The following is a 122,482-nucleotide window of genomic DNA, read 5'->3' as shown; positions in this document are numbered from 1 at the left end:
AAGCTAAGCTCTGTACCTTCACACTTACTGATTATTCCACCAGTCATGGCCTGCCCCCTTTCTCTGTTTGACAAATCCAACTTCCCCTTCCAAGCCCAGCTCAAATTCACCTGCATTCCCTTGAGTGTAGGAATGTTGGTGTGTTGGGGGAAGTTGTGGTCTGCACAGTGAGACCAGTTGCTCTATAGGAGGGCAGGGACATGGACAGTCTTGTTTCTGTCCCCTAAGGCACCCAGCACAATGCTTGGCAGAGCATAGACTTTTGATAATATTTACTGAATTAATGAATTAATTTGTTAAGTTGCCACTATCCCATTTCGACCGTCCTGATACCCTTTATTTTTGAAAAATGAGATCACCTTTGACCTCAGTTTCCCTATCTGTAAATTGGGGAGAGTGTTTCCGTTCAGTCCAACAAACATGTAATAGTATAATGATGGAGGGGGGCACTGGGAGGTCCCCAGTTGGTGGGGGAGCCAGATCTGGAGACCAAGAAGGGAAGAGGTGCAGAATGAACCCAAGGGAGATGGGGCTTTTGAACCCACCAACTTCAGTGTATGGGGCTGGCGCCATAACCACTGTGCTATGGGGCACTGAGCCAATAAACCCACATTTGTGTTTCCTTTTAAAATATGCATGTATTGGGCGGCACCTGTGGCTCAGTGAGTAGGATGCCAGCCCCATATGCTGAGGGTGGCGGGTTCAAACCCGGCCCCGGCCAAACTGCAACAAAAAAATAGCCAGGCATTGTGGTGGGCGCCTGTAGTCTCAGCTACTTGGGAGGCTGAGGCAAGAGAATCTCCTAAGTCCAGGAGTTGGAGATTGCTATGAGCCGTGTGACAACACAGGCACTCTACTCAGGGGGATAAAGTGAGAAGACTGTGTCTCAAAAAAAATTCATTTATTTATTTTTGGGACAGTCTCACTCTGTTGTCCAGGCTAGAGTGCCATGGCATCAGCCTAGCTCACAGCAACCTCAAATTCCTGGGCTCAAGTGATCGTCTTGCCTCTTTCCCTGCAGTAGCTGGGACTGCAGGTACCACACACACACACATACACCCACACAAAAAAAACACCACAACACCTGGCTAATTTTTCTATTTTTAGTAGAGATAGGGTCTTGCTCTTGCTTGGGCTTGTCTAGAACTCCTGACCTCAAGCGATCTTCCTGCTTTGGCCCCCTAGAGTGCTAGGATTACAGGCCTGAGCCACCTCCTGGTCTGTTTCTTTAAAAAAAAAAAAAAAGTGGGTGGCACCTGTGGGGGAGGTGGTGGGTTCAAACCCAACCCCAGCCAAAAACTGCAAAAAAAAAAGTATACCTTTCTTGGAATAGGGTCATAGAAGGCCTTGAGTGCATATTGAGACTTTGGGATTTCTCCTGGTGATTCCTAGGGGGGCTTTATCTGGTGTCCTTCTAAGGGTGGCTTCTGGAGCCGTGAGAGGACCCAACATGGTGCCCAGTTAGAAACATTCAGAAAGTTTTGGGCAGCTCATGTAAGGGCAGCCTGAGAGGCAGGCTGAGAACCTGGGAGACCACCTAAAAGGTGGTAGTTCAGTCAAGGGCATAGGCTTTTGAGTTTTTAGGGGCCCACCCCTCTTTGAGAATCTGAAAAACGCAAAGACTCTCTCCACAAACATGTGATATGAACAGGTGCTCATACACTCACAGGCATGCACACCTGCAGACAGGTTCAGGCAATTCACAGACCCCATGAAGTCCCTCCTGGTTTGTACACCCTGGCTCTAGGGCAGGGAAGAGAATCCAGAAAAGATAACAGTGTAGGTAGCAGAGAGTATGATTTCCCCAAATTGAGGGAGGGAAGTGGTTCTGACCCAAATCATGTGGCACTTTCACCTAGGGCATCTCTCCTTTCCTTTTGTTTTTTGAAACAGAATGTCACTATGTCACTCTCAGTAGAGTGCAGTGGTGTCACAGCTCACAGTGACCTCCGATTCTTGGGCTTAAGAGATTCTCTTGCCTCAGCCTCCCAAGTAGCTGGGACTACAGGCGCCTGCCACAATTCCCAGCTGTTTTTTTTTATTGCAGTTGTCATTGTTGTTTAGCAGGCCCTGACCGGGTTCGAACCCACCTGCCTCGGTGTATGTGGCCGGCGCCCTAACCACTGAGCTACGGGCACCAAGCCTCTCCCTTTTGATACCCAAAGCTTCTAGAACCACGAAATGGCCAAAGTTCCACTTACATTAGCCCATGAGGATAGATGAGGAAGGTTCCTAGTTATAAACTGTCATTGAGTCCCAACCCAAGTGGGAACCTGAAGTTTAAAGCGGGGCAGGGATTTGCCCAGGTTTTTCTATTTCTTCCTGCAGCCAAACCGGTTGTTGTCAGGTGTAGGGATGGAGTTGGGCTTGGCCCCTGCCTTGGGGAGGTGAAGGGGACCTACAGGGGTGCTCTCCTGGCAGACCTCTCACCCAGGCCTTTTGTCTCCACAGAAACTGTTGATTTGGCCATTTTCTAGCTGACACTGGCTGTGACCAGCCACCTCACAAAAGAGAGGGTTTTCATACCACACTGGGAATAACTAAAAGGTCAAGGCCAGATTCTTTGAGGTCTGGTATACCCTGCAGGTTGCTGCCTCCATGGTACACTTTTTTACATTTTATTTTAGAACCCACAGGATAGCCCTAGGATGGGTTATTTTGCAGCCTCTGAATTGCTGTTTACAAGAAATTTGTAATAACATTGGGAAACCTTATGTATTACATCTAGCAAAAAACTCACATCATCAGATTGTGGAGACCATACAATGTCACCCTTGGAAACCGCAGAGGGAAAAAACTGGGAACTGTGGTAAGCTTTGAGTGGGAGACATCTAGGGTTTTTCTCTCTTCTTTTCTCTATTTTCCTATAATTGGCATGTGTTACTTTGGGGTCTAATAAAAGAAATTTAAACCCAGGCCCATTTCTATTGAAATGATTGGTTTCTTGCCTAGCAGAGTTAAAGCTGCCCAAGGCATAGGGCTGGGAGTGGCATCGCCCATACAGATATCAGCTAAGGCCATCAGGCAGCAGGCCACACACCCTTGCTTTCAAATGGTTGGACTTTGCCTGAGCCCAGTTTTCCCTCCCTTTGGTCTGATTCTGCCCACAAGGAAGCCTGGCACAGGCTCCCTCCGTGCTGGTACAGCCGTGGTGAGGTGAGACCAGTGATAAATTAGGAACAGATCTCTGCCACTGGGTTATATAGGGTCTTCCCCCACCCCCAGTTGGGGTGTTCCTGAGGTCCTGGGGGTTTTTTCCAAGCATCTTCCCTGGATTTCCCAAGGGCAGATGTTAAGGCTAAAGCCTCTCCTGGCGGGTCAGCAAACACTGGCATTGCCGAGTACATATCCCAGGATAGGTTCCAAGCTAAGAACTTTGCATAGATTATAAAGATAAATGAAGATAACCCAGAGACAGCAGGCAAAAGCTGTTCATTCAGAGCCTGGATGTGCAAAGCAGAGACTCCAATGCAAACAGGGGAAGCCTTAGGGTGGAAAAAGAAAGACTTCAGTATGCTCTGATCAGAGGCTGGAACAAAGAAATAGCATATCCTCCGTGATTGATGATGGGGGCATATTTGACTTTTTCTGATTGGTCCTAAATTGGGAGTGAAGGCAAAAATTAGGGAAACTGGTATTTATTGGTCAAATCCTAGACCCAGGGGTTGTGGTTGCTGCAGAGAGTAGGTCAGGGTTCTAATTTTATATATGGCCCAGTCATTGTCCATTTGTGTACAGTCTCCAACTTATGATGGTTCAACTTACAATTTTTCAATTTTTAAAGTTTAGAATGGGCCGTGACTGTGGCTCAGTGGGCAGGGCACTGGCCCCATATACAGAGGGTGGCGGGTCCAAACTCGGCCTTGGCCAAATTGCAACAAAAAAATAGCCGGGTGTTGTGGCGGGCGCCTGTAGTCCCAGCTCCTGGGGAGGCTGAAGCAAGAGACTCGCCTAAGCCTGGGAGCTGGAGGTTGCTGTGAGCTGTGTGACGCCATGGCACTCTACCAAGGGTGATGGAGTGAGACTCTGTCCCAAAAAATAAAATAAAATAAATAAATAAAGTTTAGGATGGTGCAAATGATACAGATTCAGTGGAAATCATGCTTTGAGTACCCATCTACACATTCTATTTTCTCATCTTCATTGAAATCCAAAAAATTACATAAGACAGTCAACACTTTAATACAGGCTTTGTGGGGTGGTGCCTATGGCTCAGTGAGTAGGGCGCTGGCCCCATATACCAAGGGTGGTGGGTTCAAATCTGGCTCCAGCCAAACTGCAAGAAAAAATAGCCAGGCATTGTGGCGGGCAGCTGTAGTCCCAGCTACTCAGGAGGCTGAGGCAAGAGAATCGCCTAAGCCCAGGAGTTGGAAGTTGCTGTGAGCTGTGACGCCATTGCACTCTACCAAGGGTGATAAAATGAGACTCTATCTCTAAAAAAAAAAAAAAAAAAAGGGCAGGCTTTGTGTTAGGTGATTTTGCCAAGTGTAGGCTAATGATGTTGTCTGTAAGGTGGGCTAAGCTACCTATGAGGTTCAGTAGGTTAGGTTACATTTTCAACTTAATATTTTCTTTTTTTTTTTTGTAGAGACAGAGTCTCACTTTATGGCCCTCGGTAGAGTGCCATGGCATCACACAGCTCACAGCAACCTCCAACTCCTGGGCTTAAGCGATTCTCTTGCCTTAGCCTCCCAAGTAGCTGGGACTACAGGCGCCCGCCACAACGCCCGGTTATTTTTTTTATTGCAGTTCAGCCGGGGCCGGGTTTGAACCCACCACCCTCGGTATATGGGGCCGGCGCCTTACCAACTGAGCCACAGGCGCCGCCCTCAACTTAATATTTTCAACTTACAATGGGTTTATCAGGACATAACCCCATCATAACTCAAGGAACAACCGTATTCAGTCTCTTAGTCTTAACTCATTTGATCCTCACCGACTATTCTAAGAAGTGGGTGTGATTATTATGCTCATGTCAGAGAAGAGGAAACCAAGAAACAGAGAGGTTAAGAGACATGCCCCCGGTCACACATTTCATGAGAAGGTTTGCCAGGCCACCGGGCTTCCGACGTGCTGCCCAGGAAGGAGACACTGCCTGGAACTTGGCTTACCAGCTCTATCCTGCCTCCTGCCCAGGGCAACAGGGACACAGGGAGAGAAGACCAGTTCCCATATTGAGTGCCTACTGCGTGCCACATTCGCTGTTCACTCTTCAGCAGGTACAACTCTAAACACCTGAAGTAATAGGAACCCACATCATTATCACAACTCCCATGTGGGCGGCTTTGTCATCTGCCCCATTTCACAGATGATCTGAAACTCAGACATATTCACACCGCAGATGGGGGGCAGCACCGCATGGAATCCAGTCCACTTGGGTCCAGAGTTGGTGTTTTAATCTGCACATGCCCAGCCTCTCAGGTGAAGTGGTTCCTGTGAACAAGTAGTGGTGGGGCACCTGCAACATGCCAGCTGGCCCAGGTCTGCAGCAGGAGCTGAAGGACAAGCCTTGATGGCGGGGGTGGGGTGGGGGGGGGGTAGGTCCTCATGCAATTCCACAATGAGCTGCTTCTTCCTTTTTTTTTTTTTGACAGAGTCTCACTCAGTGGCCCTAGGGTTGAGTGCTCACAGGAACCTCAAACTCCTGGGCTCAAGTGATCCTCTTGTCTCAGCCTCTGGACTAGCTGAGACTACAGGCACTTGCCACACACCTGGCTAGTTTTTCTATTTTTAGTAAAGAGGGCATCTCATTTTGCTCAGGCTGGTCTTGAACTCCTGAGCTCAGGCAATCTACCCACCTCAGCCTCCCAGAGTGCTGGGATTATAGGCATGAGCCACATTGCCTGTCCCCGCATGAGCTTCTTCAACTGGGAACTTTGGAAGTGGGGCAATGTGGAGGGAAGAGGAACCCCCTCCAAGGTAGACAACACCTCACGCTCACTAAGTGTCAGGTGGACACGTGTTTAGGGATTTCAGCTACTGCTTGCCTGGTTCCTGCAGGGCTGGACATTGCCCCTAAGGGAAGAGATCTCAGGTGCTGGTGCCCCTTCACTCCACCTAGGGTTTTTTCCTCCTTGGGTCCTGGGCTGGGCTACACACTGCCAGCTTCCTCTTGCTAGAAATCTCTAGAAGGTGCTGGCTGCAGGGCCTCTGCAGTCCCTCAGTCCTTCTTCCACAGCTGCTATTCCTTATGTATGCTTCCTCTCTCTGAGCCCCATGTTCGCACATCTGTGTGTTATGTCACTCTCTGAGGCTGTGACACACCCTACAAGCTTGTTTATTCTGTGTGTCTGGGAGCCTTTTGCCTAGGACACTGCCCACTGGCCCCTTCTCTGTCTGGGGCTTCCTCCCCTCCTCCACATACAAAGCTGCACTTGCTTTCTGGCCTAGATCTAAGCAGGCATCTCTTCTGGGTCTTTGGGTCCTTCTCAGAAATCACTCCAATAAGATCCCCTCTTTCCCATCCAAAATACAAAAACTAGAAACGGTGGAATGTTGCCAGTTTATTATTTTACCAAGAAAAAACACTGAAAAAATAATTGTGCTATTGATATCATGTCCTAAAAGAAAGGACATTTTAGCACCGAAAGAAGGTAAGCTCATCATTTTGGAAGAGGATAGTTTATTTATTTATTTTTTTTTTTTTTTTGTAGAGACAGAGTCTCACTTTATGGCCCTCGGTAGAGTGCCGTGGCCTCACACAGCTCACACCAACCTCCAACTCCTGGGCTTAAGCGATTCTCTTGCCTCAGCCTCCCGAGTAGCTGGGACAACAGGCATCCGCCACAACGCCCAGCTATTTTTTTGATTGCAGTTCAGCCGGGGCCGAGTTTGAACCCGCCACCCTCGGTATATGGGGCCGGCGCCTTACTGACTGAGCCACAGGCGCCGCCCGATAGTTTATTTTTTTAAAGAAATAAACTTGGGGGTGGCGCCTGTGGCTCAAGGAGTAGGGCGCCGGTCCTATATGCCGAAGGTGGCGGGTTCAAACCTAGCCCCGGCCAAAAAAATAAATAAATAAACTTGGCTTGCTGGAAAACTCTTGTTCACTTTGCTGCTGATGAAGGAAAAATTGGTCGAGGTTGGCAGTTGTTCCTAAAACCTTGGGAACTGTCCTAAGGAAGTTCACTCTGGTCTGAAGCCTCAGGGTGGTGACTTCCCTGGTCCCACCCTCCTCCACCGTCCTAGGCCACCTTGGTTTCTGACAATTGCATTGCCCAATCTGGCTTTTTTGGGGCCAGCTCATTCCCTGTTTCATTTCCCCCACCTTCTGGGGCCTCTGAGCCTTGGAGAGCATTATACCTCCAGTGCCTGTGAGCCAGATGTTTGGGGAGAAGCTAGGAGGTCATTTGTTTGACCCTGTTGCTTTTCAGCAGGAAGGATAAAGTTCCAGTAGGTAAAACACCATTAGGAAAGCCCTCTATTAAAAAGAGCAGCCTTCTGGGTGGCGCCTGTGGCTCAGTGAGTAGGGCGCCAGCCCCATATGCCAAGGGTGGCGGGTTCAAACCCAGCTCCGGCCAAACTGCAACAAAAAATAGCCGGGCGTTGTGGCGGGCGCCTGTAGTCCCAGCTGCTCAGGAGGCTGAGGCAAGAGAATTGCATAAGCCCAAGAGTTAGAGGTTGCTATGAGCCGTGTGACGCCATGGCACTCTACCCGAGGGCAGTACAGTGAGACTCTGTCTCTACAAAAAAAAAAAAAAAAAAAAAGAGCAGCCTTCTTTCTCTGAAGCAGCTTACCATGTGGCCTTCTTATTCATAAATTGCTCTTTCATTGCAAAGATGTGGTCCATATGTGTATAATGTATGAAAGTTAGCACTAGCATGGACAACACAGCAAGACCCCATCTCTAAAAAAAATTGTTTGTTTGTTTTTTAATTAGCCAGGTGGCCTGGCATGGTGGCTCATGCCTGTAATCCTAGCACTCTGGGAGGCTGAGGCAGGAAAATCCTTTGAACTCAGTAGTTCAAAACCAGCCTGAGAAAGAGTGAGACCTTTTCTCTTCTAAATATAGAAAAATTAGCCAGGCATTGTGGTGGGCACCTAAGGTCCTAGCTCCTTGGGAGACTGAGGCAGGAGAATCACTTGAATCCAGGAGTTTGAGGTTGCTGTGAGCTAAGCTGACACCACAGCACTCTACCCACAGCAATAGAGTGAGACTTTGTCTCAAAAATAAATAAATAAATAAATAGTTAGATATGGTAATATGCACCTGTAGACCTGGCTATTTGGAAAGCTGAGGCAGGAGGATTGCTTAAGCCCAGGAGTTCAAGGCTCAGTGAGCTATGATGGTACCACTGTATTCCAGCCTAGGAGACAGAATGAAACCCTGTCTCTGAAAAAAGCAAAACAAGAACAACAAAAAAAAAGAGCTCATATTCAAACTTCTGTTTCCCTAGCAACAAAATCTCCTTTGCTTTTAAAGCCTTTAGCTCCCTTCTGCCTACTGTGTGGCTACAAAATTGCTTTGAAAAAGACACATACACAGCCAAGAGTGCTGATGGAGGTATGGGCAAGGTGCTTTGGGCCATATAGGTCTCATTCTTTTTTATTTGTAGAGACAGTCTCACTTTACCGCCCTTGGCAGAGTGGCACGATGTCACACAGCTCACAGCCACCTTCAGCTCTTGAGCTTAGGTGATTCTCTTGCCTCAGCCTCCCGAGCAGCTGGGACTATAGGCGCCCACCACAATGCCCAGCTATTTTTTTTGAGACGAGGTCTCACTCTGGCTCAGGCTGGTCTCAAACCTGTGAGCTCAGACTGTACACCCGCCTCGGCCTCCCAGAGTGCTAGGATTACAGGTGTGAGCCACCGCACCCGACCTCAGGATGAACTTTTTGTATCTTTGGCAGGAGGGAGGGGACCTGTGAATGTCATCAGTGAGTTGGCTCTTATTCCCCTACAGCCTGGAGAGCTGAAGGCAGCTGCTGCACAAACCTTCATGGGGCTCAGTGCAAGATACATGACTGCTCTGTGCCTCAGTTTCCCCCTCATGCCATGCCGGTTCTTATTCTCTTTTGTTAAAGTTCTCCTTCCCTGGCTCAGTGCCCGTAGCACAGTGGTTACGGCGCCAGCCACATACATGGAGGGTGACAGGTTCGAACTCTAACCAGCTAAACAACAATGACAACCGCAACAGAAAATAGCCAGGCATTGTGGGGGGCACCTGTAGTCCCAGCTACTTGGGGGGCTGAGGCAAGAGAATCCCCTAAGCCCAAGAGTTGGAGGTTGCGGTGAGCTGTGACGCCACAGCACTCTACCAAGGGTGACATAGTGAGACTCTCTCTCTCAAAAAAAAAAGTTCTCCTTCCTTCAACCCTCCGCAAAAGGTCACTGAATTGGTGCTCTGCAGCAGCTGAGGGTGCTCCAGATGCGTGCAGGGAGGAACAACAGCTTGTGACCTGGGCCGCCCAGTCCCTCCTGCTTGTACACTATCCTGGCTATCACTCTGGCCTCAGAGCCAATTGGCAAACTGAAGTTCCCAAAGTAATTCTGACTCCTTGGGAATAATTCCACTACCAGATTGTGAGCATGCCAAGGGCAGGGTCATGTCTATCCTGATCATGCTTGTGTCCTCCCTACCCAGGCCTGTGTCACCAGGTGCTTGAATGTTGCACAAACCTCAGATCCTGTGGCTACCCCTGGAAGGCTGAGGAAAGAACATGGGGTGGTGGTGGTGGTGGAGGAGAGCCCATGAAGCCTCATGAAGAATGCTAACTAGAGGGTCTTGGGCTCCAACAGTAGTAGCAAACCACGGGGCCTGGCAGAGAGAAGGCTGAATCTGGATTCCAAAGACTAAGTGACCCCTGGAAAGAGCACTGGAGGTAGAGTCCGGAAGCAAACTTCGGGGCATGTGGCCTCCGCAGAGCTCGTTCTGTAGGGTTGTACTAGTCTCAGAGTCTCCAGTTCAGCCCACTAGGGTACTAGAGGGAATGGTTACCCACCCCACTTCCCATGGAGTTGCTATCTGGAGTAACAGAAAAGAGGAGCATCTCAGACCTCAAGCTCTGCACATATACCTAGCTTGCCTCATGTGCATTAAGCTGGGGGTCAATGTCTTCTTTCAAGACCCGGTTTCCTGTATCTCAAGTCTACATGCCTATAAATACATTTACTGTAGACGCTCATTTGAATTCCTCTGGGGACAGCAAGGGATGAAAGTGCTGACCCATCCAGTCAGGGCCTTCCTACCATCTGAGTGCACTTGGTGATGCTGTATCTTAGCAGACTGCAAAGACACATCACATGTAAAACACATGTGAGGCCCTGGAGGAAGTCAGAGAAGCTATCACAAATCAAGAAGTTTTGTTTTGTTTTTTTTTTTGAGACAGAGTCTCACTATGTTGCCCTCTATAGAGTGCCTTGGAGTCATAGCTCACAGTAATCTCAAACTCTTGAGCTCAAGCAAGTCTCTTGCCTCAGCCTCCCGAGTAGCTGGGACTACAGGTGCCTGCCACAACACCAGCTATTTTTATTTATTTATTATTATTTTTTGAGAAAGAGTCTCATTTTGTCACCCTGGGTAGAGTGACATGGTGTCATAGTTCACAGTAACCTCCAGCTCTTGGGCTTAAGCAATCCTCTTGTCTCAGTGTTTCTATTTTTAGTAGAGACAGGGGTCTCGCTCTTGCTCCGGCTTCTCTTGAACCTGTGAGCTTAAGCAATCCACCAGCCTCAGCCTCCCAGAATGCTAGGATTACAGGCGTGAGCCACCATGCCTGGCTAATACCCAGCTATTTTTTTTTTTTTTATACCCAGCTATTTTTTTTTTTGAGACAGAGCCTCAAGCTGTCGCCCTGGGTAGAGTCCCATAGCATCACAGCTCACAGCAACCTCCAACTCCTGGGCTTAAGCGAGTTTCCTGTCTCTGCTTCCCAAGTAGCTGGGACCACAGGCACCTGCCACAATGCCTGGCTATTTTTTGGTTGCAGCCGTCATTGTTGTTTGGCGGGCCTGGGCTGGATTCGAACCTGCCAGCTCAGGTGTATGTGGCTGGCGCCTTAGCCACTTGAGCCACAGGTGCCGATCCCAGCTATTTTTAGAGACGGGGTCTTGCTCTGGCTCAGGCTGGTCTCCAACTGTGAGCACAGGCAATCCACCTGCCTCGGCCTCCCAGAGTGCTGGGATTATAGGTGTGAACCACAACGCCTGGCCAAATCAAGGGGTGTCCACCTGGCCACACCCAGCCTGCATCTCTTCAAGCTTCTTGACCGAAAGGATCTCTGCCTGAGACCCAGAGAAGAATGCCAGCATGTCATCTGTTTCTCTCATTGTTGTGCCTAACAACTCCCCATAAAGAAAGGTGTACTGGGGATAATTCACTAGGTGGAAACTGACTGGTCCTCTGACCCCTTTGCCTTGGGTTTGGAATCAGCATACCAGTCCCAGTCTCCTGATAGAAACTTCTAGAAACACTGAGATTGGAGTCACAGTGGGGTCTCTAGGCCACAGTGGCCACCTCTACCTGGCCTAGAGACCCCACTGTGACTCCAATGTGAAGGATAGGGTGCAATCCTCTCCCCAAATCCTTTGTGTCACTTTAGACAGGGTCATCCTGGTCCTTGTCTCCTAAGATAAGGTGAGGGTGTGCACGTGCATGGTAAATTGCTTTCAACTTTAATTGTAAAGTACGCATATAAGACAACATATGTGTGGTCATTACAAAACTTTCTTTTTCTTTTTTTTTTTTTTTGTAGAGACAGAGTCTCACTTTTATGGCCCTCGGTAGAGTGCCGTGGCCTCACACAGCTCACAGCAACCTCCAACTCCTGGGCTTAAGCGATTCTCTTGCCTCAGCCTCCCGAGTAGTACAAAACTTTCAAGATAGAAAAAAATCAAGAAATGTAATGTAAAATCTGCATGGAAGGAAACAAATGAAACCCTCCCAGTAACACCGATAAGCCAAGCAAGTTGAAATTGCACAGGTGAATCAGAAAGGATATAGTCAACTGTATTTCTTGGAAGCGACCATCACAGTCTGTCTCAGAACTTTCTTTTTTTTTTTTTTTTTTGTAGAGACAGAGTCTCACTTTATGGCCCTCGGTAGAGTGCCGTGGCCTCACGCAGCTCACAGCAACCTCCAACTCCTGGGCTTAAGCGATTCTCTTGCCTCAGCCTCCCGAGTGGCTGGAACTACAGGCGCCCGCCACAACGCCCGGCTATTTTTTGGTTGCAGTTTGGCCGGGGCCGGGTTTGAACCCGCCACCCTCGGTATATGGGGCCGGCGCCTTACCGACTGAGCCACAGGCGCCGCCCTGTCTCAGAACTTTCTAAGTGACCGATGTACAATGTACAGGTAAGACTTAAGCACACCTGGCCTAAGAAATAGAACTTCCTCAGTACCTCTGAATCCCCTGTGTGTACCCCTCATCTCATGCCCAGCCCAAAGGTACCTCCTTGAATTTTGTTTTTCTTCCCTTTGCTTTGCTTTCCTGTGTACTATGCCTAAACAATACTGTTAAGTTTTGCAGGCTTTTAATCCACCTGTAAATGAAATTGCGCTGCGGGTATTCTTCCCCGATGTCTTTCATGCTGTCCACATTATGTTTGAGACTCAGCCACATCGTGAGGTGGCCACAGAGGATTCCACTGTGTGAACGTTCCTCCACACTTACCTAATCCTCCGTACACTTACCTCCTCTCCTGCCAGTTAACGTTTAGGTTGTTTCCAGTCTGAGGTTTTGTTTAGTTTTGTTCTGTTTTTGCTGTTTTCACTCCCGGTGCTCAGCGTACAGGCTTTGCTCTGGTGTACAGCTCAGAGGCAAACTGCAGGTCTGAGGGAATGTGCACCTTCACCTTTATAAGATACTGTCAAATTGTTTTCCAAAGTGGTGGGCCAATTAACATTCTCACAGATGGAATGTGAGTTCCTTTGTTCAGTATTCATAACAACTCTTTGTATTGTCATACTCTTTAATTTTTTTCTGGTCTCATAGTTGTAAAAAACAAAAATAAAACAAGGAAAAAAAGAAACTTCTCCAAACGTGATTACAAATGGATTTGAACTTCTTTTCACAAGTTTGTGAGTCTGTGGGCCATAGGATTTCCTCATCCGTGAAATTCTTATCTGTGCTTTTGTCAGTTTTCTTTCGGGTTGTCTTTTGTTTTTATGAGACAGAGTCTTATTATGTCGCCCTTTGTAGAGTGCTGTGTGTCACAGCTCACAGCAACCTCCAACTCTTGGGCTTAAGCGATTCTCTTGCCTCATCCTCCCAAGTAGCTGGGATTACAGGTGCCCGCTACAATGCCCGGCTATTTTTTGGTTGCAGCTGTCGTTGTTTAGCAGGCCCAGGCTGGGCTCAAACCCACTAGCCTCCGTGTATATGGCCAGCGCCCTACTCACCGAGCAACGCTGCCTAGCCGGGTTGTCTTTTTCTCTCTCTCTCTTTTTTTTTTTTTTTGTGGTTTTTGGCCAGGGCTGGGTTTGAACCCACCACCTCTGGCATATGGAACCAGCGCCCTACTCCTTGAGCCACAGGCGCCGCCCTCTCTTTTTTTTTTAAGAGACAGGGTCTCACTCTGTCGCCCTCGGTAGAGTACCGTGACATCACAACTCACAGCAACCTCCCACTCCTGGGCTTAGGCGATTCTCTTGCCTCAGCCTCCTGAGTAGCTGGGATTACAGGCGCCCGCCATAACTCCTGGCTATTTTTTTGTTGCAGTTTGGCTGGGGCCGGGTTCAAACCTGCCACCCTCAGTATATGGGGTAGGTGCCCTACTCACTGAGCCACAGGTGCCACCGGGTTGTGTTTTTCTTAATGATTTCTAGGATAATTCACATACCCCAGACTTTATTCCTTCATTAGTTGAAAGGGTTACCAGGGGGTGGTGCCTGTGGCTCAGAGAGTAGGGTGCTGGCCCCATATACCAAGGGTGGCGAGTTCAAGCCTGGCCCCCACCAAACTGCAACAATAAATAAATAAATAAATAAACAAACTTAATTAAAAAATTAAAAAAAGAAAAGAGTTGGGGTGGTGCCTGTGGCTCAAAGGAGTAGGGCACCATCCCCATATGCCAGAGGTGGCAAGTTCAAACCCAGCCCCGGCCAAAAACTGCAAAAAAAAAGACGTAGGGTGCCGGTCCCATATTCCGGAGGTGGTGGGTTCAAACCCAGCCCCGGCCAAAAACTGCAAAAAACAAAAAAATTACCAATAAGGTAGGCACAGTGGTTCCTATCTGTAATCCTAGTACTCTGGGAGGCTACAGCGGGAGGATCCCTTTGCGCTCAGGAGTTCGAGATCAGCCTGTGCAAGAGTGAGAAGACCCTATCTCTACTAAAACTAGAAAAATTACTCAGGTGTTAATGGTGGGTGCCTATAGTCCCAGCTACTTGGGAGGTTGAAGCAGAAGGATCACTCAAGTACAGGAATTTGAGGTTGCAGTGAGCTAGGCTGATGCCACAGCACCCTAGCCTTAGTGACAGAGGTGAGACTCTTTCTCAAAAAACAAAAAAACAAAAAAAAGAAAAGAAAAAGACAAGAAGAAAGAATTACCAATAACATTCCTGGTTTATGGCTTGTCATTTAACTTCATTAAAGAAGGTCTATGGACAGAACTTCTTTGCAGTTTTTTTTTTTTTGGGGGGGGGCCAGGGCTGGGTTTGAACCCACTACCTCTGGTATATGGGGTCAGTGCCCTACTCATCTGAGCCACAGGCACCACCTGGGACAGGCCTTCTTAATTTCAAGTGTAGTCAAGGTTTTTCTTCACAGTTTAAATCCAAGGTTTTCAATTTGCTTTTTTTTTGGCAGTTTTTGGCTGGGGCTGGGTTTGAACCTGCTACCTCTAGCATGTGGGGCTGGCGCCCTACTCCTTTGAGCCACAGGCACTGCCCTCAATTTGCTTTGTTTTTTTGTAGAGACAGAGTCTCATTTATCACCCTGGGTAGAGTGCCGTGGCGTCACACAGCTCACAGCAACCTCCAACTCCTGGGCTTAGGAGATTCTCTTGCCTCAGCCTCCCAAGTAGCTGGAACTATAGGTGCTCGCCACAACGCCCAGCTATTTTTTTGTTGCAGTTTGGCCGGGGCTGGATTTGAACCTGCCACCCTCAGTATATGGGGCCAGCACCCTATCCACTGAGACACAGGCACTGCCCACAAAAATTTGCTTTTTAAGCAACATGTCTCTGTGTTCAAAAGAAGCTACGAATGGTTCCAACACAGAATGCCCACTTCCTTCTGGGGCAATTTTTTCCTTAAGAAAAATTCCTTGGACAAACCATCATAAATCAAGACTCATTGTTTAAGTAATTAAATCGTTATTGCAACAACAACAAAACTCAGAGAGGTAAAGACAAAAGAAAGCAATGGGGCGGAGCCTGTGGCTCAGCTGGTAGAGCACCGGCCCCATGTACCGAGGGTGTCGGGTTCAAACCCACACTGGCCAAATTGCAACAACAAAAAAATAGCTGGGCATTGTGGCAGGCACCTGTAGTCCCAGCTACTTGGGAGGCTGAGGCAAGAGAATGGCCTAAGCCCAGGAGCTGGAGGTTGCTGTGAGCTGTGTGATGTCATGGCACTCTACCAAGGGCCATAAGTGAGACTCTGTCTCTACCAAAAAAAAAAAAAAAAAAAGAAAGAAAGAAACCAATGATGGCACAGCCAACATTGTCCAAGGCTGCCCAGTGCCAACTCACTCATCAGGCCAGGTACACACTCCCAGGCCAGGCTCTGAGATGGCTATTCTGTTGCTTCCCCCACCCCAGATTAAATTAAGTTTGTTCATTTTTCAAAATGATTCTTTGCTTTACTAAGTAATCTCAGAATAGTGGTGAATAAGCTCCGATTATGCATTTAAAATACAGATTTATTTTTAATCCAAGTCTTCAGGGAAAGTAATTTAGAGTGAGACATAAATGCCTTAAATAACAAATCTATAAATGACACAAATCAGTATTTCACAGTGCTATAGGACCTAGAACACTTTGATGTAATTTCCTCATTTTAGGAAATGGGCAAACTAAGGGTTATCTCTGGCAATCTTGAAAGGCCAGGAACCCACAGCAGGCCTGGCAGGCTTCCTGAAGATGAAGAGCTGCCTGGAAGCAGAGGGGGTGGTAAATGGAGCCCCCCAACCCCATGTGCTTAGGTTGACTTCTTGTACCTAAACGACTGCAAGTCCGAGTATGGCAGGCTGTGAAACAGATCCCAGCCTTGATGGAGGGCGGTGGCCAGCACAGCCTGGGACCTGCATTCAGGGTCCTGTCCCCGAAGGGTGCCTGACCTCTTGCCCCACTCCCATCCCAATCTCATGCCCATCACATTCCCTACCCTCCCCGGCCCGAAGGCCAGAGTCAGCAGGCCGCCTGCGCCTGTGCGGGGCGCTTTTGCGCCTGGACTCCCTCCCCCCTACTTGGCCCGCAACCACTGCGCCCCCTGCAGGCAGGTGCTGTTCCTGCAAGCACAACCCAAGCTTTCCTTCTGCTGTCAAAATTTGAGTTCCTCCTGTAGAAGACTAAAACCAGACCCACACCTTTCACCATTAACTAAGACACTCACTGGATTAAAGATTTAAACTTAAGACATGAAACTATAAAAATACTAGAGGAAAGTTTAGGGAAAACTCTTCAAGAAATCGGCCTCGGCGAATATTTTATGAGGAGGACCCCCGGGCAATTGAAGCAGCATCAAAAATACACCACTGGCACCTGATCAAACTAAAAAGCTTCTGCACAGCCAAGAACACAGTAAGTAAAGCCAGCAGACGTCCCTCAGAATGGGAGAAGATATTTGCAGGTTATGCCTCTGACAAAGGTTTAATAACCAGAATCCACAGAGAACTTAAACATATTAACAAGAAAAGAATAAGTGATCCCATCTCAGGATGGGCAAGGGACTTGAAAAGAAACTTCTCTGAAGAAGACAGGTGCACGGCTGACAGACATATGAAAAAATGCTCGTCATCCTTAATCATCAGAGAAATGCAAATCAAAACTACTTTGAGATATCATCTAACTCAAGTAAGATTAGCCCACATGCCCATGGCGAGGATGTGGAGAAAGGGGAACACTTCTACACTGCTGGTGGGAATGCAAACTAGTACGTTCTTTTTGGAAAGATGTTTGGAGAACACTTGGAGATCTAAAAATAGACCTGCCATTTGATTCTACAATTCCTCTACTAGGTATATATCCAGAAGACCAAAAATCACATTATAACAAAGGTATTTGTACCAGAATGTTTATTGCAGCCCAATTCATAATTGCTAAGTCATGGAAGAAGCCGAAGTGCCCATCGACCCACGAATGGATTAATAAATTGTGGTATATGTACACCATGGAATATTATGCAGCCTTAAAGAAAGATGGAGACTTTACCTCTTACATGTTTACATGGATGGAGCTGGAACATATTCTTCTTAGCAAAGTATCTCAAGAATGGAAGAAAAAGTACCCAATGTACTTTATAGCTTTCTTATGAAGGCTATAACCCAATTATAGCCCAAGAAGAAGGGGAAAGGAGAAAGGGAGGGGAGGGGAGGGGGGAAAATGGGGGCAGGGAGGGTAATTGGTGGCATCACATCTACGGTGAATCTTACGAAGGTACATGTGAAATTTACTAGGTGTACAATATAAATGTCTTAACACAATAATTAAGAGAATGCCGTGAAGGCTATGTTAACCAGTTTGATGAAAATATTTCAAATTGTATATAAAACCAGCACATTATACCCCATGATTGCATTAATGTACACAGCTATGATTTAATTACAAAATTTTTGGAGTTTCTCTGCTAGAGGATTGGTGTTGCAGACAGGGTTGGTGCAGCTGGGGCTGGAGTGGGGTCAAAGGCATTGACCCACGGGTCCTCCTAGCTTTTTGGCCAGGGCTGGAAAAGAAGTCATAAATCTCGTTTCCCCAGGAAGCTCCTTTCATGGCTGCAGCTGTTTTTCCAGGAACACTCCTCCCTACTCCTTCTAACCTCCAACCAGATTGTGGCCACAGACATTTGGGACTCCCCATCCCTGTTCTTTTTTTTCTTTTTTTTTGGCCAGGGCTGGGTTTGAACCTGCAACCTCCGGCATATGGGGCTGGCGCCCTACCCTTTGAGCCACAGGCACCGCCCCCATCCCTGTTCTTGTCTTTTTGTCTCATGTAGGAAATGAGGTGACACTTCAGACCCAGGTCCAGGGGTGTTTCCTGGGAACACACCCATAGTCCAAGGGACTCTTTTCAAAGATAGAGCTATAGGGGGGCTGGTGCAGTCTCCCAGGACCATCAGTCTCCCTTAGCATCCTGGTCCCGTCCCTACTATCATTGTGAGTTTGGACAATCTTCACTGCTCTTTGCCTCGGTTTCTCTCTATATAAAATAGGGATATGCTAGTACCTACCTTACAGGGATACTGGGGGAGCAGAATGAGATAACCCCTTGTCTAGGGCTCTTCACACAACCTGGAACGCTGTGAGCACTGTGTAGGAGCAGGAATCATTTCTCACAGAAAGAGACTGCACGGGATTTTTGTACCAGAGGCTGGAATCCAGGTTAGGAAAGCAGAGGGGCAGGGTGCCCTGGAGAAGGAAGACTCCAGTGCATTCCTAGTGCCTACCAAGCCACAGCTAGCAGACTGACTATCCTTCCTTTCAATGCAGACACCCACGCAGCTGATTCATCTCCCCAACCCCCCTGCTGAGGTCTGACTGCCCCCCAGCCCCAGCCCACTGCTTCCCTGTCAGCAAGATGGCCCTTTGTCTCTGCCTTTCTTGCTTCCTGTTGGTGCCTCATGCTCCAGTCTAAATGTGGCCCACAGCCTGTCCTCCACCCCTGTGGGAGGGCAGATCCGGATCAGGGCTGGTTGCTCTCTCAGCCCCTATCCTCTCCTCTGAGCCCAGGGTGAAGTACATACTGCCTGCCTCATAGCAGGACTGATTCTAGTACATTCCCAGATGGTCTGTTTAAGCTGGAAATGCTTCACTTCCTGTTTAGTTTTTCCCAGTTTAAAATTTTTTTTTTTTGTAGAGACAGAGTCTCACTTTATCGCCCTCGGTAGAGTGCCGTGGCATCACACGGCTCACAGCAACCTCCAACTCCTGGGCTTAAGCGATTCTCTTGCCTCAGCCTCCCGAGTAGCTGGGACTACAGGCGCCCGCCACAACGCCTATTTTTTGGTTGCAGTTCAGCCGGGGCTGGGTTTGAACCCGCCACCCTCGGTATATGGGGCCGGTGCCTTACTGACTGAGCGAGGGTGGCGGGTTCATCTGTCGCCACTGAGCCATAGGCGCCGCCCCATTCTCAGTTTTAAACCAGAACTTTCTTTCCCACAAAAACTTTTTCTTTGGGTTATTGACACTGTGATGCCAATTTGAAAACAAGGGAAACTGTGAACATTTTTTATTTACATCAGAATTAAAATTAAGGCCTCCCCACGAAGCAGTGGAGGCTCGAAGCCCTGGTCCCTCAGTTCAAATCCCCTGTGGCACTTGCTGGCTGCCTGGGTTTGGACAAATCTCTTCTGTCCTCACTCTGTTTTCTCATCTATAAAAATAGTAATAGTCTGGGTGGCGCCTATGGCTCAGTGGCAACAGATAGACTCTGTCTCTACAAAAAAAAAAAAAATAGTATTAGTCTATTTGGTGGCTAAACCCTATAGTCCTAGCTACTGGGAGGGCTAAAATGGGAGATAGCCTGATCCCAGGGGTTCAAGGCCAGCTCGGGCAACATAGCAAGACTCCATCTCAAAAAGAAAAAATATACAGATACAATTTTCTACACTTTGGTCTTGTAGAGATTGAAAAAAATGTTGCATCAAATGGCTTCAAGCATATGGCCTGGCATAGGAAAAATACTTGATGTCCAAAAAAATAAAATTACTACATTTTACACAAACAGGTGTCTAACTTGTAGAAAATATTTGGTAAATATCTGGTAAAATTTTATAATGAATATTTTGTAAGTAAAGGTACATTAGCTCAAATTTCCTATTTTCTCTATGTTTAGCAACTTTTGGGGCAACCTTTGGGACACCCTGTATAATGGCAGATACATGACATTATGCCTTTGTCAAAAGCCACAGGACTATTCAACATAAAGAACCTTATAGCGGCTAGGCCTAGTGGCTCACACCTATAATCCTAGCACTCTGGGAGGTCAAGGCGGGTAGATTGCTTGAGCTTAGGAGTTTGAGAGTAGCGTGAGCAAGAGTGAGACCACATCTCTCCTAAAAACAGAACAAAAAAAAAAAAGTCGAGAATGATAGTAGACACCTGATCCCAGCTACTTGGGAAACTTAGGCAAGAGGATTGCTTAAGCCCAAAAGTTTGAGTTGCCATGTCACTCTAGCCTAGGCAACAGAATAAGATTCCATCTTAAAAAACAAAACAAAAAGAGTCTCAAATTAAGGCTACATATAAAAAAGAGTAAACTTTAATGTAAACTAAGGACTTTAGTTAATAATAGATCACAATATCTATTTTAGCTTATTTTTGCTTTGTTTTGTTTTTTTGCAGTTTTTGGCTGGGGCTGGGTTTGAAACCACCACCTCCAGTATATGGGGCTGGCGCGCTACTCCTTGAGCCACAGGCACCACCACAATATCTATTTTAGTTATTTTTATTTATTTATTTATTTTTGAGACAGTCTCACTACGTCGCCCTCAGTAGAGTGCCATGGTGTCTCAGCTCACAGTAACCTCAAACTTTTGAGCTTAAGAGATTCTCTTGCGGGCGGCGCCTGTGGCTCAGTCAGTAAGGCGCCAGCCCCATATACCGAGGGTGGCGGGTTCAAACCCGGCCCCGGCCAAACTGCAACCAAAAAATAGCCGGGTGTTGTGGCGGGCGCCTGTAGTCCCAGCTACTCGGGTGGCTGAGGCAAGAGAATCGCTTAAGCCCAGGAGTTGGAGGTTGCTGTGAGCTGTGTGAGGCCACGGCACTCTACTGTGGGCCATAAAGTGAGACTCTGTCTCTACAAAAAAAAAAAAAAAAAGATTCTCTTGCCTCAGCCTCCCAAGTAGCTAGGACTACAGGCGCCCGCCACAATACCTGGATATTTTTTGGTTGCAGTTGTCATTTGTTTACAGGCCTGGGTAGGGCTCAAACCCGTCAGCTTTGGTGTATGTGGCTGATGCCCTTACTCACTGAGCTATGGATGCCAAGCCACACAATATCTATTTTTTAATTATTTTTGTTTTTGAGACAGAGTCTCTCTCAGTCACCTGGGTAAAATGCTGTGGCATCATAGCTCACAGCAACCTCAAACTCCTGGGCTCAAGCTATCCTCTTGTCTCAGCCTCCTAAGTAACTGGGACTACAGGTGCCTTTTCTGTTTTTCATAGAGACAGGGTCTTGCTCTTGCTCATGCTGATCTCAAACTCCTGGCCTCAAGCGATCCTCCCACCTCAGCTTCCCAAAGTGCTAGGATTACAGGTGTGAGCTACTGTGCCCGGCCCTTCTGTTCATTAGTTGTAATAATATACCGCACTAACACACAATGTCAGTAACAAGGAAAACAATGTGCCAGGGAGAAGGGTATGTGGGAATTCACTGTACTACCCCGTCTCCCAGAAAATAAGGCATCCTCCGAAAATAAGACCTACTTACAGGAAAGATAAGACATCCCCTGAAAATAAGACCTAGCGCATTTTTGGGAGCACACCTTAAAATAAGACACTGTCTTATTTTCGGGGAAACAGGGTATCTGCTTAATTTTCTGCAAATTTAAAACTGTCCTAAAAATGTCTACTAATTTTTAAAAATTATTTTATTATTCATTTGAGACAGAGTCTCATGTTGTCACCTTTGGTAGAGTGCTCTCGTGTCATAGCTCACAGCAACCTCAAACTCTTGAGGTGATTCTCTTGCCTCAGCCTCCCGAGTAGCACAAGTGATTCTCTTGCCTCAGCCTCCAGAGTAGCTGGGACTACTGGAGCCTACATCAACACCCAGCTATTTTTAGAGGTGCGGGTCTCACTCTTGCTCAGGCTGGTCTCCAACTCCTGAGTTCAGGCAATCCACCAGCCTTGGTCTCCCAGAGTGCTAGGATTACAGGAGTGAGCTTTTTAAAGATTATTAAAAAAAAAAATTGTACTTGCAGGAAGTGTGACATTATAGGAAGAATCTTAGGCTGAGCGACAAGAATCCTTGACAGATAGTCAATGATTAGCTGCGTGGCCCTGGGGAACCCTTGCCCCTCTGGCCTCAGTTGCTTCATCTTTAAAATGAGGGCATTGGACAAGATTACCTCTAAACAGCCTACTCTGGCTATGGAATGCTCCAACTTTATTATAACATTTCAGGAGGAAAAATGAGCAGAAGTCTTTGAGTTTCTCGGGAAATAGGCCTATAAACAAAGCTCGGTAGTTTTACTCCAGGAATCGCCAATAGTAGTACAGATGATAAAAAATCTCCTGCCTGGTCACCTTGACTGGTCAATTAATATTATCGCCAAATACCACGCGGGAGGCGACAGCAACCGAAACACTAAACTGCTTCTGGTCCCTAGCAGCTGCCAGAGTTCTTTCCTTCTTGGTTGGGCCTAGAAACTCATATTTTATTCATGAAAATTGAGGCCCTGTGAGGCCTGGGCATAAACAGGATGTAAATATTTGAGGGTAGTGGGGTGAGAGGTGGTATTTCAGCAGGGGCTGCCCAAAGTAGAGACATCAGGACAATGCTTACTTGGGGACCCGCCTACCTCCAGCTCCTCCGTGGGCTTGGAGTGGAGGCATGTGTGGTTCCTTCCTCTGATTGGAGATGGGGCTAGAATTCCAGTGCCCCTGAAATGAGTTGAGGTGTATTGCTTAACCTTCTAGCGCATTCCATTCTCCTAATCACTGGGGTCCCTCTTTCCTTCTTCTCTAGCTCCAGACTTAAGATGAGCTTTCTGAGCCTATGTGAGTAGGGCGCTGGCCCCATATGCCGAGCGTGGCGGGTTCGGACCCAGCCCCGGCCAAACTGCAACAGAAAAATAGCCGGGCGTTGTAGCGGGCGCCTGTAGTCCCAGCTGCTTGGGAGGCTGAGGCAAGAGAATCGCGTAAGCCCAAGAGTTAGAGGTTGCTGTGAGCCGTGTGACGCCAGCCGTGTGACGGCACTCTACCGAGGGCGGTACAGTGAGACTCTGTCTCTACAAAAAAAAAAAAAAAAAAGATGAGCTTTCTGGCACTTGCAGAAGTGACTTTTTTCTTCTCCAGCCCTCCACCTGCCTTCTAGTACCTGGGCACTGTTTCAGCTACACAGGGAGTTCCCTGCTATTCCCCAAACTGTACCTTGTCCTGGGGCTTGTCCCTTTGCTTAAGCCAGTTTCTGTGCCTGGGTGACCCTTCCCCAGTGGGCTTTGACAGATCACTTAAGTCTCCCTCCAGATCCCTGCATGGGCTTTAATCTTTCTTGGAACCCAGGGCTGCCCCATCTTTTGGGCTCCCCCAAGAGAATAACTCCTTTTTCTTTCTTTCTTCTTTTTTTTTTTTTCTTTTTTGAGACAGAGTCTTACTTTTGTCACCCTAGAGTGCTGTGTTGTCATAGCTCATAGCAACCTCAAACTCCTGGGCTCTTGCATCAGCCTCCTGAGTAGCGGGGACTACAGGCGCCTGACATGATGCCCGCTATTTTTTTTTTTTTTTTAGAGACAGGGTCTCACTTTGCTCAGACTGGTCTAGAACTTGTGAGATCAAGCGATCCGATCCACCTACCTTGGCCTCCCAGAGTGCTAGGATTACAGTTGTGAGGCACTGTACCCAGCTAGAATAACTCTTGCTCAGATTTCAGAAACTGGCCTGGTTGTCACTTTCTCCAAGAAGCTGGCCCCTCGAAATCTGGATTCAGACTCTATCCTCCTGACCTATAGCCTGGGATTTTCCTTACTTTAGCACCTGTAATGCTGAGCTGAAACCTTTCTTCTTCCCAATCCTATACTACCCTGTTTCCCCGAAAATAAGACAGTGTCTTATTTTAAGGTGTGCTCCCAAAGATGCGCTAGGTCTTATTTTCAGGGGACGTCTTATCGTTCCTGTAAGTAGGTCTTATTTTCGGAGGAAACGGGGTAATAGGGCCTGGATCCTTCCTTCACTAGACAGATGCTTGATGAATAGATGGATGGATGAAAATGTAGTTATCACCTCCCCTCTATGGTCATCTCTCATTTGGCATCAACCTAGATGGATATGCTATGCACGAGTTATATGTTTCTCAATTGTGCCTCCTCACCCTCCTTCACCCCACAGCCTGTGCAGTGCATCCCTGTACCCAATACAGTTCTTGGAACACAGTAAGTGGCAATCTTGGTTGAAATCTTGAAGGGTATCCTTAATTTTCAAAATTATAACCTGCACCCAACATACTCAGGTATGAGGAAAACACTGCTGTGAGTTACCGCTTTCTTGGAATTGACACTCTCAGGGCTTCCCAAAGAATATGGTGAGCATGCGTGCACACCAGGAGGTGTGCTAGGACTAAGCTTTGTTTAAAATGACCAGAAGGGACAGGGTGTGGTGGCTCATGCACTCTGGGAAGCGAGGCTCAAGCTCAGGAGTTCGAGACCAGCCCAAGCTAGAGTGAGACCCCCTCTCTACTAAAAATAGGAAAACTGGCTGGGCATAATGGCCCATGCCTATAGTCCTAGCTACTCAGGAGGCTGAGGGAAGACGATTGTTCAAGCCCAAGAATTTGAGATTGCTGTGAGCTATGACACCAAGGAACTCTACCCAGGGCAACAGAGTAAGCCTCTATCTCAAAAAAAAAAAAAAAAAAAAGAAATGTTCACAAGGAGAGCCAGGTGTAGTGGCTTATGCCTGTAATCCCAGTTAATTGGGAGGTTGAGGTGGAAGGATAGCTTGAGGCCAGGAGGAACATAAGCGAGACTCCTAGAGCCTCTTCCATCCTCATCTCAAAGTAAAACACTAAAAAGGCAAATAAAGTGCCCACACCTTCTTCGGGTATTGAGACCCAAACTTAGAGATTTCTGGGATAAGAGGAAACATAAAATATACCCTCAAAATTGGAGTACCAGCTGACCAGATTGGACCTGGGTGCACCACCACATTGGTAGTAAATGTGGTGTAAGAATACTACATGTGGGGCGGCGCCTGTGGCTCAGTCGGTAGGGCGCAGGCCCCATATACCGAGGGTGGCGGGTTCAAACCCGGCCCCGGCCAAACTGCAACCAAAAAATAGCCGGGCGTTGTGGCGGGCGCCTGTAGTCCCAGCTACTTGGGAGGCTGAGGCAAGAGAATCGCTTAGGCCCAGGAGTTGGAGGTTGCTGTGAGCTGTGTGAGGCCACGGCACTCTACCAAGGGCCATAAAGTGAGACTCTGTCTCTACAAAAAAAAAAAAAGAATACTACATGTGCCCACATGTTGAAGAAATGACGAGATTGCTGGCACAAAGCATGTTAAACTACTTAGGCGAGGTGTCCTCTTTCTCTATATACAGTTAATCACTCCCTAATTGATCCTTTGTGGACATGTAGACTTTTTTCAGTATAGAACATCCTAAAGTAGGTTCCTAAATATCCCATGTCACAGAAAACCCATTAGGAAACAAACAAACAAAAAAACCATACCAAAAATAAATAAAATGCCCACAGAATGAGTGGCTAAAAAGGGTACCCTGGCCTTACGTTCCTGCTGGAAGAGTGCCTGGCCCCCCCACACCCCACTGACAGCCTGTTGTCTCTGCATTTGTTAATGCTTTAGGGCAGAGAATCTCAGCACTGAAACACACACAAATTTCCCATCCCCAGGCCCCAAGATCTATGAAATCAGAATCTCTGGGAAGGGACTGGGGGGGCCTTGATACTTATGTAAAACTCCCATGACTTGCAATACTCAAGTCATGCTAGACTTCTGCAATTCCAAGAGATACAAGATACGATACACAAGGTAACAAATGTTATGGGTATATATTGAGTACTTTAATTTTAACACAGTTTTTCCCTTTCTTTTTTTTTGCAGTTTTTGTCAGGGGCCGGGTTTGAACCCGCCACCTCCCATATATGGGGCCAGTGCCCTACTCCTTGAGCCACAGGTGCTGTCCAGTTTTTTCCTTTCTTAAAATGTGTGTGTGTGTGTATATATATATATATATATTTTTTTTTTTTTTGCAGTTTTGGCCGGGGCTGGGCTTGAACCCGCCACCCCAGTATATAGGGCTGGTGCCCCACTCCTTGAGCCACAGGTGCCACCCAATGTATATATATATTTTTAGCATCCTCTGTACATATAGTGGACCATGACAGAAAGTTTCCCTCCTCTCTTTTATATGTCCCCTTCACACTACTGTCCTCTCCAAAAGGAGACACAGCTAGCATTGGGTGCTCCAGGCAGAGTTAGAGTTGTTTTTTGTTTTGAGACAGGATCTTGCTCTGTCGCCTGGGCTGGAGTGCAGTGGCATGAGCATAGTTCACTACAGCCTCTAACTCTCACCCTCCCACAGTGCTAGGATTATAGGCATGAGCCACTGTGCCCTGCCAGAATTTTTTCTTTAACAAATAGGATTATATATTTTTTCAGAGACTTTATTTATTTATTTATTTTGAGACAGAATTCACTTTGTTGCCTTTGGTAGAGTGCCATGGTGTCACAGCTCACAGCAACCTCAAACTCTTGGGCTCAAGCAATTCTCTTGCCTCAGCCTCCCAAGTAGCTGGGACTACAGGCGCCTGCCACAATATCTGGCTATTTTTTTGTTATATTTTTAGCAAGCCAAGGTTGGGTTTGAACCCACCAGCCCTGGTGCATGTGGCCAGTGCTGGAACCACTGAGCTATGAGCGCCGCCAGAAACTTTATTTTTATTTATTTATTTTGTTTTTTGAGACAGAGCCTTCAGCTGTCACCCTGGGTAGAGTGCGGTGGCATCACAGCTCACAGCAACCTCCAACTCCTGGGCTCAAGCGATTCTCCTGCCCCTGCCTCCCAAGTAGCTGGGACTACAGGCACTCGCCACAACGTCCAGCTATTTTTTGGTTGCAGCTGTTATTGTTGTTTGGCGGGCCCAGGCTGGATTTGAACTCACCAGCTCAGGTGTATGTGGCTGGCACCTTAGCTGCTTGAACCATAGGCGCCGAGCCAAGACTTTATTTTTTTAAAGGAGGACACAGAGACCCTTTTAGTGAATATACCATAATTTACCTACCCATTCTACCATTGATGGACATTTATATCATTTCCCTTCCCATCATTCTAAACTACTACAACAAATATCCTAGTACATATATCTTTGTGAATACGTGTAACCATTTCTGTAAAACAAGGTCCTAGAAGTGGAATTCTAGGTCAAAGAGTGTGTGCTTCTAAATCTAAAGCACTGCTAGAAACTGATAAATTGCTCTCTGAAAGGACTTCATGATTTTCACAGAAAAGAACACTGGACAAATAGACAAGTCATAGAAGAGCAAATACAAAAGGTCAAAACACATAGCAAAATGCTTATCAAGACAATGAAAATCAGGCTGGGTGCAGTGACTCATGCCTGTAATGCTAGCACTCTGGGAGGCCAAGGTGGGTGGATTGCCTGAGCTCATGGGATTAAGACCAGCCTGAGCAAGAGTGAGACACCCTCTCTAAAAATAGCTGGGCATTGTGGTGGGCGCCTGTAGTCCCAGCTACTTGGGAGGCTGAGACAAGAGAATCGCTTGAGCTCTAGAATTGGAGGTTGCTGCAAGCTATGACACCACAGCACTCTACCAAAGGCGACAAAATGAGACTCTGTCTCAAATAAAAAAAAAAAAAGACAATGAAAATTAAAATAGCACTCATACATATACATGTTGTATGCCTTGCATGTAATATATTACTACACATGCATATATATATTTGCACACCAGATTTGCAAACCAAAATACCCTCATCTCTCCACCACTGTGGGAGGGATAAATTAAACATAACTGGCTGAGCTTGGTGCTCTGTTCAACCCCTCTACCCCATCCCTGCTGCCACAGTGCTCTGAAAATCTCTTCTAAGATCATAGGAAGGCCAGGGCAGATGTGCTCACTGAAGACAGGAAGAAAGCAGAGTTCAGATGAGTAAAGAAACAGACCAAAATTAGAAGAAGACAAACTGTTCTAGGTGGCACAGCATGGGGCCACATAGTCTCTGGGACATCCTCATGTCATGGCACATAAAACATGTGACTACTGTACCAATGACATTAAGGCATCAGGCATTTGGGTTTTTTTGTTTTGTTTTATTTGCTTATTTTTTGTTGGAGACAGAGTCTGACTCTGTTGCTCTGTATAGAGTGCTGTGGCATCATAACTCACAGCAACTTCAAACTCTTGGGCTCAGGCAGTCCTCTTGCATCAGTCTCCAAAGTAACTGGGACTACCAGTGCCCACCACCACATCTAGTTACTTTTTTCTACTTTTTATAGAGACAGGGTCTCACTCTTGCTCAGGCTGGTCTGAAACTCCTGAGCTCAGGGAAGATTTTGGATCCTTCTTATTTTTAAAGAAGGCAGGAAAGTGTGTAAAGCAATTTTTCAAGTTTACAAATTGTTAATGTTTAACATAATAGTTAAAATGAAAATCTTTGCACACAGAGGGCACTGAACTGGAAGGTGTATTTATGTAGAATAGTTTGTTCTCTGGAAGAATCATTGAAGTATGACTCTTCAGGATTTGCTTAAAAAGTAGGGCAGACGCTTTTTGAAATCATTAGCCTTTTTGAAATCATTAACTTTAAAACACCGCCTTGTGAGTAAAGTGAGTGTTAAGACATGCACCTAAGAGTCATGGTAGACATCTTTTCCCACCTCTCAGAACAGAGCGTCCAGGGGGACAGGGTGCTAAGTGGTGTAAAACATAGAGGACAAGTGTCCTCTTTGGACACATTTGCTCAGCAGCATCATATTTAAACTCGAGCTGTGATTCCTTTGAAGGCTCAGCTCAAAGGTTATGCCCCCCTTAGAGCCAGGGTCCTGCAACCACAAGTGACCCTTCCCTCCCTATGCCCTCCAGTTTCTATGCAGCGGTGAGGTATGGACACCTGTATACCTGCCAGGACGGTCAGGCTGTGTACTTCCCAGTGAACTCATCTCATCCCATTGCGGTCAGCCCAGGCTATGCTTGGGCAGTCCGCTGTAGGATGTGTCATATCCTAGCTCAATAGTCAGGACTGCCCATGTCTAATAGCTGCCTTTCTCTCAGATGCCTGTGGAGAAAACCCTGCCAGACATCATCCTGTGACCTAGTTAATTGTAGTGACAGGAAAAACCCACACACTCAGAGACACACACCAGATTCAGGGAAAGATTCAAGAAGTAGAGACAAGAATGGAGGGAGGGCCTTGGAGGTGGCAGGTATATCTCTTCTATGGACAGAGTGACTTTAACTGCAGCCCATCAAGGACCCCAGGAAGCTCCTGGCCAGGCCAAGATGACCTCTGGAGAGGTGGATGTGAGAATGGTTGGCTGGATGCAGTGAGAACAGGCTCTGCGTCAGACCATCCAGGTGCCACTTCCTGCTCACCATAAGATCTTAGGGACCGCTTGCCTCAGTTTCCACATCTATAGTGGGATAATAACAACTTCAAAAGGGGGTCACAGGAATCAATGTAAAACTCTTTTACATGAGACAATTATTACTAAGCTTCAGCAAGACCTGAGGACTGTCACCAACTGCAGGATCATTATGGGGACACCAGAGGAAGCTTGGGAGACAGGCAGCTGCACAAGGCAGGAGGAACAGGCCCAAGGTGGGGGCTGGGGGCTGAGGTCTAGGCTGCCTCAGTGTGCATTTGCTGCATGGCCTTGCTGAATCTCAGCAGCCCTCAGTTTCCTCATTTGTAATAATAGGATTGGAGCATGTGAATAGCACTTTAAAAAATTACCTCCTAAGGCTTGGTGCCCATAGCACAGTAATTATGGTGCTAGCCACATGCACCGAGGCTGGCAGGTTTGAACCCAGTCAGGGCCAGCTAACAACAATAACTGCAACAAAAAATAGCCTAGTGTTGTAACAGGCACCTATAATCCTGGATACTTGGGAGGCTGAAGCAAGAGAATCACTTAAGCCCAAGAGTTGGAGGTTGCCATGAGCTATGATGCCATGGCACTCTACCAAGGGCCACAAAGAAACTCTGTCTCAATAAAAAATAAATACATAAATAAATAATAAAAGATCATAGCCAAACCCAACACTTACACATGTTTCTTGCGCATCTGCCCTTGCTCCCTCTGGACCACTTGCTACATAGCACACACTGGGTGGTGTTGCTTTGCTTCCCGTTCTTTAGGGGCTTCTGATCACTCTTAACAGCTCTTCATGACCCTGCACCATTTGGCCTCTGCGAGCCTCATCTCTCTCCCACTCCCACCCATCTCTGACTGATCAGGTCACTGTGTGCTCCATTTCTGCTGTCACTTATTTGTTCATTCATTCATGGAGCCCCTGCTCTGGGCCAGCCACTATACACTACAGGGATACAATGATGAACTGGACATAGAAGTTCCTGTTCTCAAAGAACTGTCATTCCAGAGGGAAAAACAAACATAATTATAGGAATAAATAGGGCTGGATGCCATGACTCACATCTGTAATCCCAACACTTTGGGAGGCTAAGGGTGGAGGATTGCTTGAGGCCAGTTTGAGACAAGTCTGGGCAACACAAAAAAAATAAGAAAAATTAGCTGGAGTTGGGCCTGTAGTGACTATGATTGCACTATTGCACTCCAGCCAGTGTGAAGAAAAAAAAGAAAGAAAGAAAGAAATGGGAGACAAGGCAGGTTGTTAGGTAGTCCTTCCACGCAAAGCCAACAGGTGTTCAAATCTGAGATTCAGGGTTCAGATCTTAGGTCAGATGCCCCTCCCTGGCAAAGCTCTCCCTGACCTGGTAGGCAGGGTGTTACCTTATTGCTGACAGCATAACGACCAATCAGTTCCTTTTTAAACATTTATCATAATTAAATAAAAATAAGATTGGCTGCTTGGTGGCTGTTTCCTCCTATATTGTAAATTCCTATGCCTATCACAGTGGCTGTAGGCACTCGGTCAATATTTATTAAAGGCAGAAAACAAGAGTCAGGTTAAATGATTTCCGACCAGCTTCGAAATTCTGTAATTCGAATCGGAACAATACTAGGGGACAAATTTTACCAGCTGAGAAATCCACATACTGTAGATGTATCTAGGAAATTTTTTTGTCACTACATGATGAGCCTCTTAATATTGAAAATGCTGAAACGCTGACAAGAATGTTAAAAAATCTCTAAAGGGGATGCAACACTGCCGTGTCTAAGAGGAAACAATTATTTCAGTGATAACATTACTATTTTAAAACAAAAAAAGGACTAAAAACAAAGAAATCCACTTGAAAACAAATAATGAACTTAAAAAATTCAACATAAACAAGGCAAACAGCATCAAGTATGTCCATGTTCCTGGCCAATGGAAGCTAGAGTGGGCTGAAACAGGCTTTTGTGTTCATCCTGATCTTGAGGTGTCAACAGATTTTCAGTCTCATATCCCTTGACATCACATAGGAAGTGGGCTAATGGTGAAAAGTCTAGGTATCATTTTAGCCAAGATTTCTTGCTTATTATTATTTTTTTTTTGCAGAGACAGAGTCTCACTGTACCGCCCTCGGGTAGAGTGCCGTGGCGTCACACGGCTCACAGCAACCTCTAACTCTTGGGCTTACGCGATTCTCTTGCCTCAGCCTCCAGAGCAGCTGGGACTACAGGCGCCCGCCACAACGCCCGGCTATTTTTTTGTTGCAGTTTGGCCGGGGCTGGGTTTGAACCCGCCACCCTCGGCATATGGGGCCGGCGCCCTACTCACTGAGCCACAGGCGCCGCCCGATTATTTGATAATTTCATTGGAGGTTTCTAGATTTCGGTAAAGGATTTTGTTTTAAATTTTATTTCCTTTTCACATGCTTCCTCTCTTTGTATAACTGCTGTATCCTCTTGTGATAAAAGAATCCAAGAGCTGGGCGGCGCCTGTGGCTCAGTGAGTAGGGCGCTGGTCCCATATGCCGAGGGTGGTGGGTTCAAACCCAGCCCCGGCCAAACTGCAACAAAAAAATAGCCGGGCGTTGTGGCGGGCGCCTGTAGTCCCAGCTGCTTGGGAGGCTGAGGCAAGAGAATCGCGTAAGCCCAAGAGTTAGAGGTTGCTGTGAGCCATGTGATGCCACGGCACTCTACCCGAGGGCGGTACAGTGAGACTCTGTCTCTACCAAAAAAAAGAATCCAAGAGCTTAGCCTCAGCGTGAATTCAATTTCCTGGATTTCATGGATTTATTAGGAGGAATTCCTTGTGGCTACTTCTTGCCCTTTCCCAACAAACTGTGGTTGGTTTCTCTAACACTCCCTGGTCCCCCCACATTGCTGCTGTTTGGCCCTAGGGAGTGGCTGGAGTTTTTAAACTCTGAGCTCTGTCTGGGCTTGAGTCCAACGGGGTTACCAAAGGCTCAGTTTAGAAAAAAATAAAAATGTCCTGACAGCGCAGTTCTGCCCCAAAGTCACCTTTTCTAGTTCTCCTGGCATTCCATGCACATCAGTGAGAGTAGAATCCTGGCATCACCAAAAGGCCTTTCCCAAAGTGGGGTTTTTGGAGAAGAACCACGAGAAGAGAAAGAATTATACACTATTTTTTTTTTTTTTTTCTGTAGAGACAGAGTTTCACTTTATTGCCTTCAGTAGTGCCGTGGCGTCACACGGCTCACAGTAATCTCCAACTCCTGGCCTTAGGCGATTCTCCTGCCTCAGCCTCCTGAGTAGCTGGGACTACAGGCGCCCGCCACAACGCCCGGCTATTTTTTTGTTGCAGTTTGGCCGGGGCTGGGTTTGAACCCGCCACCCTTGGTCTATGGGGCCGGCGCCCTGCTCACTGAGCCACAGGCGCTGCCACTATTTTCTGCATTTATTGAAAATGTTTAGTTTCTAAACTATTTTATGTGTGAGATAGTTGATTATACGGAAAATATGAATATTACCACATATGAAAAATACCAAGGAAAAACCAGAGATGTTTTAAGTTTGTATTTTCTCCTTTAGAAAAATAAAGGATCTATGAATACTGATTTTTTTATTAAATCATAAACACATAGATAATGTATACATTAATGCATTTATGGAGTACAATGTGCTGATTTCATATAGAATTAGGAATGCTTACATCACACTGGTTAATATATGCCTCATCTCCTTTGCTTGATTATTGTGTTAAGACATTTATATTCTATAGTAATACATCTGACATGTACCCTTGCATTATGCACCATAGGTGTGATCCCACCATTCACTCTCCCTTGATTTGACCTCCCCCCTCCTGCCTCCTTCATCTTGGGCCATAGTTGTGATCTATTCTTTTTTTTTTTTTTTTTTTTTGCAGTGTTTGACGGGGTTTGGGCTTGAACCCGCCACCTCTGGCATAAGGGGCCGGCGCCCTACTCCTTTGAGCCACAGGGGCTGCCCAACTTTTTTTTTTTTTTTTGTGATCTATTCTTCATATGAAAGTGTGAGTGATTGTAAATTGGTTTCATAATAGTACTGAGTACATTGGATATTTTTTTTTCCATTCTTGAGATATTTTACTAAGGAGGATATGTTCCAGTTCCATCCATGTAAACGCAAAAGAGGTAAAGTCTCCATCTTTTTTTTTGCAGTTTTTGGCCAGGGCTGGGTTTGAACCCACCACCTCCCATATATGGGACCGGCACCCTACTCCTTGAGCTACAGGCAGCGCCCGAGTCTCCATCTTTTTTTCTTTTTTTTTAGAGACAGAGTCTCACTTTACCACCTTCAGTAGAGTGCCATGATGTCACAGGACTCACAGCAACCTCCAGCTCTTGGGCTTCAGCGATTCTCCTGCCTCAGCCTCCCGAGCAGCTGGGACTACAGGCGCCCGCCACAACGCCCGGCTATTTTTTGGTTGCAGTTCAGCCAGGGCTGGGTTTGAACCCACCACCCTCGGTATATGGGGCCGGCACCCTACTCACTGAGCCACAGGCGCCATCCCCAAGTCTCCATCTTTTTTTAAGGTTGTATAATATTCCATGGTATACATATATCACAATTTATTAATCCATTCATGGGTTGATGGGCACTTGGGCTTCTTTCATGACTTGGCTATTATGAATTGAGCTGCAATGAACAATCTGGTGCAAATATCTTTGTTATAAAGTGATTTTTGGTCTTTTGGATATACACCTAGTAGAGGAATTGCAAGATCAAATGGCAGGTCTATTTTTAGATCTCCATACTTCTTTCCAAAAGGAATGTATTAGCTTGTACTCCCACCAGCAATGCAGAAGTGTTCCCTTTTCTCCACATCCTTGCCAACATCTGTAGTTTTGGGATTTTGTTATGTGAGCCACTCTTATGGGAGTTAGATGATATCTCAAACTGGTTTTGATTTGCATTTCTCTGATGATTAAAGATGATGAGTATTTTTTCATGTGTTGGTGGTCATGCGCCTATCATCTTCAGAGAAGCTTCCGTTCAAGTCCCTTGCCCACAATGAAATGGGATTACTTGTTCTTTTCTTATTAATAAGTTTGAGTTCTCTGTGGATTCTGGTTATGAATACTGATTTAAAAAATACATAAGATGGCTCCATCAGTTTAAAGGGGAATGGAAAAGACACAGCCAAATCATACAAAAGGGGAAAAGAAAAAGACTGAGCAAGTGCTGAATCTGGAGACTCTAATAATTATTGTCATTAAACAAACTGCTTCAGAATTTGAGATTCTTGCCTAACTGGCAATAACTTGAAAAGGATGAGGAAGCACATGTTTTTGTCTCATCTCACAGAGCACAATATAAATGTTGCCCATTACTTAGACCTTGCCAGTATGGCTGTGTAACCAGAATGAACAGTTGACAAACATCAACTCAGCACCCATTATGTACAAGGGAAGAAAGTAGGAAGCAGGGAACAGGTACCTTGTCCTCAAGGAGCTAAACACTTATACTGAAAAAGATGGAGGCCCCAATTTACACATGGATAATTAACATAACAGCAATATTGTATTCACCAATAAATTTCCCTAACAGGCAGTATTTCTCCGGGGGGGAAAAAAAAAACAATAGGTTAAAAATAGAAAACAATATGCTGCAATATAGATTCTGGAGCAGATATTTACTAGAATGAGTAATCAATCATCTACAAACCAGGTCTTCTTTCTACCTGTAACATATGTAGATTTTCACCGATGAAAGAAAGAAAATCAACATGGGGCTTTGTCAGTCCTCTGGTGAAAGCAACCCACCTCCTCACAGCTGACACAAACTGTTCTGGAAACATGACTTCTCATTATTCTTTAAAGACATCAAACACTTGCAATATGCCAGGCTCTGTGCTAAGCACTGAGGATAGGGATGAACAGTTCCCAATCCTTGCCTTCAATTCAGATGGTAAAACCAGTTTTTACCCTGAAATAATTTTTTTTTTAATTTTTGAGACAGAGTCTCACTCTGTCAGCAGGGCTAGAATACAGTGGGATCATCATAGCTTACTGCAACCTCCAACTCCTGTTTGAGCGATCCTCCTGCCTAGTCTCCTAGAGTGCTAGGATTATAGGCCCCAACCGCTGTGCCCAGCCTACCCTGAAATTATAATGCAATGTGGTAAGTGCAATGAAATCGAATTTTATAGGAAGACCTTTGGCAGCATGGTGGGAATGAATCCTGGCGCCACCAATGACAATCTAAATGACATCGAACAAATTATTTCATCATTCCAAGCCTGCATCTTCATTTGCAAAACGAGAATAATGTGAGTCTCCACTTCGGAGCTAGCTCATACTAAGGGAGTAGTAAATGACAGTCATTATTTATCATTATCATGACATCCGGGCTATGGGAGGAAAAGATTAGTTCAATAGTGTAGAAAAAAAGCCCATAAGAATGCTCGAAAGGGGCGGCGCCTGTGGCTCAGTCGGTAAGGCGCCGGCCCCATATACCGAGGGTGGCGGGTTCAAACCCAGCCCCGGCCAAACTGCAACCAAAAAATAGCCGGGCGTTGTGGCAGGCGCCTGTAGTCCCAGCTACTTGGGAGGCTGAGGCAAGAGAATCGCTTAAGCCCAGGAGTTGGAGGTTGCTGTGAGCTGTGTGAGGCCACGCCATCTACCGAGGGCCATAAAGTGAGACTCTGTCTCTACAAAAAAACAAAAAAAAAGAATGCTCGAAAGACTGAAGAGTGAGAGTTAAGTACCTATGTCTCTGGAATGAAAATTAGGGCGGCACCTGTGGCTCAAAGGAGTAGGGCGCCAGCCCCATATACCCGAGGTGGTGGGTTCAAACCCACCCCTGGCCAAAAACTGCAAAAAAAAAAATCTTCAATATAGGGCGGCGCCTGTGGCTCAAGGAGTAGGGCGCCGGACCCATATACTAGAGGTGGTGGGTTCAAACCCGACCCCAGCCAAAAACTGCAAAAAAAAAAAAAAAGAAAAGAAAAGAAAAAAAGAAAATTACACCTGACAGAGGGACGGGTCAGGTGTCCCCCTTCTGCAAAATCGGACGAAGGTGGGGGTGGTAATTCTCGTTTTGTAGCAGCGTGATTAACTCCCTGATGATAATTAAGGTCCAAAGGCGGCTCTGGCGCAGAGGCCCACCCAACCGGAGCTGCTCACTGGGACATTTGGAACAACCTGGGAAACTGGACACAGGTGCGCCCGGACGTCAGTACCACTGGTGTCCTCGCGCCCGGGGCCGCAACACCCACAGGCCCCCGCTCCTCCCAGCGCTCACAAAGCAAGAGGCTCCCATCCTGCAGCGGAGAGAGTCTCTCAGACAAATCCCACAAACATCCGTTCCCGGAGCGACCTGCCTTCTCGGAAGGCGACGCGGTAGGATCTCGCCTTTCTTTAGCTGCAGCTCTCAGGCTGGACGCCAGGTTTCTAATAGCAACCGCGTCCTCTTGCTATTAGAGCCCCGCCAGGCCGGAGCTCTCTGCGCAGGCGTAGAAAAGGCCAAACACAAGGCTTCCGTTGCAGCCAAGAGGGGGCCAGGGGCAGGGCTTACGCCATGACGTCACGAGGCGGGGCCTCCGGTGGCGGGAAGAGGAGGCGCTGAAATGGAGGAGCTTGGAAGCGGCAGTGGCGCGACCGATCGCCGGACCCAGGACCCTGCTGCTGCCCCCAGCAAGGCCTCCAGCAGCGCCGGCCACTATGAGCTGCCGTGGTGAGGACCCAGGCCGTAGAGAATGGGCCTATGCAGACCTGAGGGTGGGCGAGTGGCGGGCCGTGCTCCGGAGGATCCCGGGCGGGCGCGCGATGGGAAGGATCCAGAGAGAGCAGCAGGTCCCGGGGTGGTGTCTGGGCGGTTATTATTGGAGAAGGCGAGGGACGTGGGTCACCGAGCCCATGTGGGGTTGAGAGTGCTGAACTGCGAGCGGAGTCTCCCTCAGAACAGTGCTAATGACGGTAAGGGCTACCCCCTCGTACCACCTTCTCTGACTTACATTATCTCCGTCATTTAAAAAAAAATATTGATTTCTAGCTCAGTGGCTAGGGCGCCAGCCACATACACCGAAGCTGGCCTGTTCAAATCCAACCCAGGCCTGCCAAACAACAATGACAACTACAACCAAAAAACAGCCGACCGTTGTGGCAGGCGCCTGTAGTCCCAGCTACTCGGGATGCTGAGGCAAGAGAATCACGTAAGCCCAAGAGTTTGAGGTTGCTGTGAGCTGTGATGCCACTGCACTAAAAAAAAAAAATTGATTACTGGTTGAAAATGACAATATTTCGACCATATTAGGTTAAAAATTATTAAAATTAGCTTTTTTAAAAATGCTACCAGAAAATTTTAAATTACTTATGTGGCTTGCATTATTTTCTTTTTTTTTTTTGAGACAGAGCCTCAAGCTGTCGCCCTGGGTAGAGTGCTGTGGCATCACAGCTCACAGCAACCTCCAACTCCTGAGCTCAAATGATTCTCCTGCCTCTGCCTCCGCCTCCCAAAGCAGCTGGGACTACAGGTGCCTGCCACAATACCCGCCTTTTTTTTTTTTTTTTTTTCCTTCAGTCGGAGGCAAACAACGATGTTTGGCTCCTGGGCTGGATTCGAAATGGCCAGCTCAGGTGTATGTGGCTGGCACCTTAGCCGCTTGAGCCATAGGCACCAAGCCTGGCTTGCATATTTTCTTGCACAGTGCTGTTCCAGATGCAAGGGATACTTCAGTTAACAAAACAAACTGTTGTCATACATAGATCTTACATTTGATAGAGAATGACCAAATGAAAAAATAAACAAGGCAAGTGCGATGACTCATGCCTGTAAACTTTGGGAGGCTGAAGCAGGAGGATTGCTTGAGGTCAGGAGTTAAAGCCCAGTGGGAGCAAGAGCTAGTCCCTATCTCTACTAAAAATAGAAAAATTAGCTGGGTATGGTGGCATATCCCTATAGTCCCAGCTACGGGGAGGCTAAGGCAGGAGGATCACTTGAACCCAGGGGTTTGAGGTTGTTGTGAGCTATGATAACAGCACTGCACTCTAGCCTGAGGAATAGAGTGAGACTCTGTCTCAAAAAATCAAAAAAAAAAAGAAGAAGGGCAGCGTCTGTGGCTCAGTGTGTAGGGAGCTGGCCCCATATACTGAGGTGGCAGATTGGAGCCCAGCCCCATCCAAACTGCAACAAAAAAAATAGCCGAGTGTTCTGGTGGGTTCCTGTAGTCCCAGCTACTCAGGAGGCTGAGGCAAGAGAATCGCCTAAGCCCAGGAGTTGGAGGTTGCTGTGAGCTGTGACGCCATGGCACTCTACTGAGGGCAATAAAGTGAGACTCTGCCTCTAAAAAAGAAAAGAAAAGAAAGAAGCCTGTGTATTTGATGGTGGTGGGTGCTCTGGAGAAAAATTAAGTGAAGTAAATAGCTGTGGTGGTCCCAGAAGGTCTCTGATGAGCTCTGATATTTGAACAAAAACCCAAAGTCAGGGAATATGCCTTATGGCTGTGGAGGAAGAACAGCTTATGCAAAGTTGTAAAGGAGGAACAAGTTTGCCTCCTTCAAAACCCAAATCAAATTTCAGCTTCTGACATTCTCAGCTGGTGATTCTCTCCCTCCTCTGGCCTTCCACAGCCCTTGGTTTATATAACCAGCTTGGCACTGTAGTAGGATTTGCTAACCTATATGTCTCTGCTAGTGGGAAAGCCCGTTAGAGCAAGAATCATGTCTTCCTCATCTCTGTACCTTCTATTTTCGTCTTCTTGAGATTCTAACTCCTTGGCATCTGGAAGGAGCTAAGTATAAAGAATAGAATAAGAATAAAAATGCACCATTTGAACAAAAAATGAGGGCGGTGCCTGTGGCTCAGTGAGTAGGGTGCCGGCCGCATATGCCGAGGGTGGCGGGTTCAAACCCAGCCCCGGCCAAACTGCAACAACAACAAAAAAAAATAGCCGGGCGTTGTGGCGGGCGCCTGTAGTCCCAGCTGCTTGGGAGGCTGAGGCAAGAGAATCGCGTAAGCCCAAGAGTTAGAGGTTGCTGTGAGCCGTGTGACGCCATGGCACTCTACCTGAGGGCAGTACAGTGAGACTCTGTCTCTACAAAAAAAAAAAAAGAAAAAAAAATGCACCATTTGGTAGTCTTGGAGGAGAGTTGTCTCTATTTTCTGTAGTTTGTGGCAAGTAAGCTTCTTTGCACAGCTACTTTTGGAGCAGAACCAGTACCTGTACAGGGTGCAAGCTAAGGGTAAATCAGGAGATTTAATGAAGGGCAAGGGAAGTTCTGATGGTCACATCACTGCAAATTTACCACCACTTCTATTCTCAGAGCTGGAGAAAGTCCTTTACTCTTGCTTTTTTTTTTTTTTTTGGAGACAGAGTCTCACTTTATGGCCCTTGGTAGAGTGCCATGGCCTCACACAGCTCACAGCAACCTCCAACTCCTGGGCTTAAGCGATTCTCTTGCCTCAGCCTCCCGAGTAGCCGGGACTACAGGCGCCCGCCACAACGCCCAGCTTACTCTTGCTTTTTAATTTAAAAGAAAACTATTGGTCTGAATAAGCCACTCGCCTGTCCACTACATACAGCCTAATAGCATCACAGGATAGGCCAGTGGTTTCTGTCTAGCCAGCCCTGCTATGCACTGGCATGTGTCTGCAGAAACTGGCAGGTAAGGGATGAGAAAGGGGCTTGGTTGCACCCATCTCTGTCAGACCAAATGATGTCAGTGCTGTATGTGCTGAGCCTCTGTTGTGACAGGCAGACTGGGTTACATCACAGTGTCACATGGCTCCAGATGACCTGCTCTGAGTCTTTTCCAGCGACCACAGGTATTTCTCTGCTGTGGCAGGTTTGAAGCCTTTAGTATATAATTGTCATGCACTTAACTTTTCAAATGGCACATGGGTACCTCATTAAATTTTATTTTATTTTATTTATTTATTTATTTATTTTTGAGACAGAGCCTCAAGCTGTCACCCTGGGGAGGCAGCCCGGGCCCGCCTCCCCAGTAACTGGGACTACAGGCGCCTGCCACAATGCCCGGTTGCAGTCGTCATTGTTGTTTGGCGGGCCCTGGCTGGATTCGAAGCCGCCAGCTCAGGTGTACGTGGCTGGCGCCTTAGCTGCTTGAGCCACAGGTGCCAAGCCAACCTCATTAAATTTTTTTTTTTTTTGTAGAGACAGAGTCTCACTGTACCGCCCTCAGGTAGAGTGCCGTGGCATCACAGGGCTCACAGCAACCTCTTAACTCTTGGGCTTATGCGATTCTCTTGCCTCAGCCTCCCAAGCAGCTGGGACTACAGGCGCCCGCCACAACGCCCAGCTATTTTTTTTGTTGTTGCAGTTTGGCCGGGGCTGGGTCTAGAACCCGCCACCCTCGGCATATGGGGCCGGCGCCCTACTCACTGAGCCACAGGTGCCGCCCAAATTTTTTTTTTTTTTTTTTTGGTAGAGACAGAGTCTCACTTTATGGCCCTCGGTAGAGTGCCATGGCATCACACAGCTCACAGCAACCTCCAACTCCTGGGCCTAAGTGATTCTCTTGCCTCAGCCTCCCGAGTAGCTGGGACTACAGGCGCCCACCACAATGCCCGGCTATTTTTTGGTTGCAGTTCAGCCGGGGCCGGGTTTGAACCTGCCACCCTCAGTATATAGGGCCGGCGCCTTACCGACTGAGCCACAGGCGCTGCCCAACCTCATTAAATTTTAAACTCACAGTCATTTGTTATGTTTTTATTAATTATATATAATCTGACAAAGCTCTCTAGGATTGCCCTTTTGGCACTTTATTTTGGGTAATATGAAAACAGCCATGTAAATACGTTTATGCATTTTCTTTAAAACAGGGTTGAAAAATATAGACCTATAAAGCTAAATGAAGTTGTTGGGAATGAAGACACTGTGAGCAGGCTGGAGGTGAGTGGCTTTTTAAAAGATGGTATGATGTCTCTATTATAGCTTTGATAAGTTCTAGGCGTTTTTTTTTTTTTTTTTTGCAGTTTCTGGCCGAGGCTGGGCTTGAACCCACCACCTCCAGCATATGGGGCTGGCGCCCTACTCCTTTGAGCCACAGGTGTAGCCTTCCAGGCAGTTTTTGAAGACGCACAAGATAGTAAGGGGGAGGTGAACCACAAATCCAGAAAAATTGAGGAACTGCGAGGCTTTCAGTTTGGGGAAGATTAGAGGCTATGGTGAATAATTGCTTGAAGGGCTGGCTTATTGGAAAGAGGTTCTCAGACCTATTCTGTTTTCCTCTAGAGTAGGGGCAGCAAACTGTTTCAGTAAAGGCCAAATAATAAGTATCTTAGGCTTTGTAGACCACATAAGGTGTTTGTTGAATATTCTGGGCTTTTTTTGAGACAGAGTCTCACTATGTTGCCCTGGGGAGAATGCCGTGGCTTCATAGCTCACAGCAACCTCAAACACTTGGGCTTAAGCTATTCTCTTGCCTCAGCCTCCCAAGTAGCTGGGACTATAGGTGCTCACCACAATGCCCGGCTATTTTTTTTTTTTTTTTTTTGGTTGCAATTGTTTATCTGGCCTGGGCTGGGTTCAAACCTGCCACCCTTAGTGTATGTGGCTGGCACAGTAACCACTGGGCTACGGGTGCTGAGCCTTCTTTATTTTTTATTTTTTTTTTTTAGAAAACGATTTTAGAAATTTTATATCTTGTAAAGAGCTCCCTCAAAGGCTGGGCAACACGACTCAACCAAGTTTTAATTTTCAGTCAGCAGTATGGATGGGCTGATTCTTGTTCAATTCACATCGCACCAATCCTGTAGCTTCCTAAAGGCATCTAGCACTTTCTATCTTGCATTACATCTTAGCTTCCCTAGGCCTTAAAACAGCTAGGGAAAGGTCGGTATTAGACCCACTCTGCGTACCCCAAGCACCTAGTATACCATCAAGTACGTAAATTTAGAAAACTCCAGTGAAAGGGATAAAAGCAGCAAGGGAAGAAAACTAAGAGCAAAACGCGCACATGGGGGAGGAAAGAAACCCACCCTATGCCCTTCCTACGCGTGCGCCTTACTCGCGGGGCAGACAGGCCCTGCCTCTCGCAGAGCAGGCTGCGCGCCCTGCCCCGCCTGCGTCCTATGGTCCCGGGTCAGCAAAGCTCCTTCTTTATTTTTTTTTTTAAATAACTTTAAAAATGTAGAAAGTATTCTTGGCTGGGAGACTTATAAAACTGGCTTCAAGATGGATCTCTCTACCACCATCCTCACCCTTGGCTATAGTTTGCCAACCCCTGCCTAGAGAAGCTAAATGACTAAGTGACAATACAGCTGACTTCAGGGTGACACAAAGAGGAGCAATCAGAAATGTTTAGCAGTAGAGCAAACTCTGAATTCTTAGTCCTGGAGATCTTTAGGTAGGATCAAGAAGCCATATTTGAGCCTATACAGGCTGTCTCTACAGTAAATAGGAGCTTAGACTTTAATAGCTACCAAGGTCCTTTTGATTGTTTCATATTACAAATATTTGTGTATCGGATGGCACCTGTGGCTCAAAGGAGTAGGGCGCCGGCCCCGTACGCCAGAGGTGGCGGATTCAAACCCAGCCCCGGCCAGAAACTGCAAAAAAATAATAATAATAATAATAAGCACCACCATTTTGGCTCAGTGCCTGTGACTCAAGAGGTTAAGGCACCAGCCACATACACCTGAGCTGGTGGGTTCAAATCCAGCCTGGGTCCGCCAAACAACAATAATGGCTGCAACCAAAAAATAGCCAAGCATTGTGGCTGGTGCCTGTAGTCCCAGCTACTTGGGAGGCTGAGGCAGGAGAATTGCTTAAGGCCAGGAGTTGGAGGTTGCTGTGAGCTGTAATGCCATGACACTCTACCCAGGGCCACAGCTTGAGGCTCTGTCTCAAAAAAAAAACCAAAAAAACAAATATTTGTGTATCTTCTCTGGGCCAAATGCAGTATTAGGAACTATTGAGATGATGTGAACAAAATACACGCGATTGCTGCCCATGTGAGATTTACAGTCTAATGGGGGCTACATTAAAATCAGTAGGTACTGTGGTAAACATTCTGTGAGAGGGAATCAGCAAACCTTGGGAGTTTGTGGGAGGAGGAGTTAGCCAGATTTGGAGGGTGTGGGGGCAGACAGGGGTGGCAGCAGGAACAGCATGTGCAGAGGCCTAGAGGTAAGAGAGATTGGACATCTGAATTGCTGGGGATCTTGTTTAAATGCAGATTCAGGGGCGGTGCCTGTGGCTCAGTGAGTAGGATGCCGGCCCCATATACCGAGGGTGCTGGCCCTGGCCAAACTGCAACAACAAAAAAAAATAGCCGGGTGTTGTGGTGAGCACCTATAGTCCCAGCTACTTGGGAGGCTGAGGCAAGAGAACCGCATAAGCCCAAGAGCTGGAAGTTGCTGTGAGCTGTGATGCTACGACACTCTATGTAGGGCGACAAAATGAGACTCTGTCTCTAAAAAAATGAGATAAAATATAAATGCAGATTCAGATCCAGTACTTCAGGAGTGGGACTAGAGATTGAGAATTTCCCACAGACTTCAGGGAACGCAGTGCTGCTGGTCCATAGGGCCCACTGTGAGTAATAAGGCTGTAGAGTATGTGTTTTAGGATGGTGTAAAAAATGAGCTAGGGGGCTCGGTGTCTGTGGCTTAAGCAGCTAAGTCTCCAGCCACAAACACCTGAGCTGGTGGGTTTGAATCCAGCCCGGGCCGCCAAAGTAAAGTATGGCTGCAACCAAAAAATAGCCGGGCATTGTGGCAGGTGCCTGTAGTCCCAGTTACTTGGGAGGCAGAGGCAGAAGAATCATTTGAGCCCAGGAGTTGGAGGTTGCTGTGAGCTGTGATGCCACGGCACTCTACCATTCTACTCAGGGTGACAGCTTGAGGCTCTATCTCAAGGAAAAAAAAAAAAAATATATATATATATATATACACACACACATGAGCTAGGGAAGTGGTCAGGATCCAGGTGGTGCAAGGCTTTGTGAGCTATGTTTAAGAGTTTGGACTTCATAGTGCAGACAGAAAGGAATCATCCAAGGGTTAACTTTTTTAATAGATGGGAACTTCAGAAAAGTGGTTGTGACTACAGTATGGGAAATTGATTGCAGTGGGTCAAGATTAGAGGCAAAGAGACCAGTTAATAGCCTGTGGATTGCAGTCAGGTGAGAGACTATGGACTGAGAAGGTGGTTGTGGTGTTGGAGAGAAAGGAAGGACTCACGTTGAAGGAGAAGCATGGTGAAGCCGTAGTTCCTTGTAATGGAGGCACCATGTAGGGTGAGGAAGAGGCCACCCAGGATGGTAGTGGCCTCAGCTTCATGGGGTGGACAGTCAATGGAAGAGCAAACATGGGCCCATCCTCAGGTTTGTAAAGGAGAATGATGAGTTCAGTGGTTTTTGTTTTTTGTTTTTTTTTTGTTTGTTTGTTTTGTTTTAGAGACAGGTCTCACTATGTTGCCCAGGTTGGAGTGCAGTGGCTAATCACAGGCGCAATCCCACTACCATCAGCATAGGAGTTTTGAACTGCTCGGTTTCCGAACTGGGCCGGTTCACCCCTCCTTAGGCAACCTGGTGGTCCCCTGCTCCCTGGGGATCACCATATTGGTGCTGAACTTAGTGTAGACACTCAATTGGCATATCACACTATAGCCCAGAACTCCTGGACTCAAGTGATCCTCCTGTATCAGCTTCCCAAGTAGCTGGGACTACAGGTGCACGCCACCTCGTCCAGCATGAGTTCAGTTTTGAATATGCTCAGGTGTGTGCCCTGTAGAACCAGCTACTTGGGAGGCTAGGGTGGGAAGATCCCTTGAGTCCAGGAGTTAGAGGCTGCAGTGAGCTATGATCACCCTGTGAATAGCCTGTACACTCCAACCTGGGTAACATTGCAAAAGTCCATCTGTGGGGAAAATAAAATGAGGATGCTAAAGTGGGAATTCCATGGAGCACATACATGGAGAAATTTGTAGGCATGTTTACTACATGGGCCTATGTGGCTGGAGGATCGAGCTTCTGAAGCTTATAGAATGAACATTTTTTTCCCTCAGGTCTTTGCAAGAGAAGGGAATGTGCCCAATATCATCATCGCTGTAAGTACTCAGTCCTGGACCTGTTAGGCATCTTGGCATCTCTGCTTCCTCTGCAGAGAGGCCTGTGCCATTTCCTTCGGCAAAGGGAAGCCTTATGGGTTGGTGCTATATTGATCTGGTGGGGGGCAGGGGATCAGAGGGGAGGTGAAATGTAAACTGTGGTGAGCAGTAGAGCAGGAGCTGCACTGAGGTCATTCTGGTGGCTTGAAGCACTTATTAGAGATCTTGTTCCCAGGGCCCCCCAGGAAGTGGCAAAACTACAAGCATCTTGTGTTTGGCACGAGCCTTGCTGGGCCCAGCACTGAAGGATGCTGTCCTAGAACTCAATGCTTCAAATGACAGGTAGGTCACTGACAAGTGACAAATGACAGTTAGGCATCAAGGGTGGTGAGGGTTTTACATTTTGAATTGTTACAAAAGTGCATTTTTTTAGTTCCATGTTATAGTTGGAGCTCGCCTTGCCAGCTGTGTTTCCTTTTGCAGTGAAACAGTATGAGAATTGCTTACTTGTTGACTTGCTGTTTACTTTTTTTAATGAAAATTTTGAGAGATTATTTTTAATTGTGAAGTATACATAACATGAAATTTGGCATCATAACTAAGTATACACTTTAGTAGTGTTAAATATTTTCACATTTCTGTGCAACCAAGTTGCCGAACATTGTCATTTTGCAAATCTGAAACTCCGTATCCATTAAACAACACCCAGCCCCTGGGAATCGCCATTCTTTCTGTCTCTATGAATTTGACCACTCTAGGTACCTCATATAAGTGGAATCATACAGTATTTGCCTTTTTGTCTCTATGAATTTGACCACTCTAGGTACCTCATATAAGTGGAATCGTACAGTATTTGCCTTTTTGTGACTGCCTTCCTTCGCTTAATGTAGTGTCCTTGAGGTTCATCCATATTGTAGTACATGTCAGAATTGCCTATTTATGGCTTAATAATATTCCAATGTGCGTATATACCAAATTTTGTTTATCGATCTGAGTTACGTTCCATCTTTTAACTATTATAAATGCTGCTATGAACCTGGCTATACAGATACTTCTTTGAGAACCTGCTTTCAGTTCTTTTGGATATGTATGCATAGGTGGAATTGCTAGATGCCAGGGTAATTCTTTTTAATTTTTGAAGAAACTGCCATACTGTTTTCTATATTGGCTGCACCATTTTACATTCTCACCAGAGTGCACAATGACTCTTCTTTTACCACATCCTTGCCAACACTTGTTATTTTCTGTGCTTTTTTTTTTTTGCTAGTGGCCAACCTAATGGGTCTGAGAGTGCTGCTTTATCTTTTAGATATGAAATAGAGGGTTATGAAATGAGAGCCTGTTGGATGAAATGTCTGTAAAATCTGCCTTTGATTATTCCTTTGAGGATATATGCCTCAGCTCTTTAATATTTTCTTAGTTTTGGCTGGGCAAGGTGGCTTAAGCCTATAATCCTGGCACTCTAGGAGGCCAAGCAGGAGGATTCCTTGAGCTCAGGAACTCAAGATCAGCCTGAGCAAAAGTGAGACCCCCATCTCCACTAAAAACAGGAAAGAAAAATTAAGTAGGTGTTGTGGTGGGTGCCTGTAAGTCCTAGCCACTCCAGAGGCTAAGAAAGGAAGACCACGGGGCAGCGCCTATGGCTCAGTGAGTAGGGCGCTGGTCCCATATGCCAAGGGTGGCGAGTTCAAACCCAGCCCCAGCCAAACTGCAACAAAAAAAAAAAAGAAAGGAAGATCACTTGAGCCAGGGGTTTGAGTTTGGAGCTCTACTGATGACACAGCACTCTCACCTGGGATAACAGAGTGAGAATTTGTCTCCCAAAAAAAAAAAAAAAAAAAAAAAATCCTAGTTTTGAAAATCTCTATGTACCTGGAATAGGCAATGTCCTTTGAATGTGACTAACTGTGCCTCAGCTGTCATGCATGAGCCTTCAAACTATTCATTTTGTAAATGCTGATTCCAGATATCCAAAACAAATAGGTTCTGGCTTACTATGACCTCTTATTCTTATACACTTATATCATCAAAACACACTGCTTACTTGGGAGACCAAGGTGGAAGTTTTGCCTGAGCCCCCTAGCCTGGGCAACAGAGTAAAAACCCTATCAAAAAACAAACAAAAGGCTCAGCACCTGTAGCTTAAGCAGGTAGGGCGCCAGCCTCATACACTGGAGCTGGTAGGTTCGAATCCAGCCCAGGCCCGCCAAATAACAATGATGACAACTACAACCAAAAAAAAAAAAAATAGCCAGGTGTTGTGGCGGGTGCCTATAGTCCCAGCTACTTGGGAGGCTGAGGCAAGTGAATCGCTTAAGCCTAAGATTTGGAGGTTGCTGTGAGCTGTGACACCACAGCACTCTACCCAGGGTGACAGCTTGAGACTCTGTCTCAAAAAATAAAAACCCAACAATTAAAAAAAGACACTACTTTGGAAGACTAGTGGCTTATGGTTTTCTAGAAGATAGGATTGCTAATAATTGGAAAATTATTTTAGATTTACAAACATTCATTATAATGATCACTAGTGGCTTATGTTTTCTAGAAGATAGGATTGCTAATAATTGGAAAATTATTTTAGATTTACAAACATTCATTATAATGATCAGTGTAGTGAATTCCTTTCCTATTGCTTTCCTTTTTTTTTTTTTTGAGACAGAGTCTCACTTCATCACCTCGGGTAGAGTGCCATGGCATCATAGCTCACAGCAACCTCAAACTTGTGGGCTCAAGCGATTGTTTTGCCTCAGCCTCCCTAGTAGCTGTAGGTGTCCGCCATAACACCTGGCTGTTTTTTAGAGACCGGGGTCTCAGCTCTTGCACAGGCTGGTCTTGAACTCCTAAGCTCAACCAATCCACCTGCCTTGGCCTCTCAGAGTGCTAGATTACAGGGGTGAGCCACTGTGCTGGGCTCTTTTCCTATTTCAATAAGCATCTGTTTCCTTCCAGTCACCTTTGTACACTTGCCTTTAGTTTTCGATCATTTACAAACTGTACCATGTAAATATTGGTGTATAAACATCACAAATGATGAAATAATACTGCCACATGTTTTAGAAAAACAAGATATAAGATATCCAAGTTCTGGTCGCAAGGTAATTGTGGAATGAAGTTCTGCCTGTTGAGTGACTAATGAGATGAAAATATCTTTATTTTTCTCTTTAGAAAATCACTCGACCCTCCAGATCCATGGGTTCCCATCCCTGTATTCAACCAACCACAGATTGAAAATATTTGAAAAAAATATTTTAAAATTAAAAAATATATAACAATAGGTCAGGCACGGTGGCCCATGCTTATAATCCTAGCACTTTGGGTGGCCTAGGCAGGTAGATCGCCTGAGCTCAGGAGTTTGAGAACAGCCTGAGCAAGAGTAAGATCCCATCTCTACTAAAAATAGAAAAACTAGCCAAGTGTGGTGGTGCACACCTTTAGTCCCAGCTACTGGGGAGACTGAGGCAAGAGGATTGCTCAAGCCCAAGAGTTTGAGGTTGTTGTGAGCTATGATGCCACCGCACTCTACCCAGGGCACTGAGTGGGACTGTCTCAAAAAATAAACTAAATAAATAATACAATAATAAAATAATACAAATAAAAAACAATACAGTGTGGGCGGCGCCTGTGGCTCAGTCGGTAAGGCGCCGGCCCCATATACCGAGGATGGCGGGTTCAAACCCGGCCCCAGCCAAACTGCAACAAAAAAATAGCCGGGCGTTGTGGTGGGTGCCTGTAGTCCCAGCTACTCGGGAGGCTGAGGCAAGAGAATCGCTTAAGCCCAGGAGTTGGAGGTTGCTGTGAGCTGTGTGAGGCCACGGCACTCCACCGAGGGCCATAGAGTGAGACTCTGTCTCTACAAAAAAAAAAAACAATACAGTGTAACAGCTATTTATATAGCATTTATATAGGTTGAATATCTCAAATCCAAAACCCGAAATCCAGAAATCCTCCAAAATCTGACACTCTTGAGCACTTACATGACTTTCAAAGGAAGTGTTCATTTGAGTATTTCAGATTTGGGATGCTCAACTAGTAAGTATAATGCAAACATTCCAACATCTGAATATTAAAAATCCAAAATACTTTTGGTCCCAAACATTTCAGATAAGAAATACCGAAACAGTGTAAGGAACCTAGAGATAGATGATTTAAAGTGTATGGGAGGGTGCACATAGGTTATATGCAAACCCCATCTATGCCCTTTTTTTTTGAGATAGAGTCTCACTTTGTCACCCTCCATAGAGTGCCATGTAGTCATAGCTTATAGCAATCTGAAACTCTTTGGCTCAACTGATACTCTTGCCCCAGCCTCCCAAGTAGCTGGGACTGCCGGCACCCACCACAATGTCTGGCTATTTTTAGAGACAGGGTCTCACTCTTGCTCAGGCTGATCTCAAACTCATGAGCTCAAGCAATCAAGGCCCCCTCGGCCTCTCAGACTGCTGGGAGGACAGGTGTGAGTCATCACACCCAGCCTCACCTATGTCATTTTATATAAGGGACTTGACCATGCATGAATTTTGTGATCCAACAAGGGTCCTGGAACCAATCCCCCATGACTACCAAAGGACTGTTGTATGTTGTTCATTCCTTGACACTTACAGTTTAAGAAAATTCTTCTAGGATATTGGCATCTGAAGACTTATAATCTGAGATTTTGCTTCTGTGGTCAGTTTGACTATCAGAGTCTAGAATGTTATTGTTGGTCTTCCTGCTGTTTTTTTCTTTTCCCATTGTTGCATCATCCTTTTAGGCAATTCCATATTCCTTCATTTTCTTTTCTTTTGAGACATAGTCTCACTGTGTTGCCCTCGGTAGAGTGTCACAGCGTCACAGCAACCTCAAACTCTTGGGCTTAAGCGAGTCTCTTGCCTCAGCGTCCCAAGTAGCTGGGACTATAGGAGCCTGCTACAATGCCCAGCTATTTTTTTTTTGTTGCAGTTGTTTAGCTGGCCCGGGCTGGATTCGAACCTGCCACCCTCGGTGTATGTGGCTGGTGCTGTAACCATTGTGCTATGGGCGCCGAGCCCCTTCATTTTCTTATTTTTTATCTTTTTAGCATAGTTGAGAATAATTGATGAATTATGATGACATAAATATTAAGATAATGAAGTAGTAAGCTGTTTCAAGATATAAGAAGAGCCAGGCATTGTTGTTCATGCCTATAATCTTAGCACTTTGGGAGGTCAAGGCAGGAGGATTATTTGAACTCAGGAGTTCAAGACTAGCCTGTACAAAGGTGAGACCGTATGTTTACTAAAAATAGAAAAATTAGCCAGGCGTTGTGGCAGGTGCCTGTAGTCCCAGCTACTTGGGAGGTTGAGGCAAGAGGATCGCTTGAACCCAGGTGTGTGAGGTTGCTGTGAGATATGATGCCTCTGTCTCAAAAAAAAAAAAGATATAGGAAGAAAAGATCACTAAGATCTAAATGTATCTTAGATTATAAAAGGGTCCAGTGAACCTATGTGATAATTGCAAGGTAAAATGAATTTTAAAAGCAAGTAAATATTTTCTTTGTTCTTTGGAAGACCTCCAAGAAAGAATAAAAGTAATGAAATATCAATTTTTATAATTAAATTGCCCAGAAAAGAAACTCAAAAACTAAAATTGGGTCTTGTAGTTCCTGATTATATACTGAGGGTTTAAAAGTTTCCATGATGGGAACTGGGTTTGTTTCAGAAGGTAGGTGACAATAAAATTTTGACTTACTATTTCAGGGGCATTGATGTTGTGAGGAATAAAATCAAAATGTTTGCTCAACAAAAAGTCACGCTTCCCAAAGGTCGACACAAGATCATCATCCTGGATGAAGCAGACAGGTAGAATGCTTTGCCAAGGGTATTTGGGCCTTGATCGCTAGACCTCTTTTTGGGCTTTATCAAATCAGTACCTATAGCATCCAGAAACAGGGCTGCCCTCTTCAAGTGTGAGACCCATGTGGGCTGCTGGAAAGGTTGTGCATGCTCAGTCAGGGCTTTGTTAGTAAAGTTGGCATCTGATGTCACAACTCTTCTGTTGAATTTTATATTGTGGAGGAGCTAAAGGGAGGATTAATTCTGTAAATCTGATGGCAGTCACTGTAGATTGTCGTTTCTGTGACTTTCACTTAGGGGCTGTTTCTGGATACTGTAGGTACTAAATACTGTTTGGGCAATCTTTGAGAGAGTGGCTTGTGGGTTTTAGCATCCTTTGATTCTGAGACCCTTCCTAGGACACTGGACATTTCCTGCATCCTGGGTTTTTGTATAAGGAGGGATTTGTATCCAGTGGGCCCTGGGTCCCTGTTGCAAATTGGCTCCTGTGTTTTTCTTCTCAGCATGACTGATGGAGCCCAGCAAGCCTTGAGGAGAACCATGGAGATCTACTCTAAAACGACTCGCTTTGCTCTTGCTTGTAATGCTTCCGATAAGATCATAGGTGAGCGTGACCTCTGAGGGGCTGGGGCCCACATTGTGCTCACCTCAGCTCCTTTGTAGCAGAAGAGACGGGACTTTCGGATTACCTACCATGGGCCAAGCACTGTATAGTCAGTATTTTTAATTTAATTTTTTTTTTGCAGTTTTTGGCAGGGGCTGGGTCTGAACCCGCCACCGCTGGTATGTGAGGCCAGCACCCTACTCCTTTGAGCCACAGGCACTGCCCTTAATTTAATTTCTTAATTGACAAATATAAATATATATTTATCATATATAACATGATTTTGCAATGTCATCAACTGAGGAGTTATTATTAGCTTCACTTTTGAGATAAGAAAATTGGAACTCAGAGGGGTTGAGTAGTTTGCCCAAAGGCACACAGCAAAAGCAGGAACTGAGATTGGAACCCCAGGGCTTTCTGACTCCTGTTCTCCCAGGCACATAGGACATTTTTTATATCCTGTGTACAGTGTCATCATCATTGCTGCCCTTCAGGGATCCTCTTATACCCTCTGTGTGCTCTAGGCACTTGGCATAGATATCTGCACAATCAAGCTTTGTTATCACCAGGAATTGCCTTACTTTTGAAATCTTAGGGTCTCAAAAACAGGGAAAAATAGTCTAAAATGAGAGAGAGAGAGAGAGAAAGAAATTTTACAGTCAGTCTTCTCCCTGACCTCAGTGTCTGTCCTTCTAGTACCCTCCCTACCCATCTATCTATCTGCTCCCTTGCTGCTTTGAGCCTAGGTCGCAGGAGTGCTACAATCTGTCAGCACTCTTGTCCCATGGTCTTCGCCTCACTTCTGCCCTGCTGCAACCAGCTGGGTGAGCTTATCCATCTGACTTTCTGACTTCCCCTTCCCCATCCAGGCCACCAGGTGCCGTTGCAGAAAAGCACATTACCAAGTGTGATGCCCCCAGAAGGTCATGGTTTCTAGCCTTGGCAGGGCTCTCAGTGTTGGCAGGAATCCTTTATGTTCTTTTACCTTCCCCAGATAGCTATTCATTTGTTCATTAATTTGTTCTCCATTCGCCAATCACTTAAACCTTATTAGTAAGTGTTGTGATTCCAGAGTCTACCTGGGCCAAGGCTGACTCGTCTGTGGTCTTATAGCACATGGACATGTCTGTCCCAGAGGATCAATTCCCCTTCTGGAATCCATGCTGTGCTATGCCGGCTAAGGCCTCTGTAATTGCTTATTGGTTTATACTTTGGGTTTTTTGGGTTTTTTTGCAGTTTTTGACTGGGGCCGGGTGTGAACCGGCCACCTCCGGTATATGGGGCCGGTGCCTTACTCCTTTGAGCCACAGGCACCGCCCCGACTTCTAGCCCTTTTTAAACCAAGTCTTTCTTGAGCCCCTGTTGGCTGGGAAGTGATTGGCAAGTGATGTGGATTGTGTGGATTGTGCAGCTGCATTCTGGTGACACAGTGCTTATAGGGTGATGCTAGCCTCATGCCTTCCCATCTCCTTCAGAGCCCATCCAGTCCCGGTGTGCCGTCCTCCGCTACACCAAGCTGACTGATGCCCAGATACTGGCACGGCTGCTGAATGTGATCGAAAAGGAGAAGGTGCCGTACACTGATGATGGCCTGGAAGCCATCATCTTCACAGCCCAGGGAGACATGCGGCAGGTAGGTGGGTCACTGCCATCAGGTGGGGCCTCCTGGGCTTGCCTCGCCCCTTACATGGGGGAGGAGGGAAGTGACTATAGCACAGAGTAAAACTGGAGTGGGGGGCCTGGACCCAGCACCCTCAGGGCACTTTAGGCCGTCTTGCCTGGACTCTGAGACCAGAGGCAGGGAAGGTAAAGCTTTAAAAATCACCCCTGGGGGCGGCGCCTGTGGCTCAGTGAGTAGGGCGCCGGCCCCACATGCCGAGGGTGGCGGGTTCAAACCCAGCCCTGGCCAAACTGCAACAAAAAAATAGCCAGGCGTTGTGGCGGGCGCCTGTAGTCCCAGCTGCTCGGGAGGCTGAGGCAAGAGAATCGCGTAAGCCCAGGAGTTGGAGGTTGCTGTGAGCTGTGTGACGCCACGGCACTGTACCCGAGGGCGGTACAGTGAGACTCTGTCTCTACAAAAAAAAAATTAATTAATTAAATAAATAAAAAAAATAAAAATCACCCCTGATGGGCGGCGCCTGTGGCTCAACAGAGTAGGGCACTGGCCCCATATGCTGGAGGTGGTGGGTTCAAACCCAGCCTCAGCCAAAAACTGCAAAAAAAAAAAAAAATCACCCTTGACATGTTTCTGTCGCTTATCAGGCATTGAACAACTTGCAGTCCACTTTCTCAGGATTTGGCTTCATCAACAGTGAGAATGTATTCAAGGTACGAAAGCCATACCGGATGCCAACAAAAACAGCACCTCCCTGCCGTGGCCAGCAGGGGAAAGTGGGCCGTGCTGCCAGCGGGATGGACACACTGGCCTGTCTTGGGGCTAGGCCTGCCTTGTGGGGACAGGGTTGGGATACTCATGTTCCTTTCCTTGTCACTGCTTTTGCTTCTCACACTGGAGAGTTGGGAGTGTATGTGGATGATGAAGGTTGCTGGTGCCTCAGGCATGGAGCTAGGTGCTTTAAGACATGTCTGTCTTGGTCCACACACTTCCCTACACAGAAAGGTTCCTTCTATCACCTTGTGGGTGTAGAATTGGGCTCAGGTGCCTGCTGAAGGGCAGTGGGAGTGCTGTGTGTCTCCTCAGCAGCCCTCTGAGCCCACACCCTGGGCTGCCCACTGTGCCCTGCTCACCCTCTTTGGCCCTGGGGGTATATGACAGTCCTCTGCAGAGCCAGGTTGAGGAGCAGGGCTCTTCCTTGCCCACATCAGAGAAGCATTTTACTTCTGGGAATTCTTTTAAAAACTGCTGCCACCTCCTGACAACTTGGTGTCTAAATGCTAAATTTCTACCCTTATTTGAGGGTAGAAATTACTCAGAGCTGTCCAAGCTTTGAGTTTATAGCTCTCTCTTATTGGGTTATTATAGACTTTGGCAATGAATGTATTTTCTTTTTTTTTTGAGGCAGATTCTCATTGTGTTGCCCTCGGTAGAGTGCTGTGGCATCACAGCTCACAGCAACCTCAAATTCTTGGGCTTAAGTGATTCTCTTGCCTCAGCCTCCCAAGTAGCTGGGACTATAGGCGCCCTCCACAACGCCCGGCTATTTGTTGTTGTTGTTGTAGTTGTAGTTGTCATTGTTTGGCAAGCCTGGGCCGGTCCGATCCTGCCAGCCCCAGTGTATGTGGCTGGCGCCCTAGCTGCTGAGCTGCAGGTGCCAAGCCAATGAACGAATTTTCAAGGGCACTTATGAAAGGGGACCCTGGTTAGTAACCAGGTGATAGTTCAAGTCCTATTTTGTCGTGGAGGAGGCATTGAGGACTTCTGTGGGGAGAAGACCAGGGCAGCATGGGTACCATTTGGAGATATTAGAAGGCTCAGAGGGACCTGTAGCTCAATGGTTAGGGCACTGGCCACATGCTCTGGGGCTGGTGGGTTCAAACCCAGCCTGGGCCTGCTAAACAAAAAAATAGCTGGGCGTTGGCGGGCGCCTGTAGTCCCAGCTACTAGGGAGGCTGAGGCATGAGAATCACTTGAGCCCAAGAGTTTGAGGTTGCTGTGAGCTGTGACGCCATGTACTAAGGGTGACAAAGTGAGACAGAGTCTCACTAAATTAAGAAAAAAATAGAAGGCTCAGAGGCTGATGCTACACCTAAGGACAGAACCTAAGGCCTATGTAGGGTGCTACAGAGAGGTAGCCTTGGGCTCAGGAAGGGCTGAGCCACACACACACACACACACACCCTCAGCACCACACACACACACACACACACACACACACACACACACACACCCTCAGCACCACCTCCCTGCCTGTTAGAGTGGAGGGACCACCCTCCTTCTTTGGGAGGTCACACCGAGGTGGAGGTGGGGGAGGCCTCCTTTGCAGGGAAAGGGAAAGCTAATTCTTGCTCCAGGGTGGAGGTGAAGTGGAAATTGACCCAAATGACCTCATAATGTTAAAGTGGGTTCCAAGTAGTTCTGGGCAAATTCCCCCTCCCCCTCGCAAATGATCTAAGACAAGTGACTAATGGTTTTAAAGCTGCTCCTGAGTGAAGACTCTTTATTCTCCTTGTTTGCTTTATTTTTTGTTTGTTTGTTTGTTGGTGACAATCTTACTCTGTTACTCTGGGTAGAGTGCAGTGGTGTCATCATAGCTCACAGCAACCTCAAACTCTTGGGCTCAAGTGATCCTCTTGCCTCAGCCTCCCAGGTAGCTGGGACTATCACACATGCACCACCATGTCCCTCTGTTTTTTTCTTTCTTTCCTATTTTTAGTTGAGATGGTTTCTTGCTCTTGTCCAGGCTGGTCTCGAACTCCTGAGCTCAAGCAATTCACCAGCCTCAGCCTTCCAGGCTGCCAGGAGCCACCGAGCCCAGCTTCTTAATTGTTATTTCTTACCTTTGAGAAATTGCAGAGAGGCAGCTTGGAAAATACAGTGAATGTATTTTCAAGGGCACTTAGGAAAGGGAATCCTTGTTAGTAACCAACAGTGATAGTTCACCCACAGCCCTGGCCCTGACCCCATCTCTCTTCTATGTGCTCAGGTCTGTGACGAGCCCCACCCTCTGCTCGTAAAGGAGATGATCCAGCACTGCGTGGATGCCAACATTGATGAGGCCTACAAGGTCAGCCCCTCCCCTTGCCTCACTGGAGAAGAGCCTTCTGCCTCCTGAGCAGAGCAGAGGGAGGCCCCAGTGCCAGGAATTTTATACACATTGTTCTACTTAACGCTGAAAATCGTGCTAGGAGTTGGGTGCTCTTTTAGATGGAAAAACTGCTATTCAAGGTGGCTGAAATCCTTACCCTAAATGACATTGTTTGAAAGCAACAGACCTGGAATGCACAATTCTTTCTGTTATAATTATATCGTCTGTAAGAGAAATTTGTCAGCCTAAGTCACAAGGAAAGATAGTTCTAGCTCCTTTACCAGTGAAGCTGTCTTCTCTCTAGTCAGGAAGGTGTTCCCTACTGATTCCCCTGAGGAGCATGGGAATGAGCTTTCTGGGGCTTAGCAGTTGCTGGTCAGGCAGGAGAGGTGGGGCCAGGAGAGTTCTACCCTTATTATGGGGCCCCGTCCTGTGAGTAGATTCCAACAGGCATAACTGGGGTTCAGGTAACCAGTTACATGGGTGGCAGTGGCATGATTCAAGGCCATTTGGTCTGACAGGTTTCTCTCCCTTGGCCTCTAACTAGGCTAGAAGCTGACTGGATTTAGGGTAAGGTCTGACCTAATGTGACACTGGAATGCAAGTCAGGGAGACTGAGGTAGTGACCCAGGCTCAAAGGCTGGGTCACTGAGTGGGCCTGAAAGAAGCCTTCAGAGCTCCCCATCCCCCTGAATGTATCCCAAGATGCCAAAACAAGCAGAAAGGACAAAGGACTGCCTCCAGATCCCACAGTCTGGATGGGAGTGGTGGTGGTTGTGACCACTGCTGTCATCGCAGCCCCAGTTAGGATGTGTTCACGGCTAGTCCTGCAGGGGGTGCACTAGGGAACGGTAGCTGGTAAATTGTTATTTTTTTTTTCCACTCTGCAGTACCTGGTCAACGGACTAGTAAATCATTTTAAGGACTCTAGATAAAGATATTACATGGACACGATAGTAGACCATCATGCAATACTGTTTTAAACATATGTAAAGTTGTCTCTGCCTGCTAGGAAAATCAGTTAAATTATCCCTCATGATCTGAAGGGGTGACCGACCCATCAGCTACCATGATTCTCAAAATCACATGAGTTGTCTGGAATGAGCTATCTGCCCTGAGCAGTGTGATAGGCCAACACATTGTAGGTTGGATTTCGTTTCCAGCTAGATCTATAGTTTTAAGTATTAAACAACCTCATTGTATCTTTTTTTTGTCCTTCTAGATTCTTGCTCACCTGTGGCACCTGGGCTATTCACCAGAAGATGTTATTGGCAATATTTTTCGAGTGTGTAAAACTTTCCAAATGGCAGAATACTTGAAACTGGAGTTTATTAAGGTCAGTGAGAATATAAAAATACCTCTCTTGAAGAATGTGAGCCATGGGGCCAGGCTTAGTGGCTCATGCCTGTAATCCTAGCACTCTGGGCGGACCTCTCAAGTGGAAGGACTCCTTGAGCTCAAGAGTTCAAGACCAACCTGAATAACAGCGAGGCTGTTTTCTACTAAAAACAGAAAAATTAGCCAGGCATGGTGGCAAGTGCTTATAGTCCCATCTCCTCCAAAGGCTGAGGCAGGTTCAGACTTGAACCCAGAAGTCTAAGGTTGCTTTCAGGTAGGATGATGCCATGGCACTCTAGTCTGGGCAGCAAAGTGAGACTCCCTCTCTCTCTCTCAAAAAAAAAAGAACATGGGCGGCGCCTGTGGCTCAGTCAGTAAGGCGCCAACCCCATATACTGAGGGTGGCAGGTTCAAACCCGGCCCCTGCTGAACTGCACCCAAAAAATAGCCGGGCGTTGTGGCGGGCGCCTGTAGTCCCAGCTACTCTGGAGGCTGAGGCAAGAGAATCGCTTAAGCCCAGGAGTTGGAGGTTGCTGTGAGCTGTGTGAGGCCACGGCACTCTACCGAGGGCCATAAAGTGAGACTCTGTCTCTACAAAAAAAAAAAAAAAAAAAAGAACATGGGCCATGGCATGGTTTTGTTTTGCTCACAGACCTGGCACCTAGAAGGTGCTCAGTAAGTGTTCCCAACTACCACTGGAGGAAGAGTAGCTGATTGCCTGAGAGCCAAGAATTTGCTTCACCTACGTCTGCTAGTCAGCAACCTGAATACCCTTTTGTTTTTAAGGTCAGATTAATTGGGGTATAATTTTTATTTATTTATTTATTTTATTAAATCATAGCTGTGTACATTAATGCGATCATGGGGCACCATACACTGGTTTTATAGACCGTTTGACACATTTTCATCACACTGGTTAACATAGCCTTCCTGGCATTTTCTTAGTTATTATGTTAAGACATTTACATTCTACATTTACTAAGTTTCACATGTACCCTTGTAAGATGCACCGCAGGTGTAATCCCACCAACCACCTTCCCTCCGCCCATTCTCCTCCCTCCCTCCCCTAATTGGGGTATAATTTATGTAGAGTAAAATCTTTTAGTTATGTTCTTTTGACAAAGCATGCAGTCATGTAAATACCACTACAGCCAAGAGACAGTTGTCATCCCAGAAAAATTTATGTGCCCCTTTGAAGTCATCTTTCTCCTACCACCTGGAATCCCCTCATCTTTGTTCCGTTTGGGGGACAGAATTTTTCAGAACATTATATAAATGGAATCATGCAGAATTTAGCCTTTTGAATCTGGCTTCTTCCACTTAGCTTCCACGCCTGTCAGGTTTGTTTATATTGTTGTGTGTATCAGAGGTTCAGTCCTTCATACCACTGAGTAGTATTCCATTGTGCAAATATACCATGGTTTGCTTATCTGTTCACCAGCTGAAGGACTGTGGGGTTTCCATATTATGCTGATTATGAATAAAGCCACTATAATCATCTGCATATATGAGTTAAGTGTGAATGTGAATGTAAGTTTTCTTTTTCTTTTGTTTGAGATATAATCTCACTCTGTCACCCAAGGTAGAGTTCAGTGGTATGATCACACAGCTCAGTGCAACCTCAACCTCTCAAACTGCTGGGCTCAAGTCGTCCTTCTGCCTTAGCCTTCCACGTAACTAAGACTAATTTTTCTATTTTTTTCTTTTCATAGAGATGGGGGGTCCTCACTTTTGCTCTGAGTGCTCTCAAACTCCTAGCCTCAATTAGTTCTTCTGCCTGAGCCTCCCAGAGTGCTAGGATTGCAGGTGCGAGCCCCCCAGCCAGTCCTCTTAATGCTATCTCTCAAAGAAATATCAGTATCCTTTTAGGAAATAAATGGAAGCTTAGTTAAACATGATCTATTACATCTTAGTTTTTATTTTCCAGCTGGAGTTTGAGTTCATTGTATCACTTCTAAGCACACTCTTAGTTCAGATTTTAAAAATAAACCCCCTCACTTATTAAACCAGACTTAAATTGGTTTGTTTTTCAGGAAATTGGATACACTCATATGAAAGTAGCAGAAGGAGTGAACTCCCTTCTGCAGATGGCAGGGCTCCTGGCCAGGCTGTGTCAGAAGACAATGGCGCCCGTGGCCAGTTAGAGCAGAGACTTCACTGACTGTTACAAGAAACCTCCTCCCTGAAATACAGGAGTCACAGCCCTGTGATCGGGTGAGGAAAATGCCACCTCAACCGGGGCCAGTACTCTCCATGCTTTTACATTGTTTCTACCAGGTTTCTACTCCACAACTGTTTGCATTCAACCTCAGACTTGTCCAGGTGGTGAAGGGGCAGAAAGGCACCACAGAAGCTTAGGGGCGGGGTAGCTGATCTGTGTGTTTGTGGGTTGACATTTTAGATAATAAAGTCTTGCAGCATTTGTGGGCAATAAGGTGACCACATGAGGCCTCCAGGAAAACCAGGTTGTTTTTTTTTTAAAGACAGAGTCTGACTTTGCCGCTCTGTGTAGAGTGCCATAGCATCAGCCTAGCTCATAGCAACCTCAAATTCCTGGGATCAGGTAATCCTCCTGCTCAGCCTCCTCATTAGCTGGGACTATAGGCACCTGCCACAATGGACGGCTAATTTTTCTATTTTTAGTAGAGCCAGGGTCTCTTTCTTGCACAGCCTGGTCTCAAATGTCTGAGCTCAAGGGATCCTCCTGGCTCAGCTTCCTAGAGTGCTAGGATTACCAGCATGAGCCACTGTGCCTAGCTGAGAACTAGCTTCTTATCTCTGCCTATCCCCCTCCCTGCCATGTTCTTTAAGTAGAAACAACTATTGGATGGTAGGCTAGGCAAGATAATCTCAATTTTTCTAGAAGCCTGAGAGACTGGTTCTGTGGAGTGAGGGCAGAGTTTGCTATCATTTCCTGATAATTTAGATAGATTTCTCAGAACCGTAGGGGTGATGACCCTTTAAAAGGGCTTGCCAAGCTACTTCATGGAGTCAAGGTGTAACTCATGGCCTCAGGAAAATACTACCATGTCACCTTTCCCATGTAGTTGTGTGTACTTATTGCTTGAGAATTTTCCAGTGAGTTTTATATTAACTTGTAGAATTGTAGAATTGCCTTTTTTTTTTTTTTTTTTTTGAGACAGAGTCTCACTTTATCTCCCTTGGTATCATCATAGCTCACAGTGACCTCAAACTCTTGAGCTCAAACAATTCTTTTGCTTCAGCCTCCCGAGTAGCTAGGACTACAAGCACCTGCCACTGCCCAGCTATTTTTTAGAGATGGGGTCACACCCTTGCTCAAGATGGTCTTGAACTCCTGAGCTCTGGTAATCTACCCAGAGTGCTGAGTGCTGGGATTACAGGCATGAGCCACTGCGCCCGGCCCCTAGAATTGCTTTTTTGTTTTTTTCAAGGTACTATTTTTTTTCCTATTTTTTTAATTATGAAAAATTTCAATTGTTTCTAAGAGTAAAGAGAGTGACGTGGTGAATTTGCACTGTCCACTTGCACAGAGTTATCCACACAGGGCCATGTTTATTTCTTGCTACCACCCTCCTTGGATTCTTCTGAAGCAATACCCAGGTATCGTTTTAGGATGGTAACTTTAGTGGGTGGGGATGACTACTTCTGTGAGTGGTGGTCCTGGGTGGAGAGCTTTGCCTTAAACGTGTATCTAGTGGACTCCTAGAAGAAAGGCCACAGGGCTGTGGCTGCCCCTGCCTGTCTCATCCTCTTAAATTCACTCCAGCCCTTTCATGGGTTCCAGATGTCTCTCTGACCTGATCTGAACACAGAGCAGTTGGGCAGGCCTTTCCAAGTGATATTAGTCTCCCACCCAGACCACGTTTGAATAGGGACACTATTCAGACACAGAAAAGTCTCTAGGGTTACCAGCTTTTTGAGTTAAGTTTTCAGTTAAGACAAAGACATTTAAAATTATTAAAACCCTGGGCAGCACCTGTGGCTCAGTGAGTAGGATGCCGGCCCCATATACCAAGGGTGGTGGATTCAAACCCGGCCCCGGCCAAACTGCAACAGAAAAACTAGCTGGGTGTTGTGGTGGGTGCCTATAGTCCCAGCTACTCTGGAGGCTGAGGCAAGAGAATCACCTAAGCCCAAGAGCTGGAGGTTGCTGTGAGCTGTGACGTCACAGCACTCTACTGAGGGTGACAAAGTGAGGCTCTGTCTCCAAAAAAAAATTATTAAAGCCCTTGTAAACCACAAAGCATAGTATATACCTTCTCAATGTTGTTACCTGGACCTTCATAATCCTCATTAGGTAAAGGGATGGTTATACCCCCAATTTGCAGGTAAGGACAGTGGGCCTAGAGAGCCATCTGGTTCCCCCAACTGGGGACAGCAAAGGCAAGATTGCCCCTGTGTTTTCTCTCTAGTGCTGGCATGCCCCCACCTGCCCACACCTCTGCTCAGCCTGGAGCTCACAGTAGAGGTTCTTGTCTCTGAGCTTATGAGGTCAGAACTTTAGGGTGTGAAGTAACAAGAGTTGGGCTCTAGGTGTTTCCCTAATTTTCTAACATGTGGCATTAATTTCTCATGGGAGAAATCATGTCATCTTGGGAGGAGGTCTGTACCCAGGACCTTCCTCTCTGGCCTCAGGGTCCCTTTCTGTGCAATAAGAAGTTTCATCTTCATTCCCTCAAAAAGTTTTTTACCTGAAGCAGGGGGGAAAGCAGACCCAGGAGAATTGCTACCCTTAATTAAAATGGTTTATTGAGATCTTTCGGTGGGAGGAGGCATTGTGTCCTAACTCAGAAGCTCCCTCTGGGTCCCTGCCCCTCCTTTGAGATGGTTGTGCTGCTGCCTGATCAGGGCCTGGGGCAGAGGAGGATTCCGGGCAGGGAGCGGGCTGCTCTCCTGGTTGGGGGGTCTTTGGTTGTTCTCTGACTGCCACTTCTCCAGACTGTTGTGCACAGCAGATAGCATTTCCACAGATGGGTCATATGGGTGGCTATATAGTTTTATTTCCCAAGCAGGCTGAGGCTTAAAGAAAGGGGAGGTCTCCACTAAGGGACAGAGGGAGACCCAGGATTCTGCCTAACCGGGGTGTTAGGTAACTACCTGTAATGCTTAAGTCTACCCTGAAATTCAGAATATTAAATATGACTACCTATATAAATTAACTGTACAAGATTATCAGTCATTAAAAATCCTAACAACTTGGGATTCAAATCCAAAGCAAAAAGGACAAAACTATCAGTGTTGCACATGTTTGAGATACAGGGAACAGGGCTACAGCTTGCCCTAAATCCTAGGCACCCCACCAAAGCAAGAGCTCACCCTGTCCCAAGAGAGCCTGGGTTGGGGCCTCAGGGACAGTGGTGGGCTGTATTTTTGGCAATTCTACAAGTAACTATCCTTCCCCAGGTTGCACCCCCATAGATGGGTGGTCCTCAGGAGGGGGTGGTGTCCCAAGAATAGCCATGGCAGGAGCCTCAAAGTTGAGCAGCTGTGGAAAATGATCCTTGGAAGGTGACCAACAGTTCCGTGAGCATGGTGGTCCTCTAGGCTCCTTGCCTTGGCTCTTTCAATGGAAAGGAAAAGAGTTTATTTAATGTAAAAATGTGCTGTGGCCTCTATCTTGTCCCCTTGGAACCAGAGTGGCTCGTTTGGGGTCAGCACTCAGCAGCCCTCTTGCCTCCCAGCCAAGAGCAAAATGCACTCCCTCCCCCAGCAGCCTCAGCTGGGTTCCTTATTCCAGGCTCTTCCACTTAGAGTTTGAAATCCTGATCCTGACCAAGGCTTGGCTATCATAACCACCTGCCCTCAGTGCAGGGACTCCCTCTGCAGAGCGGCCAGATAGGGCTGTGGCAGACACTTCCAGATCTGTCCTTTCCCTGATGCATGGGAAGGGTCTATCCAGTTGCATCAGGCCCTGAGACAACTACCTTCCTCACGTGACCCCAGCCATTGGGGTCACCCCCGCCTTTTAGTCATCACACATTGAAGGCAAGGCTGCAGTGTCCACACCTCCTCTGGAAGGATAGCATTTGGCTAGATAGGTCTCATCAGCCACTGCCCTGCCCAAAACTCACTGTAGCTTTTCGGCCAACTCATGACGTACTATATTTCTTTCTAAAAACCTTTGCAATCCCCTAGCTCCTGCCCCAGTTCCTCTGCTCCTCTTTAAAGTAGAACTTCTATTTATTTATTTGAAACAGAGTCTCACTCTGTCACCCTGGGTAGAGTGCTGTGGTATCATAGCTCACAACCACCTTAAACTCTTGGGCTCAGATGATCCCCTTGCCTCAGCCTCCCAAGGAGCTGGGACTGCAGGCACCCACCACAATCCCTGGCTAATATTTCTATCTTTGGTAGGGATGGGATCTCACTCTTGCTCAGGCTGGTCTCCCAATTCCTGAGCTCAAGTGATCTACCTGCCTTGGCCTCCTAGAGTGCTGGGATTATAGGTGTGAGCCACCTCTTCTGGCTGAAGTGGAACTTCTTTTTTCTTTCTTTTTCTTTTTTTAGAGATAGTCTTACTTTGTCACCCTCAGTAGAGTGCCTTGGCATCACAGGTCACATCAACCTCCAGATCTTGGGCTTAGGCGATTCTCTTGCCTCAGCCTCCTAAGTAGCTGGGACTACAGGTACCCACCACAACACCCGGCTGTTTTTGTTGTGGCAGTTTGGCCAGGGCCAGGTTCGAACCCACCACCCTCAGTATATGGGACCGGTGCCCTACTCACTGAGCCACAGGTGCCGCCCCTAAAGTAGAACTTCTTGAAGATTTGTCTGTACCACTGTCTGCACACAGGCCTTCTCCCCACCATGTCACAAAAACTGCCCTTGTCACCGATGTCCACCAACACTCAGCTCTGTTTCACAACTTCTCTGTGCTATTCCCTCCTCGAGCCCTGTGATTGGTGCTTCTCCAGCTTCCCCCTTCCGGCCAGGGGGAACCTCAGGGTCCATGCTGCATCCTCTTCTCTCCCTCCCTCCCTTGGTGACTGTCAACTCATTGTCCTTCTAGATCCTCTATGCAGTGACAGGGTCTAAAGCTATGTCTTGAACCTGATCCTCTCTCCTGAGTCCAGGCTCAGTTATTTACCTGCCTGTTTCCTATCCCTCCTGAGTGGTCATCTCAAACTTAACATGTCCAAAAATAAACTTCTAGCTTTGCCTGTAAAACTTGCTCACCAATACCTCCCAGATCTCCATATGACAGTGAAAGTCACTCAGGCAGACTTGCAGCCCTCACCAGGGTTTCACACCCACACCCGTCCATACCGCCTTCAAAGCATATTGGGATCTCATCCCTGCCCCTGCTCCTGCCCCAGCCCCCACTATTGCCACCCCTGGCCCTGGTGCACCCTCTGCTCTCCCCTTGGATGGGGTACCCAGGAGCCTAGAGAGACCCACGCCCCCTGGCCCCAGGTGGCAGGAAAGAGAGAGCTATACCTTCCTTCAGGGCCTTACCTAGGCTTCCCTGGCCTCCACATCCCCGTTCACATAATCTGGATCTCCATCCTCATCTGGGCTTCCTGGGGAGGGCGGTGCTTTGCTCCAGACTTGCTCTGTGAATCAGTGGGCAGAATGGTGGTTGGGTGGTTTACACAGACACACCTGCACTGTTCCCTCAGCCAAGTCCCTGGGCTCAGACCCCTAGACTCCACAGAGCCGTCCGCAGGAGGCCTCTGCAGCTGCTGGCACACTGGTGGCTCCATTGCAGGATCAGCTGAACCGGCCGGATGGAAGCGCACCCAGCCCAGCCATCCCAGGCTAGCCCCTACGAGCCTACTTAAGCGGACCACCCGGCAGGCCCAGCTCTAGGGCCACATACCCACAGCCCTCCTGGACTCCTGCCACTGATGGATGGATGCCAAGTTCTGATAATCTTCAGATTCCTCAGTGTCTGCAGGGAGAGCACAGGGACTGGAGGAGGGACAGCCACCTGCCAGTCCTCAGGGCCAGGGAAGGACTGTGGCTGCCCCTCCATGAAAGCCACCCTCGTGCTGGGCAGCTGCAAGGCCCCCTCAGCTCACTCCCACTGGGTCACCAGGAGCTGATGGGGCCTCCTCCCCATCAGCAATACTCTACCCAAAGGCACCAGAGATAGAAGATATTGGAGAACCCTTGGGCTTTGAGCAGCGGATCTGACTGAGGAGTCCCGCCTCTCCCCACCTGCTTTCCTAGGGCAAGGCAACCTCACCTGGTCCTGGGGTTCTGGGCTTGCAGATGAGCACGTTCTCATAGGAATTGGCATCATCGTTGTCTGCCAGGGACAGAGGAGTGGGTACAGGTTGTGGGTGGGCCCCACAGGACAACCCAGCTCACCCTCACTCTTCTGTCCTGCCCTCTATTTGCAGATGAATGGTCCACCAAGCCCCAGCCTTCAGGGTCCCCCAGAGCCTTGATCCTGCCAGATAAACTTCCTAATAGGTCTGGCCTGGCCCCTGCTCCCAGGCTCCTCCTCTGCTGAGGGCGGTCCCATGTGCATTCGCACTGGGGAGGAGGCTATAGGAAAAGGGGCTGTAATTCAGGCCCACAATGGGCATCTGGAGGGTGGAAGGCAAGTGGCAGCCTCAGAGGTTCATCTCTATTGGGGAATAGAGATGAAGCATCGGGAGCAGAAGATGCTGCCAGGAGGGGTCTGGGCGCCTCCAGATGAGGTGGGCAGGCTGTGGAGTACTCTGTTCAGGGACCCAGGCCTCGTGTGGCCCCTCAGAGCCTGGCACCCCATCACTCCCTGGAAGATGAGCTCTGGCTGCTGCCTATACCCAATGGCCCATCTGTGACAAAGGGACTCCAAGAAATGAGACCCCGGTTTAGAAGTGACTATGGTGGGAGAGGACCACCCAATACCTGCCCCAGCATGGCCCTGGCAGGAGCCAGTTGAGGGAGCTGGACTCAGACCAGGCCTGTGCTCCTCTCAGCAGACACTGCCCACCCTCAGCCCTCAGTTTCTCTTTCTATGAAGCAAAGGTGTTTGAGCATCCTCAGCCCACAGAACTTAGCACCCATTAGGAAAGCTGCCCCCTACCAGGGCCAGCCCAGCAGGATATGCCTGGCCTCCCCCCACTCCCAGCTGCCCTTCTGGTTTCTTCTCCTGTGGCCAACCCTGCACCCACACGTCCCATTCCACCCTGCTCTCCTTGGCTCCTACCAACAGTGCCAGCCTCAGCCTCCCTCCACTTGCCAACCAAATCTCAACCCAAACCCAGGCCCAGCTGTACCCTCTGTGTCTTGTCTAGCCTTCTGCCCTGTCCAGAGCATGGCCCTGCACTCAAGCTCCCGTGTCATTTCCTCCTATCCCCACCGGTCTCACCTTCTGAGGCCTCTGGGAACTGCTCCCAGCTGCAGTAGTCCCCAGCAATGGGGTCTCTGCCCAAGAGAACACACGCAGCACAGGTTGTAGGCCAAGGTGGGGGCCCCTTAGGGGGACAGTGAGGCTAGGGCTGCTCCAGCCATCACTCTCCTAGAGGCCTGTGGGGTCTCTGTCAGCATCACCCCTCAGATCCACCCACCCACACTTCTCTGGGTTCCTGAGCCACTGGAGGCTGGAGAGGGTAGCCTTGCTCTAGCCACCTTGCTGTATGACCTCAGGCCAGTCCCCTGGGCCATGAGGTGACCTCCCTTAAGGATCTGGGCATTTCTGCAGTTTGTCTTTGACTGGGTGATGCAGGATGAGTCTTACCCACCCCGACAACCTCTGCCCCAGCACGGGGACCTGAGAGGCTGTGCTCTAGCACCACTGCCTCTGACAGTGGTTGCTAGACCAGGAAGTATCTGAAGTCAGGTGGGGAGGGGAGGGCCAGGGCAGGGAGGAGGCCCCCTCACATGTAGGCTGCATTCAATCCGTGTCTGCTTCCTGCAAGGCAAGGCAAGGCAAGAATTGGGCCTGAGCTCCTGGGGTGTGGGCCCCCACTGCAGCACCCACCCCCCAGGAGCCCACCAACCTTTGCTGAAGTTCTGGTACCTGGGGGATGTAGGATCTGCAAGAAAGGCCAGGCTCACTCTTCCTCTCCTGGGCCCTGCCTCCCACCCACCTGGGCTCTGGCAGCCTAAGGGCCGGCCCAGGTGTTTCCACCATCCCTAACTTTGCACATGCTCCCTGTCCCCTCTGTGTTTCCCCACCAGGTCAATCTTATGAACTCACCCAGCCCCGCTTCTGGGTCTCCCCTAACCCGATAGGCCCCCCTAGACAGCACCTGTCCTACCTGTACACCTAAGCCCCACCTCAGCTGGGCCTGCCCCTGACTGGCCAGTGTCACTCACCCTCCAAGCTGGGGGAGAACTCCAGCAGCTTGTCCTTCCTGCAGGGATAGGGTAGGTAGGGACTGGAAGAGGGGCTCTGAAAGTCCAGGCCACACATCCTCCAGCCCCTGGAGTCTCGGGAAGAGAGTGAGGTGTTGGCCTGGCCTCAGCCAGGCAGGGACCCTGGGGCCCTCCTTTTCATCACTCTCTGTAGGTCTATGATCCCCTTGGGGCCCAAGGCAGGGAGCTCAGTCCTACCTCATGGGTCCCACGTCAGAGATTGTGTCCACCAGAGGCCCTGACCATGGCTGTCCAACCACTGCAAAGGGCAAGAGGATATCAGCTGGGTCCCTAGCACAGCCCTGCCAGCCGATCCCCCTTTCCCCTTCCCCTCGGATCAGGCCTGGCCATAGTCTCAAGGTGGTAGGGAAAGAAGGGACCTTGACAGGACACCCCACCCCCATCTCCACCCCAAGCCCTCCGGGACTCACAGGAATAGGTCTGGGCCACTGCAAAGCTCCGCCGACTCTCCTGCCTGGGAACACAGGGCTGTGCTGAGCCAGGGCCTGGCCTCCCACAGCCCTGGGGACACAGGGGAGGAGAAATGGACAGATGGGGTGAGGAACAAGAGAGCAGGGGCTGACCAGGGCCATACCGAGGAGGAGCTACCCCTCTAGGCCTCAGACTCACAGGCCCCCTGACGCCCCCATTTCCTGGACACTCCCTGCTGGGTGCCCACCCTTCACACGGGGCCATGGGCTAGAGCTCAATTGCAGCCAGATCCATCCCGCATGGCCCCAACTGGTCCATGTCTCTCCCACTGAGGGGATCCCCACCCCGCAGGGATAGTCGATGGGGGTTCTACAGGCAACGCTGGAGAAGTGGCCCTGAGATTCTGCGTCCTGAGGGCAGAGTCTCAGGGACCCAGCAGTGACTTGGGGCAAATGATTTCAGCTAGGAGTGACAAAGGAGTTGCTCCCTGCCTGCTACCTCCAGGGAAAGTTTGCCATTCCTCGAGAGTGCTATATTCCTATCCTTCCTTGTACCTAAGTGTGGCCATGGGATTTAGCTCTGGCCAGTGAGATGCAAGCCCAAATTGTTGATATTTATGAGAAATCTCTTTAAAGGCGGGTACTGCCAATTGTCCTTATCTCTTCTTGCCGCTTGGAATGAGATAAGGGCTGGAGCTCCAGCTGACACCCGGAGAATAGAGGCCACCATTACAGATGAGGGAGCTGATTAGGTAATCATTAAGGTAGTTTTTTTGGCTCCTCTTCTAGGCTAAAATGGATACCTGGCCCAGCCTCTGAGGAGCTCCTGGGGGAGTAGGGGTTCAGGTGACCTGATTAAGGAGGGACACCCTAAATCTGCAGGAGAGAGTCAGACTTGGTTTCCTGGTACACACAACAGTTGCTTCATGTAGGCTGAAGGGATGGAGCCCAATCACAATTTCCTGAGAGGCAGGAAATGGTGTTCCAGAGAGGGGAACATCTAAGGTTCATGTTCTACCTCCTACACGGGGACATTTAATTCTGACCCTGTCTAGGCCTCTAAGATTAATCAGGGGCCCTGGTGGGCAGGGACTGAGGGAGTGTGGGGGTGTGGGGGTCGCTCAGGAGGCAGGGCCATAGGGGAGCTGGGGAGGTTGTAGGCAGGCAGTCCAGGAGGCCAACTGGCCAAAGAAAGAAAACTCCCCTGAAAGGTCCAGCCCTGGCCCTGGGAGGGCAGGGATGGGAAGATTCTGTTTTCAAATGTCACTGTGGTTTTTCAGTTGCAAAAGGAAATGAGGAAGTGTGTGTATGTGACTTTGTATGTGCCTGACTGCCTAGGGTGCGCACGAGTTCCAGGCTGCATCTATGACAAGTGTGTTCCAGGGGTATGTACATGTGCAGCTGGTCTCAGAGGCCTCCTGGGCACACAATCATTCATTCTCTTAATCAAAGGGCACCAACGACCTCTGCCATTGTGCCCAAGGTTGTTGCTGGGCTTCAGACCCAACTCCTAGTCTGCAGTGTGCAGTGCACTGACCCTCCCAGTCTTTCTCACAGGCTTCCCTGATCCCGCAAGGGACACACTCACAGCCTCTCCTGAGCTCCCTCAGCATCTCCAGGGAACCTTGGACAAGGCTCACATTTCACTTTGTGCCAGGATCTCTGTATCCCCCACTGGCAGGGCTGGGGTCAGAGGGAGGCGGGGGTCACAGGTGCCTGGACCTCTGGAGGGGTTCCTGAGCAAGCTGGAGCCTGGCTGGCCTCACAGCCCAGATGTCCCCACCTCTCTGATCCCTCCTTGACCCAGTTTGTGGCAGGGCTTAGACAGCCTCCTGGGGCCCCTTGTCTCCCTTTCCAACTTCTGGGGACCTGCCAGACCCTGGCGTGAGGAGGCATGAGTGAAAGAGTGAGGGACAGGGTACTGGGAATGCCCTCAGGAATACACCAGGACACTGCAGCAACTCACAGACTTCTCTGCTCATAGATTTTCTCCGACCTCTTTGCACCTGCAAGAACAGGCCAGGATTAGCAAGTGTCCTGGAGCTGGTAGACCTGAGGCCTAAGGCTCTCTCTCTTCTTATCTCCCCATGCTATCTGCAGGCCTCCAGCAAGACTTGGGGGCTGGGCCACCTGATACTGAAAGGGTATTTGTTTCCCCCTTTTTAAAAGAAAACTTAGAAAAGGTGGGCAGCAGGCAGCCCAGCCTCCCATCCCTGTCTGGAGCAATGCCAGCCCCTGGATGCCACCTTAGCCCAGCAAAACCAAAGCCCCACAATAAACCAAACCCATTGTCTTCAGGGGCAGTTGAGGGGCCACCAGCGCCCTCGTGGGTTGCCTCAGAGGGCCTATCCACCTGCCCCTTCTGACCACAGCCAGGTCTTGGCCTGAGAGGGTCTCAGGGATACAGCATGACTCCCTTCTTCCCCTCACACACCCAGCACCGCTTACCTGGGCGGGAGCAGCGCACACACAGGCCGGCCGTGGCCCCCAGCAGCAGCAGTGCTGCCCCAGGCCACAGCAACTCCGTCCCTACGCTCATGTCTGCTCCTGGTGAATCCTCCTGCAAGGCTGCAATGGGAGGTGGGGATAGAGGGTGCCCATGGGTAGGGGCCACCCCTCCAGGAATCTTACCCCACACTCCTGACCCCACTGTGCCCCGACAGTCCACAGACAAGTCCAGGCCACAATACCACTGTTTCCCTGCTCCGCGGGTGGGCCTGGAAAAATAAGCCCTGTTCCCTGAAGGGACCCCAAATGGGCATTATCACTCTTGGTAAGTGCTGGAGGGTTTGGGGGGCCCATGAGACAGCACCACACACACACATGCACAGTCCTACATACACCTTGCTTAATCTAGACAACCACCCTATTACTACCCATTTGTAAATAGGTGAACCTATTGACACTGGAGAGCTCCCAGCAGCTAAGTGAAAAGAAAGGATTCTAGGGCTTGGCACCTGTAGCTCAGTGGTTAGGGTGCTGGCCACATACATGGGGGCTGGCAGGTTTGAACCCTGCTGGGCCTGCTAAACAATAACAACAACAAATAGCCAGGCATTGTGGCAGGCACCTGTAGTCCCAGATACTTGGGAGGCTGAAGCAAGAGAATCACTTAAGTCCAAGAGTTTGAGGTTGCTGTGAGCTGTGACACCATGGTACTCTACCGAGGGTGACATAGTGATACTCTGTCTCAAAAAAAAAAAAAGAAAAGAAAAAAGGAAAAGAATGGATTCTAGGCCCAGGCCTTCTGCAAACACATCTTGGCTCCCTGACATGGGAATCCATGGCCCTTGCCTGCACAGGAGCCCCCAGCAGCCCTGACTACTTAAAGTATCTCAGGACTCTTCTCTGCCTCTTGGGGAACATGGGAATGGAATTCCCATCCCCATATTGTCTGTGAGCCTAGATCCTGCCTGTCATGGGAGCTGAGAAGAGGGAAGTCAGGGATGGCTCCTCAGAAGAGGTGGCCTGAGGGCATGAAGTGGAATGACAAGTCAGGCTGGGGAGAGGCTGATCTGGAGAGAGGGGGCCCTGAGCCCCTGACTGGCACTGGGCTAACTTCCTCAGGGCCACACTGTGATGGCCATGCCTCAGGGAAGCCACATGCAGCCACACATCGTGGCCTGGTGAACAGAAGAACAACCCCCCTGAGTGGGCTTCCAAGAAGAATTGTTGCAACTACTGGCCAGGCACAGTGGCTCATGCCTGTAATCCTAGCACTGGGAGGCTGAGGTGGGTGAACTGCCTGAGCTCACAGGTTTGAGACCAGTCCGTGCAGGAACAAAACCCAGTCTGTAAAAAAACATAACTGGGGGTGGCACCTGTGGCTCAAGGAGTAGGGCACCAGTCCCACATACTGGAGGTGGTGAGTTCAAACCTGGGCCCGACAAAAAAAAAAAAAAAAAAAAACACATAGCTGGGCATTGTGGTGGGCGCATATAGTCCCAGCTTCTTGGGTAGCTGAGGCAAGAGAATTGCTTGAGCCCAAGAGTGAGAGATTACTGTGACCAATGACACCAGGGCACACCCTACTGAGGGTGACAAAGCAAAATTCTGTCTCAAAAAAAAAAAAAGAATAGTTCCAACTATAAAGAGATTTAGCCTCTGGGGCGGTGCCTGTGGCTCAAAGGAGTAGGGCGCTGGCCCCATATGCCGGAGGTGGTGGGTTCAAACACCGCCCCAACCAAAAACTGCACAAAAAAAAAAGAGAAAGAGAGAGATTTAGACTCCTCACCATGGCCGGGAACACAGTTGAGGGTGACCAGTATCTCTGAGGGGAGCGTGCCCTATGGCAGATAGTCATGGCACCCTTGGCCAGCAGTAAGGACAGCCCCTCCATGCCACAGCTGGGAAGGTAAGACTGGGGGCTGCTATAGGAAGGACTCCAGAAGGGGAGCTCTATGCTGCTACCCCTACCTAGGGCTCCTGCTGAGGCCTGCAGCCCCTTCACTAGACATGTGACCTTTGACAAGTCCCAGAACCTTTCAAGCTTCCTGAGTCATCTGGTAAATGTGACACAGGATCCCTGTGCCATGCTGGGCACAACCTAAGGTCTGTCCCCAAAAGCAGTGAGTCAGTGGAAACAAGTGAGTTTCCAAACTATGTGACCCAAATGACCCATAGTCACCCAGGGATGTTATCCTGGGAGAGCTCAGCTCTCCCCTTCCCATCCTCTGACCTCACTCTGGCTCAGTGCCCACCACCCAGGATGGGATCTCCCTGCTTCCCAGCCCGAAACCCTTCTTCTATGGCCCAAGTCCATCTCAAGCCATGTGAACTTGGAGCACCTGGTCTTGGAGGGAAGACTCCTAGGATCCAGTCCTGCCTATGCCTGAGAGCCTCTGAGCCTCAGTTTCCTCATCTATGAAATGGGAATCAAGTGGGTGTTAAGTGGCCCAGCCTAGATCACAGTCACAGCATCCTGGAGAATAACCTGCTGAGCGTCTTATTTGTGGCTGTCTGTCCTCTACTGATCCTGGACATCTTTGTCCTTTGGTCAGGACAGTGACTCTACTCTCTAAAGAGATATGGGCAGCTGGGTGTGATGGCTTACACCTGTAATCCTAGCACTCTGGGAGCCCGAGGTAGGTGGATTGCCCTGAGCTCAGAGGTTCGAGACCAGCCTTAGCTGGAGTGAGCCAGAGTGAGACCCTGTCTCTACCAAAAAAAGCTGGGTGTTGTGGTGGGCACCTGTAGTCCCAGGTACTTGGGAGGCTGAGGGCAAGAGAATTGCTAAAGGAAGAAAAGAAAAAAAAAAAACAAGAAAATAAAAAACAACAAAACTTCAAACTAAGACGATTGAAAGCCAGTTGAAAGCAAAGTTCAAAAAATAAAGAGATATGGGCACAGACTCACAGACCTGGGCAGGTCACACACTTGCATGGGTGTGACAGCCAAAACATGGTCCAGCATCAGCCAACTACAGAGTCTGCTTGAGACCCCAAGAGCAAGTCCAGCTCGTGGCCTAGCATTCGAGGCCCTTCCCAGGCACCTCAGACTCCCCAGGGTGGATGGGCCTCTGTCCAGGTCACGGGAAGGGAAGGGGAGAGCTCTAACACTCAGAGAGCCCTCCTGCCTCCCAGAGCCTGCTGTCCTGGGACAGACAGAATGCCGGAGTTCCCCCAGCCTGCACAGGGTATGAGGATAGGTCTGGGCTGTGTCCTCTGTCTGTTGGACGCTCATCCCTTCTTGAGGTGGTGCATATAGCACGGGGGGCTGGGCCATGGCTGGGCATGACCACCGTGACCTCTGTCCCTTGGAGTCCCTAAGGCCCTGAGCAGCAGGAAGGCATGGCAAGTAGCCTGCTTTGTCCAGGGTTGGCTGGGTAGCCTGGAGTGAACGCTGTGGCGAACTTGGCTGGAGCCTGCCCACCTGGCTGCTCCCAGACACACAGAGACCTGAGCCTCCTCCTACAGACTCCCATGGTGTCAAGGTTCTGGGAACCTAGGAGGGGCTGGGGTCTGAAGGAGAACCAGGGCCAATGTGTGGGCGCTTCTGTGATGGACCCCATGTCCCATGTCCCAGCTGTGAGAACTCCAAACCCAACCCCTCTCGTCCAAGGAAGCAAAACTTGGAAAGGTGCATATGGGGTCTTAGGTCACAACAAGAGAGGCAGAGAGCCTGACTTCCTACTCAGGCTGGCTGAGTACTCCTTTACCCGTTTTTGCATTAAATTGAAAAAATCATGAAATTGTTCCTTTTTTTTTGAGACAGAGTCTAATTCTGTTGCCCTGGGTAGAGTGCCATGGCGTTATAGCTCACATCAACCTCAAATTCTTGGGCTCAAGCCATCCTCTTGCCTTAGCCTCCCAAGTAGCCAGGACTGCAGGCACCTGCCACAATGCCCAGCTAGTGTTTTTTCTATTTTTAGTATAGACAAGGTCTCACTCTTGGTCAGGCTGGTCTCAAAACTCCTGAGTTCAAACAATCCACCCACCTGGGCCTCCCAGCATGCTAGGATTACAGGCATGAGCCATCCGTGTGCCTTATAAAATAATTCTAAAGAAGGAGAGACTGAAATTTAATAAACACGTGCCTGCCTCCCAGTCCTGCCTGGGTTCTGAAAGCAGGTGGGGTAAGGGGGAAGGAGGAGCTGGGCCCCCTGAGGAAAGGTGTCGGTGTTCCCCAGAGGCCCCCAGGGGGCTGGTAGGGCTGGGTGAGGAGGGTGGGGTGGCTGCTGCAGGCCACTGTTCTCAGGCCAAAATAGCACAAAGGGAAGTGGGCAGTTTTCATATGAACGAGGTTTGCAAAGAGCAGGCTTCGGGGAAGCTCCAGGCCAGGCTGGGTGTGCCGCAGCCTCAGAGCCTGCTGCCCGGATGGGCCCTGGGAGACCATCTTGTGCAATCCTCCAGCCTTGCCCATGCTGTGGCCCAGTGGGGTGTAGGCAGACAGGGCTTTGAGGTTAAGTGAGGTGGCATGCTAGCTGGAAGCTTTGTCCACTGGGCTCTGTTCTGGGCTTTTCTTTTCTTTTTTAAAGGCAGAATCTCACTCTCTCACCCTAGGTAGAGTACCGTGGCGTCATAACTCACAGCAACCTCAAACTCTTGAGCCTGAGCACTCCTCTTCCCTAAGCCTCCCAAGTAGCTGGGACTATAGGCGCCCACCACAATGCCTGGCTAGTTTTTCTATTTTTAGTAGAGATAGCGTCTTTCTCTTGCTCCGGTTGGTCTTAAACTCCTGAGCTCAGGTGATCCACCCAGAGTGCTGGGATTACAGGCATGAACTACCATGCCTAGCCCACTGCTCAGAGGCTGGCTGAGGGGCCTCTTCAAGGGGGCTCTTTGTGCCCAGGTAGCCAGAGGGAGAGGAGAGACAGGGAGGCCCAGGCAGTGATTCCGGTGAGGAAGGCAGGGTGGCTGGGGGCCTGGCCAACCAGAGCCACCTGTTAATAGAGCCAGGCACAAGAAGTCCCCAGAGCCTGTAGCAGTTGGCCCCTCAGATGCCTGGCAGAGTGGTAGGGTGGCCAGAGGCTGGGTGGGAGTGGACAGGAGAGCAGCTCCCCCTCCAGCCCTCCTGGGGCAGGACCTGGGAACACCACCTATGGAGTCTCACCTTCTTCCCATAGCCCTGTGGAAGGGGTGTTACAGGTCCATTTTGCAGGTAAAGAAACTGAGGCTCATGGCCTGCTGCTTTTCTGGGCTCTAGCAGTTATTTGCCAGTCTCTGTCAGTGACAATGACAATGACAGGATCACCCTGAGGCTTCCTAGGGCTGCTCAGGTGGGGCTGGGGGATGTGAGGGTAGGAGAGACCGGAGCTCCAGAAATAGGCTTCCCCCCGAGTGCCGCAGGGCCAGCGCACCAGGCAGGAGTGGGGCTGAAGGAGGAGGCACCAGGCATCTTGGCCTTCTCCCACTCCTGTTGGGGGGCCATCCTGTGGGGGGGTGGGGGCAGCCTCAGGACCCTACCTTGGGCCAGGCACCAGGTGCTCCTGGGTAAGGCTTACCTGAAGGTCAAGGGCTTCTCATCCTGAGTCCACAAACCTGCCCAAGCTGATGCCAATGCCACACACACTAGCGGGCAGCAGGCAGGGTGGCAGGCTTCCTGTCAGCCCTGAATCACCCTCACATCCGCTGCTGTGCCGGACAGACGCAGCTACAAACAGATGGGGCGGGGGGTGGGGGAAGAGAGAGTCAGAGAGAAACAAGCAGAGAGAGAACAGGAAGACGTGGACACACACACGTAAACACAGAAAGTGACACCAAGAGGAAGAGAGACACGCACCATGGGACAAGGAAAAAGAATGAAACTGGGGCGCTCACGCAGGCACAGGGCAGAGAGAGCAGGAAGGTCAGACACACACGTGCAGAAATGCACACCCCACTGAGAACACACAGAGGAAGCGAGCCCAGGGCAGAGAGGCAGAAAGACACAGAGAAAGGGAGGTACCGGCCAGGAGAGGACAAGAACAACAGTGACACAGATACACATGCCACACTGAAAGACACGGTGGCACAGAGACGGAGAGGGACGGGCAGACACAGAGAGACACAGCCTCTCAGAGACTCGCACAGAGGGAGGGAGCAGGAGACAGAGACTCAGGGTGTCCCAGAGGATAAGACAGACAGAAGAACACGGGAGAACACGGGACTGTGTGCGCAGGGACAGAGGGATGCATGGCCAGGGCTTGCAAGGGTGGAACGGATGGAACAAATGACAGATGGACAGAAGAGCGGATGGTCATGGGCACCAAAGGCAGCAGGACGGGGACCAAGCTGCAGGTCAGGAGAAGGAAGGACAGTCCTGCTCTTCCCTTGCTGGGAGTCCCGTCATCCTCACTTCACAGTCGAGGCTCCTGGCTCGAGGCAGAGGAGGACAGGCTTGGAGGGCAGCCACATGTGCTCAGAGCCACCCGTGTGCCCAGCCCTGGCCCTTGGGTGTCACCAGTCTCCACAGAGCTGAGTAAGGAGGCCACTGAGGAGACCACTGCACACACACCCAGCAAGTCAAGGGCAGTGCCTTGTGCTCTTAGTTATTAAGCAACTTGCTCAAGGCCATTGAAGTACCAGAGGCATCCTACCTGCTAGAGACACCACGGTTTGGCACTTCAGAACCCCATGCCCTAGCCCGGGATTCCTCAGGAGCCCCTCTGGGCCTGTGGCTGGGTTTCTCTTTCAGTCATTGCTGGGCCAGGCGAGGTGGCAGCACAGATAGCTGACTGGACCACGCTGCTGCCACCCCGTGGACAAGAAGGGCAGCGCATGCCTTGCCTCCTGTGGTGGAACTGGGACAGAAGCCAAGGTTACCACCTCCCAGGTCTGTGTGCACACTTGTTCAGAGGTGCACAGTGAGTTGCCACATTTCCATCCCATGGTGACAGGTAAAAAGACAGAGGAGAGGGCAGCGCCTGTGGCTCAGTGAGTAGGGCGCCGGCCCCATATGCCGAGGGTGGCGGGTTCAAGCCCAGCCCCGGCCAAACTGCAACAAAAAAATAGCCGGGTGTTGTGGCGGGCGCCTGTAGTCCCAGCTGCTCGGGAGGCTGAGGCAAGAGAATCGCGTAAGCCCAAGAATTAGAGGTTGCTGTGAGCCATGTGACGCCACGGCACTCTACCCGAGGGCGGTACAGTGAGACTCTGTCTCTACAAAAAAAAAAAAAAACAAAAGACAGAGGAGAAGGTGGATTGAGCCCAGACCCCAAATGCAGTGTGGACTCACCAGGACCCCTTGTTTGGTATGGGTTTCCCTTCCTCCCTGGAGGGGTCACCTGCTCTGCTCTATGCTCCCTGCCTCCTCTGCGGGCCTGTGCACACAGGGAGGTCTGGCGACAGGTGACCTCTGGCCACAGAGCAGCTTGGACTCTCTCTGGTCTGTTTTTCCAGCCCCAAACAAGGGGGCTGTCAACCCAAGGACCCTTGGTGGCTGGACCTGAGTGGAAGCAGGATCTACCCTTGTCTGGTCAATTTGCATATTCTCAAAGCCTCATCCACCATTCAGCTGTGAATTAGAAGATAAGCTTTAAAAACCTGGATAGTTTGGGTGGCACCTGTGGCTCAAAGGAGTAGGGCGCTGGCCCCATATGCCGGAGGTGGTGGGTTTAAACCCAGCCCCTGCCAGACACTGCAAAAAAACCCAAAAAAACTGGGGGCGGCGCCTGTGGCTCAGTGAGTAGGGCACCGGCCCCATATACTGAGGGTGGTGGGTTCAAACCCGACTCTGGCAGAACTGCAACAAAAAAAATAGCTGGGCGTTGTGGTGGGCGCATGTAGTCCCAGCTACTTGGGAGGCTGAGGCAAGAGAATTGCCTAAGCCCAGGAACTGGAAGGTGCTATGATCTGTGTGATGCCACAGCATTCTACCAAGGGTGATAAAGTGAGACTCTGTCTCTACAAAAAAACAAAACGAAACTGGATAGTTCATGTCCAGTTGTATAAATTTGAGGGTACTTAGGTTTTTTGGTTTCTCTTTTTTTTTTTTAGTAACTCAGTGGTTTTTGGTATAATTTTTTAAAATTGTAATAAAACATGCACAGTTTAACATAAGATTCACCACTCAAATCACTTTAAAGTATGCATTCAGTGGCATTAATTACAATGTTGTGCAACCATCGCCACTATTTCTAAAATGTGTTCATCACCCCAAATAGGGTTTTTCAGTTCACAGCTTGAGTGACTGTTTTATGCACATTTGTTAGAGAAGCAAGATACCTAGATAGCAATGCCAGAAGCTCTAACTCTAAACAATTCTGGGGGCCATAATCCCAGCACTTTGGGAGGTCAAGGTAGGAGAATCCCTTGAAGCCAGGGGTTTAAGCCTTGCTTAAATATTCAGAACCCCAGGGCGGTGCCTGTGGCTCAGTCGGTAAGGTGCCGGCCCCATATACCGAGGGTGGAGGGTTCAAACCCGGCCCGGGCTGAACTGCAAACCAAAAAATAGCTGGGGGTTGTGGCAGGCGCCTGTAGTCCCAGCTACTCGGGAGGCTAAGGCAAGAGAATCGCTTCAGCCCAGGAGTTGGAGGTTGCTGTGAGCTGTGTGATGCCATGGCACTCTACCGAGGGCGATAAAGTGAGACTCTGTCTCTACAAAAAAAATATATATATTCAGAACCCCCTCTATAAAAAATAGAAAACTTAGCCAGGGATGGTGGCTCACACTTGTAGTCCCAGCTACTCAGGAGGCTGAGGCAGGAGGATGGCTTAAGCCCAGGAGTTGGAAGCTGCAGTGAGCTGTTTTTGTCCCACTGTGCTCCAGCCTGGGAAACAAAGACAGACCTATCTGTAAAAAAAAAATCTCGGGGCGGCGCCTGTGGCTCAGTGACTAGGGCACTGGCCCCGTATACCGAGGGTGGTGGGTTCAAACCCAGCCCCGGCCAAACTGCAACAACAACAAAAAAATAGCTGGGCGTTGTGGCGGGCGCCTGTAGTCCAGCTGCTCAGGAGGCTGAGGCAAGAGAATCACGTAAGCCCAAGAGCTGGAGGTTGCTGTGAGCCGTGTGACGCCATGGCACTCTACCCAGGGCAGTAAAAAAGTGAAACTCTGTCTCTACCTAAAAAAAAAAAAAAATCCCGGGGCAGCACCTGTGGTTCGGAGTAGGCGCTGGCCCCATATACTTGCGGTGGTGGGTTCAAACTTGGGCCTAGCCAAAAAAAACCTGCAAAAAAATCCCAAACAATTCTAAGGCTGAGAAACTTCCAGGGTCATACATGCCTTAAAGCCTGATGAAAGCTGTTAGTTTTCTTTTCTATTTCTTTTTTTTTGGTTGCAGTTCGGCGGGGGCCAGGTTTGAACCCACCACCCTCGGTATATGGGGCCGGCGTCCTACCGACTGAGCCACAGGCGCTGCCCTATTTTTTTTTTTTTTATAATTATTGAGACTTCATTTCATTTTTATTAAAATGATACAAGTAATTTTTTAATTAATATTAAATCATAGCTGTGTACATTAATGTGATCATGGGGCACCATACATTGGTTTTATAAACAGTTTGACACATTTTCTTTTTTTTTTTTTTTTTGTAGAGACAGAGTTTCACTTCATTGCCCTCCGTAGAGTACCGTGGCGTCATACAGCTCACAGCAACCTCCAACTCCTGGGCTTAGGCGATTCTCCTGCCTCAGCCTCCTGAGTAGCTGGGACTACAGGCGCCCGCCACAACACCCGGCTATATTTTTTTGTTGCAGTTTGGCCGGGGCTGGGTTTGAACCCGCCACCCTCGGTATATGGGGCTGGCGCCCTGCTCACTGAGCCACAGGCGCCGCCCTCAGTTTGACACATTTTCATCACACTGGTTAATATAGCCTTCCTGGCATTTTCTTAGTTATTGTGTTAAGACATTTATATTTTACATTTACTAAGTTTCACATGTACTCTTGTAAGATGCACCGCTGTTAGTTTTCTTGAGTAAAAAAATGTACCTCATGAACCCATTACCCGGTGGAATCTAGAGTATTCTCCCATCTTTTCTGCCTCCTTCCACCTAAGTAATTGCTATCTTTTTTGGGGGGTCATATATGTATATTTAGAAAGCATTTAATTTTACATATGAAGAATGCACCATGGTGTAAGCACCTGGGGTTTATTTCCCACCTCCTGATGTTGTTATGATCCACTCGGTGTTGTGTGGGACATTCCTTTATTCTGTATACTACAGCCTGGTACCTGAATAGGTTCCCCTCCACTACGATCAAATGAACATCAGATTGGTTTTATGTTTTTGCTGCTCTGAATATTATTTCTCTTGGGCACATAGCTGAGAGGGGAACCTCTGGATTGTAGGGTATGAAACATTCAGTTACCATGTTCATTTCCAAAGTGGCTGTACCGGTTTATACACTCACGTGTAATGTGTAAGAGGCCCACAAACGTGCCAGCAATAGGCTTGACAGACTTTTTGCTGTTTCAATAGATGTAAAACAGCATTTCGTTTCCTTGAAGCCTTAATTTGCAATTCCTTGATCACTAAGGAGGCCAGGCATTGTTTTTTGGGCCATATTTCATCTCTGATAAAATACCTAAGATACTGCTTTGATTTCTACTGCATTGCTTTCTTCTTACTGATTTGTAGGAACTCTACATATATCCTTGATCTTTTTTCAGTTTATAACTTGATTTTTCTTTTTTCTTTTTTTTGAGACAGAGCCTCAAGCTGCCACCCTGGGTAGAGTGCTGTGGCATCATAGCTCACAGCAACCTCCAACTCCTGGGCTTAAGCGATTCTCTTGCCTCAGCCTCCCAAGTAGCTGGGACTATAGGCGCCCACCACAACGCCTGGCTATTTTTTGGTTGCAGCTGTCGTTGTTTGGCGGGCCCCAGGCTGAATTTGAACCCACCAGCTCAGGTGTATGTGGCTGGCGCCTTACCTCTTGAGCCACAGGCGCTGAGCCATAACTTGATTTTTCACTGTATGCTTTTATCTGATGAGCATATTCTTTTTTTTTCTTTTTTTTTTTTGAGACAGAGTCTCATTATGTCACCCTCGGTAGAGTACTATACCATCACAGCTCACAGCAACCTCCAACTCTTGGGCTTAAGCAATTTTCTTGCCTCAGCCTCCCAAGTACCTGGTACTACAGGCACCCACCACAACGCTTGCCTAATTTTTGGTTGCAGTTGTCATTGTTTAGCAGGCCTGGGCTGGGTTTGAACCTGTCAGCCTCTGTGTATGTGGCTGGCACCGTAACCACTACGCTATGGGCGACAAGCCGTGATGAGCATATTCTTAAATTCAATAGAGTATGATGTATATGAGGGAAACTTCTACTAATTCCCAGGAATCTTGGTGCTATTTATAAAATTTCTGATCTCTCCTCCTCCCAATCTCATTGAGGACAAGCTAGGTTGTTTAACTCTGCCTCCCACGAAGAAACAAGTATAGGAAACAAATTCTCTCCAGGGCTCAAAGGAAAAAGCTTGCCCTGGAAAAACCCTGTGCTTTTGTCTGTGTAACATTTTACAGAATTAGAGAGGAGTTCCAGATGAGGAAGGAGGCTAAAGATAGGTTGTAATTAAGTACCTAGTGTTTGTTATTTTGTTTAACTTTCATACAAAAAAAATTGCAAAGGTAAGACTCTTATTTTTTTTTTTTTTGTTGGGGATTCATTGAGGGTACAATAAGCCAGGTTACACTGATTGCATTTGTTAGGTAAAGTCCCTCTTGCAATCATGTCTTGCCCCCAGAAGGTGTGGCACACACCAAGGCCCCCCCCCACTCCTTCTGTCTCTCTGGCAAAGGTAAGACTCTGAAGATTGATGTGTTTCATAAGTCTGGAAACCTCACAAAGAGCAGGTGACTTTACACATCTTAATATTGTTAGATTGGGCAGAACACAAAAGGAAGAGCCAAGCTTTCACCAAAGAAACAAAACCAACTGTGGCCCAAGACAGACCCACTTCTTTTTTTTTTTTTTTTTTTTTTTTTGTAGAGACAGAGTCTCACTTTATGGCCCTCGGTAGAGTGCCATGGCATCACACAGCTCACAGCAACCTCCAACTCCTGGGCTTAAGCGATTCTCTTGCCTCAGCCTCCAGAGTAGCTGGGACTACAGGCGCCCGCCACAACGCCCAGCTATTTTTTGGTTGCAGTTCAGCCGGGGCGGGTTTGAACCCGCCACCCTCGGTATATGGGGCTGGTGCCTTACTGACTGAGCCACAGGCGCCGCACAACAGACCCACTTCTTTAGGAAAATCTGATAAGCCTGGCCCTTGCTCCTCTGTGGAAGAACTTCCTTCAGGGCAGACGTTTCAGGTTGGGTTGTTTCACCACCCTACCTAGCAGACAAACCCAAGTTCTGAATTAATTAGCTTTTTTTTTTTTTGAGACAGCCTCAAGCTGTCAGCGAGTAGAGTGCTCTGGCATCACAGCTCACAGCAACCTCCAACTCCTGGCTGGGCTCGAGCGATTCTCCTGCCTCAGCCTCTCAAGTAGCTGAGACGACAGGCACCCGCCACAATGCCAGCCTATTTTTTTTTTGGTTGCAGCTGTCATTGTTGTTTGGGGGGCCTGGGCTGGATTTGAACCGGCCAGCTTTATGTGGCTGGCGCCGAGCCTATTAACTCTTCTTAATCTCTATGAAGTAATCTCCACTGAGAATTCACAAATTGGAAGTGGACACCAGATAACAATCCTGACACCTCCCACTCCTCACCCAATGTACACCTGTCAACCTCTCCTCACCCAATGTACACCTGTCAACCTCTTTCCTTCCTGTCCTAAGACCTCCAAGAAGATCCAAGAACAAACACAACATTCTGAGTCACAATGTAAAGTCCTGATTTCTGGAAGTCAGGTGTGGAAATGTTTCCCTTCCTAGGCTCTGGAGCCCAAACCACAGAATACCACATGTGAGAAATGACATTGAGGAGCGGAGAGGGCAATTGGCGGGAATCTCACCTAAAGTGCACAGTATGAGGGTATTTAGTACGCCCCCTGGGTGGAGGGCTCAACTACAACTTGAATCTTACCTTGTAATTGAAAACAATGTAACCTAAAAATTTGTACCCTCAGGGCGGCTCAGTGGTTAGGGCTCCAGCCACATGCTTGAGGGCTGGTGGGTTCAAACACGGTCTGGGCCTGCAAAACAAACAAACAAAAATAGCCAGGCGTTATGGCAGGTGCCTGTGATCCCAGCTACTTGGGAGGCGGAGGCAAGAGAATTGCTTAAGCCCAAGAGTTTGAGGTTGCTGTGAGCTGTGACGACATAATGAGACTCTGTCTCAAAAAAAAAAAAAAAAAAAATTGTATCCTCATATTAATTTGAAATTTAAAAAAAAGCAGCAAAAGAAGTGAGTCACCAAGTACCAGGTCCTAGAGAAACACTTGCCCTGACAAAAAGGATTCTGAGGTAAAAAACATTCTTCAGAAACTTGAGACTCTCATTTAAAGGACCTCGCTTGCCACACCATTAAGTTTTGGTTCTCTTTAGCCAGTTTAAGAGAGAAGCCAGGTATCAACTACCTACCCGTCTAAGCCCTTCTCTGCAACACTGACATGGTTGGGACAAATTTTTACCAGAATGACCCTATTCATTCGTTCGTTCACCTGGGGACATACCTTGCCTTAATCCAGCTACTTTAGGATGGGAGGGAGGTACAAAAAAGCTTTCTCTATCTACTGACCAAGGAAATCGGTGCTTGCTGAGAAGTAACCACTGTAAGGGTAAAGTTCAGGGAGGCCAGAAGACAGCTGCACAAGCTCCACTTTGGCATTTGAAAACCTCAGAATGACTGAGACACAGCTTTTTTTTTTTTTAGAGACAATGAGTCTCACTTTGTCGCCCTCAGTAGAGTGCTGTGGCACACAGCTCACAGTAACCTCCAGCTCTTGGGCTCAGGCAATTCTCTTGCCTCAGTCCCCCTAAGTACCTGGGACTACAGGCACCGGCCACAACACCTGGCTGTTTTTGTTGTTGCTGTTGCAATTTGGCCAGGGCTGGGTTTGAACCCACCACCCTCAGTATATGGGGCTGGTGCCCTACTCAGAGCCACAGACACTGCCCACAGCTGACTTTTTTTTTTAATTTTTATTTATTTATTTATTTATTTTTGTAGAGACAGAGTCTCACTTTTACTGCCCTCGGGTAGAGTGCCATGATGTCTCACAGCTCACAGCAACCTCTAACTCTTGGGCTTCCGCGATTCTCTTGCCTCAGCCTCCCAAGCAGCTGGGACTACAGGTGCCCACCACAACGCCCGGCTATTTTTTTGTTGCAGTTTGGCCGGGGCTGGGTTTCAACCCGCCACCCTCGGCATATGGGGCCAGCGCCCTACTCAGAGCCACAGGCGCCGCCCCACAGCTGACTTTTTTAAACATGGGAACCATCCACAAGCCCTTCAGAGATGGGAACACACAGGACCCTTGGAAAGAAGGCTCACAGCTGGATTTTAAGTCTCTGGCCAGCCACAGGAAATCTCTACAGAAGATAAAATCCCAGCTCCTCAACTTGGAGTTAAGAGGATTTCTTGGTCTTTGGGATCTCCCCGATTAAAGAGAACACTGGGAGGCTCCAAGTCCTCTTCTGCACTCATGCTTGCCTAGGAAGCAGTGGAAGCAATTAATACGTCCAGGAACTCACCAGCCCTGCCCACCTTATCCTTAAAATTCAGCTGTAGCCCTAGCTCAAGGTTGAGAGCTGCCCTGTCACCCAAAGACAGCCGGGATTTTCCCAAACGTATGTCGAAACTTTTGCGCACTGTCCATGTGGCCCACCTTTGCTTACAAAAGCAGATAGAAAAACTACCAAATGGCAAACCATGCAGCAGCACCTCTGCTTGCTAGGAAGCAGCACCCACCAGTCATGAGGATTTTTTATAAACAAGCAGTTGTTAACAGCAGGCACTGTAAATACTTGATTTCTTCCATTTGGAAAACAAAATGTTCCTTTACCTAACCAAAAACTACTGCTAGACTTCTTAAGTTCCTGTCTAGATAAGAAAATTACATTTTTTAGGGCAGTGCCTGTGGCTCACTGAGTAGGGTGCCAGCCCCACATACCAAGGGTGGCAGGTTCAAACCGGCCCCAGCCAAATTGCAACAAAAAAAGCCGGGTGTTGTGGCGGGCGCCTGTAGTCCCAGCTACTCAGGAGGCTGAGGCAAGAGAATCGCCTAAGCCCAGGAGTTGGAGGTTGCTGTGAGCTGTGACACTACGGCACTCTACTGAGGGCAGTAAAGTGAGACCCTGTCTGTACCAAAAAAAAAAAAAAAAAAAAATTACATTTTTAGGAAGTTAGGGGAAAAAACAAGAGGAAAATGGGATCTTATTTCTAATCAATACTAGCTTTTTAAATAATCCCACCAAACCCAAGATATAAATTACAGTAGACTCTCTTTAATGTATAAATGGTGTTTCTCAAAATCATTAATTTCACAAGCAGCAAAAAGCATTAAAAAATAAAGACAAGCATTAAATATTACGTAAGGTTTTCTTTTATTTAAAAGATCATTCACAAAATACCATATCCATAGATTTACTTTCTGTCATATAGCTGAATGTGTTAAGTGTTTGGAATTCCATTCTTACATTTAAAAGTCAACTGGATTGCCCAGAAGTTTAGATGAATTGTTTTGTTCTTTATCTTTTCCACATTGAAGATGTGAGTAGGTCATCTGAAAGCATCAGGTTTGATTACAACCACATAATGCATGTCTTTCTTAAGTTAAGTATTGGTGTTACACAAATGGTTCTTATCTCAGAAGCAGAGAAGCTGACAGGGAGAAGGAAGGAAAGGTTTGAGAGTTCTGTAGATTGCTGAGACCTTGTAACAAAGATACAGTAAGAGAAGCCAAGGATGACAGCTAGTGACCAACTAACTTACCTAAGCATACTATGCTGTGCAAGCCAGGCCACCCTGGGCCTTGCAGTCCTCACGTTAGGAGGGCATTTTCCCCTGGGGCTCTAGCGGCTAGCTGCCCCTGAACTGCTCCTAATGGGACATACTGATGCTAAAAATTTTTTTCCTTTGTTCACACACCGGTGTGCGAGCATAAAAGCCTCACCTCCTATACCCAAGTAAGTGCTAGACACTCTACATAGGAATAGTAAAACTTTGTCTGAAGGATAAGGCAGCAAACGTAGACATTTATTGTCATCTATAGTTAATTTAAATTTCTTGACTGCTCTGCATAGTAAAATTTTCAATTCATTAAGTGAAATAAAGTGCCATATTCTAGGCCCATTTTCACGATGAATGTAAGGGGCAGTGGGAAGCACAGTATCTCATGTTACCTATACTAGGAAACAAACACAAAATACACAAACAGAGATTTGGAGAAAAGCAATGTCAGTGCTGTAAAGTTTGCCTAGCGTAGTGGAAGCACCACCCCCTTCAATCCCCAAAGCGCCTCAGCCCAGCCAAATAAAACACAAGCTGGCAGTTTGCTGCACCCAGCCAGAGAGGAACATCTTAACACCCCATGAAATGAGTGAGGCAGCTTGGACAGGATCTCAAAAGAGCAGTAACAAAAATGCACGAGCAAATAAAAGCATTCAGTCTTATTTTCTCTGTGGATTCCTCGCTAATAGCCCATAATGACCCTTTCAGGTTCCACTGTTTGAAATGTGAGCTTATTTTCCTGATAGTCCGTTTGGGAAGGGGGTAACAGGGACAGGACTACCACCTATAAATAGGAATGGGAAGGAATCTGCAAAGATCAACAGATATTTTTATCATTGTTTTGAAAACAAGGTGCCTCAAATACTGTATGTCAAGCACAGCAGAATAAAAACGAAATGCAGTTCAATTTGTCAGTGACTTCTGTCCCCCCTCCACTACCCCCTTGGAAGCCACAGCAATACAGAACTCAACATGCAGGTCAGAAAAGGAGGACTGAGAAAAATCAAAGGAGATGCCTAGGGTTTGGCCAGTGTGTCTAAAGTAAAAAGAGAAAGCAAAGGAGAAAAATGAAGCAGCACCTTAACCCCAACAGCTCCCACGTGGTGGCTGGCTTTGCTCTTCCAGAGAAACTCCTGTGCTGTAAGGAAAACGAAGAGCAAGAAGGCAAAAGGACAGAAGGAAAATGGGGAAGTGGTAGGAAAAAAAATGTACAAACAGGCACTAGATACAGCAAAGCCAAGAATGTACTAAAAACCACTTGTTAACAGCTGACATGCATTCACAAGCTCTGTGTTTCCGTTGTAAGAGAGGAGGACAATGTCAGGCGCAGGGATGGTAACTGCAGGACTGCCGCCCAGGGAGAATCGCCAGGCTGAGGTCTTGCTCTAACCCCCCCACACCCCATTCCCTCCCAGCTGCAGGCTCATTCTTGCTCCTTGTGAACGACTTCCTCTCTGGGCCTGGCTCCCCCGAAGATGGCAGAGTTGGGATTGGCTACTTGATTGAGGGGCGTTGCAACTGTTCGAGGTTTAAGCTGGAGTCGTGGTCTCTGAGCTCTTTCCTCTGGGGGAGAAAAAAAAAGTAGTTTATAAAAGAATGGATCCCACTTCACATTCAGGCAAAATAACCCAACTGATGTTCATTTCAAAAATTAACAGCCTGATAAAACAATTTATCAGCAAATGCTCAAAGATATATTTCCTGTTTAAGATAAAGGGGGTGATCCCACTATGTGTGAAACAACAGTTTATGTAAGGGGCAGTCAATGCACCCTTCCTTTACAACAGACTGCCATACCTTCTGTTGGTTCTCTGAAATCCATGTTGGATCCACGAAGGGGAGGGCCATCTCTGAAACGACTGCCCATTGGAGGGCCTGTTCTCCGGTCACTTGGGCGACTGCCTCCCCTGCCTCCCAGGAAGTCATCCCTGAAGCCTGAAGAAGGAAGGGGGACACAGAATCACTTCTCAAACAACTGTCTAAAAGTTGGTTATTGAGTGTTCTGTGAACTGGTTCTGAGTTTATATTCTTTATTTTATCCAGTATCTGAAGTTTTTCCAAATAAAGTGCATTGAAATGGGTCCAAATGTGAATCTGCTGGGAAATTACAATGCTTAATAGACTTTTCAAATAAAGAATCGGGAGATTAAAAGAGAAAAATAAAATGAGCTGTTTAAATTCTCAGCTTACAGGGAAAGTAAAAAAAAAAAAATCCATGAAACTCCATTTTAATGTGTTTTAAAACAAAAATCCTTAAAACAGGTTTAATTTCATTTTATAATGTAAACCTTAACTGTTATTTAACAAAGGTAAACCTGAAATTTAGAAGCACTTATTTTAAATAACACAGGGCACGAAATCACAAGAAAAAGCTATATGAAGATAAAATAAAAATACAAAGTCACCTCTGGGTGACACTCCCCATTTTCCTTTTTCTGCTGCATTTCAGGTGTGGATCATTCTAAAATCAAGGCACCTGTGTGTTAAAGAAAGCAGTTATCCAAGGCAGGCCGCTCCCTACAGAGGAGGCTGTTAGCAAAACAGCTCAAGCTGCACCTCCCAGGGTGAGGGAGAAAGGAAGTTTCTTTCCTCATTTGTGAATGTCTCTTAGCAAAAGTAAATTGTCACCTGATTTGCAATTGGAAAGTGTGTAGAAAGGAAGACTATTTTTCTTTTTTTTTTTTGAGACAGTCTTCTTACTTTGGCACCTTCGGTACAGTACCATGGCATCATAGCTCACAGCAACCTCAAACTGGGTTCAAGAGATCCTCTTGCTTCAGCCTCCAAGTAGCTGGGACTATAGGAGCCCACCACAAGGGTTACTATTTTTAAAGACAGGGTCTTGCTCTTGCTCAGGCTAGTCTGGCAGACATGGCCTCAGGAATGCCAGGATTATAGGTGTGACCACACCTGGGCCATAACAAGACTACTTTTCTTTTCTTTTTTTTTTTTTTGTGGTTTTTTTGGCCGGGGCTGAGTTTGAACCCGCCACCTCCGGCATATGGGACCGGCACCCTACTTACTGAGCCACAGGCGCCGCCCACAAGACTACTTTTCAATGAATTTTAAGAACCTTAGAGACTTTCTTGTGCTTAAATGAAAAGTCTCTCATGGTAGGATTAAAGTAAGGATAACCTATTGAAGTTTGAGTTTAAATTTAGTGAAAATTTAAGGAGTATGACCATTAAACAAATGAGTTTGTTCCCTTGGTTTAAGTACCCAAAGGTAACTTATTTTTGAGAACTTTCAGAACCTGAGGTATATATTCTATATTCAGTTGAACCTCATTATTCAGACTCCGTATTTATAACCCCCCAAATTCTGTGGCACTTATGTAGTCATTCATGGACATGAGAGAGCAAGGGAAGATTTGTGTCACCAGATGTGCTCCTTCCCAAATGAGGTAGAAAAGGGCAATATTCTGCCACCTTCTTTCAGCTCTTATAATGTAAACAACAGTCCTTTTGTGATCCCTTTAGTGCCAGGGTTTTGCCATTTTGTGCCTTTTGGTGATGACTTCATGGTTTAAAATAGCCCCCAAATGCAGTGCTGAAGTGGTCTCTAGTATTCCTAAGCAAGTCTGCTGTGCTGTGCTTTTCAGAAAAACGGGAGTAAGAAAATTTTCATTTGGACTTATATACATTACATGAGTTCAATGTTAATGAATCAACACTGTGTCTTTTTTTTGAGACAGAGCCTCAAGCTGTTGCCCTGGGTAGAGTGCTGTGACATCACAGCTCACAGCAACCTCCAACTCCTGGCCTCAAGCGATTCTCCTGCCTCCACCTCCCAAGTAGCTGGGACTACAGGAGCCCGCCACAACGCCTGGCTATTTTTGGGTTGCAACCGTTATTGTTGTTTGGCGGGCCTGGGCTGGATTCAAACCTGCCAGCTCAGGTGTATGTGGCTGGCGTCTTAACAGGTGCTGAGCCAACACTGTGTTTTAAAACAAGGTTGTGGGAGGTGCCCATAGCTCAGTGGGTAGGGCACTTGGCACATACACCAAGGCTGGTGGGTTGGAACCCAGCCCTGGCCAGCTAAAACAACAATGACAACTGCCAACAACAACAAAAATAGCTGGGTGTTGTGGTGGGCGCCTGTAGTCCCAGCTACATGGGAGGCTGAGGCAAGAGAATCACTTAAAGTCCAAGAGTTTGAGGTTGCTGTGAGCTGTGATGCCACCGTACTCTACCCAGGATGACAGCTTGAGACTCTGTCTTAAAAACAAAAACAAAACCAAAAATCCAAGGTTATGATTTGCTGATGAAAACATTGTGACCAGAGGCTTGCAGGAACCTAACCCTGTACTTCCTCTAGGAGACACAGTTCAGCATTGGCTAATTCAGCGATCTATTGACTTTATAAAACACAAATACCTTGAATAGTGAGAACCGAATGTTATCGCCAATGTTGGTAGTTTATGCACTTTAAGAGTGGCAAAATTTTGAAAAGATATGAAAAAGTTATTTCAAATCCAATTCATAGACTGAACACATGAACAACTCTACATCGCTTTAGACCAATAGGAATTGCTTCAGGGAAATAACATTTGGGTGCATATAGTCAGGTATAAGGTCTTTTTAAAAAGTCTTCTAACAACCAGAGATTACACAGTTTGATAAATAAGCTTAATTAGTATTTGAGCATTAAACCTGATATTTCCCCAAAACTAATGTTTTGAAAATATGAAGTATGCCTTTCTGTGTGAGTATGGAATTCACACACCTTTAAAATGAGATTAAGTAATTTTTGCTACCAGTTTTAGCATGAAACACATCAGCACACACCCACATTGGTGAGGTAAATAAACACAATTGCTGCTTTGTCGCTACATGATAAAGCACCATAGAAAGGGAAAAAAAAAATGCAGCAATATCAAGTGAAAGCCTCATTTCAAAACCTCTGATGAAATAAACAATGGGGAAATCATGAAGGAAAAGCAATGTCCGACATTAACAAGTACCTTTAATCAAGATTTCTGACAGATTTCTAGGAAGCAAACTATTGATGAGAATCCTTAGTTTTTTTTACAAAGCTTAGTTTAACACACTGGCTATTTCTGGTGGTGGGATGTTTTTATTTGTACCGCCCTTGGGTAGGGTGCCGTGGTGTCACACGGCTCACTGCAACCTCTAACTCTTGGGCTTACGCGATTCTCTTTGCCTCAGCCTCCCGAGCAGCTGGGACTACAGGCGCCCGCCACAACGCCCAGCTATTTTTTTGTTGCAGTTTGGCCGGGGCTGGGTTTGAACCCGCCACCCTCGGCATATGGGGCCGGCGCCCTACTCACTGAGCCACAGGCACCACCCCCTTTCTTTCTTTTCTTGAGGCAGAGCTTTATTTGTCACCCTTGTAGAGTGCTGTGGAGTCTAAAGTGCTGTAGCATCATAGCTCACAGCCACCTCAAACTCTTGGGCTCAAGAGACCTATTTGCCTCAGCCTCCCAAGTAGCTGGGATTACAGGCACCCACCGCAACACCCGGATAGTTTTTAGAGACGGGATCTCACTCTTGCTTAGCCTGGCCTCAAACTCCTGAGCTCAGGTGATCCATCCACCCTAGTCTCCCAGAGTGCTAGGATTATAGGTGTGCGCCACCGAGCCTGAACTTTGTTTTCTTCTCTGTAATTTTTTTTTTTAGAACAATGAGCATGTATCGTTTAAAAAAGAAAAAAAAGCACCATTCTATTAAAGAGTAAAAAATATCCATTTCTGCACCAAATCAGCCATTATCCCATTCCGTGAGCACATCAGGTTTTAGATGTCACCACACACTACAGCTGGAATTGACAGGTGGCAAGGCTGTGGCTTGTGCTCACTGTTGTCTCTGCATGAGCACCAACAGCCAAGCTGAGCCAAGAGAAGAAGGTGTTAGTTATTTAGGTACTGTCCACAGCACCTGCAAATACAAAACTGGCAGGTCAAAGGCCACCACTCATTGAGTCAACTGGTTAGCTCAGAGAAGACATTTGTTGCATGTTTCAATCAGAGACTAGCTTATACATAAAATTACAGGTTTACTGGATCATACTGTACTTTTATGAATAAGCTCATTTCTGACTGGCTATAGGACTTAAATAAAAAAACAACTATTCATTAGATAGTCAATTGTTTACCTATAGCAGTAGTAATATCATAAATTTTAAGAATTTCAAACTTCCAAGATGGGCTGTACCAGACTCTTTTATACTTACCAATTACTTCATGTTTTTGTTTTGGTGAGGGGAGGGAGTGCTGATGTTTTTATATAGTGGAGAGAGCATTTCAAATTTGTGGGAAAGAATACAGACTTGCTTTCTGTTCCTACCTCCTTTCTGTTAAAATTGACATTTTTATTACTTGTATAAAAAAAAAATCATACTCTTACAATTCAAAAAATAAAAAGTAGAGATAAAGAAATGCTTAGGAGACCAATCCTTCAAAGCAGAGGCTTGGCATGCAAACTGACCTCCTGAGTGAAAAACATAGAATTGATCTGCCTGGGTTGGCAAAAAAGGGGATGGGGAACATAATCATGTCCGCCATTAAAAGAAAAACTGGTCATCAGGAAGACTACCTTTTATCATCTAAGAAGGAGCCACCAGGAACCACAGTCACGCCTGTATTATGTTTTGTAGAAATAACAGCACTTCTCTTTGTTCTGCACACAAAACCACCAAAGAGCTTCCCTGGGCTAGAGCCTGAGAAAGCTGCTTGAGCCAGACTGAGGCTTGTGTGTATCAAAGGAACAGCAGAGGCTGACAAAGCGTGGAGTGCTCAAGTCCTACCCCAAGAGGCTTACTTGCATGCCTGGGTACCTTTTAGGAAGGTTTTATTTGTTAAAAGAACTAAAGAAGTAGTCTGGCCAGGTGGGCTACTCACAAGAAACATACAACAGCAGCAAGGCCATTGGAAAAAAGTAAGTGGTGATACTTTAAATACTGATACCGGAATTGAAGTCATCCCGGGAATCCCATCCACCTCTAGATTCTCGAGAGCCACCCATTCCTGAGGATACACAAAAAAGATAAAGTTGAGGTTGTATCATTACCTTGCTGCACAAACACGAAAAATTCATTTGGAAGATGTACAACTCATGTGATGGGAAGTTCAGTTCAATGAAATTATTTTAAGAGTTTTTGCTGCCAACAGGGGAAAAAAACAAAACAAAGCAAAAAACCCAGGCTTGCAGAAGCATCATCTATTCTTTCAAGATTTTATACATATTTTTAAGAGCTCACAAGAACCAACCGGACCTATGAGATGGGAGTTCTAGCAGTAAAGTTCAAGAACTGTAATTATTGGCATACATCAAATTTTTATGACGTTCAGTTTTAGAAGAACCAATCACCTCTGTCATCTGGTCCACCTTTTCTGAATCCAAAGCCACCTTTATCTTGTTTTCTGCCTTCTGCAATGTCCACACGAAGTGACCGATCACCCAACAGCTAATGATAAGGGGGAAAACAGTATAAGTATTGGCAAGGAAAAAACTCCCAACCGCTAACATGACAGAGAAAACCTGAGGATACTTACTGCACCATCATATGTCAAAGCTTCCTTCAGGGAATCCACCTCATCGAATTCTACATAGCAGAATCCTGTAAGAGAAAGCAAAGTAAACATGCTCATCAAGTCCTCAAGTAATTCTGGATTGGGTCCTCCCTATATTATTTTCCCTACATCAGAACTATCATTTTTTGTTTCATCAAGATGACAGCAGACCAGTACAGCCTGAAAGAACATAATTTACTTTCAATAAATACAACTTGATGTATTTTAAATTGCACTCGAACTTTATGGCCACCTTGTATTTTATCAGTCAAAAAATGCTAATCAGACATGCACTGAACTAGCAAATGTGTTTTTATAAAAATTTTCTTTTAAATTGGTTTGTTTTAACCATAACATTAAAACCTTTCTTGGTTCATCGCAGAGTTGTTGTTCTGACTTCTGAATGACTTTATTCAAATTTGATACCTAAAAGGCTTTGGAGAAAGAGGTCCATTAACTTACTACTCAGGTAGTTGATATAAAATTTGCTTCATAAAGCGAAAAAAATACAGAAGGTGCAAAAAAAAAAGTATACACATTTTAAGAAAGGAAAAAGCTATATTAAATTTATGATACTCAAGTTGTTTGGTTTCTGCAATTACAAGAGGTGCTCAGTGTGACTTGTATTCATCTTTTGTTATCAGTATATATTAACTATTACAATTTAAATATAGGCAACAAGGGTATTCTCTGAATCTGATTAAAAGACAGGTACCGGTAGGTCCAAGCACATGTTCCTGATAACCTGGATCCTTGGTGCTGGATTCTGACACTGTTCCATCCTGGTGGTGGGGAGTCTAAATCTGGGCTAGGTATTTCCCTACCCACTGTATGCTCATGTGGCACGCTATATCCAACTCCCAAGTATCTTTATCCTAAGTAGTAACAACACTTCATCTTTGAAGCCCACTAGATTGCAAGTGCTTTGAAGCCTTGAGTCCAAACTTTATCTGTTGGCCATTAGTGTAAAAAATGTACTGCCTTGGCTGGAGGATCCCCGTGCTTTCAGCTTTCTTCCCTAAATGTATTAAGTGTTGAGAGTAATTGAGAAAATCACTCAAGTTCATAAAGAAAACATCAGCCCAATTATGCATCTCATACTCTAGATTTGTTAAACTGATGATCCTCCAAGATAATCTCTAAAACTTGTAGCTAGCTACTGGCCCATTCCAAAGGCAGAGTTCACCCAAAAGTCTGAATTCCTAATGCCTGCTAGCAAGCAAACTGATAAAACTTTTCACACATTTAACTGATGATTAATACCATCTATACACAAAAACACTCAGATCAGTAATTTTCCTCTGCTTGGGTGTACCCTTCCCAACCATAAGTCACTCTAATTTTCACGGATGTGTAAGCCAAATATCCTTGTACCTAGAACAATGCACTAAATACTGGGCACAATTGCCTTCAAAAACCTTGAAAGCTGTCTGCTCATGCACCCTAAGGAGATACTACCTACAGGTACTAAAATCGGAAATTTGAGCCAACCTTCTCCAAACACAGGCCCTGAATTTACTAATGTATACTGACAACCCTAGTTATCTTTTGGACTTTATAATAACTGGATTACAGGAGAACTACAAAGAACAATCTATGGGCTAGTCAAGGTGAAATGTGTCTTTAAAGGCCTCAGTTCTATTAATTTCATTCCTGGACAATTCCTTTAATGGCAGAGACATATTGCTATAAAAGTAAGGCAAACAAACCCAGGCGAGTACCACTATTTCTACCAACTAGATTATGCATAAAATATTTTCCCCCAAGTGAAACTGAGGACCTATGAGTTAAAGAGTTAATGTTTATTCAGCTAGTTGGACCAGGCAAATATTTAAAGCACTTTCATGACTACAGCCTTCTGGTTCACTAATACATTTTCATTTAGACCCCTCCACCTCCTCTCCCCCACCCTTTACAATACACAGTAAGAATTTCCCAAAACTCACCTTTAAATTTGTCTGTGTCTTTGTCTCTGACTAGCCGTACACTCCTTATGCTGAGATCCTTAAAGATAGCATCTATGTCGCCCTGAACCGTATTAAAAGGTAGATTTCCTACATACGCTGTGTAGGGGGGCTCTGTGGGCAGCTCCTTCTGGCTACGGGAGCCATGGCCACCAGCACTGCCGCGGGACCTAGGAGGGGAGACAGACAGGATTCAAGTCTGCCTGTGTGTTCCTGTCTCAGAGCAGGACAAGCAAAACAAGCAAAGATGTCTTCCACTCAGCCACGTCAACCTGCACCAGCACCGCAGGCGAAGCTCTCCAGTCTAATGTACAGTAACAGCTTCTTTAAAGATTATAAAACATCATTTATTAAAAAGGTACCTGTTTTGGGTGACAAAAACCCAACACAAAAGGAATGTAAAAATGTATTTCTGAAAAATCAAATTCAAATATAACATATTCTCCTAAGCAACTGTTTTTCTCCTATGCACTTAGAATCTACATCTGCTAGGTACTGATATCTTAAATCTAAGCAAATACCCTTCTTTATACACAACAGCAGTAAGAAATACAGAAATGGGGCGCCTGTGGCTCAATGGGTAGGGCGCCAGCCCCATATACCGAGGTTGGCAGTTTCAAACCAAGCCCCGGCCAAACTGCAACAACAACAACAACAAAAAAAAAAAACGGGCGTTGTGGCAGGTGCCTGTAGTCCCAGCTACTTGGGAGGCTGAGGCAAGAGAATTGCCTAAGCCTAGGAATTAGAGGTTGCTGTGAGCTGTAAGACGCCACGGCACTCTACTGAGGGTGATAAAGTGAGACTATCTCTACAAAAAAAAAAGAAGAAAGAAATACAGAAATGGGCTGTCTAAAATACATTACATTCAGGAGAGATTACTGAAGTCCTCAAGTTTAATACATTTGTACGTAAAACAACTGTTTCTATTGCCTCATTATGGACAATTAAGAATGTCTGAATGAAAATCCTGGACACTGCACAGTAAGTCTATGTACATAGTCTCTACTGACCATGCACTATTCCACTAGGAGGCCAGGCGCAGTGGCTCAGGCCTGTAACCCAAGCACTCTGAGAGGTGGAGGTAGGTGGATTGCCTGAGCTCAAGTTGAGACCAGCCTGAGCAAGAACATCTCTAAAAATAGCTGGGGGTGTCGCAGGCACCTGTAGTCCCAGATACTCCAGAGGCTGAGGTAGGGGAAATCACTTGAACCCAAAGAGTTTAAGGTTGCTGCCATGGCACTCTACCGAGGGTGACAAACTATGAATAGTCTCAAAAAAAGGAAAGAAAGAAAGAAAATCTCCGCTGGATCCTACTAACCCATTTAAACCCAGATGTTCTTTCTTCAGTTGTATTAAGGATTGGTTTAAATCCCAACTCTTCCACATACTGGTCATATGACCTTGAGGAATTATTCAACTTCTGTAAAACTGGGTTGACACTAACATAGACCTTAAAGTTATTGAAAAGTAACAAATATAGGCTCGGCACCTGTGGCTCAAATGGCTAAGGCGCCAGCCACATACACTTGAGTTGGTGGGTTCGAATCCAGCCCGGGCCTGCCAAATAACGACAGCTGCAATAAAAAAAAAAAAAAATAGCCGGGCATTGTGGCAGGCACCTATAGTCCCAGTTACTTGGGAGGCGGAGGCAGGAGAATTGCTTGAGCCCAGGAGTCTGAGGTTGCTGTGAGCTGTAATGCCATGGCACTCTACCCAGGGTGACAGCCTGAGGCTCTGTCTCAAAAAAAAAAAAAAAAAAAGTAACAAATATAAGGTACCTACCTTACAGTGTACCTGTGTATAGTAGCAACCACCATTATTACCTCAAACTACAACTTTTTAAAATATAATTAAACTTATTAAAATATAATTAAAAAATTAGATCATCTTGGGCATGGTGGCTCACACCAATAATCCTAGCACTCTGGGAAGCCAAGACAGGAGGATTGTTTGAGTTCTTGAGTTGGAGACCATATCTACTAATCTACTAATTATACCAAAAATACAAAAAAAAAAAAAGAGCCGGGTGTTATGGTAGGCACCTATTATAGGCCCGCCTATTTGGGGGCTGAGGGAGGAGGATCACCTGAACAGTTTGAGGTTGCTGAGCTAGGCTTATGCTACAATACTCTAGCCTGGGCAATAAAGACTCCATCTCAAAAAAAGAAAAAAAAAAAAAAAGGAGTTGGTGTCTGTAGCTCAGCAGCTAGGATGCTGGCCACATACACTGGGGCTGGCGGGTTCGTACCTGGCCTGGACCTGCCAAACAACAATAACAACAAAAAAAAAATAGCTAGGCATTGTGGTGGCGCCTGTAGTCCCAGCTACTTGGGAGGCTGAGGCAAGAGAATCGCTTAAGCCCAAGAGTTTGAGGTGGCCACAGTACTCTACAGAGGGTGACATAGTAAGACTTACAAAAAAAAAAGCCATTATACATTTGTCCAAATCCATAAAATGTACAACTCCAAGAGTGAACCCTAAAGTAATCAATCTGTGGACTTTAGGTGATAAGATGTGTCAATGCAGGTTGACTGACTGTAACAAACATACCACTCGGGTGTAGGATATTGATGGTGGGGGAGGCTATGTGTAGACGGTATTTGAGAAGTCTGTACTTTCTGCTCAATTTCCCTGTGAACCTATAATAAAACTGCTCTAAAAAAGAAAGTCTATTTAAACAAATAAATGATAAATGAATGGGAGCTCTATACATTAGTTGAAAAATGTCAACCAATAAATGTAGAAGAAATTATACAATAATTATAAAACCAATACTTTCAACTACCAACGTAATAGCTGATTTAGGTAAGGCTCTGATGCCAAAACCAGAGTAAAATGGTTTTTGGGAAACAAGACATTCATATGACCTCAAATTATCACTCCACAGATTATTATTAATCGAGGAGGGGAAGATCCTCCTCAAATGGAAAACGTGTCAAGCATCACAATAACCAGACAGGTATCTGTCTTTAGTAAAGGGACAGGCTTACATTTTGTGTCTCCTATTTTGGCACAAATTCTTCAAATATGTCACAGTCATGAAAGATAGAAAGGCAGAGGGATTCATGCGACATGACAACTAATGCTACATGAGATATTTCGATCCTGGGAAAGAAAAATAGCTATGAAAGACAGATAATGAAATCTGAACATGGCATATATAGACACTGAATCAATGTTAATTAATTAAGTTCCTTAAGAAGGCACGGTGGCTCACGCCTATAATCCTAGCACTCTGGGAGGCCCACGCAGGTGGATTTCTTGAGCTCAGGAGTTTGAGACCAGGCTGAACAAAAGTGAGACCTTATCTCTACTAAAACTACAGAAAAACTAGCCAGGTGTGGTGGTGTGTGCCTGTAGTCCCAGCTATTTGGGAAGCTGAGGCAAGAGGATTGCTTAAGCCCAAAAGTTTGCGGTTGCTGTGTGAGCTAAGATGACCCCATGGCACTCTACCCAAGGAAAGAGTAAGACACTGTCCTCCCCTAGCCAAAAAAGCAAATGTGACAAAATATTAACTTTGGAATCTACCAATGTCCACTGTATCATTCTTTGACCCTTACTGCAGATTTAAAAGTTTTCCAAAGAATACATTTGGAAAATTAAGGAGGAAAAAAAATTAAAATTCAAATCTTTTGAAAGGAACATTAAAAACAAATGAGTCCCTTCAAAATAAAGGTCTACTCAAAGTCATCCTTATTTTTCCAAGAGAAATAATACAGTAGAACCTCTGTAAGCTGACTACTGGAAGAACTGTAATAAACTGGTCAACACACGGAGGTGGTCAACATAAGGAACTAAGCCTACTATACTGATATGCACACGTGGTGCATGTCCAGTCTAGGAAAATTATGTCAACTTGAGGTAATCAGCTATGGAGGGAGGTTCTTTTTTTTTTATCCATATACTGCTAACAGTATCATGAAGAAAATTCCACATCTTCCCTGAGATAAATTCTAGATGTCAAGTATTTGACAAGTGTCGATTATTTTTTTTTTGCAGTTTTTAGCCGGGGCTGGGTTTGAACCCGCCACCTCCAGCATATGGGGCTGGTGCCCTACCCCTTTGAGCCACAGGCACCGCCCGACAGGTGTCAATCTTTTAAAACATTTTTCTTTTCTTTTCTTTACTTTCTTTTTTTTTTTTGTGGTTTTTGGCTGGGGCTGGGTTTGAACCCGCCACCTCCAGCATATGGGACCGGTGCCCTACTCCTTGAGCCACAGGCGCCGCCCTAAAACATTTCTAAAGCAGTAGGACCAAGCTGTGATGGCAAAATTTTTTAACAATTCAAACTTCTGCTACTTCTCAATAGGAAGTCCCATATCTGTTCCAAGAACACCAGAAAAACAAGTTCTCCACCCTCCCAAGTTTAGTCAATGTGATTTATTCTGCATTTCAATACCCTTTGCCAACACTATTCTATTGTTCCTATCTCCACGACCATAAATCCTAAAATATTTTTAGTAAGATACTTTTTAGGGACTGGATGATGAACATGTAAGACACGGTATAAACATTTTTGGTAACTGTCAAAATGGAGAATTAATTCTAAACACTGTAAGTTTATTTATTCAACATTTGTTAGACATCTGGTGAGAAAATCTCTTGCACTCAAGAAGCTAACAACTCAGCACACACAAAACATGTATACAAGTAAACATGCAGGTATGTCTGTATAGGGATAGGTGTACACACATGTTAAAAAAGCAAGAAATGACAAAGGCTTCTTAAAATTTAAGTGAGGATGAAATCAAGAAATGACAAATTCAGGGCGGCACCTGTGGCTCAGTGAGTAGGGCGCCGGCCCCATATGCCGAGGGTGGCGGGTTCAAACCCAGCCCCGGCCAAACTGCAACAAAAAAATAGCTTGGTGTTGTGGCGGGCGCCTGTAGTCCCAGCTGCTCGGGAGGCTGAGGCAAGAGAATCGCGTAAGCCCAAGAGTTAGAGGTTGCTGTGAGCTGTGTGACGTCATGGCACTCTACCCGAGGGCAGTACAGTGAGACTCTGTCTCTACAAAAAAAAAAAAAAAAAAAGAAATGACAAATTCAGAGATGTCTGATGCATGATGAATAAGGAAACTGAGGTAGGAAGGCTTGCTAAAAGAGCACATTAAATATTTGCATAGGCTCGGCACCTGTAGCACAGCGGCTAGGGCTCCAGCCACATACGCCAGAGCTGGTGGGCTCGAATCTAGCCTGGGCCTGCCCAACAACAATGACAACTACAACCAAAAAATAGCCAGGTGTTGTGGTGGGTGCCTGTAGTCCCCGGTACTTGGGAAGCGGAGGCAAGAGAATCACGTAAGCCCAAGAGTTTGAGGCTGCTGTGAGATGTGACGCCATGGCACTCTACCCAGGGTGATAGCTTAAGACTGTTCCAAAAAAACCAAAAAACAAACAAAAAACCTGGGCGGCGCCTGTGGCTCAGTGAGTAGGGCGCCGGCCCCATATGCCGAGGGTGGCGGGTTCAAGCCCAGCCCCGGCCAAACTGCAACCAAAAAAATAGCCGGGCGTTGTGGCGGGCGCCTGTAGTCCCAGCTGCTCCGGAGGCGGAGGCAAGAGAATCATGTAAGCCCAAGAGCTGGAGGTTGCTGTGAGCCGTGTGATGCCACGGCACTCTACCAAGGGCAGTAAAGTGAGACTGTCTCTACAAAAAAAAAAAAAAAAGAAAAGAAAAAAAAACTTCTCTACCCTATAAAAATCTACAGATATCATGTACTAAACAAATAAAACTCTGAGCTAAAATGCCCAATACTTTCTGACTCTAGACTGGAGCTTAGGGGATAATCATCTCATACAAAATGTCACATGAATGTTAAGTACTTTCATATAAGTAAATTGACAACACACAGGGAACAGATTCACTTGACACATTCGTTAGCCTGATGCAGGACTTCTGCCAAATTACCTCTGTTCTCCAGTTTTCTTGTCTGTTACTTCATAAATACTTCAAAATTTGACTTTAAAAAGAAAAAATTGATCGTAAAAACACTTAATAAACACTGGCTGGGCACTGTGGCTCATACCTATAATCCTAGCACTGTGGGAGGCCGAGAGTGGAGGACTGCTTGAGCCCAGGAGCTCAAGACCAGCCTGAGCAACATAGTGAGACCTTGTCTCTACAAAAAATAATTTTAAGGCCAGGTGAGGTGGCTCACCCCAGTAATACTTGAATCCGGGGGGTGGGGGGGGGACAGAGGCGGGATGATCCCTTGAGCTCAGGAGACTAGCCTGAGCAAGAGCAAGATCCCACCTCTAAAAAAAAACAACATACAAAAACTTAGCTGGATGTTGTGGCAAGCACCTGTAGTCCCGATTACTTAGGAGGCTGAGGCAGGAGGATTGCTTGGGCCTGGGGATTGGATGATCATGCCACTGTACTCCAGACCCTTTTTCTTTAACAACCAAAAAAGAAAAAAACCTACTTCATAAATGCTGAGTACTATCAACATGTTTAAAAACAATTCTCAAGACTGAACACATCTGAGGTGACACTGCTGTAGCAGAAGCACATGGGCTGGCAGCTGTGCATGTAAAACAGGAAACAGATGAACATAGCAAGGCTGATTCAGAACAGACACCTTGAAGGCAAGGACTATGCTGCAAACTCCCAGGCTCTAAGCTCCATCACCTGCTACCACTGAGCAATGGTTCTCTTGCGCATTACTGTCTTTTACTACCCTTAAGAGACTGTTTACTGATGATTATAATATGTGAAAGTTTTAACTTTGCAAATTGCCCCTCGGGAATTTGAAAATCTAACTTTCCACTCCAACTGTGACCCAAATGCTTTACAGACCAATCACTTTTCTTCACTCAAATCAAATATCTGAATGTCTATGAAGGCTGCAGTACATGGTACAGAAGGCATAAACCTAAGATCCAGTCCCTGCCCTCAAGACGCTGAAAATTCAACTGAGTGGGTCCAGCCATCTGCAAAGAAGAAATCATACCAAAAGCAAAGGATAGCAGAAAATTCAGGGGACAGCAATGGAACCATCTCCCCAAGGTGGAACAGTGGAGGATGCATAGCGCACAATGTAAGAGGACGTTGGACTCCACTTTCCAGTTGGCAGACAGGGAAAACACTGAACTCTTAAGATAAATTAGCAGAATTATGCAGGTGTCAAAGGAGACTACAGGCCAGGCTCCTGTGGCTCATGCCTGTAATCGTAGCACTCTGGGAGGCTGAGGCAGGTGGACTGCTTGAGCTTACAAGTTCAAGACCAGCCAGACCCTGTCTCTACTAAAAATAGAAAAACTGAGGCAAGAGGATCTCTTAACCCTAAGAGTTGGAGGTTGTTGTGAAATATGTCACCATGACATTCTACCCAGGGCAACAGCTTGAGACTTTGTCTCAAAAAGAAAAAGTTGAGACTACAGGGTGGGTGATTTTTTTCTTTTGAGACGGTCTCACTTTGGCACCCTGAGTAGAGTGCTGTGCCGTCATAGCTCACAACAACCTCAAGCTCTTGGGCTCCAGCAATGAAGGGCTCATGAAGGACACATGCTAAGTTATTTCTGGTAAAGGATTTTAAAAAGATTTCTAGCTGCATCCAGGCAAGGTGCCTCACACCTATAATCCTAGCACTCTGGGAAGCTGAGGTGGGAGGATCCCTTGAGTTGAGGAGACCAGCCTGAGCAAGCAAGACCTGGTCTCTACTAAGAAAAAAAAATAGCTGGGTGTTGTGGAGGACACCTGTAGTCCCAGCTACTCGGGAGGCTGAGGCAAGAAAGATCACTGGAACCCAGGCGTTTGAGGTTGCTATGAGCTATGATGCCATAGCATTCTACTCAGGGCAACAGAATGAGACTTTGTTACACACACACACACACACACACACACACACACACACACACACACACACACACACACACACACACACACACACACACACACACACACACACACACACACACACACACACACACACACACACACACACACACACACACACACACACACACACACACACACACACACACACACACACACACACACACACACACACACACACACACACACACACACACACACACACACACACACACACACACACACACACACACACACACACACACACACACACACACACACACCCCCCCCCCCCCCCCTTATCAGGACACACTAAACTTGATTCAAAAGAAAAAGAAAAAAAATTTGATTCCAATCACCTACTTCTAGGACATAACAGGTATTCAAAAGGTTTATTTCAGATTAACAATGAACAAGATGACTTTGGGTTTACATAATTTTTATTTATTTTATTTTTGGAGACAGAGTTTCACTTTGTCACCCTCGGTAGAGTGCCGTAGCATCATAGTTCACAGCAACCTCAAACTCCTGGGCTTAAGTGATTCTCTTGCCTCAGTCTCCCAAGTAGCTAGGACTACAGGCGCCCACCACACGCCTGGCTATTTTTTGGTTGTATTAGTCATTGTTGTTTGGCAGGCCCGGGCTGGGTTCAAACCTGCCACCCCTGGTACATGTAGCTTGTGCCCTAGCTGCTGAGCTACCGGCGTCAAGCCAGGTTTACATAGTTTTTAAAGAGAATTTTTCTTACTAGGAAAAAGGTATTTATCATAGGGCAGCGCCTGTGGCTCAGTTGGTGAGGCGCCGGCCCCATATACCAAGGGTGGCGGGTTCAAACCCGGCCCCCGGCTGAACTGCAACAAAAAAATAGCCGGGTGTTGTGGCGGGCGCCTGTAGTCCCAGCTGCTCGGGAGGCTGAGACAAGAGAATCGCTTCAGCCCAGGAGTTGGAGGTTGCTGTGAGCTGTGTGATGCCATGGCACTCTACCGAGGGCCATTAAGTGAAACTGTCTCTATATTAAAAAAAAAAGGTATTTATCATAATCTGCTAAAATTGTAGACTCTCACATATTAATGAGAGCAATTAGATGTGTTATTAATTTAGTAACTTTACATGGGTGAATAGTCCAAAAGTTCCAGATTTTTTAGAGAAAATAATATCTTAGACTTTAAGCTATTTACTAGTCCTCTGAGAATACCAACACAAAAAACACAGCCTTAAAACTAAGGGGTAAGCTTTGTTTCTATGGATTAATTTTTCTTTTGAGCCAGTCTTATTATGCTGCCCTGGGTAGAGTGCCGTGGCATCACAGCTCACAGCAATCTCAAACTCTTGGGCTTAAGTGATTCTCTTGCCTCAGCCTCCCAAGTAGCTGGGACTATAGGCGCCCGCCACAACGCCTGGCTATTTTTAGAGATGAGGTCTCCATTTGGCTCAGGTTGGACTCAAAACTGTGGCCTCAGGCAATCCACCCACCTCTGCCTGTTTTCAATTCTTTAGATAATTACAAAACACTATAAATAAATCATTATTTAAAACCCAGAGTTAAAAGGTGAATGCTAACATAGCGAACTGTCATAGCTAACAGTTCTCCTCCTCATTTGTTATGTGAAAAACAATTAAAAATCTAAGTTACTTGTACTAAAATACAAATATACATATCAACACTCAATATTAAGTTTGGTAACATTAAATTTATTTTATTGCTACCTTGTATATGATGGTTACAAGAATAAAATGTATTAAATGTACCTAGGAAAGGCTGGGCACCTGTAGCTCAAGCAGCTAGGGTGCCAGCCACATACACCAGAGCTGGTGGGTTCAAATCCAGCCCAGGCATGCCAAACAACAACGACAACTACAACCAAAAAAAGAAAGCCAGGTGTTGTGGCGGGTGCCTGTAGTCCCAGCTACTTGGGAGGCTGAGGCAAGAGAATCACTTAAGCCTAAGAATTTGTGGTTGCTGTGAGCTGTGACTCCATAGCACTCTACCCAGGACGAAAGCTTGAGACTCTGTCTCACCAAAAAAAAAAAAAACAAAAAAAAAAAGAAAGAAATGTATGGCTTGGTACCTGTAGCTCAAGCAGCTAAGGCACCAGCCACATACACCAGAGCCAGCGGGTTCAAATCTGGTCCAGGCCTGCCAAACAATGACAACTACAACCAAAAAATAGCAGGGCATTTTGGTGGACATCTGTAGTCCCAGCTACTTGGGAGGCTGAGGCAAGAGAATCTGCTTAAGCCCAGGAGTTGGAGGTTGCTGTGAGCTGTGATGCCAGAGCACTCTACCCAGGGTGACAGCTTGAGGTTCTGTCTCCAAAAAAAAGAAAAAAAAAAAGATACCTAGGAAAGGCTTGATGCCCGTAGCACAGTGGTTACGGCACCAGCCACATAAACCAAGGGTGGAGGATTCGAACCTGGACTGGGCCTGCTAAACAACCGGAACAAAAAAATAACTGAAGGCAGCGCCTGTGATTCAGTGGGTAGGGCACTGGACCCATTTAGAGGGTAGCAGGTTCAAACCCGGCCCCAGCCAAACTGCAACAAAAAAATAGCCGGGCATTGTGGCAGGCTCCTGTAGTCCCAGCTACTTGGTAGGCAAGAGAACTGCCTAAGCCCAGGAGTTGGAAGTTGCTGTGAGCTGTGACGCCACAGCATTTTGCCGAGAACGATAAAGTGGGACTGTTTCTAAAAACAAAACAAAACAACCTAGGAAAAAATACTTCCCTTAAAAAAATGGCAAGAAGGGCGGCACCTGTGGCTCAAGGAGTAGGGCACTGGTCCCATATGCCAGAGGTGGCGGGTTCAAACCTAGCCCTGGCCAAAATCCAAAAAAAAAAAAAAAATGGCAAGAAATAAAAAGTGAGGGAGAAATACCCTGTGGATTAAGAAATTCAGGCCATGGCGGCACCTATGGCTCAGTGAGTAGGGCGCCGGCCCCATATGCCGAGGGTGGCGGGTTCAAACCCAGCCCCGGCCAAACTGCAACAAAATAAAAAAATAGCCGGGCGTTGTGGCGGGCGCCTGTAGTCCCAGCTGCTCGGGAGGCTGAGGCAAGAGAATCGTGTAAGCCCAAGAGTTAGAGGTTGCTGTGAGCCGTATGACGCCACGGCACTCTACCCAAGGGCGGTACAGTGAGACTCTGTCTCTACAAAAAAAAAAAAAAAAAAAAAAGAAATTCAGGCCAGGAGAGGTAGCTCACATATGTAATACTAGCCTCTGGGAGGCCGGGGCTGGTGGATTGCCCTAAGCTCAAAGGTTCGAGACTAGCCCGAGCAAGAGAGAGACCCCCTTTCAAAAAATAGCTGGGCGTTGTGGCAGCTGTAGTCCCAGCTACTTGGGAGGTTGAGGCAAGAGGATTGCTTAAGCCCAAGAGTTTGAGGTTGCTGTGAGCTATGAGGCCATGACATTCTACTGAGGGTGAGAAAGTGAGAGCCTATCTCCAAAAAAAGGAAAAGAAAAACCATCCCAGCCCATCTATGCTCCACAGATACTCCTTCCTTAACAGAAAATTTAGCTTAAGTAGCAATTCTGTCTTTAGTCTCTAAAGGAGCACAAAAACCTTTGCCCCTATTCTGCTCTCCAGAGCTAAAACTTCCTCCCATTCCCTGAGGTTCAGGAGCTGTTATCACTGCTGTTAGTGCTTCTCTTTTAAGGGCCACCTACACTTAAGGGGCTTAGTTTTCCTTCCTCTTAAAGTGAAGCTTCCAGAGCCTTGCCATTCTTGCTACTACCTTCTTTATAGGTTTAGTCTGTTAGCTACTAAGATATGATTCCCAGACTGATCACAATATTAAGATATGGTTCCCAGATTGATAAGCATATTCTGGATTTCTGAGAGTAGAGACTTTTATCAATTTTGCAACTGGTCTTTACACAAAGTAGCACCAAACTACACTACTCAAGGTACACCAGCATGCAGTTGCAGAATTTGAAAAAAAAAGGAAAAAGACACCTTCTTGGAACATTCTTGGTAAGGCAATAAAATGACTTTATGAAGTCATGACCCACTTTTTAATAGCCCATGATTAAGAATGGATGGTACACACAAAGCACTTGCGAGCTGCAAGCTGAACTAGCTTGGAATACCAGTTTTTAACCTACAGACATTTTCTTGAAAATTAAGTTAGCCTGTTGCTTCAAGTAAAACAATCAATAGTATTTGTTGTCAATGGTAAAATTCAAGCTTTCAAGCAAAAAATAGTGTTTTAAGCTGGGTGCAGTGGCTCATGCTTAGCACTCTGGGAGGCCAAGGCAGGTAGACTGCTTGAGTTCAAGAGTATGAGATCAGCCTGAGCAAGAGAGAGACCCATCTACTAAAAATAGAAAAAACTATCTGGGCATGGTGGTACACACCTGCAGACACAGCTACTCAGGAGGCAAGTGAATCACTTGAGCCCAAGAGTTTGAGGTTGCTGTAGGTTATGATGATGCCAGGGCACACTACCCAGGGCGGAAAAAGTAAGAATTTATCTCAAAAAAAAAAAAAAAAAAAAAAAAAAGTCTTTCAGAAAACTTGTATCCATCAATGTAAGTTTGACAGCCTTTCAATATTCAAAGACTTTTCTGAGATCAAGGTGACGTTAATACACACGACTTCTGATACTATATAACAAAATGTATCAACGTTTGGAAAATCTGAATACATCAGTAAACAGATGTTTTGCAAGTCACCAACACATTACAAAATCACATCTTGGTAAACAATCTATTCAAAGTACAATTTAAAGGTAAAGGGTCAGGCCTGTAATTTAGCACTCTGGGAGGCTGAGAGAGGTGGATTGCCTGAGTTCAGGAGTTCGAGACCACACTGAGCAAGAGAGAGACCTTGTCTCCAAAAATAGGGCGGCACCTGTGGCTCAGTGAGTAGTGCACCAGCCCCATATACCAAGGGTGGTGGGTTCAAAGCCAGCCCCGGCCAAACTGCAACAAAAAAAAATAGCCGGGCATTGTGGTGGGCGCCTGTAGTCCCACCTACTCGGGAGGCTGAGGCAAGAGAATTACCTAAACCTAGGAGTTGGAGGTTGCTGTGAGCTGTGACATCACAGTACTCTACTAAGGGTGATAAAGTGAGACTCTGTCTCTAAAAAAATAAAAATAAAAATAGCTGGGCATTGTGGCAAGCGCCTGTAGTACCAAATACTACTCTGGAGGGTGAGGCAAGAGGATTGATTTAGCCCAGAGATTTGAGGTTGCTGTGAGCTATGGAGATGCCACAGCACTCTACTAAGGGTGACAAAGTGAGACTCTGTTTCCAAAAAAAAAAAAAGAGGGCGGCACCTATGGCTCAGTGAGTAGGGCGCCAGTCCCATATACCAAGGGTGGAGAGTTCAAACCCGGCCCCAGCCGAACTGCAACAAGAAAACAGCCGGGCGTTGTGGTGGGCGCCTATAGTCACAGCTACTTGGGAGGCTGAGGCAGGAGAATCGCCTAAGCCCAGGAATTGGAGGTTGCTGTGAGCAGTGTGGCGCCACAGCACTCTACTGAGGGCGATAAAGTGGGACTTAGCAAGCAAGCAAGCAAGCAAGAACATAACTCCTTTCCAAATTATTGCAGAACCTCTATAAACTGACCACCCAAGGGAACATAACTAACTTGTCAACATGGGGGAAGGGGGGTGTCAACATAAGGAACTAGGCCTTAGTACATGAGGTGTATGTCTGGTATATGAAAACTAACTGGTCAACTTGAGGTGGTCAATGTAGGGAGGTGGCCAACTATGGAGGCTGTACTGTATTTATCTGTGCAATGTTGAATGTTTCTTCAAAATACATCCCAAGAGTGAAGACAGGTATAAGAAATCAGCTATCTTCCACAAAGCCATACATTTGAAAGATTCTGAAAAAGCAACTGATTACATATTATAGAATAGTGGGCAGACCAAAGGAAAATTATAGTCTCCACCCACACTGTACTGGAGTACAATGTTTAAATGGAGGAACCATTTTTTCTTTTCTTTTTTTTTTTTTGGAGACAGAATCTTACTATGTCCCCCTTGGTAGAGTGCGGTGGCATCACAGCTCACAGCAACCTCAAACCCTTGGGCTTAGGTGATTCTCTGGCCCCAGCCTCCCGAGTAGCTGGGCCTATAGGAGCCCACCACAATGCCCAGCTATTTTTTGTTGTAGTTGTCATCATTATTGTTTAGCAGGCCCCGGCTGGGTTACAAACCCCCAGCCCTGGTGTATGTGGCCAACGCCCTAACCACTGAGCTACAGGCGCCAAGCTGAGGCACCATGTTTTTCATGGAGTATAGACACACTTGAGCACATCAGAGGGCTCTAGCAAGATGGGAAATTTTAGAAATCATGACATGACATGGAGAAAACATTAAAGAACAAGGACATGCAACCTAACAAAAGAAATCTTAGATGTTATGCCTGCCATTAAGTTCTGTCAAAATCATATAGTCACGTTTACATCATAGTTGGAGCGTGCAAAGTTTTACCAAATGCATGAATAGTGGAAAGGTAAAGAGGTGGGGGAAGCTCTCCTTCAGTTTCTATGAGAAACTGGAAGTTGATCTCAGACTGACATGAAAGCATTCTGTTGTATAGGTTCTATATAAGGAACATATATAAGGAGTCCTGGGAAGAAACCTTAAAATTGTGAAGTGTTTCTGGAACACTGAGGTTAATTTCTAATAGAAATATAAATTTTTGCCAGCATGAGTACCACAGCAAGACACTGTCTCTACAAAAAAACAAATTAGTGGGGCGTTGTGGCAGGCGCCTGTAGTTCCTGCTCCTTGGGACAAGAGAATTGCTTAAGCCCAAGAGTTTGAGGTTGCTATGAGTTGTGACGCCACTGCACTTACTGAGGGCAACATAGTGAGACTCTGTCTCAAACAAACAAACAAACAAATTAGCTAAGCAGATGGTGTGTGCCTATGGGCAGGAGGACTGCTAAAGCACAGGAGTTTTAGGATAAAGTGAGCCATGACGACATCCCTACACTAGCCAGGGATATAAGATGTAAGACACTGTTTCAACAAATAAAGGAAAAAATAACTTTTTTTTTTTTTCGAGAGACAGAGTCTTACTTTGTCACCCTTGGTAGAATGCCATGGCATCACAGCTCACAGCAATGTCAAACTCTTGGACTCAGTGATTCTCTTGCTTCAGCCTCCTAAGTAGCTGGGACTGTAGGTGACCACCACAACACCTGGCTAGTTTTTCTATTTTCATAAGAGATGCGGTCTTACTCTTGCTCAGGCTGGTCTTGAATTCCTACGCTTAGGCAATGTACCCACCACACAAGCTTCCCAGAGTGCTAGGATTACAGGCATGAGCCACCAAACCTGGCCAAAGTAAAATAAAATATATTTTCTAACAAATTAAGTGGAACTAGGCTCAGCGCCTGTAGCACAGTGGTTACAGTCACATACACGAAGGGTGGTGGTTTTGAACCTGGCCCAAGTCAGCTAGACAACAATGACAGCTGCAACAAAAAATAGCTGGGTGTTGTGGTCGCCTGTAGTCCCAGCTATTTGGGAGGCTAAGGCAAGAGAACTGCTTAAGCCCAAGAGTTTAAGGTTGCTGTGAGCTGTGACTCCACAGCACTCTACCAAGGGTAACATAGTGAGACTCTGTCTCAAAAAAAAAAAAAATTAAGCGGTACTATACTGCTTATGAAAACCTCAGAAACTGGGCGGCGCCTATGGCTCAGTGGGTAGGGCGCCGGCCCCATATACCGAGGTTGGCAGGTTCAAACCCAGCCCCGGCCAAACTGCAACAAAAAAATAGCCAGGCGTTGTGGTGGACGCCTGCAGTCCCAGCTACTCATGAGGCTGAGGCAAGAGAATTGCCTAAGCCCAGGAGTGGGAGGTTGCTGTGAGCTGTGATATCACAGCACTCTACGGAGGGTGATAAAGTGAAACTCTGTCTCTATTAAAAATAAAAAAAGAAAGAAAGCCTCAGAAACTAATATTTCAAGGAGAAATTCTATAACCAATTATTTTACAAGAACTAAGCACTCATTTTTAATATTGATGGTGCTCTATTCATAAAAAAAGTTTTTTTATGGGCGGCGCCTGTGGCTCAAGGAGTAGGGCGTGGGTCCCATATGCCAAAGGTGACAGGTTCAAACCTAGCCCCAGCCAAAAACCACCAAAAAAAAAAAAAAAGTTTTTTATGCCCATACAACAACTTCTTTTACTCGGCTTTAGAAATATAGCCAAGAAAATAAAAGCTCACTTCAGTTAACTCAACAGAACTTTCCCCACTACTACTAACCCAAAGAGAGAAATGTTTTAAGATAATAAAAACCTACAAATTAAGAGCTACCAATTATTAAGTGTTTTCTAAGTACCATGGACTGTGCTATCCATTTTAGATACATTTCAGGTAATACTCCCAAGAGCTTTAGAGAAGAATGGCTATCTCACAATTGGGAAAAAGGTGTTAGAGAAGTAAAAGAACTTGCCCCACCCAGATCACACAGCTAATGCGTGGCTGAGGTGGTAACTCAGACTCTGGTCTGCTTGATTCCAAGCCAGGGCTTATGGTTAACTGTACTTGTAGAGTTCTCTTAGTAAAACTAGGTATTTCTGCTAACACTTCATAGAGGATAATGGCTTGGAACCAAGCAAAGCAACACTGGGGATTGAAGAAAGGATGAGAGCAAACCCAAACAACTTGATGTCTGACAGTTAAGTGGGATTTTAGAAAAAGCTTTTCAAAAAAAAAAAGGATTTTCAGTACTTTTACAGACTGACAGACTATAGTATCAGTGGAAATAGCTATAATTTTTACACAGTAAATTCCTTCCCATTATAAGTCTTAAAATATGCTTAGACACAGAAAGTAGAATGATGGTTGCCAGTGACTTGGAGGGAAAAGGAAATGGGAAATTATTGTTTAATGAGTACAGTTTTCCTTTTACAAGATGTAGAGTTACAGAAATGGATGATGGTGATGGTTGCACAACATTACGAATTAAATTTAACACAACTGAACTATATGCTTAAAAATGTTAAAACAGTAAATTTTATGTTATGCATATTTTACCACTACCAAAAAATTGGAGGAAAACAATGCTCAGAAATTTAGACAGAGAAGCCAAGCTTAAGTCCTACTAGACTCAAAAGGTTAGAATTCTAAACTCCTTAACTAGATCCTGATAAAGAACACTTAAATTTGAGCTGGGTGTACACCTGTAAGTCAAAGGGAGGCTGAGGTGGGAGGGTTGCTTGAGCCCAGGAATTCAAATCTACCCTGGGCAACATGGTGGGACTCTGTCTCTATTAAAAGACAAGAAACTCTTAAATTTGTAGTTTTCAGGGCAGTGCCTGTGGCTCAGTGAGTAGGGTGCTGGCCCTATATATTGAGGGTGGCAGGTTTGAAGCCAGCCCCGGCCAAACTACAACAAAAAAGTAGCCAGGTATTGTGGCAGGCACCTATAGTCCCAGCTACTCGGGAGGGTGAGGCAAGAGAACTTCCTAAGCCTAAGAGCTGGAGGTTGCTGTGAGCTGTGACGCCACAGCACTCTACTGAGGATGACAAAACAAAACTCTGTCTCTTAAAAAAAAAATTTGTAGTTTTCAGCAAATTATCAATTCTTGCTACTTCCAAGTTTCAATCTAATTCTTAGGATTGAAGGGTTTGGGTTTAAGCCTTGTAAAGCTTTATTGCAATGAGAAATGTAAAATCAGTATTCACTGCAGTTTATTGCCAATGGCAAATGAAAAACTGAAAAATCAGGAAGATACTTTACCAAACTGCAAAACAAAGTTCATCAAGATTTAGTACAATCAACTCTTGATAATTTGGAATTCTGTTTTGATTTGCTGGCGGGCGTGGTGGCTAACACTTGTAATCCTAGCACTCTGGAAGGCTGAGGCAGGAGGATAGCTTGACCTCAGGAGCTTGAGGGTAGCCTGAGCAAGAGTGAGACCCCATCTCTACAAAAATAGAAAAATAAGCCAGGCGCGGCAGCAGTTGTCTATTGTTCCAGCTACACAGGAGGATCGCTTGAACCCAGAAGTTCGAGGCTGCTGTGAGTTAGGCTGGAACCACTGCACTCTATCCTGGCCAACAGAGCAAGATTCTGTCTCAAAAAAGAAATGTTTTGATTTGCTGCTGAACAACAATGCAGCCCCTGGTTCTCACCTTGGCTGCTCTGAACATAACTTCACAGGACTGGGTGAAAAAAGCAGTCACTCAATATTGCTTCCTGACAACTGTACTGGTTATTAAACACAAGTACAAAATAAACTTGTGGGGAAGACTAATTATTAAAACCACATTATTAGAGGATATTTGTTCATTTCAAGCCTGCTATTTCTTTCACCTAGTGAAAAGCAATTAAAAGTTCCCCCTCCAAGTCACTGGCAACCACCATTCGACTTTCTGTGTCGAAGCACATTTTAAACACCTAGTCTAAGGTGTTTCAGACCAGGGAGAAGGTCAAGAACGAAAACAGTACAAGACTGGCTTTCCATTGTTGGGAATCTGAGACAAGCAGTGAGACATCTGTTGATGTGAACATAATTCAGTTAACAAAGGAAACTATCAATGAAGAGTATCTGAACAACTATGCTACCATTCTACTAAATTTCAGAGATCCCAATAATAGAACTACTGGTCTTATGAAATTAAAATAACACTGACTCTCTGGAACAGAAAAAGCTTTTGTGCAGACTATGCTACTCTATCCCTGGTCCTCTGAAATTTCCCCACCCACTCCAGATATATGTATAAATGAAATACACAAACTCACCAAAAAGTTCTAAAAACTACTTTTAGGAAACTGAGCAGTATTTCTATATTCTTACATGAATATGAAATCAAATGGAAAATTCCACAAAAGTCAGATGTAGAAGATGCTTAGCAGTAAAGGGACTCTTATACCAGGAAGTTTAAGAGATGCACAGTGCCATCTAGTAAGTACTCTCTCATATCAGGTTTTGGAGTCCATCTGGGCAAATGGCTAACACTTTCATTTGCCTTTTGATATATGAAATTAATAGCTCTTAGAGAATTTTACTTTTGATCTCTTTTAAATTGCACAAGGTACCCTTGATTATCAAAATTTAACATGGACTAAAAGTCTAAGTACTTAATGCCATCAGAAGGCTAGCAGATTAGTCTAAAGACAGAATTTTAAAAAATCTCCAGGCACCATCTCATTGTAGTTCCACTGCAAATAAAACTCCTTGGAACTGCCTTGAATTGAACCACTCTGTTTAAGCAAATTTTCCTGGGCCCTTCTGAACATTTTTTGAAATTTTAAAAAAAAAAAAAAGGTTATTCAATTTCAAGATGACTGAAGTACAAATTTAATGTCTAGAAACCTAACCCACAGGCAATAATTTTACATGTCATCCAACACGTTTCTTTTTTATTAGCAAATAAAATATTCTCTGAAATAACAGGTGGCTCCACCAATCCTAACTTTCAAGCTACACTGTCATAAATGATACTGGGTACACTCCTCCATCACGACAAGCCTTTGTTACCGCCACTAACAAACCAAGGTATTAAAAGGATCATTCTCTACTAAACGAAGATACTTTTTGGACTACAACCCAGGAGAGACTGGATGCTTCAGCAGGTATTATTGTGCTATTAACCTGGGAAATTAATCCTTTCTATATAGAAGAACGCAAAGGAGTGTGTCCTTGACAAAGAAAGATCAAGATGTTTGTAGCCTATATTCTAAATTCTGTATAAGCATAACCTATTTGGGGGAGGGGGTGTGTGAGACAGAGTCTCACTATGTTGCCCTAGCTAGAGTGTCATGGCATGTGAGCCTAGCTCACAGCAACCTCAAACTCCTGGGTTCAAGCGATCCTCTTGCTTTAACCTCCCATGTAGCTAAGGCTACAGGCGCCGGCCACAACACCTGGCTAACTGATATAACTTCTATTAAAAAAGGAAACCACACACACACTGTGTGTTTTTGGAATTAAACACCATAAGCTTTCTAGTCACCAAAGATTTTTCTTTTAAACAAGGTGCTTCAATTATAATCTTCTGCATTTGGCCAGAATCAGAACCTGCCTAAGTGCTGTTCCTTCTACAGGTTAGAGAGAAACTACGAAGAATTAAAATTTTCTGTGCCACCAAGCACGTACCACCTGTCAATAAGGCACTCCGAACCAGAAAAAATTAGCTAACAAAAAATGCTAAGATGTATTTGTTCTCGTTTATCTTCCCCTCCTCTGGCTTACCCAAGGCTCACGCTGCCAAATCCCTGCCTCACACGTAAAGCGAAGGAAATCGCCCCTCTCTTGGCCTCCGACCTTACCCTTACCCTCTCTGATTAGCCTCATGGCGAAGGGAGCAGTGCAGACAGACAACAGGAGGCCACGGAAAAGATCGGAGACCGGAGCAGGGCAGGCCGCAGCCCCCACCCTGGCGCTGCAGCAGAACCCCGCGCTAGCCCTGCCGAAGGGAGAACGGGGTGGGAAGCAGGCGCTCGTCCTCGGTCACTGGGCGCCACTGCGGTCTGGCCCTGCGGCCAAGACAGGACAAAAATGACACGTCGTCGTAGTCAGGAAGTAGACCGAGGGATCTGTCCCGCGACCACGGCCCCGGGAACCTAACTGCCGCCGCCCCTTCCCCGAGCGCGCCATTTCCAGGCCCGGGCACTCAGGGCGCCTCTCCCAGGCCTCCACGGGCCCAGCTGGGCTCCTGCCTCTCGCCGCCCGGGGTGAGCGCAGGACGGCCGCTGCCCCGAAGCCCCCAACTCGGGCCACCCCCAGCCCCGGTAGGGTCCCGCGTAGCCCGCCTCACCCTCTGCCACCGCCGAAGCTGCTGTAGGCCCGATCGTCGTAGGTATCGAAGTCCGCCATTTGCCGTCTCCGCTCCGAGAGGAACCAGGGTGAGCGAGGAAGGACCCCGCAATATAACTCCCCCCGCCCCGCCTCCGGGGCTGTCCACCGTGCCGCCTGATCGCAAATCGCACGCACGCACGCGCGCGCGCGCGCACGTACGCCGCGCCGCGCCCGGCCTGGGGCGACGGGCAGCTGCTGGCCCTGAGCTCTCTGCGGCCCACGTGGTGCTGCTGAGCGTTGGCTGCGTGCCCGGCTTGCCGCCCAAGCCCATTGTGTGCTGGCCCTGAGGCTTCAGCCGCGGTAGCCTCCGGTCCCCGCCCCGCCCGGATGCGCCGGCCTTCGTCTGCCTCGCCGGGGGTTCCCTCCCCGGTTACGCTTGGAATCCTTCACAGGCCCACTGCATTTTTTTTTGTCGCTTAGTTTTTCGAACTCCAGACCTGGCAGGGACCCGGGAGGCCTGCTGTGTTTGGCCCGCACTTCGACACACCTCTTCCGGCCAAGTGGTCGCCGGGTAACATCCAAGTAAAGGCTACCTCCTGCAGGCGGAGACCTCACGGAGCTCGACACACACGGAGGATGCCCAGAGGGGCAGGGCCTGGAAGGGGCGTGAGGTGTGGGAGGCAGACACGAACCCTACCTTCAAGCATCGCGCTGCTGGAGTATTGTGGGGTTTAAGGTTAAGAGTGCAGGTTGTCGAAGTAGAGAATCCGCAGTTCTGATTTTGCAGAAGTCATTGGGCTGGAAAAGAATTGAATGCTGATGTGAATTCCATCATCTAGGAATAGCAAAGATGGTTATGCAGTGAGAATTAATTACGCTGATGATGTCTAGGTTTGTGATTGAGACTGCGGTAATATTGCATACTCCTACCTTTGGATGCGGCAGTGCTGACGTACCCTGATATGTGTTGGCACAATTTTAGAAAAACATCATAGAATTTTCTTGCAATGTTTACCCAGGTATGTTAGGCTTAACCAGTACTTTTTTTTTTTTTGAGACAGAGTTTCACTTTGTCACCCTGGGTAGTGTCATGGCTTCACAGCTCACAGCAACCTCAAACTCTTGGGCTCAAGCGATTCTCTTGCCTTAGCCTCCCCAAGTAGCTGGGACTACAGGCGCCCGCCATAACGCCTGGCTATTTTTTGGTTGCAGCCGTCATTGTTTGGCGGGCCCGGGCTAGATTTGAACCCGCCAGCTCAGGCTTATGTGGCTGGCGCCTTAGCCGCTTGAGCCACAGGCGCCGACCACCTCAAACTCTTGAACTCAGGCGATTCTCTTGCCTCAGCTTCCGAAGTACCTGGGACTACAGGCGCCTGCCACAATGCCTGGTTATTTTTTTGGAGATGAAGTTTCACTTGCTCAGGCTGGTCTCAAACCTGTGAGCTCAGGCAATCCACCCACCTCAGCCTCCCAAGTGCTGGGATTACAGGGATGAGCCACCGCCCAGTACTTTTCATATTTAAGCATCTTCTCCTTTATGCCAGCACTGGAGTTGACAACTCATTTTTTGTTTGTTTTCTGTCCCTTTTTCTTTTCAAGTAACAAAACACTTTGCTATTGTTGCAAAGGGAAGGGCTTGAAAAACATGGCAAAAAATATTTTCTGTCTCTGCAACTTTTGGGGAACTGAAACCTGCATCCCTGCCTCAGGCCAGTGGTCAGGAGGGACAGGGAATGTATCTTGTTCTTTGTGCCCCAAGAATATAACTCAATGGAATCGTTTGGGTGGAAGTCACAACATCATCTTAGCTGAAGACAGGATGGGTAGTAGAGGTCATGAGAGCCACCGATGGTATGAATCTGGGCAGAGGCCATGAGATTATGGCATCAGAACCTTTAAGAACCCCAGGCTTCTGCTAAGAAGCATGAATTTTGATTTTGAGACCATTGTCTGCCATTTTCCTCTTTTGCTGGCAAAGTAAAAACTTTCTCCTCAATCTCTTTGTCCCTTTTTCTTTTTTTTTTTTTTGTAGAGACAGAGTCTCACTTTATGGCCCTCGGTAGAGTGCCGTGGCATCACACAGCTCACAGCAACCTCCAGCTCCTGGGCTTAAGCGATTCTCTTGCCTCAGCCTCCCAAGTAGCTGGGACTACAGGTGCCCGCCACAGCACCCGGCTATTTTTTTGTTGCAGTTTGGCCGGGGCTGGGTTTGAACCCGCCACCCTCGGCATATGGGGCCGGCGCCCTACTCACTGAGCCACAGGCGCCACCCTCTTTGTCCCTTTTTCTAATGCAGCCTCAGGGGACAAGCACTTTGGTAACATTATCAGACCCAGACTCTACCCGGGATCAATTAACCTGAGCTTCACCTCCTAACTAGCTAGATGATCTCAAGTTCCTTAACTTTTTATTTATTTATTTATTTATTTATTTATTTATTTATTTTGTAGAGACAGAGTCTCACTTTATGGCCCTCTGTAGAGTGCTGTGGCCTCACACAGCTCACAGCAACCTCCAACTCCTGGGCTTAAGCAATTCTCTTGCCTCAGCCTCCTGAGCAGCTGGGACTACAGGCGCCCACCACAACGCCCAGCTATTTTTTGGTTGCAGTTTGGCCGGGGCGGGTTTGAACCCGCCACCCTAGGTATATGGGGCCAGCGCCTTACCGACTGAGCCACAGGCGCCGCCCCTTTTTTTTTTTTTTGAGACACAATCTCACTTTGTTGCCCTCAGTAGAGTGCTGTGGCATCATAGCTCACTGCAAGCTCCAACTCTTGGACTCAAGTGATTCTCTTGCCTCAGCCTCCTGAGTAGCTGGGACTACAGGTGCCCACCACAATACCTGGCTATTTTTGGACACGGGATTCTTGCTCTGGCTCAGGTTGGTCTCAGACTTGTGAGCTCAGGCTGTCCACGGGCCTCAACCTCCCAAGTGCTAGGATTATAGGTGTGAGCCACCACGCCTGGCCTTTCTTAACTTTTTCTTTCTTTTTTTAAAGAGGGGGCTTGGCTGGGTACAGTGGCTTTTGCCTGTAGTGCTAGCACTCTGAGAGGCTGAGGCAGGTGGATTGCTTGAGCACATGAGTTCGAGACCAGCCTGAGCAAAAGTGAGACCCTGTCTCTACTAAAAATAGAAAAACTGAGGCAAGAGGATTGCTTGAGCCCAAGAATTGGAGGTTGCTGTGAGATGTGACACCACTGTACTCTACTCAGGGCAACAGCTTGAGACTCTGTCTCAGATAAGAAAATAAAAATAAAGAGAGGGGCTTGCTCTATAGCCCAGGTTGGATTTGAAGTGCAGTTGGCACAATCCAAGCTCACTTCAGCCTTGAACTCCCCTAATCAAGTCATCATCCTGCTTCAGCCTCCCCAGCAGCTGGGGCTAGAGGCAGGCACCACCATGCTTGGCTTATTTTTATTATTTTATTTATGTATGTATTTATTTATTTATTTATTTAGACAAGAGTCTCATATTGTCACTCTTGTTAGAGTGCCCAGGTGTCATAGCTCACAGCAACCTCAAAATCTTGGGCTCAAGTGATCCTCTTGCCTCAGCCTCCCCAGTCAGTAACTGGGACTACAGGCCTCCGCCATAATGCCTGACTATATTTTTAGATATGGGGTCTTGCTCTTGCTCGAGCTGGTTTTGAACTTCTGAGCTCAGGCATTTCATCCACTTTAGCCTCCCAGAGTGCTAGGATTACAGGCGTGAGCCATTGTGTCCAACCTTTTCTTTTTTTTTTTCTTTTTTTTTTTTTGAGACAGAGCCTCAAGCTGTCGCCATGGCATTACAGCTCACAGCAACCTTCAACTCCTAGGCTCAAGCGATTCTCCTTGCCTCCACCTCCCAGGTAGCTGGGACTACAGGCGCCTGCCACAACGCCCAGCTATTTTTTGGTTGCAGCCATCATTGTTGTTTGGCGGGCCCGGGCTGGATTCGAACCTGCAAGCTCAGGTGTATGTGGCTGGCGCCTTAGCTGCTTGAGCCACAGGCGCCGAGCCCAGCCTTTTCTTATTTTTTACAGAGAGTCTCACTGTGTGGCCCAGGCTGGCTGTCTTGAACTCCTGGCCTCAAGTGATCCTTCAGATAGCTGGGATTGTAGGCATGAGCTACCTACCATCTTTGGCCCTTAACTTCTTTAACATTTCAATGTCCTCATCTATAATGACTAATCTATAATGTCATCTATAATGACTAAATGAGTAAATTATATTAAAGATTAAATGACTAGCTGGAGCAGGGTGGCACGTGCCTGTCGTCCTAGCTATTTGGGAGGCTGAGACAGGAGGATCCCTTGAACCTAGGAGTTCTGAGGTTGCAGTGAATTATGATGACTCCACTGCACTCTGGTGTAGGTGACAGTGAGAGCCTGTCTCAAAAATAAGTAATTGTAAAATTCCTGACACACAATAATAGGTATTGGGCACCTACTAATGACTGGCACTATTATTTTACATATATAATTAACAAACCTCCTTTACAGCTGTGGAACCACCCAGAGGGAGGATAAACTTGCCCAAGGTGATGCAGCTTTGACCTCAGTACATGACTCAGAGAAAAACACATCAGTGGTTTCTTCTCTCCTTGCAGGGTTTAAAGTTGGGCCTGTCCTTCATATTCTGGCCCCATTACTCTTAAATTTGACTAAATGAAAACCTCAATATTTATGCTTGAATGGCCTTTCATCTTTTTGTTTTGTTTTGTTTTAACAGTCTCTCTTTGTTGCCCTTGGTAGAGGGCAGTGGCATCATAGCTCACAGCAACCTCAAACTCTTGGGTTCATGCAATCCTCTTGCCTTAGCCTCCTGAGTAGCTGGGACTACAAGTGCCTGCCACAACACCCAGCTAGTTTTAGAGACAGGGTCTCCCTGTTGCTCAGGCTGTTCTCGAACTCCTGAGCTCAAGCAATCCACCAGTTTCAGCCTCCCAGAGTGCTAGGATTACAGGTATGAGCTACGGTGCCCAGCCTTCTTTATTTCTTTTTTAATCTCTAAGTCTTCTAGTCCAAAATCACCTCAATTTTGCTGAGATCCTGGGAGGTAACCATTTTGAGGGGTTTACATCTGTCATCTCCCACAGGGCCTAGATGAAGGAGATAAGAGAGGAGATTATTTACTATCAATGAAAGGATAAAAGGAAACATTAATAGCAAGCCCCAGCACTGGGACCATCCACAGGTCATCCTCTCCTTCCTTGTTTAATCCCCAATTTACCCCCAGTGAGTACCCTGGGCTAATCTTGTGAGTCACACTACTAGACCCCTAATCCACAGGCCCTTTCCTCTTCTGTTGGTCTTAAGCATACGATGACCTCCCACCTGGTATGTAGAGAATTGAGGCCAGCCCTAGAAAGTTCCATAAATATTGTGACTGACCCCATGCCAAAATTAGATATCTAACTTTTCCCAAGGTTATTCTGTTGAGTTTAGATCCTCGTTTGTTCCCTAATCCACTGGTTCTCAACCTTCCTAAAGCTGCAGCCATTAATACAGTTCCTGTGTGTCACGACCCACAGGTTGAGAACCGCTGCCCTAATCCCTTTCCCAGAGTGGATTTCCCAGCTTTTCCCAGTTCCCTTGAGCCCTTGGGGTGTCTCTCCAAGGCCCAAGTCAGATCTCACTTTCTCTGAGAAGCCTTTGTTTGTTGTAGT

At 46.8% G+C, this 122,482-nt stretch overlaps 3 protein-coding genes across 6 annotated transcripts; 1 reads left to right on the top strand and 2 right to left on the bottom strand.

Moving 5' to 3' along the window:
• Positions 1–36,902: 36,902 nt before the first annotated feature.
• Positions 36,903–60,946, top strand: RFC2 (replication factor C subunit 2). The gene is made up of 11 exons (XM_053557070.1): positions 36,903–37,046; positions 41,154–41,223; positions 45,343–45,384; positions 45,620–45,726; positions 51,099–51,200; positions 51,698–51,798; positions 53,274–53,431; positions 54,061–54,126; positions 56,403–56,483; positions 57,727–57,840; positions 59,876–60,946. The coding sequence occupies exons 1-11, from the start codon at positions 36,940–36,942 to the stop codon at positions 59,984–59,986; spliced, it is 1,059 nt and encodes a 352-aa protein (XP_053413045.1). The 5' UTR covers positions 36,903–36,939; the 3' UTR covers positions 59,987–60,946.
• A 214-nt stretch (positions 60,947–61,160) lies between these two features.
• On the bottom strand, positions 61,161–77,105 carry LAT2 (linker for activation of T cells family member 2). 3 transcript variants are annotated; one of them, XM_053557075.1, is made up of 13 exons: positions 76,491–77,105; positions 70,997–71,116; positions 70,515–70,554; positions 68,549–68,592; positions 68,316–68,376; positions 68,079–68,116; positions 67,760–67,795; positions 67,641–67,671; positions 67,129–67,184; positions 66,013–66,075; positions 65,644–65,715; positions 65,280–65,377; positions 61,161–63,384 (listed from the first exon to the last, which is right to left on the bottom strand). In XM_053557075.1, exons 2-12 carry the CDS (start codon positions 71,085–71,087, stop codon positions 65,280–65,282), a joined length of 630 nt encoding a protein of 209 aa, XP_053413050.1. In that variant the 5' UTR covers positions 71,088–71,116; positions 76,491–77,105; the 3' UTR covers positions 61,161–63,384. The 3 variants fall into 3 exon arrangements, with proteins under 3 accessions (XP_053413050.1, XP_053413049.1, XP_053413048.1); XM_053557074.1 differs by lacking the exon at positions 76,491–77,105 and adding an exon at positions 76,100–76,434 and having other exon boundaries at positions 65,262–65,377; XM_053557073.1 differs by having other exon boundaries at positions 61,165–63,384; positions 65,262–65,377; positions 76,491–77,101.
• A 9,280-nt stretch (positions 77,106–86,385) lies between these two features.
• EIF4H (eukaryotic translation initiation factor 4H) lies at positions 86,386–117,088 on the bottom strand. Of its 2 annotated transcripts, XM_053557071.1 has the most exons (7): positions 116,852–117,088; positions 96,288–96,475; positions 94,324–94,388; positions 94,139–94,235; positions 93,736–93,795; positions 88,608–88,745; positions 86,386–88,373 (listed from the first exon to the last, which is right to left on the bottom strand). In XM_053557071.1, the coding sequence occupies exons 1-7, from the start codon at positions 116,908–116,910 to the stop codon at positions 88,234–88,236; spliced, it is 747 nt and encodes a 248-aa protein (XP_053413046.1). In that variant the 5' UTR covers positions 116,911–117,088; the 3' UTR covers positions 86,386–88,233. The 2 variants fall into 2 exon arrangements, with proteins under 2 accessions (XP_053413046.1, XP_053413047.1); XM_053557072.1 differs by lacking the exon at positions 93,736–93,795 and having other exon boundaries at positions 116,852–117,048.
• Positions 117,089–122,482: the final 5,394 nt, after the last annotated feature.

Source organism: Nycticebus coucang, chromosome 12 (assembly GCF_027406575.1).
Source record: "Nycticebus coucang isolate mNycCou1 chromosome 12, mNycCou1.pri, whole genome shotgun sequence".
Lineage (NCBI taxonomy): Eukaryota > Metazoa > Chordata > Mammalia > Primates > Lorisidae > Nycticebus > Nycticebus coucang.
The sequence above is the reverse complement of the archived record's forward strand: the minus strand, read 5'-3'. Positions and strand labels throughout refer to the sequence as shown.

Bases quoted from the DNA above. Each gene is read 5' to 3' on its own strand.
- RFC2 (XM_053557070.1), top strand. From the start codon at position 36,940: ATGGAGGAGCTTGGAAGCGGCAGTGGCGCGACCGATCGCCGGACCCAG. The intron at 37,047-41,153 runs GTGAGGACCCAG...TCTTTAAAACAG, and splicing joins GGCCACTATGAGCTGCCGTG to GGTTGAAAAATATAGACCTA. The intron at 53,432-54,060 runs GTAGGTGGGTCA...GTCGCTTATCAG, and splicing joins CCCAGGGAGACATGCGGCAG to GCATTGAACAACTTGCAGTC.
- LAT2 (XM_053557075.1), bottom strand. From the start codon at position 71,087: ATGAGCGTAGGGACGGAGTTGCTGTGGCCTGGGGCAGCACTGCTGCTG. The intron at 67,796-68,078 runs GTGAGTGACACT...CCTTTCTTGCAG, and splicing joins GTTCTCCCCCAGCTTGGAGG to ATCCTACATCCCCCAGGTAC. The intron at 67,185-67,640 runs GTGAGGGGGCCT...TCTCTTGGGCAG, and splicing joins GGATTGAATGCAGCCTACAT to AGACCCCATTGCTGGGGACT.
- EIF4H (XM_053557071.1), bottom strand. From the start codon at position 116,910: ATGGCGGACTTCGATACCTACGACGATCGGGCCTACAGCAGCTTCGGC. The intron at 96,476-116,851 runs GTGAGGCGGGCT...CTCCCCTCCTAG, and splicing joins AGCTTCGGCGGTGGCAGAGG to GTCCCGCGGCAGTGCTGGTG. The intron at 94,389-96,287 runs GTGAGTTTTGGG...TTTCTCTTACAG, and splicing joins AGACACAGACAAATTTAAAG to GATTCTGCTATGTAGAATTC.